General features: G+C 44.2%; 4 protein-coding genes and 1 non-coding gene across 8 annotated transcripts; 3 read left to right on the top strand and 2 right to left on the bottom strand.

Annotated features, from left to right (window-relative positions):
* Positions 1 to 9,835: 9,835 nt before the first annotated feature.
* Positions 9,836 to 13,949, bottom strand: LOC132388299 (zinc finger protein 420-like). The gene is made up of 2 exons (XM_059960639.1): positions 10,821 to 13,949; positions 9,836 to 9,972 (listed from the first exon to the last, which is right to left on the bottom strand). The coding sequence occupies exon 1, from the start codon at positions 13,927 to 13,929 to the stop codon at positions 12,262 to 12,264; it is 1,668 nt and encodes a 555-aa protein (XP_059816622.1). The 5' UTR covers positions 13,930 to 13,949; the 3' UTR covers positions 9,836 to 9,972; positions 10,821 to 12,261.
* Positions 13,950 to 26,882: 12,933 nt separating this feature from the next.
* Positions 26,883 to 38,968, bottom strand: LOC132388300 (zinc finger protein 271-like). The gene is made up of 2 exons (XM_059960640.1): positions 38,796 to 38,968; positions 26,883 to 29,472 (listed from the first exon to the last, which is right to left on the bottom strand). Exon 2 carries the CDS (start codon positions 29,065 to 29,067, stop codon positions 27,760 to 27,762), a length of 1,308 nt encoding a protein of 435 aa, XP_059816623.1. The 5' UTR covers positions 29,068 to 29,472; positions 38,796 to 38,968; the 3' UTR covers positions 26,883 to 27,759.
* Positions 38,969 to 43,665: 4,697 nt separating this feature from the next.
* Positions 43,666 to 46,876, top strand: LOC132388294 (uncharacterized). Its single transcript, XM_059960632.1, has 2 exons — positions 43,666 to 43,927; positions 44,206 to 46,876. Exon 2 carries the CDS (start codon positions 44,373 to 44,375, stop codon positions 46,275 to 46,277), a length of 1,905 nt encoding a protein of 634 aa, XP_059816615.1. The 5' UTR covers positions 43,666 to 43,927; positions 44,206 to 44,372; the 3' UTR covers positions 46,278 to 46,876.
* Positions 46,877 to 51,129: 4,253 nt separating this feature from the next.
* Positions 51,130 to 95,809, top strand: LOC132388304 (gastrula zinc finger protein XlCGF8.2DB-like). 4 transcript variants are annotated; one of them, XR_009510206.1, is made up of 4 exons: positions 51,130 to 51,394; positions 54,328 to 54,478; positions 94,780 to 94,853; positions 95,396 to 95,809. XR_009510206.1 is itself a non-coding variant. In XM_059960646.1 (3 exons), the coding sequence occupies exon 3, from the start codon at positions 73,336 to 73,338 to the stop codon at positions 74,134 to 74,136; it is 801 nt and encodes a 266-aa protein (XP_059816629.1). In that variant the 5' UTR covers positions 51,130 to 51,394; positions 54,332 to 54,478; positions 72,929 to 73,335; the 3' UTR covers positions 74,137 to 74,157. The 4 variants fall into 4 exon arrangements, 2 of the variants coding, with proteins under 2 accessions (XP_059816629.1, XP_059816628.1); XR_009510207.1 differs by lacking the exons at positions 94,780 to 94,853; positions 95,396 to 95,809 and adding an exon at positions 77,119 to 77,173; XM_059960646.1 differs by lacking the exons at positions 94,780 to 94,853; positions 95,396 to 95,809 and adding an exon at positions 72,929 to 74,157 and having other exon boundaries at positions 54,332 to 54,478.
* A 1,907-nt stretch (positions 95,810 to 97,716) lies between these two features.
* trnav-cac (transfer RNA valine (anticodon CAC)) lies at positions 97,717 to 97,789 on the top strand. Its single transcript has one exon. It is a non-coding gene; the product is annotated as a tRNA-Val (tRNA).
* The last annotated feature ends 6,661 nt before the right edge of the window (positions 97,790 to 104,450 follow it).

Here is a 104,450-nt window from a genome sequence, read left to right as displayed (position 1 = left end):
AAATGATGAGCCCAGCACCCCAGGGATCAGTCTGGTGAATTTGCATTGCACTCTCTCTAACAAATACTCTCTAACCTCTTTGTTTATCCTCTGTGGAATTAATTACCATCTTCTGCAGCCCCGTGTTGCCCCAACCCCTCACCTCCCACCCCTGTCACTATTTCCACCTTCCCACCTCCCCCTCACCTGGATCCACCTCTCACTCCCCAGCTCTTGCCCCATCCCCACCCCTCACCTCTTTTCTCTGACTATTTCCCGTCCACTTTCAGTCCAGAGGGAGGGTCTCGGCCCGAAATGTTGACGGTCCATTTCCCTCCACAGATGCTGCCCGACCATTGAGTTCCTCCGGCAGTTTGTTCTTTGGTCTGTATAACCCGTGTTAGTATGGGGAGCGGGATTTTACACCATATTCCAGGTACAATCTCAACAGAGCACAAATTATTGTCACTTTGCCCGGACCATTGGCCTCGCTTGCAGGGCAACAGTCTGCCGGTGTTTGCCCCCAATGTGGTGAATCCCTCTGCTCGGCACCACCGTGGGCTCAGATATTTCCACAGATGAGCCCATCCTGTCCCCACCGGGACAAACATCCTGTCCGCCCCCTCTCTCACCATCTTCATCCTTTCAATAAAATCCCTCCCTCCCCGGGGAAACGGCATCGAACCGACGGGCCGAGCGGATACATCAGACTCCGGCCGCAGGAGGCGCTTCACAAACGCCCCAACTTCCCTCGGAGGGAAATGGAAATAAATCAGAAAGCGGACATTTACTTTGAGGTTTTCTCCGCTCTGAGGAGGCGCTCGGCGCTCGAGCGGGAGACGAACTCAGCGGGGTAACGCCCACTCGGCTTGTCCGCCTCCGCGATTGGTTGTAACCAGTGACTGACGTCGCTTCGCACCAATGGGAATAGCGCAGCGCCTGAATCCTCTGTTGACAGCGGTGGGGGAGGGGCTGGTCACGTGATTATTAGCCCAGCCGTTAAACCGATAAAGCTCGAGCACAGCAGCGCGTGGGTGACGTAAGACACCGCGCACGTGAGGGCAGATCCCGGTGTGGGGAGCCCGTGTGACGTCAGGCGCGTGAGGGGAGGAGCTGTGTGACGTCACCTGTGGGAGAGCGCTGGCATTCAAAAGCACCTTAATGGTCTTTTCAGTGGGACAACAACATTAATCACGGGTTTCATCACTGAATCCAGGGTTGTGGGATGTAAAGTCCCCTGTTATGTGTCCGGCTGTGCCGTGTTGTAGATGGAGTGGGCAGCGTGGTGTTTGTCTCGATTCGGGTCACAACACCAGCATTGCCAGCGGGGTCCACACACAGTGTATTGGTCAACAGAAAACCTCTCGTCCCTGCAGTCTTTGTCTCCTGGTAAACTCAACACCCTGACAGTGCGGACCATAGATACCCCTTCCTCTCAGAGTCAGGGGATCATTCAGACAGCTGATTGCTGAGAGGAATTATATTTATTGGTCATTAAAGCTCACCCAGATTCGTTTGGCCGGATTTGATGTGGAGTTCGGTGTGTCACAGTGAAAGGGCCGGACGGCCGAACTCTCTCCGTTGTCCAAACATCCTTCCAGGTGAGGCGACACTTCACCTCTGAATCTTCCGGGGTCGCCCGATGTGGCCGCCTCTATACTGGTGATACCGGCTCCTCCGCAGTTGTGCGGGGTAGGGGTGTTTTTTGGGGGTTGTTAATTTCGATACTGTTCTTTTTTACGCGCGGGGGGGGGGGTGAGGTGAGAGTTTGATTTTTTTCTCTGAACGACTTTCATGCTTTTTCTTTCTTTCATGGCTCTCTGGAGAAGAAAAAAACTTGCAGTTGTATATGGATACCTGATTTGATAATAAATTAACCGTTGAACTCTCCGCCCCGAGCAGGACTCAAGCATTTTCATTCCGATGCCCATTCCAGTTCCGACATGTCAACCCATCGTGTCCTCTTGTGCCAGGATGAGGCCACCCTCAGGGTCCAGGATCAGCACCTCATATTCCGTCTGGGTACCCCCTTCCCCAACTTGATAGCATAAGTAGGGCTGTTATCTTAGAATACGTACACAGGGTTGTTTTCTTTATCGGAAGGGTGGGTTTTGGGGTTTGATGATTAGGATGCTGTCCTTTTTTATGCGGGGGGTGGGGTGGGAGTTTCTGAACGACTTTCACGCTCTTTCTTTGTTTCGTGGGTCTCTGGAGAAGAAGAAAAACTCAGCGTAATTTATGGATACCTGCTTTGATAATAAATTAAACTTTGAACTACCCGCTCCGAGCGGGACTTCCCGGTGTCCAAACATTTCAATTCCGATTCCCATTCCGCGTCAGCCCATTTTGTGCCAAGATGAGGCCACCCTCAGGGTCCAGGATCAGCAACCTATACTCCGTCTGGGCACCCCCCCCCCACAACCTGATAGCAGAAATATAGATTTCTCCTTCCGGTGAACAAATTTCCCTCCCACTCCCACTCCCTCTCTGACTTCTCACGTCCTCTCACCTGCTTATCACTTCTCTCTGGGTCCACTGCTCCATCCCTTTCTCCTATCCTCCACTCTCCTCTCCTATTAGACTCTAATTTCTTCTCCTCTTGAGCTTTCCCACCTACCTGGCTTCACCTGTCACCTTCCAGCGAGACATTTCCTCGCCCGCCCCGATTTTATTCAGATATTTCTCCCATTCCATCTCAGTCAATAGACAATAGACAATAGGTGCAGAAGTAGACCATTCGGCCCCTCGAGTCTGCACCGCCATTCTGAGATCATGGCTGATCATTCACTATCAATACCCAGTCCCTGCCTTGACCCCATATCCCTTGATTCCCCTATCCATCAGATATCTATCTCGCTCCTTCTTGAAAGCATCCAAAGCACTGGCCTCCACCGTCTTCCGAGGCAGTGCATTGCACACCTCCACAACTCTCTGGGAGAAGAAGCTCTTCCTCAACTCTTTTAAATAACTGACCTCTTATTCTCAATCCATGCCCTCTGGTACTGGACTCTCCCAACATCTGGAACATATTTCCTGCCTCAATCCTATCAAATCCTTTAATTATCTTAAACGTTTCAATCAGATCCCCTCTCAATCTCCTCAATTCCAGCGTGTACAAGCCCAATCTCTCCAAACTCTCTGCGTAAGACAGCCCTGCCATCCCAGGAATCAACCTAGTGAATCTACGCTGCACTTCCTCAATTGCCAGAATGTCCTTCCTTAAACCTGGAGACCAAAACTGTACACAATATTCCAGGTGTGGTCTCACCAGGGCCCTGTACAAATGCAAAAGGACATCCTTGCTCTTGTATTCAATTCCCCTTGTAACAAAGGCCAACATTCCTTTTGCCCTCTTCACTGCCTGTTGCACTTGCTCATTCACCTTCATTGACTGATGAACTAGGACTCCTAAGTCTCTTTGCATTTCTCCCTTACCGAACTCTACACCGTTCAGACAATACTCTGCCCTCTTGTTCCTGCTTCCAAAGTGGATAACTTCACATTTATTCACATTGAATGACATCTGCCAAGTATCTGCCCACTCACCCAGCCTATCCAAGTCTCCCTGTATTCTCCTAACGTCCTCTTCGCATGTTACACTGCCACCCAGTTTAGTATCGTCAGCAAACTTGCTGATATAGTTTTCAATGCCCTCATCTAAATCATTGACATAAATCGTAAAGAGCTGTGGTCCCAATACAGAGCCCTGTGGTACCCCACTAGTCACCTCCAGCCAGTCCGAGAAACACCCATTCACTGCTACCCTTTGCTTTCTATCTGCTAACCAGTTTTCTATCCATGTTGAAACCCTGCCCCCAATGCCATGAGCTCTGATTTTACTCACCAATCTCCTATGTGGCACCTTATCGAATGCCTTCTGAAAATCTAGGTACACAACATCCACTGGCTTACCCTCGTCTAACATCCTTGTTACAGCCTCAAAAAACTCCAACAGATTAGTCAAGCATGATTTGCCCTTGGTAAATCCATGCTGGCTCGGCCTAATCCTATTTCTGCCATCAAGATGTGCCACTATTTCGTCCTTAATAATGGACTCAAGCATCTTCCCCACGACTGACGTTAGGCTAACAGGGCGAGAGTTCTCCGTTTTCTCCTTCCCTCCCTTCTTGAAAAGTGGGATAACATTAGCCACTCTCCAATCTTCAGGAACTGATCCTGAATCTAAGGAACATTGGAAAATGATTACCAATGCATCCGCAATTTCCTGAGCTACCTTCAGACCATCTGGACCCGAGTATTTATTAGCCTTCAGTCCTACCAGTCTACTCATCACAGTTTCTTTCCTAATGCCAATCTGTCTCAATTCCTCTGATACCTTATGACCCTGGCCCATCCACACATCTGGGAGATTGCTTGTGTCCTCCCTGGTGAAGACAGATCTAAAGTACGCGTTAAATTCTGTTGCCATTTCCCTGTTTCCCATAACAATTTCCCCCAATTCATTCTTCAAGGGGCCAACATTTTTCTTAACTATCTTCGTTCTCTTCACATAGCTAAAAAAGCTTTTGCTATCCCCTTTTATATTCCTGGCTAGACTGAGCTCATACCTGATTTTTTCTCTCCGTAATGCTTTTTTAGTTAAGATCCGCAGTTCCTTAAAACTTTCCCAATCATCTGTATTCCCACTTATCTTAGCCCTGTCATACTTCTTTTTCTTTAATGCTATACAATCTCTGAATTCCTTTGTCAACCACTGTGGCCCCTTCCCCCTCTTTGAATCCTTCCTTCTCATTGGAATGAACTGCTTTTGCATCTTTTGTATTATCCCCAAGAATATCTGCCACTGCTGATCCACTGTCTTTCCTGCCAGGACATCCGCCCATTTAACTTTGGCCAGCTCTTCCCTCATGGCTCCGTCGTCTCCTTTATTTAATTGCAACACTGACACCACTGATCAGCCCTTATCTCTCTCAAATTGTAGACAAAAACTTATCATGTTATGATCACTACTTCCTAATGGCTCCTTAACTTCAAGATCTCTTATCAATTCCTGTTCATTACACATCACCAAGTCCAAAATTCAAGTCCAGAGTTCCTGGTTGGCTCAAGCACAAGCTGTTCCAAAAATACATCCCTTAGACACTCCACAAACACCCTATCCTGGGGTCCAGCACCTACCTGATTCTCCCAGTTCACCTGCATGTTGAAATCTCCCATAACGACTGCATTACCTTTAGCAATGTTAACTCCCTAATCAACGTACCCAATAACCACGCTACTGTTTGGGGGCCTGTACACAACACCCATTGGGGTCTTTTTACCCTTACTGTTCCTCAGCTCAATCCACACAGACTCTACTTCCCCTGTTCCCAAGTCACCTCTTGCTAAGGACTGAATCTCATTCCTCACCAACAGGGCCACCCCACCCCCTCTTCCCATATTTCTGTCTCTACGATAGCACGTATACCCTGGTACACTCAATTCCCAGGCCTGATAACGTTGGATAACCTCTACCCACACAGATAGAGACAGATACCCTTCACCCTAAACCCCTCCTCGCCTGGGAACCACAACTAACTGATCCCACAGCCCGGCCTCGGGCGCAAAGCTGAAAACTGGGCTGCAGGACCAGAGATTCCGGAGCCTCCAGCCGTCCGGCAGAGCTCCTTCAGTCCGGAAGGAGGGTTCAACTGGAAACGTCGACTGTTGATTCTTTCCGATAGATGCTGCCCGGCCTGCTGAGTTCCTCCAGCATTTTGTTTGTATTGCTCTGAATTTCCAGCATCATTTGTTTGTGAGTTACTTCTCCGTTGTCCCTCCCGCCTCCGTCCACTGGTCCCTCTGTAGGGACCTCCGGCCACGGCCGGTGCAGCCCAGAAACTCGTACTAAACGCAGGCGCAGTGCCGACCGTAGCTGTCGCCGGCCGTTATTCTGTTCAGGCGTCCGTGAAAAACGTACTGATCTTGGGTTTGTGGAAATCAGGGGCCGGCTGCCGTGGAAGCACAACTTTTTGGGCCGAAAGGCCTGTATCGTACTATAGGTTTTCCATGTTTCTATGAAAAGCGCTGGGAACGAGATCTGCCGGACGGCTGGAGGCTCTGGACTCTCCGGTCCTGCAGCCCAGTTTTCAGCTTTGCGCCCGAGCCCGGGCTGTGGGATCAGTTAGTTGTGGTTCCCAGGCGAGGAGGGGTTTAGGGTGAAGTCTATCTGTCTGTGTGTGTGTGGGTAGAGGTTATGAGTGGACTGTGGGTGTGGGGTGAGAGGAGTGACGTTCTGGGGGACCGTATTCGGAGGAGTTGCTGTTGTAAGAAAGTGGGATGATCGGAATTTCCGTGACCGGGTCAAATAAAGTTGTAAACAGGGGAGGAACTGCTCCGTTGTGTCGGACGCTCGCGTGTACTTTCAGGAAGCAGCCATTCTCTCTTCAAATGAATTGTTGTCTAATCTTGCTGCTAACATTGTGTTTGTTACAATGCCCCAGAGTCTGGCAGAGCTGTCACCGTCATGGGCTGTTGGTTCAGATTGGGATGGCGGTGGGGTGTCAGTGACCTCTGTATCAGAGAGCAACACGGGTTTCTACATCCTCTTGTGAGATATAAATGTCCTCACAGTGGATTCGGATCAGCTGGCATATCTGGAGCTTGCAAGGGGAAAGAGAATAGAGAAGGGGTGAGGAGAGAGAGTATTAATCCGCAAATCATCATCCGGGATGGAGGGGTACAGGAGCTGTCTGATAGATCGTTTTACAGTAATTGTATTTTTATATAATCTCACAGACGGTGACTGAGGAAGGAGCTTGGTGAGGGAGGATACCCGGAGGTGAGCAGGTCAGACACGTTATCAAGACAGTGACAGTGATGTGATATCCTGTGTCATGGGTATAGACAGTCGTCTCAAATGAGGGATTTGTTTGGTGATGCCGCTTCCCTGGAGGTGGAGGAAAGAGGACACACAAACAGGTGGAACCAGCTGTGGGAAGACATGGTTTGTCAGGTCTGACGATGAGCTGAATGTACCATAACTTTCAGACTGAATCAGAAAACCATTCTGAGGGTATTTGAAATGTCAGAAGCAGGAGAGATGTGATCCCATGTGTCCATCAGACCCTCACTGAGATGGTTCCAGTTATAACGTGCAGGGATGAAAGCATAGTGTTTGGGGCTGATTTAATCACTGATTCTGACACAGTGAGAGGGTTAGTTTTGCTGTAAGGAAGTAATATTAATGGAAGACACAGGAACTTCATCAATTGCCAGTTGTTTAGCAGATGTGACCAATCTCTGTCACGTTGACATAAACATAGACTCGCAGTGGTGACAAAGGGGTGCAGTCTGGTTTAATTCAGGTTGGAGAGGGGTGTGGAGTTTTGAAATCAATGCCTTGAGGTGCCACCATCGTTAATTTACCATGTCCGGAGTGGCGGGTCACACAGCACGGAAACAGGCCTTTGGCCGGCCATACCTGTTCTGACCATCCACTCACTGTCTACACTGGTCCCATTTATCAGCACTTGGTTCACAGCCGACTGTATCTCGGCAGTTTCAATGCTCATCCTGTTCGTAAATGTTGTGAAGGGACCTGCCTTCACCACCACCTCGGGCAGTGAGTTCCAGATTTCAGCTGCCCTCTGAGTGAGAAATCTCTTCCTCAGATCCCTCTAAACCTCTTCATCCTCTGCTTAAATCTATGCCCTCTGATCGGTGACACCTCTGTCCCAGGATCGTGGCTGATATGGGCATCAGTGAGGCCTTTGATAAGGTTCACATGGTAAGTTCCTGTGGAAAGTCAGATCACACGGGATCCAGGGAGAGCTGGCTCACTGGATGCACAGTTGTCTTGATGGTAGGAAGCAGAGAGTGATAGTGGGAGGCTGTTTATTGGACTCGAACCCCGTGCCTACTGAGGTTCCACAGGGTTACACCCCATTGCTCTGATTATTCATTGATATTTAAATATATTTGCATTTGCACAGTTTGTTGAATTCTTTGAACATCAACCATTGCTACTTGTCATCTAGATCAATAATTTGGTTAAGAATACACAGGATATGGAGAGTAGATTTGCAGCATGTTCAAACAATTAGTTTTTCTTAAAGAGATTAAGTATAAACTCTCCGCTCTGTTACCCTCTGCGCACACGACCACCTCCTCCCCTTACCGTCCTCCCTCTCACCCTGACATTGGACATACATTCAGGGTGAAAGTGAATTATTTCGGGGAATCTGAAGGGGAATTCTTCACAGAGGTTGGTGAGAGTGTGGAAAGAGTTGCCAGTGGAAGTGGAGGATGTGGGTCTGATTTAGACACTAAAGAGGAATTTGGGTGAGGACGTGGGTGGGAGGTGTATGGAGGCTCTGGTGCAGGTAGCTGGAACTAGGCAGTAACAACAAAAACAGGTCGGCATTGGCTGGAAGGGCCGAAGGGCCTGTTACATTGCTGCTGCTCTCTTTGACTCTAATAATATTCTAATTTGTAATTTCCACATCAGTACTTTGCTGTTCATGACTGAACCCAAACATTTACCCAAACAACAATTGTATGTCTCTTGGCTGGCTACAGAAAGAATTTACCAGCTGTGATACTTGCCAAAGTGGGTGTTACTAAGTACCGACCATGCAGGGTGCCCAAACTTTTGCTTTGGGCCCTTTTCCTTTTTTGTTATTTTGAAACTGTAAAAGATGGAAATTAAAATGTAATCTTGTTTAAAATATTAAAGAAATGTGTCACCTTTGACTTTATGCCTTTCGGAAATCAGGTCATCTTTTACTCGCTGAGCTATTCACAGTAACAGAAATTTTGACCAGGGGTGCCCAAACCTTTGCAAGCCACTGCTGGACTAAGTGTGTAAATGTAGGACTGGACCACGTTGAAAAATAAATGTGCCAGTTTTCCAAAATTGCCCCCTTCCACCCGAGGCCACGAATATATCAATCACCTCTCGTATATATTTTCGTCAAATATGAACAGGATTTCAGGCCAAGACCCTTCACCGGGACTCTTGATACCCTCGTATCAATTTGGTCCAAGGCTTTAAAAAAAACTACCAAATAGAGCTCAATAATTAACAAATACAATACAGGCAATAAACACTTTCATCAATACCGACATGGAATTTTTTTAATTAAAAATATCTTGGTCCCATTTCAATCAGTAAAATTTAGAATGATAAACAAGAACTTAAGAAAGCTTTAGAAAAGACCATTTACACTCAAACCCACTTAGATTAACACTACCTTGGACAGGAGGAGGAAGAGAAATAACACACATGAAATAAAACGAAATCACACAACAGTCAGATTAAACTTCTAGTTATATGTATTTTCATCAAAAATGAACTGGATTCAGCACTCCATGTGCGTATATGCAATCGTGATAAGAGATACAGACCAGAACACGTACATGAGAGGCCAACTCAGAAAAATACATCATCACTCTGGAAGAAAACATTAACCAGTGGAATGAGTATGACCCTCCATGGGAGACATCCTAACGATCTGAGCAGACGAGATGGTGACAAATGAGCCCTGAATAAGGACGTTAACTCCCAAAGTCATTCTTCCACAGCCAGAGATTTGAGAGGCAAAGAAAATCTCAGACAGAACTACAGTCAGCTCGACTTCTTCAGTCTGCAGGAAATTCAAGGGAAACTTCTTCACCCAGAGTGATGACAATTTGGAACCCATCACCACAGAGGTGGACAACAGGGGAGGATTTGAAAGATCTGTTGTGGAACAGAATCACTGGCAGGGTTCAGCCGGCCTGAGTTGACTCTCTACTGTACACTAGGTGTGTTATAAATTCACTAAGTACCGGAGACAGTGTTTAAAATACAACTGATTTATTTGTCACAGATCTAGTCCCATTAAAGATGAATATGCAGCAGATGAAACTCCTCCCATGCCCAGTGACCAGGGTGCAGACCTGGGTGTGGTGAGCAGCAGCAATAATTGCAGAGTTCAGCACCGACAACTGCTACGAAGGATGAACAGCTCTGATGGGCAGAAGGGTGCAGAGTTGCCCATGTCCCCCCACCTGCCGGGGAAAATCACAAACTGTTATTGTTACCACGCTGCTAATGAGAGAGAAAGGGAGACAAAGGGAAAACATACTGGGACTGGAACATTTGCTTCAGATAAGGGAGAGACAACACCGGGAGTGAGAGACTTGTTGTTCCACCATATTATGACTCCTGCAAGACTTATGGCTCCGGAGAGGGCTGTTTACTTGGTACTATTCTGTTCATTAAAATTCTTCAGTGAACAGCTGGAGTGGGCTGGTTTGATGGACTAAGCCATTCAAAACTGATTGACACCTGAGACCCCGTGAGTAGGGATAAAATTGAGGTCTGGGGAGATACCCCTCAGACACACCAGGAGACACACTAGTGAGCACTGCTTGAGTGTTGGAACCCACAAGAAGGTGTGGGGCATCGGGGACCGAACAAAGAATCGGTCAGTTTAACTCACAGGGCCGGTGGGGGCTTGTGTGTGTGTCCACCCTTGCCTGGGTGATGAGTCCACCACAGAAGAATGGTCGGACAGAGGGGTCATACCTGAATGGCCACAACACATTGACGGATCGAGAACATAATGGAAGGTTTGACTGACTGTAGCTGTCACTGTTCGCTCGCTCTCTCTTTCTCTCTCCAACGATTAAAACACAAGAACCAACAACTACCTCAGCACGTATGAACTGAACTGAACTTTATATTCACATATGACAATTCATTATCCCCTAGACATCGATAGAGCTTGTTTATTATTGATTATTATTATACCCACACTTTTAGGTTTAGTATTGCTAACGTGTATTATCTATATATTTGCATTATTGATATTGATTTGTATATTTTACTAATAAACAATGTTTGAAAATAGTACCCCCAGACTCCAACGGATTCTTCTATCTTTGCTGGTCAGACACCCAGTTACAGGGTACTTAACACAACCACTCTCAAAATTGCATTCAGCAACGGTGATGGACAAATATGCAGCATGCAACTCATTGAAACTTTCTCCCCAGTGTGAACCCGGTAGTGTGTCACAAGTGTAATGCACTGTAAGGTTTCACTGCTGATGCAGTGGACTCTCTGCAATGTTTCCCTGCTGAGTTAATGGCTTCCCTGCAGCAGCAATGTTTAGGGTACGACTAGCGATAACAGGGTTTTGGAGTGTGGGGCTATCCAATGACAGAAATGTTCTTTCTTGTGAGTCTGGTAGAGAGATTTTCATGGCCTTTTGCTGGGGAGAGATGAGAAGAAGAGAGAGTGGGCTCTTTTTCTTTCTTTTTCATTACTTCACTAACCATCTAGTCAAAGTAAGAATTGTACATCTCAGTCGTTTAATCACATATTGTGTATCGTTTGTTACTGCGGGGGTACTGATTTGTAACAGGGGATACGTCACACAGCATCCACCCAAACAAGATTTCTTAAGTTTGGCCGGGCTGGGGGATATCACCCCCTATATTTAGCTGCTAGCCGAAGTAAGAGTTGCACAGGGTTAGATTACTGAGTGAATCGCTTCTGAAATACACAGCAGGTGAACGGTCTCTCCCCAGTGTGAACTCAATGATGCACATTAAGTTGATTTTGCTGAGGGAATATCTTCCCAACGTCTGAGCATGAGATCGGCCTCTCCCCAGTGTGAACTCACTGGTGTCTCTGCAGTTGAGATGTCGGAGTGAATCACTTCCCACACACTGAAGCCTGAATTATGCTTCACCGTACGCTCCACGTAGCCGCGTACCCGACACGGCACTCTAGGCCATACCGTACGCCGTAGCCTAAAGCACACCTTACGAAAATGTAACTGTGTGTCACAGACTGCGAGAACTGTGATTGGTCTGCTTGGTAACAGCACATTTCCTCCTAGAGATTTCCTGTTGCTTCAAAGTTGGGAAAATGGACCAAATCGAGGAGAGGTTAAGTCAGGAAGTCAGAAAATATTTACATTTGTACGACTCTTCATTGGTATATTATAAAGACTTGCAAATGGTATGAAATTTGTGCAAAGAAGTTTCCACAAACATCAGTTTGGACGTCACGGACTGCACAAAGAAATGGAAAAAACTTCTCTCTTTTCTGCGCTGCAGTGATTTCAATAACTCTTATTCAGCATCTATTAGCTCCAAATCCAACAAGATGAACTCAGCAGTTACCATCATTCCCAACTCCACAAGTCAATTCAACACAGTAGCATAGAACCCCAACGCCAACTAGCATTTTGCCAGAGCAACACAGACACACGAACTCACAAGTAAAAATGCACACAATGGCATAGGCCACTTGTGTGGGCTACTGTGTATGATACACTGCAGCGTCTACACAGAGGTATAATTCAGGCTTGAGTCTGTGAACGGCCTCTCCCCAGTGTGAACTGACCAGTGTTTTTGTAGGTGGTGTGACTGAGTGAATCCTTTCCCATACTCTGAGCAGGTGAATGGCCTCTCCCCGGTGTGAATTCGCTGATGAACCATTAGGTGTGATGACCGAGTGAATCCCTTTCCACAGTCTGAGCATCTGAACCGCCGTTCCCCAGTGTGAACTCTCTGATGGACCTTCAGGTCAGTTGAACAAGTGAATCCCTTCCTACAGTCCGAGCAGGTGAACGGCCGCTCCCCAGTGTGAACTCTCTGGTGAGCCATTAGGGTGGATGACTGAGTGAATCCCTTACCACACACTGAGCAGTTGAATGGCTTCTCGCTAGTGTGAACAGACTGGTGTCTCAGTAGCTGCGATGACAAAGTGAATCCCTCCCCACAGACTGAGCAGGTGTATGGCTTCTCCCCAGTGTGAACTTGCTGATGTACCTTCAGTTTAGATGACAGAGTGAATCCCTTCCCACAGTCTAAGCAGGTGAACGGTCGTTCCTCAGTGTGAACTCTCTGATGTACCTTCACTTGAGATGACTGAGTGAATCTTTTCCCACAGTCTGAGCAGGTGTATGGCCTCTCTCCAGTGTGAACTCGCTGATGCACCTTCAGTTGAGATGACCGAGTGAATCCCTTACCACAGTCTGAACAGGTGAATGGCCGCTCCCCTGTGTGAACTCGCTGGTGTGCCAATAGGTGGGATGAATGAGTAAATCTCTTCCCACAGTCTGAGCAGGTGAACGGTCGCTCCCCTGTGTGAGCGCGCTGATGCACCATTAGGTGAGATGACCGAGTGAATCCCTTCCCACAGTCTGAGCATCTGAATGGCCGTTCGCCAGTGTGAACTCTCTGATGTACCTTCAGGTCAGTTGAACAAGTGAATCCCTTCCCACAGACGGAGCAGGTGAACGGCCGCTCCCCAGTGTGAACTCGCTGGTGAGCCATTAGCGTGGATGACTGAGTGAATCCCTTCCCACATACTGAGCAGGTGAATGGCCACGCCCCAGTGTGAACAGACTGGTGTCTCAGTAGCTGCCATGAGAAAGTGAATCCCTCCCCACAGTATGAGCAGGTAAACGGCCTCTCCCCAGTGTGTACTGACTTGTGTGCTTGTAGGTGGGATGACTGAGTGAATCCCTTCCCACAGTCTGAGCAGGTGAATGGCCTCTCTCCAGTGTGAACTCGCTGATGTACCTTCAGTTTAGATGACAGAGTGAATCCCTTCCCACAGTCTGAGCAGGTGAATGGCTTCTCCCCAGTGTGAACTTGCTGATGGACCTTCAGTTTAGATGAGCAAGTGAATCCTTTCCCACAGTCTGAGCAGGTGAATGGCCTCTCTCCAGTGTGAACTCGCTGATGTACCTTCAGTTTAGATGAGCAAGTGAATCCCTTCCCACAGTCTGAGCAGGTGAACGGCCTCTCTCCAGTGTGAATTCTTTGATGTACTTTCAGTTGGTATGAGCCAGTGAATCCTTTTCCACAGTCCGAGCAGGTAAACGGTCTCTCCCCAGTGTGAACTCTCTGATGTAGCTTCAGTTTAGATGACTTAGTGAATCCCTTCCCACAGTCTGAGCAGGTGAACAGCCACTCCTCAGTGTGGACTTGCTGGTGAACCATTTGGACAGATGACCGAGTAAAACCTTCCACACAAATTCAGCAGATGACCAGCCTCTGCCCAGTGTGAACTGACTGGTGTGTCAACAGGTGGGAAGACCAATTGAATCCCTTCTCACACACAGAGCAGGTGGATGGCCTTGTCCCAGTGTGAACTTATTGATGTCCCTTCAGTTGAAATGTCCATCTGAATCCATTCCCACTGTCTGAGCAGATGAATGGGAATCACCTGTTCAAAATGACAGCCGTGGCAGTTGGTCAGATCATAGAGTGAATCTCTCTCCGCAGTCTGAGCGGGAATGATGATCGAGTGAATCCCTTGCTCCACTTCTTAAATACCTGGACAGAGACAGCAAAACTGGTGTGTTGTGTTTTAGATTTCCGTAGAGAAATTCCTTGTGATTTGTAACCTGTAAGAAGATGAACAAAATCCATCAGTGGGTGCAGGACAACATTTCAGATGAGATCACTGAGTTGTCAAGCTGTGAATTGACATCACACTGTTACAGTGAGATTCAACACAAGTTGGAGAGTGAAATCACCTTCTAACTGGGCTCAGTGCTGGCATCTGGAATGACCCTCAAACTCTCTGATGCTCTTCCTGTCTCTATAAGAATGGGGCATTTCTGCCATCTCCAATCTGTGACCTGGCTTAGTTTGACTCTTTCCATTGGCATTATTCCCTGTTCCCACTGAGCTGCATGGGTTCCTGGCCCCACAGTAACTGAAACACTCTCACCGAAAAAGCCGGCAGTGCATTCCACACATTTCAGCCCTGGGAAAACAAACCTCTGGCTGTGCACACGATCAATGCCCCTCATCATCCTCTACACCTAGAAAAGACTCTAAACACAAACAAGGAAATTACACATTGCTTTGAGGATTTGTCAGATGCATACAAAATGATGAAGGAGAAGTTTGGGTAAATAAATGCAAGCGGCTTTTTCCACTGAGGTTGGGTGGGATGACAATCAGAGGTCATGGGTAAGTGGGGAAGGTGAAAATGTAATGGGAACATGTGGAAAAGCTCTTTACTGAAATGGTTGTGAGAGTGTGGATTGAGATGCCAGCACAAGTGGTGAATATGAGCTCGGTTTCACCATTTAAAAAAAGTTTAGATAGCAGCCTGGTTGGTAGGGTATGGATTTGTGTAAAAATGGCCCAAGGGATATCAGGGACCAAATTCACCACAACCACAAACTGTTCCTGCTGCTCCCATCCAGGAAACGGTACCACAGCAAAAGGACCAACAGGCTCCTGGACATCATCTTCTATCAGGCCATCAGACTGATTAATTGATTTCTATGTTTTCTTGACTGGCCTATATACAAACTAATTATTATGTTAATTTAAATTACACATTGCACATTTAGATGGTAACGTAATGTAAATATTTCTACTCCTCATCTATATGAAGGGTATTTGTAATAAAGTCAATTCAATTCACCCTCTCCACTATATGTTCTGTCAATCTAGCTCCCATTCCTCCTACAACTTATTTAAACCACATCACGCCCCCCCCCCCCCCACGCTACCTCTTGCAAGCCTTATCACCAGGATATTAGTTGCCTCTTGGTCTGTTCCCCTAACTAACAAGTCTCCTATCAACCCTTCAACTTTCCTCTGTAAGGTAATTGCCCCCAACAGTGTCTGAAGTGGTCCACCTGCTGTTGTGCGGGATAGCAACAAAGTACTCTGCGATGGCTATTTAACCTCATCCCCTTCCTGACTCTCACACAGTTTCCTGTGCCCTGCACCTTGGGTGTAACTCACCTCTCTTCATGTCATACCTATCACCACCTCCAACTGCTGGATGATCTGGAATTCATCCCTTTCAAGTTCCAACTCCTTAAAGTGCAGGGTTACAAGCTGCAGCTGGATGCACATCTTGTAGGTGAGGGCATCAGGGACACTGGATGACTCCCCTCCTTCCCTCCAATATCCCCTCTAATTTGTAATAACCGGTGTGCAGATAAATCTTGTACTGTGCATTTTTTACCCAGTGACAAGATGTGCACAGTGAATTTTATATAGAGAGGTATTCATTTTCACAGCTGGCAAATCACTGTCAATAGGAACTTTGATCTCCTCTGGGTTTGATCCCGTTCATCTGCACTCTCACACAACCTATGTAGCAGGCCTGTAACGGGTAATGAAGGATTTTCTCACCAAAGCTTTTGCACACTGTCCATATGTGATTTGCTTGCTAAATTATGCTTTAAAAAGTCAGGTTTCCAAATAGCACTCCATTTCTTCCCACTTGCAAATTCTCCAGCAACTTTAGCATCAACACAATGCACACAGATAACACCAGTTTCTGTATGCTACATAAATATTTCCCCTGAACCCGTCCCCAATGACTGACGGTGGTGAACTCAGTGATGGCAATGCCAATGAATATGAAGGGATGGGCAGTAGTCTGTCTCATTGGAGTCTGGCACATTTGTGAACTGAAAGCTACTTGTTGCCCAGGGCAAAGGTGTTTGATATCATTATGTACCCAGAGAGAATGGGACAAAACATGTTCTCACCGGTAGAAAAGTCCAGAACAAGAACACACACAAAATGCTGGAGGAACTCAGCAGGCCAGACAGCATCTATGGAAAACTGTACTAAAGCTGAGTTCATCCAGCAATTTGTGTTGCTTGGATTTCCAGCATCTGCAGATGTTCTCTTGTTAGTAATTGGGGAAAGAACAAAGGTGATTTTCTCAACTGGTGATGTAAAAGATTTTGTTCCCTTTCTCCGAGTTCCTAATCCTTGCATTTAGATAGCTGGAGCTCAGCTCTGTCTGAGAGATCCATCGGTTCCCATTCCCTCATCAGCCGGAAGCTCCCCGGGGCCCGTGTACGGATCGTGGGGCTGAGAGAGAGGGAAGAGGGCAGGACTGTCCCGGGATTGCGGGTCACGGTGCCCGCAGTTCACAGGAATCGTCCCTCAGTCGGTGTTTAAGATAAAAACACAGAGAATCGATCTTACCTGCAGACGCTATTTCCAAGGCCTTCTGTGTACCATGCGCATGCGTCATGCTTTGCGACGTCATTAGCCCTGACGCCTGCGCATCTGTTCGGTTCTTCAGCGCCAGCGAAATTTTAAACGCACCGCCTTATGGGTAATCCCGGAGCCATTAAATATTTCTGCAGGCTCTGGTTCAATATTCATAACTCATTTTTTTCGTGTGTGTATAGAAAAATCTGCATCTGTTTTAACGCAGAAAGCTCCCATAAACAACTCAATATACTCAATATCAATGTGTATCCAATGCCAAAGTAAAATGCAGATATAAAACACAGGAGATTCTGCAGTTGCTGGAAATACAGACACACACACACACTCAAAATGCTACATTTTCGAGTGGATTTACAAACCTCTCCTCTCACTCACTTATTCCGTGGATTACTGAACTTTTCCACTTTACCATCTTAAGACTTTAAGCATTGTTTCCCAAGCTTGATAGTTTGGGAGCTATATATACTCACAGCACTGTTAACTTTCTGTGTATTTCGTTTAATCTTTTATATTTGGAGTAGATACAGATAAAGATAGTGGTTTTCACATCGAAACCAGACTCCATTAGTGATCTATTGCTGCTGGTCCGTAACAATTGTGCTGTCTGAGGCACAGTCCTTTAAAATTGGTGAAAATGACCCAAAACGTTGAAAAGAGCGGGGAAGAAGGAGTTTAACCAACTTCGTCCGGAGCCCTGAACAACGTCACAACCACAGTGAGCTCATCGTCTTGTTCAGCCCGGAGAAAATCATGCAGGAAATTCATGCAGGTGTATAAGATGATGAGAGGCATTGGTCGTGTGGATAGCCAGAGGCTTTTTCCCAGGGCTGAAACGGCTAACACGAGGGGGAATAGGTTTAAGCTGCTTGAGAGTAGGTGCAGAGGAGAAGTCAGAGCTAAGGCTTTTAAGCAAAGAGTGATGTGTGTGTGAAATGCACTGCCAGCGACGTTGGTAGAGGCGGATACAATAGGGTCTTTTAAGAGACTCTTGGATAGGTACATGGAGCTTAGGAAAACAGGTGGCTATGCGGTCGGGTAATTCTAAGCAATTTCTAGAGTAAGTTACATGGTCGGCACAACATTGCGGGCCAAAGCGTCTGTAATGTGTTTTGGATTTCTATGATTCCATGAAATTCAAAGGAAATCTCCTATCCCACGGAGTGGTGACTCGTTGCAACCTGTCATCTCAGGGAGAGTGATAGGGGAACGGCAGGGAAAGATTTTGATATTCTGATATGGAACAGAAACATGGGCAGAAACCAGATGGGCTGAATGGCCTCTCTAGTGTACACAGTGAGTGTGGTAGAGACTGTATGTACCTGACACACGGGATTTGATACAAAACTGATTTATCTTTCACAGATCCACAATATTAAACACCAGTCTAGTTTAAGGCTGACATCAGCAGAACAGACTCCTCCAATGCTCAGTGACCAGGGTTCAGTCCTGGGTGCGATGAGCAGCCGCAAGAACTGCAGAATCTGACAGTGACAGTCCCTCATGAACCTGCAGCTGCCTTCAGTCACTGTGATGGTTAAACATTTAACACGGAGCTGATTTGAACTTCCTCCCTGATGTGACGTTGCTGGTGTTGCAGCATCTGGGATGATTGAGTAAAACTTTTTGCTCATTCCGGACAGAAATGTGGCCTCTATTTATTGTGAACTCACCGGAGCATCACAAGGTGGGTTAACTGAATGAGTCTCTTCGCACACACGGAGCAGGTGAACGGCCGCTTCCCAGTGTAGAGCTGTTGGTGTATCTGCGATAGCCGACTGAATCCCTTCCAAAATGCGAGCCAGTGAATGACGTCACATTGCTATAAACGTCATGGCAGTGTATCCAATCAGACACGGGCATGGACAGATGTTCGGGCTCTCCTTGTCGCAAGAGGGAGCGTTGTCTTCAGCAACTCCGCCTCCACATTCAAGAATCGGCGGCATTCAAGTGCTGGTGAACTGACAGATACAACGGAACTATCGTGCTGTTGTGGTTGTGATTCCCATACACAAATCCTTTGTCTTTTCTAAACTGTTAAAAGTTTACAAACCACGTCAGTGGGTGAAGGACAACATTTCCACTCAGATTATTTACTTTCCATGGTGCCTTCTGAGAAAAACACTGTCACAACTCAAAACAACTTGGGGGGACAAGACTTCATCTTCTAACTGGCCACAGTTCCGGAATCAGGCACAATATCAAACTCTCTGCTTCCCTCTTTGTATCAAAATGGATCATTCCTCCCCTTCATCAGTCTGTGACTTGGCTCATTTTGTCTCTCTCCTTCGCGTTCTGAGCATGCGCCACACACCCACTGAGATCACATTTCATTTACACGCTGTGACTAGAGACTTTCTGATTATTATGTCCCTCCTGGTATTTGACGGTTGTAATCTCAGAGTCAGCAATGGTATTGAACATCGGGAGTAGGTGATTAGGCTTTTTCGTTGGAGATGATAAACTGCCGGCAGTGTGCGTCTGGATGAGTGGATCGTTTTCAGACTGGAAGGAGGTAGCGTTTGGAGTACCCCACAGAGCAGTCCCTGACCACAGTTGTTCACAGTTTAATATCCTGGCGGAGGCGGCGAGATGTGAGATGTCCCAGTCTGCTGGTGACGCAGAAAGAGTGGAGTTGGGGGAGGGGAGGCTGTTCACATGCAATTTCGTAGCTTTGCAATCAGTACATAGTGCACTGTGGGGCCGCAGTGGCGGGTTCCAATCTGCTAATTACATTTGCCGACGGCACTACATTGATCGGCCGAATCCCAAATAATAACGAGGCAGCCGACAGAGAAGAAGTCATCACCCCGACACTGTGGTGTCAAGAAAACAACCTCTCTCTCATTGTGACAAAAACACAGGAGCTGGTTGTGGATTACAGGAGGAATGGAGACAGTGAGCACATTCAACATTTCCAAGTCTGTTATTGACACAAATGCACATTTTAATATTGATTATGACACAATGTATTTCACAGGTTGTTAATGACATAAAACATATTTAGAGATTGTTACTGACAGAGAATCGTATAATTTATGTTTCGTGTGTTATCTGAATGTACTTGCCTGTGATGCTGCCACAAGTCAGTGTTTCTCTGTACCTGTACCTTCCAGTACTTGTGCACTTGGCAATAAATTCAACAGGACCTGAGAAATCTCAGTGAGATTTGATTAGTGATGATCATCTTGGCAGCTCGGTAGGTCGAATGTATCCGACAGTCCACTGTTAAATGCAAAACCCTGAACAGTGTCGATCAGAGTGATCTTAGACTCCAAGTTCATCGAGAAACTGCACAGATTTATCGGGTGGTTAAGAAGGCAAATGACATGGTTGACTTTATTAGTTGAAGCATTGAGTTCAAAAGTCGGGAAGTTGTGTTGTGGCTGTTACGAGCCTGCGGTCGTACTGTGACTGTTTCTTTAAGAGCGGCGGCGTGAGGAGGCGGGGCTATGATGTCAGTCACAGGCTGACTGTGGGAGGGGGAGAGGGAGAGGGAGAGGGAGAGGGAGAGGGAGAGGGAGGGAGAGAGAGAGAGAGAGAGAGAGAGAGAGAAACTGGAAAAGCTGATCGCTTCAGTTAGTCGCAGCTGAGGCTTGGAACTCTCCTGTGCCCACAAGAGTGGGTTGATCAACGGTACACGGAACCACAACGAATGTGTGTGGCTGTCACTTCCTATAATCCATAGGAGTGGATTGTGGAATGTCTTCTGTTAACCCTTGCCTGGGTATGTTGCTTGGTAACCCCTGGAAGACGGTATTCCTGTGACAGGTCACTTTCGCTGATAACTCGTATGTCGACGGATTCAACGGATAAGAACATCGGCGGCGGTTATTTTGAAGTAACGGCCGTTTCTCTACGTTTCACCCTGGATTACAAATATCTCTCTCCCATCATTTATTCCGTAGATTACTGAACTCTCCTACTTTACCATCTCAAGACTCTGAGCTTTGTTCCCTCAGGCTCGATAGTCTGGGAGTTATACTTACACATATATACACATTACACTGTTAACTTTCCTTTATTTCGTTAAGTTACTATATTATAAGTCGATACTAATAAAGAGAATGGTTTTAACATCAAAACCAGACTCCGCTGTGAACTCTATTGCTGCTGGTTCGTTTCTAAAACGTCACAGTTCGTAACACAGTTTTATAAAACTAGTTAGACCACATCTGGAGTGTTTCATACAGTTCTGGTCGCCCCCATTCTCGGAATGATGTCGGGGCTTTGGAGAGGGCACAGAAGAGGTTTACCAGGACACTGCCTGGATTAGAGGGCATGAGCTATAACGAGAGGCTGGACAAACTTGTGTTGTTTTCTCCAGAGCGGCGCAGGCTGGGGTGAGACTGGATGGACGTTTATAAGATTACGAGAGGAATAGATCGAGTGGACAGACGATATATTTTTCCTGGGGGTTGAAATGTCTAATACAGTTAAGGTGAGAGGAGATGTGAGCGGCGTTTGCGTCTTTCCACAGAGTAGTGGGTAAACGGACATCTGTCTGGGGGTGAGAGACCAAAGCGGCCATGTAATCCCGGTTCCTGTTCACGTTTCTCTGCAGATCTGCAGCATCTGCGAGGCACTGCTCTACCTATACGTGGAGCTTCATCTTTCCCCGTTCAGGCAAGGCAGTGAGATCCGGATCTGTCACGTCCTCTCGTTGTGGTGGACAATATGTTTTTTTTTCGGCAATATTTTCAGCATGTTTCATTCCACTGTTTTCACCTGCTGAAGTGCTGCCGATGTTTCTGGGTGTCTGACCCACTTATGTGAGAATTTAGCTTTTTATAATTATCTGAGCTTCTCATAAATGTGGACAGTTCAGTTAAGCTTCACTCCACTACTTCCAAAGCAACAACCCAGTCAGTCAAATAGTTCCACACAATTAAAATAGTTTATTACATCTTTTTTTCATTTTGTACTATTTATATAAATTAACAATGTGATAGTTATATTCTTATATTAAATCACAATTGTTAAAATCTATGGTTAAAAATTGGGTTCCACTGCTGAACGAATTTCTTGACATAATTCTGGTATTGATATGGGAGACCCACCACCAGTCACCTGATCCCACTTACCGCAGATCGTAATGAGAGATTAAAGCCTTTTCTATTTATTTGCGTTCCTCAGAAAGAGAACTGTTCAGTTTCCTTCTGTGGTTCCAGAGCAGAAGCTCAGTCTGTCTAATATTTCCACACAATTAAAATGGGGAATTTGTTTATTATCATCATGTACTGAACGACAGTTCAAATCTTCCCTGACGTACCATCCACACAGATCGATACATAACAACGGTACATCGGTCTGATATACGATAAAACAATAACTGTAACAAAGCATTATGGCTGCAGAGAAAGTGCAGTGCAGATAGACATATGGTGCAGGGTCACGTCGAGTCACATTGTGATGTCGAGTCTATTTAATCATTCATTTGGCTTATAACTGCAGACAGGAAGCCATCCTTCAGCCTGGTGTTACGCACTTTAATGCTTCTGTATCTCCTCCCCGATGGGGGAGCGGGTTTGCAGCGAGAATGTCCAGGTTGTGAGGATCTTTAATACATGGCCTGGTTCTCCGAGGGAGTGGAAGTGTAGGGAGAGTCCATGGAGTGGAGGCTTGTTTCTCTGATGTTCTCTGCTCTCCAAAGTTCTCTGCAGTTCCTTACAGTCATGGGCAGAGCAGTAGCCATACGAATGCGTGAAGTATCGACAAGAAGCTCAGAGACCTCGGCCTTCACCCTGCCTTGTGTAGCTGGATCCTGGACTTCCTGTCAGATCGCCGGCAGGTGGTAAGAGTGGGCTCCATCTCCTGTCTCTCTGACCCTCAGGACACATACCCCACAGTGTTGTCTCTTTGGCCCTCTCCTTTACTCTCTGTGCACCCTTGTCTTGTGTTGCCACCCACAGCTCCAACCTGCTAATGAAATTGGCTGACAACACTACATTGATTGGCCTAACCTCAAATAATAACTTTCAATCGATCAAATGCCTCCCGACAAGGTTCGGTCCAAACATACTTTTCACGCTTCTTCAGGAGATTGGTCAGAGGAAGAGCGATAGCAGCAAAGTTCTTACAGAACTTACGATAATATCCATCCATTCCCAGAAACCTTCTAAGAGCCTTCTTACCAGTCAGAATAGGAACTTGAGAAATTGCCTGGATTTTAGCCCCAACAGGAGCCAACTTGCTTTGACCAACAACATAGCCATGACAGGTCACAGTGGCATGGCCAAATTCACTCTTAGCTAACTGTAAGGTTGTCCTGAGAAAGCCTGTCAAACGGCTTCTCGACTGCAGAGATATGCTTTTCCCAAGTGCCACTCCCTGTGGCTAAGTCATCAATATAGGCATCTGTGTGTTCTAACCCTGGAATTACAGAATCAATCATTCTCTGGAATGATCCTGGACCATTTTTCCTTCCAAAAGAGAAAACATTGTGTTCATACAACCCAGAAGGTGTCACAAATGCAGAAATTTCTCTACCTCTGTCCGTCAATGGATCACACCAATACCCTTTCAACAGATCAATCTTTGTAAGAAATTTAGCTTTTCCAGACTTATTGATGCAATCATCCTCCCTAGGGATAGGAGAGGATTCTGTTTTTGTTACTGCATTTACCTTCCCATAATCAGTACAAAATCTAACACCACCATCAGGTTAAGGCACAATAACGCAGGGTGAGCTCCAATCTGATGCCAAAGGACTAATAATACCACTTTCATCATATATTCAATTCCTTGCTCAGCCAATTTACACTTTTCGACGTTCATGCAATATGGGTGTTGTTTAATCGGTTTGGCTTGACCAATATCTACATCATGTACTGCGACTGTGGTTTGCTTGGGAACATCGTGAAATAAATCTTTAAACATCAGGATTACTTCTTTCAGCTGTTGTTGTTGCTTTGGCTGCAGATGAGCCAACTCGTTAGCAATGTTTTCTGGAACAACCGAGTTCATTAGCCTAACTGGGACCATGTTTGGCTTGTGAAAATTCTCAGACGAGTCGATTGTTTCATTCTCAATATGTTTTGACAACAACACTCACAGACGGTGCCTGCTTGTCAAAATACGGCTTCATTATATTTATGTGTACCACCTGTGTTAGTTTACGTTGGTCGGGTGTTTTAATAGCATTATTCAGATCATTAATTTGAGAGACTATTTCAAGCACCTTATCTCCCACCTGATATTTTCTTTCTCAAGCCCACTTATCAAACCAACACTTCATTTTGTTTTGAGAGATCTTTAAGTTTTGTCTCACTAGACTACAGACTTGGTGTAGTTTATTCTTGAACTTCTAAACAGAGTCTAACAAGTTAACATGTACATCCCCATCAATCCACTGTTCCTTTAACAAGGACAAGGTTCCCCTCACTATAAATTTTAAAAAGGGTTCACCGAATGCAGTTATAGGGCAGAGTGGGGCCACTGGGGTGACCTGATTCGGTTTACCCACAACTTGACAAGTGCGACAGCTTCTGCAAAAGGTCACAACATCTTTCCTCAAATTAGGCCAGTAGAATTATTACATAACTGTTTACAGTTTTATTCACTCCAAAATGTCGACCTAATGGCATACTGTGGGCCAAAGTTAAAATTTCAGCCATATAACTTTAGGAACTACAACTTGGTGAACAATTTCCCATTCCTCACTCGCTGGTATAGCAGGTGGCCTCCACTTCCTCATTGACACTTCATCATGAGATAATACCCTACTGGCACATTCTTAATCTCATCATCTGAGAGAGCTGTTTCTTTTAAAGCTTCAATCTCAGGGTCTTGGTTCTGTTCTGCTATAAACTCCTTCCTAGACAGGGATAAATCTTTCTCATCAGACTTACGACTGAATCCTGTTGAAACAATGAAGGCAGAAATTCCCTGACAAGTCATCATAACCTGAATCCCGATTTTGGCTATCATGGGTATCAGAATCATGCTGCACAGATTCGTCTGCGTCGGCAGACATTTTAGCCATACTTTGAGTTCCTGCGCAGGAAGGATAAATGTTAAAATCCATCTGTGGGTCGTCAGCGGTTGTCTTAGTTGTCAACAGCGCTGCAGGAACAATTTTAGGTCATTCCCTAACAGCAAACTAACATCTTCCAATGGTAAAATGGAGTATAATCCAATTTTAACAGGTCCCAAAAGCAACCCTGACAGTAAATTTACCTTGTACAATGGCACAGAAACCATGCTACCCCCAAAGCCTTTAATAAGATTTACTTCATCAGTGTTCGTCTCATCACCAAACTTTAGAACGCTGTCTAATATAAGTGACTGAGAATCCCCAGTAACTCAAAGAATTTTTGGTAGTTGGGTTGACCCTTTCTTTACTAATACAAACCCATTTGACATAAAATGATCAAAAGCCTTCTTAATTCAGTCAGAGTTCTCAGTCCATAACTGAGCCTCACAGAATGTTCAGAACCCTGTGGGTTTATAGGTGCGTCAACAAACTGAACACCTGCATTTGGGACTGGCTTCTTTTCATTTTTCTTATTCAGGATAGAACAATTAGCCATCACATGACCAGCTTTCTTACAATAGTAACAAGCAAGACCAGAATATTTCTCTTTCAACTGCTTCCCTTCATCCTTACTCTTGTCACTAGTCCCAGCTGTAATTTCTGGTTTACCCTGGTGATCTCTGGCACTCTTTTGGAAGCTCTTATTTGGGATAATCTTAACCTTATGAGTAAAAGCAAACTCATCTGCTATTCTATCAGACTCCTGCAAATTGGCAGTATCCTTTTCATCTAAATATGTCTTTATGTCGTCAGGAGCACACTTTTTGAATTCTTCAATTAAAACTAACTCTTTCAAGCTATTAAAATCATCATATACTTATCATCATCATCATATATGTGCACCAGCGATCAGAACACACAGACTTCTCATAAGCAAATTACATATGTCCGGTTCACAGATTTCCACAAATTTCAAAACTTTTGCCTGTATGATTCTGGGACCAACTCGTAAGCTTTGAGCACAGCCTGTTTCACTATGTCACAATCAGCTGCTTCATCAACTGTCAAAGCAGAATAGGCTTGCTAAGCCTCCCCCTTTGTAAGAGAACCAACCCTCTTTTGGCCACTTTAAATTCTAAGCAACCTTCTCAAAATGCTGTAAGTATTTATCAACCTCTTTCTCATCAAATGGAGGTACCAATTTAATTTCCTGACTAGCCTCAAACTTATCACCAGAGTCTAACGCTAGACCCCTTTGCTGAAACCACTGTATCTTTTCCAGCTCGAATAGCCTCTGTCTTTCTGCTTCCTCCCTGTTTTTCTGCCTCCTCTCTGTTTTTCTGCCTCTATAGCCTCAAACTGCCTCTGCCTTTCTGCAGCCTCCATCTTTAATTTTTCTGACTCGTACTGGAGCTCAAGTTCACGAGGTTTACTTTCAGGAAACACCTCCAAGTCCTCCACTTTAAACACACCCTCAGATACATAATGTTCAGCTGTCACCCTCTGCATCTGTGCCCTCCTCATTGTCAATTTCAACATAGCAAGTTTTAACCTTCTAGCAAGACTCAACAACTCAATCCGTCTGGCATCCTCTAATGCCTCAGAGGTTCCCGCTTCCAAACAATAATCAGCATCCGCTGCTGATTTTCCACACACAAATAAATCAGAAGGGACTTCCCCAATGAAATCGATAATTAATGACTACGCCCTCAGAGCTGTTCATATCCCAGATGCAGGCCCCAATTTTGTTATGAATCGTAAAGCTTTAGAAACGAATCAGCACCAATAGACTACACCTGGAACAACACACATAAAATACTGGTGGAACACAGCAGGCCAGGCAGCATCTATAAGGAGAAGCACAGTCGACGTTTCAGGCCGAGACCATTCATCAGGACTGCCTGAGACTGCCTGACGAAGGTTCGCGGCCTGAAACATTGGCAGTGCTTCTCCTTATAGATGCTGCCTGGCCTGCTGTGTTCCACCAGCATTTTGTATGTGTTTGAATTTCCAGCATCTGCAGATTTCCTCGTGGAGACTACACCAGGAGTCTGTTTTTGATCTTAAAACTATCTTTATTAGAATCTACTTATAATATAGTAACTTAAGCAAGATAAACAAAAGTTAACAGTGTTATGTGTATATATGTGTGTAAATATAAATCCAAAACTATTGAGCTAGGGGGAAACAAGGCTTGGAGTCTTCAGATGGTAAATTATGAAAGTTCAGTTCAACCACGGAATAACTGATGAGAGAGATATTTGTAATCCAGGGTAAATGTCGATAGAAGGCAATTATGTCGAATTCCGCAGGTTCCATGGTGGTAAAACAAGAGAACAGTCACTGTAGATTTTATCTGTCATCCTTCCAAATCCACATACTAATTATCACCCAAAGTGACTTGTCACAAGGCATATTGTCTTCAAGTGAATTACCACACCACACCCAGGCAAGGGGTAACACATCAGTGGTCTTCACAGGATACCCCAAATCAGATCCACTCCTATGGATCAAACGAGGTGACAACCACACATTCGATGTATGATGAATCGATAATTAACCCACACTTGTGGGCATAGGAAAATTCCAAACAGTGACCCTTGGCACCTATTTCCCTTGTATCGATCTTTCCATTTTTCCTCCTTCATCTCCGTCTGACTCTGAGTGTCTGTGTCCTCAGTTAAAACTAAACAAGCTGTGAGTGATGTAAACAAGCTGCAAGTCAAACTGATTCACCTTCCTAATCTCTCTCTCTTAAAATGACAGTCCACAGCAAACAAAACCTAGGGATTCATAACAACTGACTGGTGTGCCAGTAGTTGGGATGACTGAGTGAATCCTTTCCCACATTCTCAGCAGGTAAATGGCTCCTCTCCAGTGTGAACTCGCTGATGTCTCTGTAGTGTGGAAGAGCGAGTGAATCTCTTCCCACATTCTGAGCAGGTGAATGGCCTCTCTCCAGTGTGAGCTCGCTGATGTTCCAGCAATCTGGATGACTCAGTGAATCTCTTCCCACAGACTAAGCAGATGAACGGCTTCTCCCCAGTGTGAACTCGCTGATGTACCAGTCGGGTGGATGAGTGACTGAATCTCTTCCCACAGACTGAGCAGGTGAACGGCCTCTCTCCAGTGTGAACTCGCTGATGATTCTGCAGGTCGGATGAGCGAGTGAATCTCTTCCCACATTCTGAGCAGAGGAACGGCTTCTCCCCAGTGTGAACTCGCTGGTGTTTCAGAAGGTTGGATGACAGAGTGAACCGTTTCCCACATTCTGTGCAATTGAACGGCTTTTCACCGGTGTGAGCTCTCTCATGTCTCAGTAGGTAGGATGACTGAGTGAATCCCTTCCCACATTCTGAGCAGGTGAATGGCTTCTCCCCAGTGTGAGCTCGCTGGTGTCTCTGTAGGGCGGATGATTGAGTGAATCCCTTCCCGCATTCTGAGCAGATGAACGGCTTCTCCCCAGTGTGAGCTCGCTGGTGACTCTGTAGGGTGGATAACTCAGTGAATCTCTTCCCACATTCTGAGCAGGTGAATGGCTTCTCCCCAGTGTGAACTCGCTGATGACTCCGTAGGTTGGATGACTGAGTGAATCCCTTCCCACAGACTGAACAGGTGAACGGCTTCACCCCAGTGTGAATTCGCTGATGTACCAGTAGGGTGGATAACTCACTGAATCCTTTCCCACATTCTGAGCATGTGAATGGCTTCTCCCCAGTGTGAACTCGCTGATGTCTCAGTTGGCTGGATAAAGCACTGAATCCTTTCCCACATTCTGAGCAGGTGAATGGCTTCTCCCCAGTGTGAACTCGCTGATGTACCAGTAGGTTGGATAAATCACTGAATCCTTTCCCACATTCTGAGCAGGTGAATGGCTTCTCCCCAGTGTGAACTCGCTGATGTACCAGTAGGTTGGATGACCGAGTGAATCTCTTCCCACAGACTGAGCAGGTGAAGCGCCTCTCTCCAGTGTGAACTCGCTGGGGACACCGTAGGTTGGATGACTGAGTGAATCTCTTCTCACATTCTGAACAGGTGAACGGCCTCTCCCCAGTGTGAACTCGCTGGGGACTCCGTAGGTTGGATGACTGAGTGAATCCCTTCCCACAGACTGAACAGGTGAATGGCTTCTCCCCAGTGTGAACTCGCTGGTGAGCCATAAGTTCAAATGACTGAGTGAATCCTTTCCCAGAAATTCAGCAGATCACCAGCCTCTACCAGGTGTGGTGTGAACTGACTGGTGTGTCCACAGGTCCAACTGAATCCTTTCTCACACACAGAACAGATGAATGGCCTTGCCCAGTGTGAACTTGCTGATGTACCTTCAATTGTGATAACTGAGTGAATCTATTCCCACTGTCTGAGCAGGTGAACAGCCTTTCTCCTGTGTAAGATGACTGGCTTGCTATTTGGTCAAATGATCAATTGAATCCCTCTCCACAGTCTGAGCAGGAAGGATAGTCGATTGAATCCCTCGCTCCACTTCTTAAATATCCAGACAGAGACAGCAAAACTAGCGTTTTCTGTTTGAGATCCCCGGCGACAAATTCCTTCTCGTTTTTAACCTGTGAAAAGATTTACAAAATCCATCAATGGGTTTAGGACAACATTTCAGATGAGATTACTTGAGTTGCCATGGTTTGACTTGGTATCACACGGTTACAGTGAGGTTCAACCCAAGTTGGACAGAGAAATCATCTTCTGACTGGACAGAGTGCTGGTATCTGGAATGACCATCAATTCCCTAAAGCTCTTCCTGTCTCTATAAGAATGGGACATTTCTGCCGTCTCCAATCTGTGACCTGGCTCAGTTTGACTCTCTCCATTGGTATTATTCCCTGTTCCTGCTGAGCTGCATGGGTGCCTGGCCCCACAGTAACTGAACCAGTCTCACGCAAATTGTCTTTGTGGATGTGCATCTGGGAATTCTTTTATGTATTATTAACTTAAAGTGCTACAGCTTTAACACCATATAAAAAAATTCCTGCTGAGATGACTGGTTGGTCCGCACAGCTGGTAAAAGGGGTTAGAGTGAATTTTTGTAATATTTCAAGTTCTTGTAGAAAAGTACAACACAGAAACAGGTCCATTGGGCCATCTAGTCTTGTGCTGAACTATTTAAATTGCCCCTCCCACACTCCTACAATCCAGGTACCTGCACAAACTTCCTAAATGTTGAAATCGAGCTCGCATGCACCACTCGGGATGGCTGCTCATTCCAAACCTAGATGACCATCTGTGTGCAGAAGTTTCCCCTCATGTTCCCCTTAACATTTCACCTTTCACCCTTAACCCCTGGCCACTGGTTGAAGTCCTACGCAATCTCAGTGGAGAAAGCCAGCTTGCATTTACACTATCTATGCCCCTCTACCACAATCAAATCTCACCTCAATCTTCTACATTCCAAAGAATAAAGTCCTGACCTGTTCAATCTTTCCTTATAACCCAAGTCCTCCAAACTTGACAACAGCCTTGTGAATTTTCTCTGAAATCTCTGAATCTCTTTTAAATCTTTCCTGTCAGTAGGTGACCAAAACTTCACACAATACTCCAAATTAGGCCTCTTTTACAAGTCAACATAATATCCATCTATCGTCAGTATTTGGTTCTTGAAAGCCAATGGGCTAAAATCTTTCTTTCCGTCACTATCTAACTGTGATACCACTTTCAGTGAATTAAGGACTTGTATTCCCAGGTCCCTTTCTTCTACAACACTCCTCCGTGCCCGACCAGTCACTGTGAAAGACCTCCCTTGGTAGGTCAAACCAAAGTGCAACAGCTCACACTGGTCTGAATTAAATTCCATTTTCCATTTCTCAAACCATTTTCCCAGGGGGTCCAGATTGCACTGCAAGCCATGATAGTCTTCCTCGCTGTCCACTACACCACCAGTCTTGGTGGTCATAAATCTGCAAATCCAGTTAACCACACTATCATCCAGATTACTGATATAGATGACAAACCACAACAGATCTAGCACTGATCCCTGTGGCAACCACTAGTCACAGGCCTCCAGTCAGAGAGGCAACCATCTGCTACCACACTCTGGCTTCTGCCAAAGACAGTGTCTCATCCAATTTACTATCTCATCTAGAATGCTGAGTGACTGAACCTTCTTGACCAACCTCCCATATGAGACTTTGTCAAGTGCCTTGCTAACATCCATGTAGACAACATCCACTGCCTTGTCTTCATCCACTATCCTGATAACTTCCTCGAGAGACTCTATAAGATTGGTTAGACATGACCTATCCTGCGCAAAGCCATGTTGCCTATTCTTAATCATTCCACATCTATCCAAATACTTATATTTCCGGTTCCTGGTCATACGTTCCAGTAACTTTCCCACTATTCACTACTAGTCACCACTCCGTGGGTTTGGAGATTTCCCTTGAATTTCATAGAATGATAGAAATCTATAGCACATTACAGACCCTTTGGCCCACAGTGCTGTGCCGACTATGTAACTTACTCTAGAAGCTGCCTGGAGTTTCCCTAGCGCATAGTCCTCTATTTTTCTGAGCTCCATGTAACTATCTGAGAGAGTGTTAAAAGTCCCTGTTGTATCCGCCTCGACAACCGCTGCTGGCAGTGCATTAGACACATCCAACACTCTCTGTGTAAAAAACCTACCCCTGACATCCCCTCCGCATATATTTCCAAGCACCTTAAAACTATGCCCCCTCCTGTTAGCCATGTTAACGCTGGGAAAAAATCCTCTGACTATCCACACACTCAATGCCCCTCATCATCTTATACACCTAAAAAAGGCTCCAAACATAAACAAGGAAATTATACATTGCTCTGAGGATTTGTTAGAAGTAAACAAAATTATGAGGGTATAGATAGGGTAAATGCAAGCAGCTTTTTCCACTGAGGTTGGGTGGGATGACAACCAGAGGTCATGGGTAAGTGGGGGAGGTGAAAATTTAATGGGAACATTTGGAAAAGTTCTTTGCTGAAATGGTCGTGAGAGTGTAGAATGAGATGTCAGCACTAGTGGTGAATATGAGCTCGATTTCACCATTAAGAGAAGTTTGACAGGTACCTGGATGGTAGGGGTACGGAGGGTGATGATCCCAGTGCAGGTAGTTGCATTAGAGAGATTAAATGTTTTTGGCATTGACTAGATGGGCCAAATAGCCTGTTTCTGTACTGAACTTCTCCATGTTTCTGTGACAGAGAAGCTGGCCAAACTTGTTTGGAAGGGAAAAGGTAGGAGTGACAATGGAGCAGCAATGGCTGGAGTTTCTGGGAGCAATTCGAGAGCTGAGTGATCGATACATCCCAAAGACGTGGAAGCATTGGAAAGGCAGCAGGGCACAACCGTGGGTTAAATGAGAATCCAAAACCAACATAAAATCAGAGGAGAGGGCAAACAAAAGAGCAAAGGACCATTAGGAAGCTTTTAGAATCCAACAGAAGACAACTAAAGGAAAGTCAGATGAGTTCGGGAGTGGAATTATGAAATGGTTGTCATTAATGAGTTTTGGTTGCACCCAACCGTCCGCGGCATTTAGAGGAATGAGATATCCAGGGCCTCAATATCTCTTGAAAACCAAGATTCCCTGCACTAGTTACCATTCAACTTTTATTTTGTCAGACACATACAAACTCTACACCCTTAAAATTTCACTTCTGAAGATCTCCCACTTACCAAGTTCTCCTTTGCTAAAAAACATCCTGTCCCAATCCACACTTGTCAAATCCTTGTAAATATCATAAAAATTGGCCTTTCTCCAATTTAGAATCTCAAGAGAGGTCCAGGCCTCTGCTTTTCTGTATTTACTTGGAATCTCATGATCAGTAGATACAAAGTGTTCCCATACACTAATTTCTGTCACTCGCCCTAGATCACTTCCCAATAGCTTATTGCACACTTCTACATCGGGAATTTTACGTACTGATTAAGGTAGATTTAATAAGCTCTACCCCATCTAGTCCTTTTACAGCCTAGGATTCCAGTCAATAAACGGAAAGTTAAAATCACTCACTTTATCAACCTTTGTTTCTTGGCATAGTCCGCAATCTCTCTACAGATTGTTCCTTGAAATCCCTCAGACTGTTGGGCGCAAGCAAGTCCAAGTAATGGCTACAATATCGTAATTTCATGTCCTGAGGTCTGAATGACATCTGTTTGGTGTCAAAAAAAGAACCTTGCCCTCAATGTCACTGAAACGAAGGAGCTGGCTGCAGACTACAGGAGAAATGGAGACAGGCTGACCCAGGATCTGGGGTTGAGAGGGTGAACAGCTTTAAGTTCCCTGGCACACACAACACCGAGGATCTCACCGGGTCTGTACATACTGGCTGTGTGGTGAAAAAGGCACAACAGCACCACTTTCACCGCAGGCGGTTCAGGAAGTGTGGGACGGGGCCCCAAATACTAACAACTTTCCACAGGAGCACAATTGAGAGCATCCTGACTGGCTGCATCACTGCCTGGTATGGGTGCTGTACTTCACGCAGTTGCAGGACTCTGCAGAGAGTGGTGCGGACAGCCCAGCGCATATGTAGATGTGAACTTCTCACTATTGACATTGACAAAAACAGGTGTGTAAAAAGGGCCACTGTGTAAAAAGGATCATTGGGGGCCAGAGTCACCCCAACCACAAACTGTTCCAGCTGCTACCATCTGGGAAACGGTACCACAGCCAGAAAGCCAGGACCAACAGGCCCTCTGATTGATTAATTCATGCTGATACAATTGTACTTTTATTTATCCTGACTGTCCTGTTGTACATACTATTTATTATAAACTAAAATTAACATTGCACACTTAGACAGCGACATAACATAAAGATTTCTACAACTCGTGTATGAAGAATGTAAGTAATAAAGTTAATTCGATTCAATTCACCCTCTCCACTATCTGTGCTGTCATTCTGGCTCCAATCCTCCCTGCAACTTTAGTTTAACCACCCACCCCACAGGGGAGCACTAGCAAGCCTTGCCACTAGGATATTCGTCCCTTTCTAGTTCTGTTCCACTAACTAACAAATCCCCTATCACCCCTTTGACTTTCCTCTGCCAGGTAATTCCCCCCAACAGTTTCTAAAGTGTCCACCTGTTGTTGTGTGGGATGGCAACAAGAGTACTCGGCGATGGCTATTTAACCTCATTCCCCTTCCTGACTCTCATCCAGTTTCCTGTGTCCTGCACCTTGGGTGTAACTCACCTCTCTGCACGTCATACCTATCACACCCTCTGACGCTTGGATGATGCGGAATTCATCCAGTTCCAGCTCTAACTCCTTAAAGTGCAGCTGGATATACACCTTCTACGTGAGGACGTCAGGGACACTGGAGGTCTCCCCGCCTTCCCACCAATATCCCCTCTAATTTGTAATGACCAGTGTGTGCAAAAACCTTGTACTGTACAATTTTTACCCAGTGACAACAACATGTGCAAACTGAATTTTATATAGAGAGGTATTCATTTCAACAGCGAGCAAGTCACTGTCAGTAAGAACTTTAATCTCTTCTGGTTGAGTCTTGATTGAGTTCATCTGCACTCTCACACAACCTATGTAACAGGTTAATGAAGGATTTACTCGCCACAGCTTTTGCAAACCACCTATTTGTGATTTTCTTGCTAAATGATGCTTTCAATTTCAGATTTCCAAATATCACTCCCCACTTGAAAATTCTCCAGCAACTCTTGCATCACCACAACACACACAGTATTGAACATAAATATTTCCCCTGAAGTCTCACCCAGGTGACTGACAGTGGTGAACTCAGTGATGGTAATGCCAAGGAATACTGCCTTTAAGGGCAGTAGTCTGTCTCCCTGGAGTCTGGCACATTTGTGATGTGAAAGCTACTCGTTGGCCAGGGCAAAGGTGTTTGATATCATTATGTAGCCAGACAGAATTGGTGGAAGCATGTTCTCACTGGTAGAAAAATGCAGACTGAGAGGAGGTAGAACAAGCAACACACACAAAATGCTGGAGGAACTCAGCAGGCCAGGCAACATCTATGGAAAAGAGTACTAATGCTGAATTCCTCCAGCAATTTGTGTGTGTAGCTTGGATTTCCAGCATCTGCAGATTTCCTCTTTGTGATTGGAGGTAGAACAAAGATGATTTTCTCAACTGGTGATGTAAAAGATTTTAGAGCCATAGAATAGAACACTACAGCACAGTACAAGCCCTTCAGCCCTCCATGTTGTGCCAACCCATATAAACCTTAAAAAAAAGAACTAAACCCACACTACCCCGTAACCCTCCATTTTTCTTTCATCCATGTGTCTGTCCAAGAGGATGTTAAATACCCCTAATGTTTTAGCCTCCACCACCATCCCTGGCAAGTCATTCCAGTCACTCACAACCCTCTGTGAAAAAAAAACTTACCCCTGATGTCTCCCCTAAACTTCCCTCCCTTAATTTTATACATATGCCCTCTGGTGTTTGCTGTTGGTGCCCTGGGAAACGGGTACTGACTATCCACCCTGTCTATGCCTCTCGTAATCTTTTAGCCCTCTATCAAGTTCTAGACCAGGCATGGGCAAACTACGGCCCGCGGGCCATATGCGGCCCGTTAAGCTTTTTAATCCGGCCCGCAGAACTTGATGAAATTATATTAATAAACCTTGTTAACGTCTTTTCCCTGCAATTCTGGCGTTTTCCCAATAGATGACGCACTCTATATACATTGACCTTTGTTGAGGTGCAGCGTATTACTCCACATTTGCACTTTACTCTTTGTTCGGCTCGACCTATTTGTGTGAACAGGCGTTCAGCGTCATGAACATCAACAAAGCCAGCCACAGATCCAAGTTAACTGACCAACACCTCAGATCCATCCTGAGAATCGCCACAACAAAACTAAATCCAGACTTTGATGCGCTAACTAAAAAGGGAGACCAACAACACTGTTCCCACTGAAATTAAAAATAAGTTTCTTCGTTGTGTTATGTAAAAAATGCATTTGAAAATATTTTTTTCAATAAGCCTTACATGTTACATGTCATTTCTGTTAAGTGATGGGCATGAGTAGTACGCAGGTGCACGTACGTTCTCAAAATAAAAAATGCACTCCAGATCAATAACGCGCTCCGCATACTGGCACGCTGGCATTGTTCTGTCTTTGTGCTGGTCGTTGTTGAGTTTTGGCACAGTGGACAATTGAATAAGAAGGAGTAGGACAAGCAGACCTGCATCTCCTACCGGTTTTGAAATAAAGACAGTCAGGAGGAGAGTGATGATGATAATACCTTGAAGGATACAGAATTTTCAGTGCTTTAAAATAATAACTGTTACTATTTAAAAAAGCTGTATTTTATTCATTTAATTTTCAGTGTTTTAAAAGTCATTTCAATAAATAGCTAAATACCATGGGACTTCAAAGACAGATATTTTGTTGTAATGCATTTGTTCATTTTCAATTGAAATTAAAGCACATGTCTTCTACATATCCCATGATATTTTATTTTCTCTTATGAGGTGTATTACCAAAACACTCCGTCCATCTGCTCCTGGTCTGGCCCCCCTGTCAAATTTTAGAACCCTTTGTGGCCCACAAGTCAAAAAGTTTGCCCACCCTTGTTCTAGACCTTTCATATTATTTCACATTTCATAAAGATTGAAACAGAATAGGCTGAAACACACTGTTCAAAAGTGCTGGCGTTCAATCCACTTGGTGCATTGACTCATTACATTTTTTGGGTTTATGTTTGTCAGAAACACATCCAACAGATTTCCCATCAGAAGTGCAGGAAAATTCTGGACCTGATTAAAATGAGCCACTGAGCACTCTGAAAAAAAGGTGCGGCAGAGGCCGATTTCTCCCTTGTGCTTTTATTTTTAGTGTGAACTATGTAACATTGATGGTGATTAATGATCATTACTTTCAGGCGACAGCCCTCCAAACATGTGACGAACCACAGTAAAACTTAGTGAACCTGCCATGGTTGGGTCTTGGGTGTCGGACCAGCAGATTTTCTGTATTATTAGATGTTCTCATATTAATACATCATACCTCACTTCCAAATCACTGTTTTTAGACATCACATTATAGAATGATATGTTCCACATAACCTGCAAGTTTAAAAGAAGCTCAGAAAATAAGGTCAAAGTAAGTTTCAAAGGCATCTGGGAAACAGAAACGTGCAAGTTAAAAGGGAGCAGAGATACCTGACTGACCTGCATGAGGTGTTGAGCTACCTAAAATGCATTCTTGAATGTATAGTGTAGATTTAAAGCATTAATTGGATTTAAATTGTTTTATTAAATAAACATAATCTTGGATCTCTTAAATGTAATTCATATTTAATGCAGGACTAACCTTTCTGCATTTGGATAACTACAATTTTTTTCTTTTTTTCCCAAAAAAATGCAGTCACATCATAACACTATTCAAACTTTGGACCCAAAGTCAGGAAAAAAATACTATAAACTTTTTGCTATTTAAAATTGGTAACATTTATCAATTCATGCTGTTGTTTAAAATTAAATTGCTTAACTCCCTGAAGCAAACTTGTAAGTTCACGAGCTAATAAAGAATTGAACAAAGAGGATTGTATATTTTATGCACAAAGCAGCATAATATCAATGCTCCTACATCATAAATTGGGAGACGAATGTACACATCCCAACCTTATTAGGTATTTGTACTCAATTTTTCCCACAGATGTTGAACTGCTAATCTTGGCTGGTTCATCAGGCACAGCATGGAGTAGGTCTGAAGGGAGGTGGGGTGGTTTGTGAATTTGCGGCAGTGCTGGGAGGAAAAATCAGCATGAATGATGAATGTCTTTAATGTCCCTTTCTATAAAATGCTCTACAAATTTTTCACACTTAATTGACCTTGAGCTTTTTTTAAAAAACCATATTACACTTTAGTCATGATTACTTAGAATTTCAACATCTCTTTTCCAGTGAAAATAATAAGTGGGAAGGGGTATAATTTAAAGATCCTATATATTCAGTTTAATCCACCCCGTTCTAATGAAATGTTTATTCAGTTATTCATTCTATTGACAAGGCTCTGAATAAAGCAAATGAGGACCAATAGGTGTGATCCATTCTTACAACCAGTTCGATGGCATAATTTTAAACTCACTTCTCCATGTCTTCACATTTAGGAGCAGAATCACAAGAAGAGGTGGCAAATCACAAGAAGAGGTGGCAAATGAATTTCCAATTCTCTTTGAAAGTACTGTCTTAGTCTTCGACAGTACTGTCCTGTGGATATCCAGTAACTGTGCTCTGGAAGTCCAACCCAAAGTGGAATCTTTGCTGATCTACAATGCTAGCAATGTACCTCACCATACTTTATGTCTGGTAATTTAGCCAAGATTCCTATTTTCTAATCACAGGAAAGACTAAGTGCTAATTTAAAACAAAGGCTAAGGTTTAATCTTTCATCTTATGCTGATGATCATCTAATGTTATACTGCTTTTCCATATATAAGATAGATAGATAGATAGATAGATAGATAGATAGATAGATAAATAAATAAATAAGGAGTGATAGATAAGTTTGTGGCCTAAGGTAGAAGGAGTCAATTTTAGAAAATCCAGCACATCTATTTTTCAACATAGTCCACTCCTACATTTACACACTTAGTCCAGCGGTCGTGTAACATACGAATCTTGGACCTCCAGAGAGTGTCCACAGACGGGTGATTGATAAGTTTTGTTCCCTTTCTCCGAGTTCCTAATCCTTGCATTTAGATAGCTGGAGCTCAGCTCTGTCTGAGAGATCCATCGGTTCCCATTCCCTCATCAGCCGGAAGCTCCCCGGGGGCCCGTGTACGGATCGTGGGGCTGAGAGAGGGGAGAGAGGGCAGGACTGTCCCGGGATTGCGGGTCACGGTGTCCGGATTTCACAAGAATCATTCCGAAGTCGGTGTTTAAGATAAAAACACGGAGAATCGCTCTTACCTGCAACCGACATTTTCAAAGCCTTCTGTGTACTGCACGCATGCGTGATACTCGGGGGCGTCGTCAGCCTGACGTCTGCGCAGTTCATCAGTGCTTCAGAGCCTGACAAAAATTATTACCGCAGGGCCTTATGGGTAATAACGGTGCCATTAAACTTTTCTTGAAGCACTGGTTCAATGTCCATATCTCAATTTTTTCGGGTGTATTGAAGAAATCTGCAGAGTATAAACAATATACTCAATAGCAACGTGTATCTAATGCCAAAGTAAAATGCAGGTATAAAACACAGGAGATCCTGCAGTTGCTGGAAATACAGAGACGCACACACACAAAATGCTGGAGGACCTCTGCAGTTCAGGCAGCAACTAAGCAGCGGAGTCCACAGTCTTGGCATGCTGAAGAGGCTCGGTCTAAAAGTTGTCTATTTATTCCTCTCCACAATTGCTGCCTGATCTTTTGATTTCCACCAGTATTTTGCAGAAACTAACAATCTTTTTTTTTTGGGTCAACCAGTTTCCAAATTTTTCTGATCTTCCTTTCGTAGCCATATCCTGCTGGTCTGATTCCTCCTCCTCCTCGTAAACCCTAGACCCAATCTCTCTCTGGAGCCCCAAAGCCCTGACTCAGGCTGGCAACACTTTGGTTTCTGATTCTGCACCATCGGAGTTTCGCTCGCTGGTCTGCTGTCAGACTTTAGAGGTGCATTGTGTTGCGAGACCGCAGGTCCGGTTACTGTGAGTGTCGCTTTAAGTGCCTGAGTGAGGCGGGACTGTAACGTCAGACACAAGCTGCGGCAGAGACAGAGGGGAGAGGAGAGATGGAGGAGAGGGAGGGGAGAGAGAGAAAGATAGAGGGAGAGGAAGAGAGAAAGAGTGAGAGAGACTTCAGCTTGTCACTGCTATGCCCAAAAGATTGGGTTGATCATCGGCACGCAGTGCACAACGGATGTGTGACTGTCACTTCGTATAATCCATATGTGTGGATTTCCCTTACCCGGAATCGGGGTGTTCTGTGGTAACCACTTGAAGACGATATTCCTGTGACTGTCACCTGGTGATATTTCTATGTGGATTTCGGAACTAATCGACGGATAAGATCTTCAGCGACTGGTATTTCTTTTACACAGCATGGAATGTGTGTGGAATTCTTCGTAATTGCCTTCTCTCTACATTTTCCTGTGGATTTATAAATCTCTCCCCTCACTCACTTATTCCGTGGATTACTGAACTTTTCCACTTTACCATCTGAAGACTTTAAGCATTGTTTCTCAAGCTTGATAGTTCGGGAGCTATATATTCGCATAATACTGTTAACTTCTGTTTATTTTGTTTAATCTTTTATATTTGTAGCAGATACTAATGAAGAGAGTGGTTTTAACATCGAAACAAGACTCCATTGGTGATCTGTTGCTGCTGGTACGTAACAATTGCAACAACAAAGCTGTCTGAGGCACAGTCCTTTAAAATAAGTGAAAATGACCCAAAACGTTGAAAAGAGCGGGGAAGAAGGAGTTTAACCAACTTCGTCCGGAGCCCTGAACAACGTCACAACCACAGTGAGCTCATCGTCTCGTTCAGCCCGGAGAAAATCATGCAGGGAATTCATGCAGGTGTATAAGATGATGAGAGGCATTGGTCGTGTGGATAGTCAGAGGCTTTTTTTCCCAGGGCAGAAACGGCTAACACGAGGGGGGACTAGGTTTAAGCTGCTTGAGAGTAGGTGCAGAGGAGATGTCAGAGCTAAGGTTTTTAACCAAAGAGTGGTGTGTGTGTGGAATGTGCTGCCAGCGACGGTGGTAGAGGCGGATACAATACTTTTAAAGGACTCTTGGATAGGTACATGGAGCTTAGGAAAATAGGTGGCTATGCGGTAGGGTAATTTTAAAGCAGTTTCTAGTGTAAGTTACATGGTCGGCACAAATTGAGGGTCAAAGCATCTATCATGCGTTGCAGATTTCTATGATTATATGAAATTCAAGAGAAATCTCCTATCCCACGGAGTGGTGACTAGTTGCAACCTGTCATCACAGGGAGAGTGAGAGAGGAACGGGAGGGATAGATTTTGATGTACGGATATGTAACAGAAACACTGCAGGAGCCAGATTGGCCGAGTGGCCTGTCTAGTGTACATTGTGAGTGTGGTAGAGACAGTAAGTACCTGCGACACGGGACCTGATACAGAATTGATTTATCTTTCACAGATCCACAATATTAAACGCCAGTCTAGTTTAAGGCTAACATCAGCAGAACAGACTCCTCCAATACTCAGTGACCAGGGTTCAGTCCTGGGTGCGATGAGCAGCCGCAAGAACTGCAGAATCTGACAGTAACAGTCCCTCATGAACCCGCAGCTGCCTTCAGTCACCGTGATGGTTAAACATTTAACACGAAGCTGATTTGAACTTCCTCCCTGATGTGAAGTTGCTGGTGTTGCAGCAGCTGGGATCATTCCTCCCCTTCATCAGTCTGTGACTTGGCTCAGTTTGTCTGTCTCCTTCGCATTCTGAGCATGCGCCACACACCCACTGAGATCACATTTTATTTACACGGCTGTGACTGGAGACTTTCTGATTATTATGACCCTCCCGGCATTTGACGGTGGTAAACTCAGAGTCAGTAATGGTATTGAACATCGGGAGTAGGTGATTAGGCTATTTCGTTGGAGATCGATAAACTGCCCGTAGTGTGTGTCTGGATGAGTGGGTCGTTTTCAGACTGGAAGGAGGTAGCGTTTGGAGTACCCCAGAGAGCAGTCCCTGACCACAGTTGTTCACAGTTTAATGTCCTGGCGGAGGCAGTGAGATGTGAGATGTCCCAGTCTGCTGGCGACGCAGAAAGAGAGGAGTTGGGGGAGGGGAGGCTATTCACATGCAATTTCGTAGCTTTGCGATCAGTACATAGTGCACTGTGGGGCTGCAGTGGCGGGTTCCAATCTGCTAATTAGATTTGCTGACGGCACTACATTGATCGGCCGAATCCCAAATAATAACGAGGCAGCCGACAGAGAAGAAGTCATCACCCCGACACAGTGCTGTCAAGAAAACAACCTCTCCCTCATTGTGACAAAAACAAAGGAGCTGGTTGTGGATTACAGGAGGAATGGAGACAGGGAGCAAATTCAACATTACCAACTCTGGTATTGACACAAAATGCACATTTTAATATTGATCATGACATAATGTATTTTATATATCGATAATGGCATAAAACATATTTATAGATGGTTACTGACAGAGACTCATATAACTTGTGTTCCGTGTGTTACCTGAATGTACTTGCCTGTGATGCTGCAACAAGTCAGTGTTTCTCTGTCCCTGTACCTTCCCGTACTTGTGCACTTGGCAATAAATTCAACAGGACCTGAGAAATCTCAGTGAGATTTGATTAATGATGATCATCTTGGCAGCTCGGTAGGTCGAATGTATGAGACAGTACACTGTTAAATGCAAAACCCTGAACAGTGTTGATGATCAGAGGGATCTTAGACCAAGTTCATCGCTCCCTGAAAGAGACTGCACAGATTGATCGGGTGGTTAAGAAGGCAAATGACACGGTTGTCTTTATTAGTTGAGGCATTGAGTTCAAAAGTCGGGAAGTTGTGTTGTGGCTGTTATGAGCCTGCGGTCGTACTGTGACTGTTTCTTTAAGAGCGCCGGCGTGAGGAGGCGGGACTATGACGTCAGTCACAGGCTGACAGCGCTGACAGTGGACTGAACCATAAGAGAGAGAAAGCGATCTGCAGACAGGCAGTCGGTCAGTCTAAAGAGAGAGAGAGTGAGAGAGAGAGAGAGGGAGGGAGAGAGAGAGAGGGAGGGAGAGAGAGAGAGAGACAGAGAGAGAGAGAGAGGGAGAGAGAGGGAGGGGGAGAGAGACAGGGAGGGAGGGAGAGAGAGGAGAGAGAGAGAGAGAGAGAGAGAGAGAGAAAGAGGGAGAGAGAGAGAGATAGAGAGAGACTGGAAACGCTGATCGCTGCAGTTAGTCGCTGCTGAGGCACAAGAGTGGGTTGATCATCGGTACACGGAACCACAACGAATGTGTGTGGCTGTCACTTCGTATAATCCATAGGAGTGGGTTTTGGAATATCTTGTGTTAACCCTTGCCTGGGTATGTTGTGTGGTAACCCCTGGAAGACGGTATTCCTGTGACAGGTCACTTTCGCTGATAACTCGTATGTGGACGGATTCAACGGATAAGAACTTCGTCGACGGTTATTTTGATGTAACGGCCTTTTCTCTACGTTTCACCATAGATCACAAATATCTCCCTCCTATCATTTAGTCCGTGGGTTACTAAGCTTTCCTACTTTACCATCTCAAGACTCTGGGCTTTGCTTTCTCAGGCTCGATAGTCTGGGAGTTATATTTACACATCTATAACACTGCTAACTTTGCTTTATTTCGTTAAATTAATATGTTATAAGTAGATACTAATAAAGAGAATGGGTTTAACATCAAAACCAGACTCCAGTGTGAACTCTGTTTCTGCTGGTTCGTTTCTAAAACGTTACAGTTCGTAACACAGTTTTATAGAACTAGTTAGACCACATCTGGAGTGTTTCATACAGTTCTGGTCGCCCCCATTCTCGGAAGGATGTCGGGGCTTTGGAGAGGGCGCAGAAGAGGTTTACCGGGACACTTTTGTAAATGGTTCTATTACCGGTATCTATAACTTGTTGATTGATTCTAGACAAGACTTCTTTGATAAAATAAAAAGAGCTTGGGAGGATGATCTAAATTGTCAGATTTCTGATGATAGATGGAATAGAATTCTTAAACGGGTTAATAAATCATCTTTCTGTGCTCGTCATTCTCTTCTACAAGCTAGGGTGTTTCATAGAGCTTACATTTCTAAACAGAAGCTCTCCAGTTGTGCTGTCTTTACGACAGTTATTTAGTTTATAATATTTTCGCTTAGTAATTCATTCAATAGTATTTTCTAGTTAGAATTAGAAGTGTTTAAAGTGTATTCATTGCATGTAAAATATATCGGCATGCGATGACGTCACATCCGGTTTCGCCGCGTCTTGTGGGAAAACACCGGTTTGAAATTAGCGCGAGGGTGGGGGCTTTCCACGAGGCTCACCTGAGCACAAGCAGTTTTGCAGGCATGAGAAATCACAGTGAGAGCAACGCTGTAAGTTAATAGATAATCGATATATTGAACTAAGATATTAATGCTGATCCTGTTAGAGGTAACGTCGGTAGATAATGTTTATGCTTTCGTTAGTTAAAGAGTCGCGGATAGTTTGCATGGAAGTGTATTTAAAGTAGTCAATGGAGCAGGTAAACTCTCCCCGTATACTGCACCTTAGTGTAATGTAGTTATAGTCACCTTTGCAAGTATTTACACTTGAAATGTGATATTAAGGAAGGAACAAATACTGTATCAATCTTGTATTGTTTTATCAACAGTTTTCACCATATGTTAATGTGAAGAGTGAACAGTAAATGGTTAATCTTACTGCGATCTGGTTCTTATTAACTGTGGTTTATCCGGACGTTAAATTCGGCGTTTCGTTACACCCGAAGGAGAACGTGACAGTGAAAAAGCGGCATTATCAGGTGTTTCAAGTGCTGCAATGTCAGCTCAATCCAGCATCAAGTCGACGCCGCCCAGCGACAAGGGCAGTAAACCGACATCAAGTAAGCCCACCCGGGCGTTATCAGGTGTTCCAAGTGCTGCAATGTCAGCTCGATCCGGGATCAAGTCGATGGCGCCCAGCGACAAGGGCAGTAGAACGACATCAAGTAAGTCCGCACAGGCAAGAGCCAAGGCAGAAGCCGCCAAGGTGCGACTGCATTACGCCAAACAAGAAGCAGTTTTGAAAATGAAACTGGCCACCAGAGAAGCCGAAAAGGCTGCCAGAGAAGCCGAAAGGGCCGCCAGAAAGGCAGAAGCCGCCAAGGTGCTACTGCGTTACGCCAGACAAGAAGCAGTTTTGAAAATGAAACTGGCCACCAGAGAAGCCGAAATCCAGAAAGAAGAGGCTGCCAGAGAAGCCGAAATCCAGAAAGAAAGGGCCGCCAGACAAAGAGAAGAGGCTGCCAGAGAAGCCGAAATCCAGAAAGAAAGGGCCGCCAGACAAAGAGAAGAGGCTGCCAGAGAAGCCGAAATCCAAAGAGAAGAGGCTGCCAGAGAAGCCGAAATCCAGAAAGAAAGGGCTGCCAGAGAAGCCGAAATCCAGAAAGAAAGGGCCGCCAGAGAAGCCGAAACCCAGTTGGAAATGGCAAAAATATCGACAGAGTTGCAAGTGCTGCAGCTAGAAAGAGAAGAAGCTGCTGCCATGGCGGAAGCAAAGTACATAGAAGAAGCTGAAGGGTCGCGTGATCTTACCGCAGCAAGATCTACTTTAGAAAGGACCAGACTGGAACGCACAAGCGACTATGTACAATCTCAAATAGACAGGCAGGCTCGTCTCCCCTCTCCATACGTATTCGATAACTTCCCCAGCTACGAGGAACCTCAGAGAGTCACGATTGCATCACATCCATACGAGGAAGGAAATTTACCCTCACGGCTCCGTGATGAAGTCAAGAATGAAAGAACCGACAACGCTCCTTCACCCCCACAACAGGACGGCGGGGAGGGAGAGGTTCACTCCAGGACAACAATTGTCAGCTCGAACTGTACAGAAGTTTGCGGTCAAACTCAGTCAAGCCGTTCTTGTTCCGAGATCTGCCTCACTGAGGTGTACCCTAAAGAAGCACAACAAGACATTACCAAGCGTAAAGTAACCGACGAGACGCTAGGTCAGTCAGTTTTCGTTCAAACCGAGCACGGAAACAAACTTGCACAATCAGCTCAAGATACCATTTCTTTAAAACCCAAAGACACCAAGGTCTTCAGAGATGAAGCAAATAATGGGGTTGCCCCATTGCCAATCAGAGAACCACGCCAGCGCTCACCAGATAACAAAGAGCAGGCAGTCAAACGGTTCACGTCCTTACGGAAAACTCGGAAAAGGAAACCTGAGATGCAGCAACGCACCCGATTGGCCCACGAGGTACTGTGCACCCTAATGGCAGAGGTCACAGCCATTATAAACGCACAATCATTCCTACCTGTGTCTTCTGACCCAGAAAACCCCTTTATACTTTCGCCATCAACGCTCCTTACGCAGAAGGCAGGAGCACCTCCTCCACCAGGAGACTTCTCAGACAAGGATTTGTACACAAAGCAATGGAGACAAGTCCAGGCTCTGGCAAATCAGTTCTGGCCTCGCTGGAGACAAAAATATCTACCTTTGTTGCAACAGAGACAGAAGTGGACAGAACCCCGCAGGAATCTTCAAGTTGGAGACTTAGTCCTGCTCAGGGACAAGCAAGCCGCTCGCAACAGCTGGCCAACGGCCAGAATCACTGTTACATTCCCTAGCGGGGATGGACATGTCAGGAAGATCGAATTGAAGACTACCGACCAAGGCGATGTGAAACTTTACCAAAGGCCAGTTACAGAAGTTATTCTACTTCTACCCAATGACTGATTAAGAGACTAAGTTTTGTACTCTGCTCATTGTGACCTTACGAAGGTCAAGCGGGGAGTGTGCTGTCTTTACGACAGTTATTTAGTTTATAATATTTTCGCTTAGTAATTCATTCAATAGTATTTTCTAGTTAGAATTAGAAGTGTTTAAAGTGTATTCATTGCATGTAAAATATATCGGCATGCGATGACGTCACATCCGGTTTCGCCGCGTCTTGTGGGAAAACACCGGTTTGAAATTAGCGCGAGGGTGGGGGCTTTCCACGAGGCTCACCTGAGCACAAGCAGTTTTGCAGGCATGAGAAATCACAGTGAGAGCAACGCTGTAAGTTAATAGATAATCGATATATTGAACTAAGATATTAATGCTGATCCTGTTAGAGGTAACGTCGGTAGATAATGTTTATGCTTTCGTTAGTTAAAGAGTCGCGGATAGTTTGCATGGAAGTGTATTTAAAGTAGTCAATGGAGCAGGTAAACTCTCCCTGTATACTGCACCTTAGTGTAATGTAGTTATAGTCACCTTTGCAAGTATTTACACTTGAAATGTGATATTAAGGAAGGAACAAATACTGTATCAATCTTGTATTGTTTTATCAACAGTTTTCACCATATGTTAATGTGAAGAGTGAACAGTAAATGGTTAATCTTACTGCGATCTGGTTCTTATTAACTGTGGTTTATCCGGACGTTAAATTCGGCGTTTCGTTACACCCGAAGGAGAACGTGACACCAGTTTTTACCCGAATGTTTCTCCACTTTGTAATAAATGCAACTCTGCTGATGCCTCTTTAAGTCATATGTTTTGGTTTTGCTCTACAATTTAAAAGATTTGGTGGGAAGTATTCCATACCTTTTCACAACTTTTTAGGGTCCAATTTGACCCAGATCCCCTTACTGCCTTGGTTGGTATAGCTATCTTTTTAACTAAAAAAAAATTCGATCAAATTGACTCTCTTATTTCTTCCTTTATTTGGAATAATAAGAGACCAAGAATTAATAAGTATAATTTACAAAAATCTAAAATAGATGGTGGACTTGCTCTCCTAATTTAAGACTGTATTATTGGGCTGTGAATATTAGACAATTATGTTTTTGGTTATATTGGCTTAATAAGAAACAAAAACCATTATGGGTTCATTTGCAATTAAAAGCTGTTAAACAATTTCATTTAACTTCAAGATTAGGAGCTCCATAAGCTTTACAGCTCTCTAAAATTCCAAATTTAAATCTTTACCCGGTTATTAAACTATTCAAACGGATTTGGGTTCAGTTACGTAATTTTTTAAATTTGAAACAATTCAGTTGTCTAGATTTCTATAAATAAACTTTTCCTTTAAACCTTCAACAACTGACCCCATTTTTCTCCTATGGAAAAAAATAAAGGGATCCGTTCTTTTACAGATTCATTTTGTGATGGTCGATTGATGACCTTTGAAGAGTTAATTAACAAATTTTCTCTCGCTCATACATATTTTTTGGAATATGTTCAGTTTCGACATTTTTGACAAAAATGCTTACTTAAGTTTCCATATTTACAAGAATCTGATTTGTTAGATACCATTTTGAAATTGAATCCCTTAGAGAAAGTTTCCATTGGCAGAATGTATAACTTATTTTTGTTACAAATGAGAACATATCACTAAAGATTAAAGAAGATTGGGAGAGAGAACTTACTATGACCTTTGTTAATGAAGATTGGCTTCGAGTTTTGAAAAACGGAAATTCTTCTATGTGTGTCAACCATTGTTTAATTCAATTTAAAACTGTTCACTGTTATTATTTAACAAAGGAGAGACTATCTAAAATACTTCGTAGTATAGACAAATGCTGTGATAGATGTAAAACTGAAGTAGCTACTTTGTCACATTAGTTCCGGCATGTTCATCATTAAAATCGTTTTGGAAATCTTTATTTCTAACAAGTTCTAAAGCTCTGAAAATGAATTTACAACCTAATAGGTTGACTGTTCTATTTGGTATAGTTCCACATCATATTCAGGGTATTTCATCTTCAGATCCAGTTGTAATTGCATTTGTTGCACTATTGACAAGAAGGGCCATTTTATTAAAACACAAAGATACTTCTTCCCTTGCATTAATTGAATGGTTTTCTCAAGGAATCTTATGTCTTAGTTTGAAAAAAAATTAGGAGAACTTTTGATCCTCGATTCGATTTTGAGAGAAGATGGGGTTCTTTGCCAAATATTATCATTTAATTTGAATTATGCTATATGGTTTCCTTATTTTTTTATAATTATGAAATGGCGGTTGATGATTCTATTTTCATATGTAGATGATGGTTAAACGTATTGCTCCGGGGGGTTGATTCCTAATGGGATTTTTCCCTTTTTTGTTGTTAGTGGGTTTTTCCCCTAGTTAGATGGGGTTCTTTTTTTCCTATATATAATTTCCATTTTTATATTTTACGATTAGTTTTTTTTCTTCAGCTTTATTAATTTTATACATATTAATCCATTGAAGTCTTGTTTCATTCTATAGCTGTAGAAGATTATGTACTGGTAAAAAAGATTATAAAAATGAAAAATGAAAATGACAAAACAACAATGTAACAAAGCATTATAGCTGCAGAGAAAGTGCAGTGCAGATAGACATGTGGTGCAGGGTCACGTCGAGTTACATTGTGAGGCCGAGTCCATTTTATCATCCATTTCGATTATGACCACAGACAGGAAGCCGTCCTTGAGCCGGGTAGTTCGCGCTTTAAGGCTTTTGTATCTCTCCCCCGATGGGGGAGCGTGTTTGCAGCGAGAATGTCCAGGTTGTGAGGGTCCTTGACTACATGGCCTGGTTCTCTGAGGGAGGGAAAGTGTAGGAAGAGTCCATGGAGTGGAGGCTTGTTTCCCCGATGTTCTCTGCTCTCCAAAGTTCTCTGCAGTTCCTTGCAGTCATGGGCAGAGCAGTAGCCATACGAAGGCGTGAAGTATCGACAAGAAGCTCAGAGACCTCGGTCTTCACCCTGCCTTGTGTAGCTGGATCCTGGACTTGCTGTCAGATCGCCGGCAGGTGTTAAGTGTGGGCTCGCTCACCTCTCTCTCTCTCTCTCTCTCTCTCTCTCTCTCCTCTCTCTCTCTCTCTCTCTCTGACCCTCAGCACACATACCCCACAGGGTTGTCTTCTTGCCCCCTCCTTTACTCTGTGCACCCATGAGTTGTGTCGCCACCCACAGCTCCAATCTGCTAACTAAATTTGCTGACGGCACTACACTGACTGGCCTAATCTCAAATAATAACGAGGCAGCCGACAGAGAAGAAGTCATCACCCGACACAGTGGTGTCAAGAAAACAACCTCTCCCTCATTGTGACAAAAACAAAGGAGATGTTTGTGGATTACAGGAGGAATGGAGACAGGGAACAAATTCAACATTTCCAAGTCTGTTATTGACACATCTTATTATTGATCATGGCACAATGTATTTTATATATCGTTAATGATTTAAAACATATTTACAGATTGTTACTGACAAAGAATCGTATAACTTGTGTTCCGTGTGTTATCTGAATGTACTTGCCTGTGATGCTGCCGTAAGTCAATGTTTCTCTGTACCTGTACCTTCCCGTACTTGGCAATAAATTCAACAGGACCTGAGAGATCTCAGTGAGATTTGATTAGTGATGATCATCTTGGCAGCTCGGTAGGTCGAATGTATGCGACAGTACACTGTTAAATGCAAAACCCTGAACAGTGTCGATGATCAGAGGGATCTCAGACTCCAAGGAGGCGGGGCGATGACGTCAGTCACAGGCTGACAGAGAGAGAGAGAGAGAGAGAGAGAGAGAGAGAGAGGGGGGGGAGAGGGAGAGAGGGAGAGAGAGAGAGAGGGAGAGAGAGCGAGAGAGAGAGAGAGAGCGAGAGAGAGAGAGAGAGAGAGAGAGAGAGAGAGAGAGAGAGAGAGAGACTGGAAAAGCTGATCGCTTCAGTTAGTCGCAGCTGAGGCTTGGAACTCTCCTATGCCCACAAGAGTGGGTTGATCATCGGTACACGGAAACACAACGAATGTGTGTGGCTGTCACTTCGTATAATCCATAGGAGTGCGGTTTGGAATATGTTGTGTTAACCTTTGCCGGGGTATGTTGTGTGGTAACCCCTGGAAGACGGTATTCCTGTGACAGGTCACTTTCGCTGATAACTCGTATGTGGACGGATTCAGCGGATAAGAACTTCGTCGACGGTTATTTTGAAGTAACGGCCTTTTCTCTACGTTTCACCCTGGATTACAAATATCTCTCCCCCATCATTTATTCCGTAGATTACTGAACTTTCCTACTTTACCATCTCAAGACTCTGAGCTTTGTTCCCTCAGGCTCGAAAGTTTTGGGATTTATATTGACACATATATACACCGAACACTGTCAACTTTCCTTTATTTCATTAAGTTACTATACACTAATAAAGAGAATGTTTTTAACACAAAAAAACAGACTCCTGTGTGAACTCTATTGCTGCTGGTTCGTTTCTAAAACGTTTCAGTTCGTAACACAGTTTTATAAAACTAGTTAGACCATATCTGGAGTGTTTCATACAGTTCTGGTCGCCCCCATTCTCGGAAGGATGTCGGGGCTTTGGAGAGGGCACAGAAGAGGATTACCAGGACCCTGCCTGGATTAGAGGGCATGAGCTATAACGAGAGGCTGGACAAACTTGTGTTGTTTTCTCCAGAGCGGCGCAGGCTGGGGTGAGACTGGATGGACGTTTACAAGATTACGAGAGGAATAGATAGAGTGGACAGACGATATATTTTTCCTGGGGGTTGAAATGTCTAATACATTTAAGGTGAGAGGAGATGTGAGCGGCAAATTTGCTTCTTTCCACAGACTAATGAGTAGCTGGAGTCTCTGCCTGGGGGGGGGGGGATCCACCAATCCCGACACGTGATCCCGTTTGCCCCTCCCATTTAACCGCAGATGCCGCGCGTCTGTTCCCGGGCCCCGCCTCCCGATGATGTAACAATCTCTCCGCGCATGTTCACAGTCTCCGGGTGGACGGTGTTATCCTCTCCGCTCAGAGCTGAAGTTGGTCGGCTGTGTGATCGGGAAAGATTTTCGTCTCTTCCGTCGGGATCACTGTCTGGAGTCCGAAGATATCACTTTCCCATCGGTAAGTACTGAGCCGGATCCGAGCGGGGAGATCCGATGTTGGCCGTGAGCACCGAACTGAGGGCCAGTTAATCATTTATTTTCCAGGTATCTGGGCTCGTCAGAAATGTGTCGACTCCACTTAATCTGCATTAAACGATCCAAACTAGGAGCCCAGGCTGTCTGTTTCTGCAGAATTTAAATATAAGTCCCGCCGACAGGTCACGTGAGGCTGTGTGTTGCAGATTCGCCCCGCCCTCCGCGTTGTGACACAAGATCACGTGGTGTGATTTTGGCTACTGAGTCCCATTAATTTCCCGAACTCGTCTCGCTTCCAGAGGCTCCTCGCTTTTGTCCCTGAGAGAAATGATTAAATTAAAGACGGTACTTAAGGAGGTCCATTTAGAATGTGCTGACACAGAAAGAGCGTGCAAAGCAACTTGCAGGGCAACGTATAAACCAATTTGCAAAATTAGGATGAAACAATAGCTTGCTGATTAAAGAAGCGATACGGGTAACGGGAAGACATGCTTGACGGTTGAACAATAACGGTGTTAATGCGCTGAGGCTGATAAGTGGGCCAAAGGGTAATCACATTTGTAATTTTGTAATGAGATTAAGGAAGAATGTCTGCACCTCACATGGGTGCAACTCACAAAGTCGTAAACAAGTAGGGTATAAAAAACTGTGCAAAGTGTAATTCGGCACTCAATCTAGCAGCAGCTGGTTGGGTCCGATTCTGCAGACTCGAAAAATAAAGTTTACCGTTCTGCAAATTGCTGAGACTCAGTGTGTTTCTGACAACGTGGGGGCTCGTCCGGGATCCACACTCCGGCCGCGGTGGACACGAGGAAGGACATCGGAGACGGTGCACCCCGCCGAGTTTGGCGGTCCCTGACTCCTTGCTCGTCGCTCCGACGCGGCTTGAGCGAGTGATATCCGGACAGCGCAGAGCGGTAAACGGGGAAAAGGGGACAGTACCTGGTACTGGAAGTCCCCAGGACGCACCGGGTAAGTGCCTACTATTATAGTAGAAGGGTGCGGGAATAAGTAAGGACGGAGAAGACCGGGATCGCTACCCGGGGGTCCTCCTGATAAAGTTTACCGTTCTGCAAATTGCTGAGGCTCAGTGTGTTTCTGATCGTTGTCAGAAACACACTGAGTCTCAGCAATTTGCAGAACGGTAAACTTTATTTTTCGAGTCTGCAGAGTCGGACCCAACCAGCTCCTGCTAGATTGAGTGCCGAATTACACTTTGCACAGTTTTTTATACCCTACTTGTTTACGACTTTGTGAGTTGCACCCATGTGAGGTGCAGACATTCTTCCTTAATCTCATTACAAAATTACAAATGTGATTACCCTTTGGCCCACTTATCAGCCTCAGCGCATTAACACCGTTATTGTTCAACCGTCAAGCATGTTTTCCCGTTACCCGTATCGCTTCTTTAATCAGCAAGCTATTGTTTCATCCTGATTTTGCAAATTGGTTTATACGTTGCCCTGCAAGTTGCTTTGCACGCTCTTTCTGTGTCAGCACATTCTAAATGGACTCCTTAAGTACCGTCTTTAATTTAATCATTTCTCTCAATGTCCTGGAGCTTTATGGCTGTTGTGTCTTCTCCCGGACTGGGGTGGGTGAGAAAGGAGAACGTCCCAGGTTGTGGGAATCTTTTATATCACTGCCTGCTTTACCGAGGACTGATCTGGATCCAAAAGACTGTGCAGTTCCTCTCAGTCACGGGCGGAGCAGTTACCATGCAAAGCGTGAAGTGTCCGGATGGGAAATTCTATAGTGTGTTGATAAAAATTTGGTGAGGATCAAAGTATATATGACAAAGTGCTTGTTGTTTCTTCTATCATTGTCATTTTTGTATAATTAATTCAGTAGCTGCGGTGTGTTCTGACGTCTCCGGACCGGCTTTTCCATGTTTACAACAGTAGAAATAGACCCGTGAGTCTGGTGTTCAAACTGTGTGAGAGGACCCCTCACTGTCACCAGTCTGTCACTCGGTGGAAATCAGGCAGAATCTCAAGTTGCACTAAAAACAAAATGTTAGAAGTCATTCTGACAAAACGTCATTAACCTGAATTGTAAAGTTTGTTCCCCTCCCCGTAGCTGTTCCTTACCTGCTGAGTGTTTCTGGTAATTCCACTTTCTTTTTATTACATTTAACCTGGAAATGGAAATGACTCGATCTGTGATAGTAGAACAGTAAAGAAAGCAGAACTTTTCCCTGTCAATTATCCTGCAACCAGTTTGTCTGTTATTGCTGGAAATGTGTTCAGTACAGTTATTGCTAACGAGGTTCACATGAATAATCTCAGGAGTGATAGAGATGGTTCTGGACCTGGAGTTCAGAGGGACGGTGGGGGTGGTGGAGGGATGTATGGTTAAGTAAACCTACCAAATGCTGAAAAGCCTGGATACTGTGGACATGGAGACAATGTTTCCATTAGGCGGAGAGTCAGTGATCTGACAGCACAGTCTCAGAATAATGATGCTTCCAGTTAAAATTCAGTTGAGAATTTTTTTTTGCCATTAGGTGTCCGAAGTGTGGAATTTGTTGCCAGAGAGGTTGGCTGAGGCTGCGATTTGGGTATATTTATGACAGAGATTAATATATTCATGATTGCTAAGTAGCTTCAGGGTTACAGGAGGAAGGCAGGAATATAGTGTGGGAATAAAAATCAGCCGTGTTTGAGTGGTGGATCAGATCAGATGGATCAAATCACCTAATTCTGTTCCTTATGTCTTACCATAACTGAATGATGGCTCCTTCTTATCCCATATTCTTTTGTGTCATGTGAGGGACAATAAAAGATTGTTCACTGAGATCATTATATCTGCCTTCAACGTTTAAATTTCAGTGAGTTTTGTTCCTAGTAACATTAAGCAGAAATGTTTGGTCCTCCTTTGTATTGTTAATGTGCTTCATTATCTTTGATGTTAAAGTTAGACCTGCAGTGAGAGATTTATTGGAAGAAAACCCAGGACTGAAGACGAGGGAACAGCAACAAGTGAACCAGCCCGAGGACTGAGAGCATCAACTGGAGAGAACCCATCTGACTCGGAGATTCCAGTGATTCAGTCAGGAGAAAGTTTGGTGAGTCTCATTTACTCAAACACTGGTCCTTTAGACATTACATACCTGTACAAGGGAAGGTAGGAAACAGCTGGAGTGAGACTGTATGTGCTCTGAAGAACCAGTTATGCCTCTGTCAGACCCAGTTGCAATCACTCCAGGTCTGGTACTGTTCTTCCAGCAGGCCAGCCCTTTGAAACCAATCCCATTCTGTGGAAGTCAAATCCGGAGAGAGTCTCTCAGAGACTGTATTAGTACAAACTCTTTATTCCAAGTATCTGGGGCTTACTCAGTTAGTCACTCAAACAGGAACAGTCAATGACTGTTCCCACCCAATCCACTAACTGACTAGCAATTCCCCTTCACCACAGATATATCCATCCAGATACTCCCCACACTAGACAGGCTGGAACCAAATTTATTTACTACATGACAGGCTGGAGCCCTAAAGACAAATGACAAAATAGTCATAATGGCTTACACACACAGAACAGACTGAAACTGTCCTATCTCTGCGCATGATCACACAAGGTGATGAGAGTCCTGAAACCCTAGCTAGCTACCCTCAAGAAGAAATATGGCTCAGCATGGCTTAGTCCATCTGTTGATCATCAGCAGTTTCTTTCAGAAAAACAGGCTGTTATTTTTTAACGGTGTTAAACTGTACTTCATTATTCCCTCCTTTTTGATCATTACATGAGCAACAAAACAGTAATTTTTTACAGAGAAAGCAACCAAGTACAGCTTTGACTTCTCAGTGGGAAAAACAGCATACATCAGTAATTATAACAATGATACGGACAACTATTAGGACATAATGCAATATCATGCTCAACATATTACAAACAGGCCTTCGAAGATCACTTTTTCGACCCTTCCGTGAACCCGTGTAAATCCTGCCCTACTTTCTTGATGCTGTCAATCTCCTAGGCAGTGTGCTCGGAGAGGGATGTAGTGTTATTAGACATATCAGGGATAAAGGTGCAGCATTCAGTGTCAATAATAGCACAAGCTCCCCCTTCTCAGCTGGGATAAAATCTAAAGCCGTATGATTCTATACGACTGTTTGCCAGATTGCAATCTTTTCAGTGGGTATTTCTGTTACTTGGGCCTGTGTTTCTGTCAGGGCCCCTGCAGTATTGTGGCCAGCTCCTCAAGTGCTGTAGCCAAATTAATTATCTCCTGTGAATTCCCGGCTACGCCATAGGAGAGAAAAACTATCATCAAAGATCGCTCAGTCTCAGTTATTCCTCTCCGCTGCTGGGCACCTGCAGTTATGGCCAGGAAGCATGTTTCCCAGTGTAGGAAGTTCTGTTTGGTGGGGGCCTGAGATACATCTGTCAAAACACTGTGAATGTCAGGGCCCCTAGTTCTACCCATTTGGCATAAGTGTGACAGAGACAGGAAAATCTTAACTGGATGCTGGGGTGAGCCCTCTCAAAGACATAAACACAAACACCACTGTTACGCACCTGTAACGGTTTAAATGAACCAGCAGCTATAGACAACACCTGGATTCGAGTTTTGATGTTAAAAGCGCTGTCTTTATTAGTATCTACTTTTATAACAACTTAAGCAAAATAATCTAAAGTTAAAGGTGTTATGAGTACACATATGTGTAACTATAACTCCCAAACCACTGAGCTCAGGGAATACCAAGCTTAAAGTCTTGAGATGGTGAAGCATGAAAGTTCAGGTAAGCCATGGAATAAATGACGAGAGAGATAATTTTAATCCAAGGTGAATGTCGAGAGAAGGCAACTACATTGAATTCCACAAATTCCACGGTGGTAAAACAGGATAACTGTCGCTGTAGGTCTTATCCATTGTTGTTCTAAATCCACATATGAAATATCGCCAAAATTAGCTTATCTCAGGGATAAGTCTTGAAAGGGAATGAACACCTAAGCAAGGGTTAACGCACGGCTAGATTCCTCAAGGTACTCCCAATCCAGATCCAACACACAAAGTATTACTGACAGTGATTTCCACAGAATATCCCTTCTCACAAGTGTTTACCACAGAGCACACCCGAATCCTGCTAAGGGTTAACAAAAGTGGTAGCCATGAGATACTCCAACAAAATCCCCATTTGGATTATACGAATTATCACCAACAGTGATTGGTCACAGGGGTACCTCTTCAAGTGAATTACCACCCCCATGCAAGGGTTAGCACAAGTGGTCCTCACAGGACACTCCCAAACCAACAGATCCACTCCAATGGATCAAACAAAGTGACAATCACACATTCGGTATACAATGGATGAATAATCCTTCCTTCAATGAAACAAACTGGGAAGTGTAAACACGCTGTGTGGTCAAATAGTTCCAGCGTGCGTTCGTGTTCTCTCTCTCTCCCCCTCTCTCTCCCCCTCTCTCTCCCCCTCTCTCTCCCCCTCTCTCTCCCCCTCTCTCTCCCCCTCTCTCCCCCTCTCTCTCTCCCCCTCTCTCTCCCCCTCTCTCTCCCCCTCTCTCTCCCCCTCTCTCTCCCCCTCTCTCCCCCCCTCTCTCCCCCCCTCTCTCCCCCCTCTCTCCCCCCTCTCTCCCCCCTCTCTCCCCCCCTCTCTCCCCCCCTCTCTCTCCCCCTCTCTCCCCCCCTCTCTCCCCCCTCTCTCCCCCCCTCTCTCCCCCCCTCTCTCCCCCCCTCTCTCCCCCCCTCTCTCCCCCCCTCTCTCCCTCCCCCTTTCCCTCCCCCTCTCCCTCCCCCTCTCTCTCCCAATATCTAATTTTGCTGGTAGGCTTTCTGGGAGCAATGGTGCACAAGGTCTTGGTCCCCAGGATATCCTCATGGGCCATCCATGAATGTTTTGAACAGGTGACAACCCCGCTTTCCCCTATGGGGTAACCCTCGTGGAATAGGGCTAACGGTAGGCCCTTCAACCAAGTGAGTCCAGCCTCCGCCGTTAGTTTGGCCAATTTACTCTTCAGAGTGTCATTGGCTCTTTCCACTCTGCCAGCGGCCCGTGGGTGGTGTACACAGTGGAATTGTTGCTTGATAGCTAGTTCGTTACATACCCCTTTGTATACTTTCACCACAAAGTGTGGGCCATTGGTAATTCAATAAAATCAAATTGTAGACAGAAAAACGTCCACCTGTCAAGGGACTCGTACCCGCTGTGCAGGGTGCAGGTTAGCTACCATTCCCTCCTTTCCCAGGGGTGTTAAATCATGTATATAATCAGCCAATATTGGTAAAAACTGTGCAGGAACACAAACCTCTCCCACTGGGGTAATCCAAAAAGCTAGGTCAGGGTCTTTCTGGCACCCCCATCTGGGACCACAGTTTGCGCTCTTCCTCAGAGGCGTCCCCCTGAAAATTATGTACCTCCCACATGTCTGGCAAACCCGATCTGCTTGAGTCATGGAGGGTTGCTTGACGGGGAACCCGAGGAGGCTGCAACTACTGAGGATTGTGCCGCACTTTTCACTGTTTGATCTGCTAGAGCATTGTGTTTAGTGACACAGTCGGACATGCGTGTGTGGGCCGCACATTTCATAATAGCCAAAACTCGAGGTAGCTGCAGAGCGGTGAGTAAGTTGTTTACAAAGGTGGCATTACTAATGGGGTGGCCAGAGGAAGTCAGGAATCTCCATGTTCCCAGAGAGCCCCGTAGTCATGTACAATCCCAAATGCATAACGGGAGTCTGTGTAAACGTTCCCACTTTAGTCTGTTGCCCCAGCAACAGAGCACGAGTCAGAGCAAACAGCTCAGCCTTCTGGGCGGAGTCAGATGCTTCAAAAGAAGCTTGCTGAACAATTTCACTGTCTGTCACTATCGCATAGCCAGAATATCGTTTCCCTGCTGGATCTACAAAAGAGTTTCCATCCTCATAAAATTGCTTCGGGCTAGAGGGGGTATTGTGGAATGGATGGGAGAGACTGTCCTTCTTTCACAGTGATCTGGACAGGGGGACAGTTGGTGCGACCGACTTCATGGCCTGAATTTGCTCAGAGATGGGGTACAGCGTCTTGGGATCGGTCAATATTAAAAGTGTGTCTCACCAGATGTCCCGCCTTCACCTCAGACTCCTTCCAGTATCGGAGTTGGACCACAGCCAAGTCTTGCCAGTCTCCCTCGGTGCTGGAGGCTTGTTTCAGCAAGGTGTAGGCAATGAACTCTGGGCTCTTTGGCTTGAATCCAGGGCAAACATTAACAGTGCTATGGGGAACCACCAGTTCTGTCTGTCGCCAAAGGAAATCCGGAAATTCGGCCAGTAATGCACTGCCCACTTTTCCTTTAACCTCTCCAATCACCATGACCGGGAACTTCTGTCCCTCGAGGGGTGCATAACATTGGCTTTCCTCAGCTGAGCACCCCGTAGGGTCAAAGCACAGAGTCACGTAGGGGTCGACCACTGGCAGAAGGGGTTCAAATGCAGTGGAGTCTGGATTAGGTGCCCACAACAAGGGGGGTCGGAAATTGGGGAAGCTGTCAGTTGTTCACCTGTCACAGGGTGACACCATTGCCTGTGCAGAGAATCTCAGCTTCCAACAGACAGAGCAAGTCTCACCCTGCTGGATTACACCCCCGACTGCGGGGTGCTGACTGTAAATGAAACCTCACAATGGTTCCCGTGGAATTCCACCTCCAGTGGCTGGTTATGTGAATACATACATTCCCTGCCTTCAAACCCAGACAGAGTGAATGTTGCGTCTGAGAACTGCAATCCCTTTTCCGATACTATTTCCCGATTGAGAGTGGTTGTAGCTGCCCCCATATCGATCATAAACGGAACTGGAATAGCAGCAAATGTCAATATTACATTGGGCTCTTCCTGAGGGGTGGTACTCACGGTAGGAAGCATCCTTGCTTGTCAATTTCTAAATGGTTTGTTGTCCCCACCTGTCCCGTGGTAGGTGGTTGTTCCCATTTCTGTTCCGCAGATATAGCCTGCTCACATCCTTCTTCCCACTGAACATATTCACCTTTAATATTCTTTTCATATCTTTTTATTATTATTATTATTATTATTATTATTCAAAAATAGCACAAGAGCATTGAAGTAACAACACTTACAATGCCTCATAAAAGAGAAAATTATCTTAAGGATTGAAAATTTTGAAAATTAAATGAATGAAAAGTGAGGGGAAAAAAAAGAAACCCATTGGAGGTACAACCCTGGAGCCGTGCGTCATACAAAAAGCTTCTAAAAATAAACATCAAACCGCCAAAAAGAAAGAAAAGATATATCAAAAAAAATTTACATTTAGATCGTGGAGGAAATCTATCAGTTAACTGAAATGATAATAATGAACAGGTGAGCCCCATCTGTTCTCAAAATCAAATAAAAGTACAAAGGTTCGACTTCTAATTTTCTCCAAGACACAGCATCACCTGAGAGAGCCATTGTGACAAAGTAGGAGCTGATATATACTTCCATTTCAACAAGGTGGCCCTCCTAGCTGTCAATGTAAGAAACACCATGGATATTTTGAGGAATTATTCCAAAAAGCATAGTCAATTTATTAGGTTGTAAGTTGATTCTGAGTGCTTTAGAAATTGTCGAAAAGACTGACTTCCAAAACTGTTTTAATATAGAACTTCACCAGAACACATGTGTCAGTATGGCTATCTCATTTTTACATCTATCCCAATACTTGTTAACATTGGGAAATATTTTCGGAAGTCTCTCCTTCGTCAAATGGTAATAATGTACAATTTTAAATTGAATCAGTGAATGACTAGCACAGATCGAAGAAGAGTTAACCAGCTTCAGAATCCATGTCCAATTCTGCCATATAAAAGAGAAATTGAGTTCCTTCTCCCAATCCAGTTTAATCTGAAGTAAACGACGCTTATCCCTTTGTAATAATAAATTATAAATTCTTCCAACAGAACCGTTCAACGAGGGGTTCATATTCATAATAGTATCTAACAAATCGGCCTCCAATATGTAAGGAAAATTATTTAAATATTTTTGTAAAAAATGTCGAACTTGAAGATATTGTAAAAAATGTGAATATAAGAGAGAATACTTATCGACAAATTGTTCAAAAGACATCAATCTGCCTTCTTTAAATAAATCCAAAAACGAATTAATACCTTTATTTTTCCAAAGTAAAAAAAAATTGCAACACTCCAAGAAGGTTTAAAAAAGTAATTATGATAAATTATACTACAAAGTTTAACCTTTTTAAGATTAAAAAAATTGCGGAACTGGATCGAAATTTGTAAAGAGTGCTTAACCACAGGATATAGGTTTAAATTAGCAACGTTAGCTAATTGTATAGGTAACTCCTAATAACGAAGTTAAATAAAACTGTTTCACAGCGTTAGCAACGTTAGCTAATTGTATAGGTAACTCCGAATAACGAAGTTAAATAAAACTGTTTCACAGCTCTCAGTTCCTGGTCTACCCATATTGGCTGTTCATTCCTATCAACCCAATGTAATCAGAAGGACATACACCACGTTAACAGCCCAATAATACATTCATAGATTAGGCAAAGTGAGACCACCATCCTTTTTCAACTTTTGCAAATGACATTTACCAATTCTTGGTCTTTTATTATCCCAAATAAAAGATAGAATAATAGAACCAATCCGATCAAAAAAACTTCTTAGTAAACAAAAACAGGAATATTCTGAAATAAATATAAAAATTTTGTTGGGCGGAAGCAGACATTTTGCTTGCTTCTTCTGGAATAATCCCAAAAATTGCTGTAAGTGGATTAGGTTGAACATCCACATCTATAACTTTAGATAATATTCCAAACACATCCCTCCAAAAATTGTTTAAACTTGCACGTGACCAAAACATATGAGTTAGAGTAGCTACTTCTTCAGTACATCTGTCACAAATAGGGCTTATATTAGAAAAAATATGCACCAATTTATCTTTGGACATATGGGCCCTGTGTACTATCTTAAACTGAATTTAGATATGGCATGTGCAGATAGGTGAATTATTGACTAAATAATAAATTTTCACTGATTATCTGAAAGTGAATGTTGAAGTTGTACTTCCCAGGTGTGTTGAACCCTATCATTAGGCGACATGCGAGGATTCATTAACTGTTTATAAAGGATTACTATTAATTGTTTTTGACAAGGTTTAAACTGAAAAATAGCATAAGCCAAATTTAAAGAGCAGGCCAAGGGGTAAATTGGTTAAAAAATCATGTAAAAAATTCCCAACCTGTAAATATCTGAAAAATGTGTATTAGAGATATCATATTTGTCTATTAACTGTGAAAAAGACATTAAACAGTCTTGTAAAAACAAACCTAAAAAAGTCCACTAAAGGAGGAAAATTGGCTTTATAAAGATACTGATATTTTTTAGTAATTATAACCCCTAAATATCTAAAAGAATCCATAACTTTAAAAGGAATATTATCATATATAGAGACAGATTCATTTAAAGGAAGTAATTCACTTCTACTAAAATTTATTTTGTATCCTGAAAGGTCTCTGATTTAGTCATATAATTTTAGCAAAGCAGGAATAGATTATTCAGGCTTGGATATATATACCAATAAATCATCAGTGTAAAGAGAGATCTTGTGCATGGTCTCATTCACAAAAATCCCATGAATATTTTCGGCTTCACAAAGAGCAATAGCAAGGGGCTGGAATCTTAATTTACATAACAAAGGACTTAATGGACAAGCTTGGCTTGTCCCCCGTGATAGCTGAAAAAAGGAGACCTACAGTTATTAGTGATAACAACAGCAATAGGAGCTTTATATATCATTTTTATCCAATTATTAAAATTAATACCAAAACCAATTTTTTCTAAAGTATTAAATAAATATTTCCATTCGATTCAATAAAATACTTTTTCAGCATCCAAAGATATAAGGCATTGTGGAGTTTTAGAAGAAGGTGAATGTATAATGTTAAATAATCTCCGAATATTTGAGAAAGAATAATGACCCTTTATAAAGCCTGTTTGATCTTTAAAAATGATTTTACCCAAAATACTCTCCAACAGATTGGCCATTATCTTTAAGTGAATATTAGCATCAACATTCAATAATGAAATAGGTCTGTATGAGGCACAATCAGAAGGATCTTTATTCTTTTTGAGAATTAAAGAAATAGAAGCTTCATAAAAAGTAGAGGGTAAATCACTTTTCAGAAAAGATTCTTTAAACATCTCCAACATATATGGAGAAAGCAATTTTCCAAATCTTTTATAAAATTCTACAGGATAACCGGCAAGTTCCGGGGCCTTACCAGACTGCCTTGAGAAAATAGCTTTATGAATTCTGGATTCAGTAATTTAGGCATCCAGAGTTTTTTGATCCTCAACAGAAATTTTAGGAAAAGCAATTGTTTGTAAAAAAACAACAACATTCATTTCAGAAGAGTCCACTGGACATTGAGATTTATAAAGTTCAGTATAAAAGTCTTGAAAAATTGTATTAATTTCTTCATAATGCCGAGCCAGGGTACCATCTTTTCTATGAATTTTCAAAATTTGCCTCTCGGCTCCAGCTGATTTTAATTGAGTTGCAAGTAGTTTATTATTTTTATCTCCAAGTGTATAAAATTGGGTCTTTAACTTAAGTAGATAACCCTCAATTGAATGAGTTAATAATAGGTTATATTATGAATGAAGTTCCACTCTTTTTTAAAATATCAATATTAGGGGAAGTCACATAGATATTATCTCAATCTTTAATTTGTTTTGAAATTTTATCTAATTTTGCTTTAGCCTGTTTTTTAAGTTTAGTTGAATAAGAAATAATCTGACCACCTAAAAATGCTTTGAATGTATCCAAAATAATTAATTTAGACATACCACTTATATCATTAAAAAGTAAAAAATTCTTTAATCTGGCTTTTGATAAAACTGATAATGTCAGAGCTTTGCAATAAAGTCTGAGACATGTGCCATGGTGGACGGCCAAAAATGTCATCATCAAATTCAAAGGACAAACTCAAAGGCGCATGTTCAGGTATAGCAATAGTGTCATAGTCACAGTTTTTAACATTAGGCAAAAGACAGGGATCAACTATAATATAATCAATCCTTGAATATATTTTATAAACATGGAAAGAAAAACAATATTCTCTGTTATCAGGGTGTAAATGCCTCCATAATTCGATCAACACAAAATTGGTCAAAAAAGAGTTAATAACTGATGCAAAATGATTTGGAAGTCATTGATTAGTTGAGCTCTTATCAGTCATAGGATTTAAGCAACAGTTAAAATCCCCATCCACTAACAACATATACTCATTTAAATCTGGCAGAAAAGCAGATATTTTTTTTTTTTAAAAAGCAGGATCATCTAAATTAGGACCATACAAATTAACCAAAACAACCTTTCTATTACAAGTCACTCCTTTAACAATTAAAAATCTACCATTAGAATCTGACCTAATGAGGACCATTATCCTCTTGAGTAAATATATTAGATTTGATAAAGATAGACGCACCCTTACTTTTGCTCTGAGAAGTAGCATGGAGCTGTTTTCCATTCCACCAGCGAAATCTATTTTGATCTCCTGCCTTGTTATGCGTCTCCTGAGCAAAAATTATATCAGTTTGGAACCGATTAATAATTTTAAGTCTTTTTTGTTTAATAGGATAATTCCAACCACGTATATTCCAAATGATTACATGAATCCATTTAACTGCCATACTATAATTTTATTCTAATTTACTTTATACATGTGCAGAACACATACCAATACAGGATTATCAAAGATGGCAGTGATGAAGAATAAAGCCAGATAGAAAACACGCATGCTCTGGAACCACCCAATGGGGAAAAAAAAACTCCTAACTTTAAACCCACCCACCCTCCCAAAAGCCTGAAAAAAAGGCAAGTGAACTAAGATAGATGCAAAGACTTGGGCCACTCTGTTGTTCTCATCTCTGCCTCCCCCCAGCCAGTACATAAAATAAATAAAATGACCTTGCAAGAAAGACAGTAAAGTCTCAACAAAGGAGAGTGTTTACATTCTATCATGTGTTAAACAGTAAAAGAACCAAAATAACATAATCTCTTATAGAGAATAGCCAGCCCCATCTTAAGTTTAGCTTTAAATCCCTAAGAAAACTTTAAATTCAGTTATAGGGCGCTATAATAAAACAGATTTAAAAAAGTTAATAGTATACTTAACTGATCTAAATTGATGGAAATATTAATTAGTAAAATCATAGTAACTTAACCCTCCCAGATAAATATATAAAAAGAAACCCTGTTGGTAGAAAAAAAACTACCAGTTAGTAATTTAAGAAATAACAAAAAAAATCAAACCAAATATTAGATAAAAGGAACAAATCCTATTGTCCTCTTTTCTCAGTCAAATATGTAATTAACCATTTAAACAGTCAAACTTGATCCGTAAATGTTCTTTCCAAACAAAAATCCAATAGGATGTAATGATGAGCAGGTTTTCTTTTCTTCTTTTATTAATCTGTCAATGAAATATCCAAATAGCCTTCATATATCTTCTTTTCGTAGTGTGAGTAATATACAGATAAACAAACAGCTTTTCAGATAGTTCATTCAGTAGTAACGTCAGTGGTGGTGACAGGTATAGCCTGGACAAAATCCAGCTCGACTTTTGGGTCAAAGAAAGTACATGGGGAAGAATTAGGAGGAAAACCTTTCATTCTTGTCAGGTAACTCAAAGAGGGAAATCATTTCTTATCATATGCTTGTTTCATTACCAAAGCAAATCTTGCTCTTTGTTCCATTACTTCTTTTGGATAATCTTCGTAAAAACGGAGCTCAGACTCACTGAATCTGAAAACTCTGTTTTCTTGCCTGTCGCATTATTTGATCTTTTATTTTAAAGTGATGAAAACAAGCCAAAACAGATCTTGATCTGGTTGAGTCTTTAAATTTCGAAGTGGACAGCCTGTGTGCTCTTTCAATAGCAAGCAGCTGTGATGAAATAGTCAGAAATAGATCATGAAAGAGCTTACCAAAGTAAACCATTATGTCTCCATTTTCAGCTCCTTACTGCAATCCAATGATTCGTATGTTGTTTCTGCGAGACCTAGTTTGCAAATCAATAATCTTATTAACGATTTTTTTCCAAACAGGTTATAGTTTCAGACAGTTTTTGCTTAGTTAACTTCAATTCCTCTTCATGATTAGTAACTTGAGTTTCCATATCTTTAAGTTTTCCCAGAAATAAGTTCATTTCATTATATTCTTTTCCAGTTGATCTTTAATTGCCTTATTCTGATCTTGAATTGATTTCAGTGTCCGAACAATATCTTCAGCCCATGATGGCATTTCATCAGATCTTTCCTTCGATGTCTTTCCTTTTTCATTACCTTTGTCAGTAGGTTCATGCAGATTCTTCCCACTTCTCGTAGACATAGACATGTCACTCCCCTTCAAGAATCAGCAATTAAAAATTTGAAATTCAAAATTTAAGCTGTGAGCGGGAGAGAAAACTAAGAGCAGCACAGAATTAGTGCTACTCCATCGACAGACAGAGGCAGTCTCCATTCACCTGTAATATTAGTTCCATTCGGGGTTGATGGGCATTCGAAAGCCCAGTTCCAATGATATGTCAAAGCTCGTTGCATTCGATTTTGGTCATTGTCAGGAATATCCATATTATTTGTTAATGATGTTGGCTAACTTAGTTGGTAAGCATTGGAGCAGTAAGACATTAAATTGGGGGGGGGGGGCAGATTCCCATCATTAAAGGCTTGGTCTCCTAAGAAAGTGCTTTAGCAGGCCACAAAACTCATACAGTGTCGATATGCCAGACATGGTGTTCGGGATTCCATGTTTCCCTATCAGTTGTAACTTTAGACTGACATTCCTGCCTTTCTCTCCTATGTAGACCGGCCTTGGTTTGCTTACGTTATTTTTCCTGCTGTCATTTTCGGCGCCCATCCATCCATCCATGCTCTGTTTGTAACGTCTCCCAAACTTTGGTGTTCCTTCTGCAGTACTTACCTCTATCCTAGTGGTCGCCAACCTGTTGATTGTGATCGACTAGTCTGCTTTTGAAATTTCCCCAGTAGATCCTGGGAAAAGGGAAGAAAGGAAGAAACTGTTGAGAGATTGTTCCCGGGTTGTGGGGTTTTAGTTCCATTTTTTCTACATGCGTGTAACTCCCCCGCACTACACAGTATACTTCAGTGGTCCCCAACCACTGGGTCGCGAGGAAACAACATGAGTCAGCCGCACCTTTCCTCATTCCCTGTCAGCCCACTGTTGAACTTGAGTGCACGCGAGGTCATCAGTCGCCGAACCGCAGTGACACCCTCATGCCAGAGATCACCAGTTGGCCTCGGGCGGCCGGTGGGAAGTGCCGTCACTACTGGCCTGGAGTGCTGCCTCTAAACCTGTTTAGCACACTGAATGTTCGTGGGGAATCTGGTGCTAAAATATTCGCCGTCGACCTAATTCGGGCTCAGCGTTTCATAGGTATCAGAGCAGCTACCATGCTGTGATCTAATGAAACAAACTTTTGTCGGCTGATAGGTCCTACAAGGGGGGGCGGGCGCGTGCCCTGTCACACTCCTTGCTCGGTCGGTCACTCTCTCCAGACTGTGTCTACCACGGCCCCAGCACAGGGACCTCCGGCCCTGACATTGTCCTCTCAACCAACCCACGACCAACCAAACCAAGCCAAGGCATCTGGCGGAGGGCGGGCAGGAGGCTGTCCAATGAGGCAATGAAGCCCTCAAATCTGCTTCGGTACCACGAGTCCAAGCACCCTGCACTTAAATGCAAATGCGTTGAGTTTTTTCAGCGGAGAAAACGTGAGCAGCACGGGACAGAAGCTAAGTGCCGAGAGGCGCGAAAACGATATTACGGAATAGACTGAACATAAGGAACCTGCTTCGAGTATCGTTGTATCCCTATCCTGGTTCACACCCCCACCCACCCCATCCCCCGTCAGCCGGTCCGCAAGAATATTGTCAATATTAAACTGGTCTGCGGTGCAAAAAAAGGGCGGGTGCCCCAGTGTTTATACATTATTTCTACTTCCAGGTTGTGGGGTTTTATTTCCGGTCTTTTCTGCCCTCCTGCGCATGCGTGTAACTAATTGATCTGGGTCGATCTTGCATTTTAGTAAGGCCAAGGTAGCGGATCTTGGGCTTAAAATGGATGGTGACCACTACTCTATCCCTTTATCACATGCATTATTCCTCCAACTTACTGATAATATACTGTTCCACTTTAAAGGTATGTCACATATGGAATTTATTCCAGTTAGCCAAGGATTTCCTTCTACGCCACTGTGTGGTGTTGGGAAATCATGTACAAGGCAAGTTACAGCAGTAGTTTGCCATTGCCTTCTGCTGGGTGAGTTGTTTTGTTCACCAGCTCTAACCCAGCACAGATGAAACAGTGTAAGGGAGTCGGCTGGATTCGAACTCGGGACCTCTTGCCTCTAAGTCCAACGCTGAAGCCACTATGCCACCAGTGGCATAGCCAGCAACGTTCTGCTTTACAACTGCCTTTTCCTTCCATTCCCTTTTCAACAATTTCCACTTCTTTCCTCAGTTCTTTATCCAAATCAAATTTACTGCTTGTTCTCATGAGGTAATAACCCAGGCTCCTGCACCCTCCCCCATCCATGGCCACATTTTGTTCCCCAATTTCTTATTCAGCGCTGCACTCAACATTCACAAATATTTTTCCTTGTCTGAAGAACTCTCACACAAATTGTGTCGGGCTGCTGCTGGCCCACTCTTATCAATCGACTGCAATTGACCAGTGGTCTCTAAGTAATTTATTGGGCACAAAGCCTCCTGCTCAATAAACAATGAGATAAATGTACCCGGCTGGCACCTCCTGCTTAATGGATGAATTTACCTGGCATGTCTGCCTCCTGGCCACTTAGTAAAATTTTGCCTACCTTATACAAATCTCCCAACAAATTCTTTCCTGATCCTGTCAAGGTATGTGATCAGCCTTGAGTGAGGCACCGTACGTCCAAAGGAACTAACGGTGAGTGACAAATACCCATTGGGCTCCCTTTCGGTCTCCGCAGTCCCCAGAGTGGTCCAGCTGCTTACTCAGCCCGTCTGCTTGGCACTACCTATATTGGGATGCTGTTCATGATGCCAAATGTTAAAGTTGAATCTGAATAAAACTCAGGAGACCAGCTTCTTATCGACGCCATGGTTTATTGTGCATTCAAATGCCTGCAGGAGTTTTGAGACCCAGTTGTCAAAGGGGAGCACTGCCACCTTCTGACAAGTCGAATGATTTGGGTTACAGCCATATATTTATAAATAGTACATCCCATACATTAATATTGCAAGATGTTATTTGAACTGGCACACACACTAAGTGTGTTGATGCAAAACTTAATTACTTAGATAACAGAGTTTGGTTTTAATTATAGATGAGTGGACTGTCCAGTCCTTATCAGTTATTCCCTTTGCAAGGCCCTGACTTAATTACAAACAGATGTTCATTCCTGTCCCTATCAGTGAGTCCTCCTCCAAGGATACTCACAACAAGGATACAATGTATAATCTTATCAGCTCTCAATGTGTCTCTCTGCAAGCCACAGAGAACGGGTAATGAGTCTGTCTTAGCTAAATGCTGAAGACGGAGTTCACCAGTTCAAAATTCCTATTCACTCCCAATTATTCTTTTAGCCAGAGGTTACACAGGTTCAAAATGAATTTTTTATATACCCTTAATTCGTCAGGAGGGTTCAGTGGAAATCTTTATGCCCAATATAGAAACTGGTGTTACCTGTGTGTATTGTGGCAATGCAAGAGGTGCTGGAGAATTTGTAAGTGGGAAGAAGTGGAGTAATATTTGCAAATCTGACTTTTTAAAGCATAATTTAGCAAGCAAACCACATATGGGCAATATGCAAAAGCTTTGATGAGAAAATCCTTCATTACCCGTTACAGGCCTGCTACATAGGTTGTGTGAGAGTGCAGATGAACTCGATCAAACCCAGGGGAGATCAAAGTACTTCTCAACAGTGATTTGCTAGCTGTGAAAACAATTACCTCTCTGTATAAAATTTACTGTGCACATGTCACCGAGTTAAAAATAGTGCACGGTACAGGATTTGAGTGCACACTGGTCATTACAAATTAGAGGGGACATTGGTGGGAAGGTGGTGAGACCTCCAGTGTCCCTGATGTCCTCACCTACAAGATGTGCACCCTGTACGTTAAGGAGATGGAACCTGAAATGGATGAATTCCGGATCATCTGGGAGTTGGAGAGGGTGATAGATATGACATGAAGAGAGGTGAGTTACACCCAAGGAGCAGGACACAGGAAACTGGGAGAGAGTCAGGAAGGGGAATGAGGTTAAATAGCCATTGCGGAGAACTCTTGTGCCCATCAAACACAACAAAAGGTAGACCACTTTAGAAACTGGTGGTGAAGGGGATTACCTGACAGAGAAAAGTCAAAGGGGTGATAGGGGATTCATTAGTTAGGGGAACAGAACAAGAGGGGACTGATATCCAAGTGGTAAGGCATGCTAGTGCTAGTGAGGGTGAAGCGGGAGATGTGGTTAAAATAAGCTGTAAGGGGAATGGGAGCCAGAATGACCAAACAGATAATTGAGAGGGTGAATTGAATTGAATTGACTTTATTAGATACATACTTCATAAACATGAGGAGTAGAAATCTTTATGTTATGTCTCCATCTAAATGTGCAATGTGCAATTTATGGTAATTTATGATAGATCGTTTGTACACAGGACAGTCAATATAACATCGAAATGCAATTGTATCAGCATGAATTAATCAGTCTGATGACCTGGTGGAAGATGATGTCCCGGAGCCTGTTGCTCCTTTTGCTGTGGTACCGTTTCCTGGATGGTGGCAGCAAGAACAGTTTGTGGTTTTGGTGAATTTGGTCCCTGATTTCCTTTGGGCCCTTTTTATACACCTGTCTGTGTAAAGGTACTGAATAGTGGAAAGTTCACCACTACGGATGTGCTGGGCTGTCCGCAACACTCTCTGAGGTTTCCTGCAATTAAGGAAAGTACAGTTCCCATACCAGGCAGAGATGCAGCCAGTCAGGGTGCTCTCAATTGTTTCCCTGTAGAAAGTCCTCAGAATTTTGGTCCCCATCTCCAACTTTTTCAACTATCTGTGGTGACAGAGGTACTGCTGTGCTCTTTTCACAACACAGCCGGTATGCACAGACGATGTAAGGTGCTTTGTGATGTTTATGCCGAGGAACTTAAAGCTGTTCACCTTCTTAACCCCAGATCCATTGATGTCAACAGGGGTTATCCTGTCTCCATTCCTCCTGTCGTCCACAATCAGCTCCTTTGTTTTTGTGACAGTGATGGAGGGTTTGTTTCCTTGACACCAGTCAGATGTTCAGATCATAGATAGATTCAGCAGTTAGGTGGTTGAGCCTGGTGCAATGAATGTGCTGAGCTGTGTATATCACAATGCAAGAAGCATCGTAGGAAAGCCAGATGAGCTCAGGTCGGGAATTATGATATTGTAACCAATATTGGGACTTGGTTGCAGCCAACAGTCTCAGGGATTTAGAGGAACAAATTTGTAGAGAGATTGCAGACCATGTCAATAAACAAAAAGGTTGATTCAGTAAGTGATTTTAACTTTCCATATATCGACTGGGACTCCTAAACTGTAAAGAAGTAGATGAGGTAGAGTTTGTCAAATGTGCCCTTAATCAATATGTAGAATTCCTGATGTAGAAGTGTGCAATAACCTGTTAGGAAATGATCAGGGCTGGTGACAGAAATTAGTGATCATAATGCCATGAGATTCAAAGTAAATATGGAAAAAGAGAGGTCTGGACCACGGGTTGAGATTCTAAATTGGAGAAAGGTCAATTTTGATGGTATCAGAAAGGATCTGACAAGTGTGGTTTGGGACAGGTTGTCTCCTGGCAAAGGAGTACCTGTAAGTGGGAGGTCTTCAAATGTGAAATTTTGAGGATGCAGAGTTTGTATGTGCCTGCCAAAATGAAAGTTGAAAGGTAACTGGTCCAGGGAACCTTACTTTTGAAGAGAAATTGAAGCCTCGTATATTTTGTTCCTCTAAATGCCTCAGACTGTTGGGTGCTACCGAGACCTATTAATGACTACAAGTCATGATTCCACGCACTGAGCTCATCTGAATTTCTTTGTTGTTTTCTTTTGGTTTCTCAAAGCTTCCAAATATTTTTTGTTCTTTTGTTTGCCCTCTCTTTGACATTTATGTTGGCTTTGGCTTCTCATTTTAGCCACAGTTGTGTCCTCCTGTCTTTCTATTGCTTCCACTTCTGCAGAATCACTCAGGTCCTGAATTGCTCCAGAAACTCCAGCCACTGCTGCTCAATTGTCACTCCTTCCCTATCCCTTCCAAACAAGTTTGGCCAGCTTCCCTGCCATAGAAACACGGAGAAGTTCAGTGAAGAAACAGGCTCTTTGGCCCATCTAGTCAATGCCAAAAAAGCATTTAAACTTGCAGTGCGATCTGGACCAGCTGGCAAAATGGTTTGAGAAATGGAAAAAGGAATTTAATGCAGACCAGTGTGAGTTGTTGCACTTTGGACTGACCAACCAATGGAGGTCTTTCACAGTGACTGGTCGGGCACGGAGGAGTGTTGTACAAGAAAGGGACCTGTTGTAGAAGAAGGTCCTTAATTCTCTGAAAGTGGTATCACAGTTAGATAGAGACGGAAGGGAAGATTTTAGCCCAATGGCCTTCATGAACAAAAGTACTGACAACAATAGATGGATGTTATATTAACTTGTAGAAGACATTGGTGAGGCCTAATTTGGAGTACTGAGTGCAGTTTTGGTCACCAACCAACAGGAAAGATGTAAGGACTTTGAATGAGTTCAGAGAAAGTTAAGGGTGAAAGGTGAAATGTTAAGGGGAACATGAGGGGAAACGTATTCACACAGACAGTCATCCGGGTGTGGAATGAGCAGCCAGCTCAAGTGGTGCATGCAAGCTCGATTTCAACATTTCAGAGGTTCATGTAGGTACCTGTATGGTAGGGGTATGGGAGTGGGCAGTTTAAATAGTTCAGCACAAACCAGATGGCCCAAAGGGCATGTTTCTGTGTTGTAATTTTCTACAGGAATGTGAAATATTACAAAATTTCACTCTGTCTTTTTAACAGCTGTGCGGACCAACCATTCACCTCAACAGTATTTTTTTATATGGCATTAAAACTTTGGCACTTTAAGTTTATAATACATAAAAGAAAATCCCAGATGCACATCAAGAAAGACTAATTGCGTGATACAGTTTTTGTTACTGTGGGGTCAGGCACCCATGCAGCTCAGCAGGAACAGAGAATAATACCAATGGAGAGAGTCCAACTCAGCCAAGGTACAAATTGGAGATGCCAGAAATGCCCGATTCTTATAGAAACAGGAAGAGCATCAGGGAATTGATGGTCATTCCAGATACCAGCACTCTGCCCAGTCAGGAGATGATTTCTCTGTCCAACTTGGGTTGTACCTCACTGTAACAGTGTGATACCAGGTCAAACCTTGGTAACTCAAGTAATCTCATCTGAAATGTTGTCCTACACCCATTGATGGATTTTGTAAATCTTTTTACAGGTTAAAAACAAGAAGGAATTTGTCTCCAGGAAGTTCAAACATGGCGCAACAGTTTTGTTGTTTCTGTCCAGATATTTAAGAAGTGGAATGAGGGATTCAATCGACCATCCTTCCTGCTCAGACTGTGGGGAGGGATTCACTCGGTCATTTTACCAACTGGCAACCCATCATTTTACACAGGAGAAAGTCTGTTCACCTGCTCAAACAGTGGGAATGGATTCACTCAGTTATCACAATTGAATGTACATCAGCACGTTCACACTGGGCAAGGCCATTCACCTGTTCTGTGTGTGAGAAAGGATTCAGTCAGCCCACCTGTGGACACACCAGTCAGTTCACACCACACTGGGCAGAGGCTGGTGATCTGCTGAATATCTGGGAAAGGATTCACTCAGTCATCTGACCTAATGGCACACCAGCGTGTTCACACTGGGGAGAGGCTGTTCACCTGCTCAGAGTGTGGAAAGGGATTCACTCGGTCATCCACCTTACTGGTACATCAGCGAGTTCACACTGGGGAGAAGCCGTACACCTGCTCAGTCTGTGGGAAGAGATTCACTGAGTCATCCACCTTACAGAGTCATCAGCGAGTTCATACTGGGGAGAAGCCGTTCACCTGCTCAGAATGTGGGAAGGGATTCAGACAGGTATCCCATCTACTGAGTCATCAGCGAGTTCACACTGGGGAGAAGCCATTCACCTGCTCAGAATGTGGGAAGAGATTCGCTCACTCATCCAACCTACTTAGTCATCAGCGAGTTCACACTGGAGAGAGGCCATTCACCTGCTCAGAGTGTGGGAAGGGATTCACTCGGTCATCTCAACTACTAACACACCAGCAAGTTCACACTGGGGAGTGGCCTTTCACCTGCTCAGAATGTGGGAAAGGATTCACTGAGTCATACACCTTACTGGTACATCAGCGAGTTCACACTGGGGAGAAGCCGTTCACCTGCTCAGAATGTGGGAAGAGATTCACTCAGTCATCCAATCTACAGAGACATCATCGAGTTCATATTGGGAAGAAGCCGTTCACCTGCTCAGAATGTGGGAAGAGATTCGCTCACTCATCCAACCTACAGAGTCATCAGCGAGTTCACACTGGGGAGAAGCCATTCACCTGCTCGGTCTGTGGGAAAGGATTCACTCAGTCATCCCAAATACTGGAACACAAGTCTGTTCATAGTGGGGAGTGGCCATTGTTATGAATCCCTAGGTTTCAGTTGATATGGACTGTCATTTTAAGAGAGATTAAGAAGGTGAATCAGTCTGACTTGCAGCTTGTTTAGTTTTAACCGAGGACACAGACACTCAGAGTCAGACGGAGAGGGATGAAAAATGGAAGGATTGAAACCAGGGAACTAGTGGCCAAGGGTCACTGTTTGGAACTTTCCTTTGCTCACAAGGGTGGGTTAATTATCCATTCACCGTACATCCAATGTGTGGTTGTCACCTCATTTAACCCATAGGAGTGGATCTGATTTGGGATAGACTGTGGAGACCACTTATGTGTTAACCCTTGCCTGGGTGTGATGTGGTTGTTCATTTGAAGATGATGCCCCTCATGACAAGTCACTTTCGGTGATAATTCGTATGTGGATTTGTAAAGATGACGGATAAAATCTACAGCTACTGTTCTCTCATTTTAACACTGTGGAACCTGTAGAACAGACAGACAGACAGCTGTACTTTATTGATCCTGAGGGAAATTGAGTTTCGTTACAGCCGCACCAACCAAGAATATTGTAGAAATATAGCAATATAAAACCATCAATAATTAAATAATAATAAGTTAATCTTTGCAAGTGGAAATAAGTCCAGGACCAGCCTATTGGCTCACGGTGTCTGACACTCCGAGGGAAGATTAGAAAAGTTTGATGGCCACAGGAAGGAATGACTTCCTGTGATGCTCAGTGTTACATCTCGGTGGAATGAATCTCTGGCTGAATGTATTCCTGTGCCTAACCAGTACATTATGGAGCGGATGGGAGTCATTGTCCAACATGTCATGCAACTTGGACAGCATTCTCTTTTACAATACCACCGTCAGAGAGTCCAGTTCGACCCCCAGAACATCACTGGTATTACGAATGAGTTTGTTGATTCTGTTGCTGTCTGCTACCCTCAGCCTGCTGCCCCAGCACACAACAGCAAACATGATAGCACTGGTCACCACAGCCTCGAAGAACATCCTCACCATCGTCTGGTAGATGTCAAAGGACCTCACTCTCCTAAGGAAATAGAGACGGCTCTGACACTTCTTGTAAACAGCCTGAGTGTCCTTTGAGCAGTCCAGTTTATTGTCAGTTTGTATCCCCAGGTATCTGTAATCTTCCACCATGTCCACACTGACCCCTTGGATAGAAACAGGGGTCACCAGTGCCTTAGCCCTCCTCAGGTCCACCACCAGCTCCTTAGTCTTTTTCACATTAAGCTGCAGATGATTCTGCTCATACCATGTGTCAAAGATTTCCACCATAACTCTGTACTCAGCCTCATCTCCCTTGCTGTTCGACATAACTGCCTTCCCTGGACATTTACCCTGAATTACAAATGTCTCTCTCATCACCTATTTTGTGGATGAACTGAACTTTCACACTTTACCATCTGAAGACTCCAAGCCTTGTTTCCCCTGAGCTCAATAGTTTTGGAGTTACATTTACACACGTATATATACATAACACTGTTAACTTTTGTTTAACTTGCTTAAGTTACTATTTTATAACTGGATACTAATAAAGATTGTGGTTCACATCATAAACAGACTCCAGTATTAGTCTGTTGCTGCTAGTATGTTTCTGAAGCATTACAGTTCATAACAAAATGGGGCCTGAATCTGGGATATGATCAAATTTGAGGATTGATTAATTATCGATTTCATTGGGGAAATCTCTTTTGATTTATTTCTGTGTGGAAAATCAGCAGCAATGGATGTTGATCGATGTAAGGAAGCGCCAACCTCTGAGGCATTAGAGGGCGTCAGAAGGATTGAGTTGTTGAGTCTTGCTAGAAGGTTAAAACTTGCTAAGGTGAAATTGACAATGAGGAGGGCACAGATGCAGAGGATAATAGCTGAACATTATGTTTCTGAGAGTGTGTTTAAAATGGAGGAGTTGGAGGTGTTTCCGGAAAGTAAATCTCGTGAGCTTGAGCTCCAGTACAAGTGAGAAAAATTAAAGATGGGAGGCTGCGGAAAGGTAGAGGCAGTTTGAGGCTGGAGAGGCAGAAAAACAGACAGAAAATTGTCTCAAAATGTAATTAAGGGGCAGACTTAGCATGCCTATACTGCTTTGACAGTTGATGAAGCAGCTGATTATTTATACTGCACCAATCATCGCCACTGGGCTATAAACGTGCAGGAGCAGTGTGTGGTTCAGTGCTTTGCTCAAAGCCACTCACGCTGCCTTGGCTGAGGCTCTAAATCACGACCTTCAGATCGCTAGTTCAACACCTTAACCAGCTGGACACGCACCACACATTATGACCTAGTGAAACAGGCTGTACCCAAAGCTTATGAGTTGGTCCCAGAAGCAGACAGGCAAAAGTTTAGAAATTTGAAGAAATCAGTGAGCCAGACTTATATGGAATTTGCTTTATGAAAAATCTGTGCATATTGACCACTGTTGCACATCTGAACATGTAAATGATGATTTTAATAGCTTGAAAGAGTTGGTTTTAATTGAAGAATTCATAAGGTGTGCCCCTGATGACATAAAGATGTATTTAGATGGAAATGATGCTGCTAATATGCAGGAGTCTGCTAGATTAGCAGATGAGTTTGCTTTAACTCATAAGGGTATGTTTACCCGGAATAAGAGTTTCCAAAAGAGTAGCAGGGATAACCAAGGTCAACCAGAAATTAATGCTGGGATTTGTCACACTTGTCAAATTGTGCCTAAACCTAATCAGGTCATCCCAGTGGCCCCACTCCAGCCTATACCTGCATTTGGTGAACCCTTTTCCAAAGTTACAGTGGATTGTGTTGGCCCAATGCCAAAGAATAAAGCTGGCCATCAGTATTTGCTAATAATTATGTGTACTGCATCCAGATTCCCAGAGGCAATACCTCTAAGAAATATTAAAGCTAAAATTGTGGCGAAGGCTCTTACCAAGTTGTTTTTACTTTATTCAATTTGCCTAAAGAAATCCAGTCTGATCAAGGAAGTAATTTTACATCTGGATTATATCAGCAGGTAGTTTATGAACTGGGAGCAAGACAAATTACATCGTCTACATACCATCCGGAATCAAGGGGCTTTGGAAAGATTTCACTCTACCCTCAAAACAATGATTAAGACATACTCTGTTGAAAATAGAAAAGACTAGGCTGAAGGAATACATTTGCTTTTGTTTGCATTAAGAGAGTCGGTACATGAATCACTGGGCTTTACTCCATTTGAACTATTTGGTCACAGAGTGAGGGGACCTTTGACTCTGTTAAAGGAACAGTGGATTGATGCGGATGTGCATGTTAACTTGTTAGACTATGTTTTGAATTTCAAAAATAAACTACACCGAGCCTATAGTCTAGTGAGACAAAACTTAAAGATTTCTCAAAACAAAATGAAGTGTTGGTTTGATAACAGGGCTCGAGAAAGGTGGGAGATAAGGTACTTGCCTTATGTTGACGAATCCACTTCAGGCGAAATTCAATAGACCGTATGAGATAGTCTCTCAAATTAATAATGTGAATTATGTTATTAAAACACCCAACTGACGTAAACTAACACAGGTGGTACACATAAATATGAAAAAGCCTTATTTGGACAAGCAGGCACCATCTGTGAGTGTTGTTGTCAAAAAATATGAATCTGTCAACCCTGAGAATGAAACAATTGACTCGTCTGAGACTTTTCACAAGCCAAACATGGTCCCAGTTAGGCTAAGGAACTCAGTTGGTTTAGAAAACATTGATACCAAGGTTTTTTTTTTCACCTGCAGCCAAAGCACCAACAGCAGCTGAAGGAATTAATTCTGAAGTTTAAAGATTTATTTCCCAATGTTCCCAAGCAAACCACTGTCGCAGTACATGACGTAGATATTGGTCAAGCCAAACCGATTAAACAACACCCATATTGCATGAACGTAGAAATGTGAAAATTGGCTGAGGAAGGAATTGAATATATGCTGGGAAATGGTGTTATTAGTCCTTCAGCATCAGATTGGAGCTCACCCAGCGTTATTGTGCCCAAACCTGATGGCAGAGTTAGATTTTCCACTGATTATCGGAAGGCAAATGCAGCACCAAAAACAGATGACTATCCTATCCCTAGGGTGGATGAAGTTGGTAAAGCTAATTTCTTACAAAGATTGATCTGTTGACAGGGTATTGGTGTGTTCCATTGACGGACAGAGGGACACCTCTGCGGTTGTGACACCATCTGTGTTGTATGAATACAGTGTTTTGCTGTTTGGAATGAAAAATGGTCCAGGAACATTCCAGAGAATGAATGATTCTGTAATTCGAGGGTTAGAACACACAGATGCCTATATTGTTGAAAGTGTCACAGGGAGTGACACTTGGGAAGAGCATATCTCTGCAGCAGGGAAGCTGTTTGACAGGCTTTCCCAGGCCAGCCTTACATTTAGCTAAGAGTGAGTTTTGCCATGCCACTGTGACTTATCTTGGCTATGTTGTAGGTCAAAGCAAGTGGGCTCCTGTTCAGGCAAAAGTCCAGGCAATTTCTCAAGTTCCTATTCTGACTGCTAAGAAGCCTCTTAGAAGGTTTCTGGGAATGGTTGGATAAAGTTCAGCAAGAACTTTACTGATATCACTCTTCCTCTGACTAATCTCCTGAAGAAGGGTAAAAAGTTTGTTTGGACCGAGCCTTGTCAGGAGGCACTTGATCGACTGAAAGCCATTTTTGTGTCATTAACTTGTGCTCAGGGCACCTGACTTTACAAAGCCGTTTTCTATAGCTGTGGATGCCAGTGATGAAGCTGCCGGGACAGTGTTATTACAGAAAGATGATGATGATGTTGAACATCCTGTAGCTTACTTTTCGAGAAAATTCAATGAGCATCAAAGAAATTATTCCACCTTAGCGGGCTCATGTTTGACATTTCAGAAAAACTTGGACAGATATATGGATGAGAGGGGCTTGGAGGGTATGGCCCAGGTGCAGGTGAGTGGGACTAGGCAGAAAAATGGTTCGGCAGAGCCAACAAGGGCCAAAACTGTTTCTATGCTGTTATGTTCTGTGGTTCTTAGAGAAAGAGTTGTTGTCACTCATCTTGGCTTTGCGGCATTTTGATGTCGATGTTTGTCCTGAGAAGTAACCTCTTGTAGATTATACTGATCACAGTCTGTTGGTGTTTTTGATTAAGGTAAAGGACAAAACGAGATGATTGTTAAACTAGAGTCTGATTTTGCAAGAATATGGTATTGTGATAATGCATATGAAAAGCACGGACAATATCATTGCCGATTGTCTTTCCAGATGCTGAGCTTACAGTTTTAATAGTGAAGCAGAATTTGGTATTTTCATACGATTCTGCAATGTGTTAGATGATAACCATACATGCATTATTTTACATACTGTAGCTTGCAGTTAAAATTTTTCTCTTTTAGAGCAAAAAGAATTTTTTTTTTTTGTGGAAGGGTTATGAATCCCGAAGTCTCGGTTGCTGTGGACTGTCAGTTTAAGAGAGTGCCTGAGTGAGGTGGGGATTAACAATGACGTCAGCCGCTGACTTTCTCAGCTCACTTTTGATTTTTGCAGAGAGAGAGATCAAGGAGGCGGGACTGTCTGACTTACAGTTTGTTTCGTTCTAAGCGAGGACACAGACACTCACAGTCAGAAGGACGCAAAGAAAGAGAACAAAAGGATTTAGACAAGGAAGCTAGTGGCCAAGGGTCACTGTTTGGAACTCTCCTGAGCCCACAAGGGTGGTTTGATTATCGATCCAGTGCACATCGACTGTGTGCCTGTCACCGCGAATAATCCACAGGAGTGGGTTTTGTTTGGAGAATCCTGTGGAGACCACTTACGTGTTAACTCTTGCCTGGGTATGTGGTGTGGCGATTCACTTGAAGACGATATCCCTAAAAGCAGACACGAGGAAATCTGAAATTCAAACAACAACACACACAACATGCTGGTGGAACACAGCAGGCAGCATCTATAGGGAGAAGCACTGTCGGCATTTCGGGCTGAGACCCTTCGTCAGGACTAACCGAAAGGACAGATAGTAAGAGATTTGAAAGTAGTGGGGGGAGGGGAAGTTCGAAATGATAGGAGAAGACCTGAGGGGGTGGAATGAAGCTAAGAGCTGGACAGGTGATTGGCGAAAGTGATAGAGAGCTGGAGAAGGGAAAGCATCATGGGACGGGAGGCCTCGGGAGAAGGAAAGGAGGGGGTGTAGATGGAGAACAGATAACAAGTAAATATGTCAGGGATGGGGTAAGAAGGGGAGGAGGGGCATTAACGCGTTAGACATTTTAATTACACGTCCCATTCCCATTCTGATATGTCTGTCCACGGCTTCCTCTATTGTCAAGATGAATCCACACTCAGGTTGGAGGAACAACACCTTACATACCGGCTGGGTAGCCTCCAACCTGATCGCATGAACTTTGCCTTCCCTAACTTCCGTTAATGCCCCTCCTTCCCTTCTTACCCTATCACTGGCATATTTAGTTGTTTGCCTGTTCTCCATCTCCCTCTGGTGATCCCTTCCCCCTCCTTTCTTACGCTCGTGGCCTCCTGTCGCATGATCCTTTCCCTTCTCTAGCTCTGTATCACTTTCGCCAATCACCTTTCCAGCTCTTTTCTTCATCCCAACCCCTCCGGTCTTCTATCATTTCGCATTTCCCCCTCCCCCCACTACTTTCAAATCTCTTACTATCTTTCCGTTCGGTTAGCCCTGACGAAGGGTCTAGGCCCGAAACGTCGACAGCACTTCTCCCTATAGATGCTGCTTGGCCTGCTGGGTTCAACCAGCATTTTGTGTGTGTTGTTGATCCCTGTGACAAGTCACTTTCGGTGATAATTCATATGTGGATTTGGAATGGCGACGGATAAAATCTACGGCGACTGTTAACTCATTTTACCACCGTGGAACCTATGGAATTCAACGTAATTGCCTTCTCTCTGTATTTGCCCTGGATTACAAATATCTCTCTCCCATCCCTTATTCAGTGAATGAACTAAACTTTCATACTTTACCATCTCAAGACTCTAAGCCTTCCCCCCCCCCACCCCAACCCACCACCGAGCTCAATAGTTTGGGAGTTATAATTACACATACATATGCACACATATCTTGCTTAAGTTACTATACTGTTAGATACTAATGAAGATAATGGTTTTAACATCAAAAACGTGGTAGGAGGACATTTCAGATGAATACGTGGCTTGAAAAATGGTGCAAGGGGGAGGGATTCAAATTTCTGGGGCATTGGAACCAGTTCTGGGGGTGGAGGGACCGGGATAAACAGGACGGTCTGCACCTGGGCTGGACTGGAACCAACGTCTAAGGGGGTGCGTTTGCTACTGCTGTTCAGGAGGATTTAAACTAATGTGGCAGGGGGATGGGAGCAAGTGTAGAGAGACAGAGGGGTGTAAAATGAGGGTAGAAGCAAAAAAGTAGTAAGGTGAAAAGTGAAAGTGGCAGGCAGGCAAATCCAGGGCAAAAAGCAAAAAGGGCCACTTTTCAACATAATTGTGTCAGGGCTAAGAGTGTTGTAAAATCATGCCTGAAGGCTTTGTGTGTCAATTTGTGTGACAATTTTGATGAATTGAATGTGCAGATATTTATTAATGATTATGATATAGTTGGGATCACAGAAACATGGCTCCAGAGTGACCAAGGAGGGGAGCTCAACATCCAGGGATATTCAATATTCAGGAGGGATAGACAGGAAAGAAAAGGAGGTGAGGTAGCATTGCTGGTTAGAGAGGAGATTAACGTAATAGAAAAGAAGGACATTAACCTGGCCGATGTGGAATCGATATGGTTAGAGCTGCATAACACTAAGGGGCAGAAAACGCTGGTGGGAGTTGTGTACAGGCCACCTAACAGTAGTAGTGAGGTTGGGGATGGCATTAAACAGGGAATGAGAAAAGTGTGCAATAAAGGGACAGTAGTTATAATGGGTGACTTCAATCTACACATAGATTGGGTGAACCAAATTGGTAAGGGTACTGACGAAGAGGATTTCTTGGAATGTATGCGGGATGGTTTTCTGAGCCAACATGTTGTGGAACCAACAAAAGAGCAGGCCATTCTAGATTGGGTACTGAGCAATGAGGAAGGGCTAGTTAGTAATCTTGTCTTGCGAGGCCCCTTGTGTAAGAGTGCCCATAATATGGTAGAATTCTTCATTAAGATAGAGAGTGACATAGTTAATTCAGAAACAAAAGTTCTGAACTTAAAGAAGGGTAACTTTGAAGGTATGAGACGTGAATTAGCTAAGATAGACTGGCAAATGATACTTAAAGGATTGACGGTGGATATGCAATGGCAAGCATTTAAAGATCACATGGATGAACTACAACAGAATAAACCAGAGAAGGTAGTGCACCCGTGGCTGACAAGGGGAATTAGGGATAGTATCAAGTCCAAAGAAGAAACATATAAATTAGCAAAAAAAAAAAAAAAAAGCGGCGCACCTGTGGACTGAGAGAAATTCAGAGACCAGCAGAGGAGGAAAAAGGGCTTAATTAGGAAAGGGAAGAAAGATTATGAGGGAAAGCTGGCTGGGAACATAAAAACTGACTGTAAAAGCTTTTATAGATATGTGAAAATAAAAAGTTTGGTCAAGACAAATTTAGGTCCTTTACAGTCAGAAACAGGTGAATTGATCATAGGGAACAAAGACATGGCAGACCAATTGAATAACTACTTTTGTTCTGTCTTCACTAAGGAGGACATAAATAATCTTCTGGAAATAGTAAGGGACCGAGGGTCTAGTGAGATGGAGGAACGGAGGGAAATAAATGTTAGTAGGGAAGTGGTGTTAGGTAAATTGAAGGGATTAAAGGCAGATAAATCCACAGGGCCAGATGGTCTACATCCCAGAGTACTTAAAGAAGTAGCGCAAGAAATAGTGGATGCATTAGTGATAATTTTTCAAAACTCTTTAGATTCTGGATTAGTTCCTGAGGATTGGAGGGTGGCTAATGTAACCCCGGTTTTTAAAAAAGTAGGGAGTGAAACACCGGGGAATTATAGACCGATTAGACTGACATCGGTGGTGGGGAAAATGCTAGAGTCGGTTATCAAAGATGTGATAACAGCCCATTTGGAAAGAAGTGAAATCATCGGGCAAAGTTAACATGGATTTGTGAAAGGAAAACCATGTCTGACGAATCTTACAGAATTTTTTTGAAGATGTAACCAGTAGAGTGGATAGGTGAGAGCCAGTGGATGTGGTATATTTAGATTTTCAACATGCTTTTGACAAGGTCCAACACAGCAGATTAGTGTGCAAACCTAAAGCACACGGTATTGGGCGTATGGTATTGAAGTGGATAGAGAATTGGTTAGCAGATAGGAAGGAAAGAGTGGAAGTAAACGGGACCTTTTCAGAATGGCAGGCAGTGACTAGTGGGGTACCGCAAGGCTTAGTGCTGGGACCCCAGTTGTTTAAAATATATACTAATGATTTAGACGAGGGAATTAAATGCAGCATATCCAAGTTTGCGATGACACGAAGCAGGGCGGCGGTGTTAGCTGTGAGCAGGATGCTAACAGGATGCATGATGACTTGGATAGGTTAGGTGAGTGAACAAACTCATGGCAGATGCAATTTAATGTGGATAAATATGAGGTTATCCACTTTGGTTGCAAGAACAGGAAAACAGATTATTATCTGAATGGTGGCCGATTAGGAAAAGGGGAGGTGCAACGAGACCTGGGTGTCATTGTACACCAGTCATTGAAGGTGGGCATACAGGTACAGCAGGCAGTGAAAATGGCAAATGGTATGTTGGCATCCATAGCAAAAGGATTTGAGTACAGGAGCAGGGAGGATCTACTGCAGTTGTACAAGACCTTGGTGAGACCGCACCTAGAGTATTGTGTGCAGTTTTGGTCCCTTAATCTGAGGAAAGACATTCTTGCCATAGAGGGAGTACAAAGAAGGTTCACCAGATTGATTCCTGGGATGGCAGGACTTTCATATGAAAAAGACTGGATCGACTAGGCTTATACGCTCTGGAATTTAGAAGATTGAGGTGGTCTTATTGAAACGTATACAATTCTAAAGGGTTTGGACAGGCTAGGTGCAGGAAGATTGTTTCCGATTTTGGGGAAGTACAGAATGAGGGGTCGCAGTTTAAGGATAAAACGGAAGCTTTTATGAACGAGATGAGGAAAAACGTCTTCACACAGAGAGTGGTGAATTCTCTGCCACTGGAAACAGTTGAAGCCAGTTCATTGGCTATATTTAAGGGGAAGTTACATATGGCCCTTCTGGCTAAAGGAATCAGGGGGCATGGAGAGAAAGCATGTACAAGCTTCTGAGTTGGATGATCAGCCATGATCATACTGATTGGCGGTGCAGTCTCGAATGGGCCGAATGGCCTACCCCTGCCCCTGTTTTCTATGTTTCTATACTAAGGGATAAAATTGGTTCTTTAGAAGATCAGTGTGGTCGACTATGTATGGAACCAAAATAAATGGGAGAGGTATTATATGGTTTTTTTTGCATCTGTATTTACTAATGAAACTGGACTGGAGTCTATGGAAACAAGGCAAACAAGTGGGGAGGTCATGAAATTTATGCTGATTGAAGATGAGGTGGTTCTTGCTGTTTTCAGGCAAATCAGAGTAGATAAATCCCCAGGACCTGAAAGGGTATTCCTCGGACCTTGAAGGAGACTGGTGTTGAAGTTGCATGAGCCCTGGCAGAAATATTTAAAATGTCGATATCCATGGGTGAGGTGCCGGAGGATTAGACGTTAAATCATGTAGTTCCCTTGATTAAAAAAGACTCAAAAATAAGCAGGGAAATTATAGGCCCGAAATTTTGACATCGGGAGTAGGTAAGTTATTGGAAGGAATACGAACAGATAGGATCTACAAGTATTTCAATAGACAGGGACTTACTAATAAAAGTCGGCATGGCTTTGTGCATGTTAGGTCATGTTTAACCAAACTATTAGAGTTTTTCCAGGATGTTACCAGGAAAGTGGAGGAAGAGAAGGCAGTGCATATTGTCTACATGGACTTCAGTAAGGCCTTTGACAAGGGCCCGCATTAGTTAGGAAGGTTCAGTCCCTAGGTATACATGGAGAGGTTGTAAATTGGGTTAGACATTGGTTCAATGGAAGAAGCCAGAGAGTGGTAGTGGAGGATTGCTACTCTGAATGGAGACCTGTGACTAGTGGTGTGCCAAAGGGATCAGTGCTGGGTCCATTGTTATTTGTCATCTATATCAATGATCTGGATGATAATGTGTCAAATTGGATCAGTACATTTGCTGATGATACAAAGATTGGAGATGTAGTGGACAGTGAGGAAGGTTTTCAAAGCTTGCAGAGGGATTTGGACCAGTTGGAGGAATGGGCTGAAAAATGGCAGATAGAGTTTAATGTGGACAAGTTTGAGGTGTTGCTCTCCGGAAGGTCAAACCAAGGTAGAACATACAAGGTAAATGGTAGGGCACCGAGGATTGCGGTAGAACACAGGGATCAGGGAGTACAGATGCATAATTCCCTAAAAGTGGCGTCAGAAGTAGATAGGGTTGTAAAGAGAGCTTCTGGTATATTGGCCTTTATAAATCAAAGTATTGAGTATAAGAGTTGGAATGTAATGGTGAGATTGTATATGTGACCGAATTTGGAGTATTGTGTGCAGTTTTGGTCACCTAATTACAGAAAGGATGTTATTAAGGTTGAAAGAGAGCAGAGATGGTTTACAAGGATGTTGCCGGGAGTTGAAAAACTGAGTTACAGAGAAAGGTTGAATAGGTTAGGACTTTATTCCCTGGACCATAGGAGAATGAGGGGTGATTTGATAGAGGTGTATAAAATTATGATGGGTAAAGATAGAGTGAATGCAAACAGGCTTTTTCCACAGACGCCAGGGGAAAACCAAAAAAACAGAGGTCATGGGTTAAGGGTGAAGGGGGAAAAGTTTAATGGGAACATTGCGGGGGCTTCTTCACGCAGAGAGTGGTGCGAGTGTGGATTGAGCTGCCAGATGAAGTGGTGAATGCGGGCTCACTTTTGTCATTTAAGAAAATCTTGGACAGGCAGATGGATGAGAGGGGTTTGGAGGATATGGCCCAGATGCGGGTCAGTGAGACTAGGCAGAAAAATGGTTCGGCACAACCAAGGAGGTGCAAAAGGCCTGCCTCTGTGCTGCAATGTTCTATGGTTCTATGGTTCTATATGGGATTAAATTACAACGGGAGATACCCAACCATCTCCAAAAGCAAATGGTCAATAGTTATGAGGGATTTCAGCGTGTAAATTACTGTGGGAGAATCAGAGTGGTCCTGGATAGCCAGAGAAGGAAATCGGGAATTCGGATTTCTTATCCCACTGTACCAAACTCCGTCCACAGTCCGGTATTGGTGTCTGGCCTAATAGAGAGAGTGGAGGCGAAGGAAGACGGGAGTAGGAAACGGAGGGAGGCACAGATGTAGGGAGAGTGGTTAGCGAGGGAGCAGAGAGGAGTACGAGAGGGATGATAGCGGTAGCAGGTTAACAAAGAGTGGTGAGATGGCAGCGGGAGGCACAGGGAAGCGGAGGGAGAGAGTGGGATATAAGGAAGGAGGCAGAGCGCGGCGGGAGCAAGAGAGAGGGAAGGAGGTGGGGAAAGGAGAGGGAAAGGGAATGAAGGAGCAGAGGTAGAATGGTGTAGGGAGAGAGGGTTGGGCGGAAGGAGATCAATGGAACGAGAGAGGGGATTGCGTGAGTAAGTGAGGGTGAGAGTGCGATAGAGAGAAAGAAGGGGAGGAAAGGAACAGCGGGGCTAGAGTAAGAGACCGGCAGGGGAGGAAGGGTCAAGGAAAGAAGAAGCGTGGGGAAACTGGGAGAATGGATGGAAAGCGGACGGAGAGAGTAGGTTATGCGAATGTTCTTGGTGTTTACGGATTGTGGCGATCTCGCACGAATGTTTCTATGATCCGTGATTTTCGCCGTTTCTTACCTTTTGATTTCAATGGAGAGTGGGGTTTGAGTCGATATTTTTGTTCTGTTTTCCGTGGGGCAGTGGGGCTGGGGGTTGGCGATCGGTCTGCTGTTATACGGCAATTAAAACGACACGGACTCGCATTATTCACAAAATCTTACAAGCATACTTTGACTGTGAAATCATCACAGAATTCGGACTCGGCCATTGCAGCCGCACCGTGCACGATCCAGCGGTTGCAAAGCTATGAAAAGGCATGTCAATTGTCTCCCCTTCCCCAGCTCCAGCCCGCAGTGAAACAAAACAGGCCAGTCCAGTTGGGCAATGAAGCCCCAGCCTGGGCAATCTCCACAATATAGAGTTCCCCTCCTCCTGGCAACACCTCGTTAATCTTGTCGAAACTCTTTCCACTTTAAACACGTGACGCACTCAGTGCGCGGCTTGATTAATGAACTGAATCACCGAGGTGACCGGATATTTCACCGCGCTGATCACCTGCTCCCTGAATTTCGACTGAGTGACCGCGTAAATAAATGTGTTCGTGCAGCAGCTGAAATTCTTCAGCAAGGCTCCGACGTAATGAAAGATCCATTCAGAATCATTGAAATATATGAATCGTAATCCTCCGATCTCATAATACATGGAATTTACAACGATCGTCATCCACAGGAGGATGAAGCTGCCGGAGAGGGTGAAGAGTAAAATGATAGACCTCCTCCGGCTCTCCATCTCCGGGTCCCTGCTGTTCTCCCCCTTGCTCTGACCCCTCAGCCCCTTACGGACACGACTGGCCACAACAATGTGCCTGACCGTCAGAGCGTTGAGCAGCAGAATCACAACGAAAGGGATGAACGGATTTAATACTATATCGAGCCAGTCGTATACTATCCACCCGAGGTCAGTGAAAATGTTAGCCCTGAGTTCACAGAACCACGGTACATTGTTGATTATCTGTCTGGGTTCCCAGAGGAAGTAGCGGGGAACACTTCTCAGAAAGGACAGCATGCCGATTGTAGTGAGAACCACAGCCGCAGTTTTCCCGGTGCAATATTTTGTTTTCATCTTTTGACAGCAGATGGCGACAAACCGATCAAAAGTGAAGATGACGGTGAACCAGACAGACCAATATGTGGCTGTTTTCCTCAAAGCTTCGATAACCTTGTAGGCAGGGGTAATTTTCATCAAATTCCACGGAAAGTAGTAATTTAATACTTGACGCACAAGGACCTCTATGACGACGGTCAGCAGATCCCCCTCTGCCATGGCCACCAGGTAGCGAGTGGTGCAGTTAGAGAGGCCGCACTTTCCCCGGGACAGGATCACAATCGTCGCAAAGTTCACTGCAGGGAGAGAGAAGAGAACAGACACCGGGCATTATTAAACTCATTCTCCGGGAATGGACACAGGTTCGCATTTCAGCCTGAGGTGAGGAGACTAGATGCGGTGAATGGCTGCTCATCGAACACCAAACATGGGTCACACTGTCTCTGACCTGCTTTCTTTAAAGTGGAGACAGGGCGATGTGTCGATAATTGTGAGATGAGGCCTAATTATTGACCAATTATAGAATGCGACTGTGACAGGTTCCAAAGGGAGATTGCACACAAGTGCAATCCCACGGTGCACCACTGTGATTAATTTAGGTAATTAATTGTGAAACTGCTAACTATGGAAATTATGATGGTATTCACTGTGGCAACTAGCTACTGGCATTCTTCCAGCACGGACCAGTGGTTCAATCTGATCAGTGACACAGAGACTGAAATTCAAAATGCAAACCCCTCCCAGTCACACCGTCCCGGAGACCTGCCTGTCCCGAACTCTGGGACATCATGGACAAGGTGCCATTAAAACATTCCAGTCAACCTTCCCTGAGATTTGCCTGCTCCCAGCCCCGGGACAACTCTGGACAGGGTGTCAGTCAAGGAAAAAAGATTCTCTCGGATTCGTCACTCAGAAACACCCAGCACAGCCATGTATAACTCTCCCAGTCCCACATTCCTGTCGCCTGCTCTGGTACCACTCTGGATAAAATTCCAACAAATACAACAACAACATTGGAGTCGGTCCCATGAGTTGGAGAAGAGAGAGAGGTTTAGTCTTGTTAGTCATTAAATAAGAAAAACAATCAGAATGTTGATTTGGCAGACTCCATATCACTGGCGGGTGTTTCTGCACCGATCCCCAAGTGAGAATCCCGTAAACTTCCCATAAACTGGTTCACACCGGTTAACAGGCAAAAATAAAAAAAAACACGAATTGTTCCGCTCACTCACCGGGAACTCCGATAACGACAATGAACAAGTTCAATACTTTATAGACAGCCAAGAACCTATCCAACAATGCAGGCATCCTGTCTGGCCGGTGATTTGTCCCCGTGTATCACAGGCGATCTCTCGGAATGAGGTGCTGCGGCAGCGCATTCCCGGGTTTTAATACCATTTTGCGACTCCACAGGGACGAGTTCAACACATTTAAAAATAAAGATGTCTAAACTTTCTTCAACCCTATTACGTCACACAAGTGCAATCCCACGGTGCACCACTGTGATTAATTTAGGTAATTAATTGTGAAACTGCTAACTATGGAAATTATGATGGTATTCACTGTGGCAACTAGCTACTGGCATTCTTCCAGCAAAGGGGATAATTTTCCAAACACCATCTGTCTCATCTCTCCAACTCATGTCGTGTCGGTGCGACTGTTGGCCATCGGTTCAGGAGAACGACTGAGTTTTACAGCGAACATCCCCACATCTCACTCCCGATTACCAATAATCTTACTTAGATCTCACTCCCGATTACCAGTAATCATTCTCAGTTTTCACTGCCGATTACCAGTAAGCAGTCTCGGATCTCATTCTCGATTACCGGTAACCGTCCTCAGATCTCACTCCCGATCACTAGTATTTAGTCTCAGATCTCACTCCGGATTACTAATAATCTTCCTTGGATCACTCCGGATTACAAGTGCCCGTCTTCAGATCACTTTCTATTACCAATGACCGTCCTGAGATCTCACTCCAGATTATCAATAACCAGGCTCAGATCTCATTTCCGATTTCCAGTAACCATCCTGTAGTGATTTGAAGGGCTGTAAATTGCGAACGGCGTTCTTCCAGCAGAACGGATACTGTTAACAATGTCATCAGACCCAGCATTCAACCTCAGCTTGTGTCGCCCGACTCTTGTCCATCGGCTGAGCAGATTCATTGAGAGTAAAAGCGCCTCTCCACTCTGATTCTGCACCAGTTGTAATCACAGCTCATCTCACTGCGACCTTATCTCCCACAGTGGCCATTGTCAGCTTGTTTTTGTGAAGTGCACCACACTCTGTCCTGGTTCAACAACATGTCTACATTCATCTCCATTTCTCCGAAATAAAAAAAAAGTTTCTGCCTTTTATATTTCCTCCTGCATAGAAGTGAGAACGGTAAATGGAGGTACAGACCCTTCGGCCCACAGTGTCTGCGTGAACCATGTCGCCACACTAACCGGATCTCATCTCCCGGTCCCTGATCTGTCCCCCTACACCCCCTGCCCGTCCACGTCTCAACTCTCACAATGGTAACCTCGGGCCTCCGGGTTCTCTCTTCTCAGAAGCTTTTTGACCATCTCTGTGAATTGTTGGAACCAACATAAGCGTCCGAACTATCAAAGGAGTCACACCATTAACAGTGTTCTGCCGCTGTAAATATGTCTGACGAATAAAGGAACCATTCTTCAGACACAAAATTATCGAAATGAATTATGCGATTGAAATTGTGCTGTAGCACCTATTCTGAGTGCTTTTGATAAGGCAAATGCGGGCAGGATTTTTTTCCCACTGAGGCTGGGAGGGACAGGAACAGGAGGTCGCATGTTTTGGATAAAAGACCTAAAATTTCAGGAGAACTTGAGAGCAAGTTCTTCACTCAGAGCGCGCGCGACAGCGAGACGAGCTTCCGGCGGAAGTGATGGATGTGGGTTCGACTGTATTGAGAAGTTTGGATAAGCACATAGATAAGAGGGGTCTGTTTGGGCTGTGGTCCAGGTGCAGTCCTGGGGCTCAGTACGGTGGAAAGGAGCAAAAGCGTCTGTTTCTTTATAGTCGAATCCTGTGAGTCTGAATAAGGGGAACCGGATGTGTCTGTTGTCAAGAAGGAAGCGGAGAGTTTTAAAACCTTCTTGGTCTGTAGGGGTGGTGGTTTAAGTGTTTAGTTACTGGGGTGTCATGCCCAGTGAAGCGACCGTGTCCAGGGATTTTAATTTGTTCAAGAAATCGATACCATGTGAAGTGTCATAGATGTGAACGGGATTGCACTGCACCGAGGGCGATAAAATTAAGTCGCAGTTCACATACCAGGTGGGCGACACTTCACCTCTGAGTCGGCCTGTGTGGTATACTGCGTTCGGTGCTCCCGGTGCGGCCTTTTATATATTGGTGAGACCCGACGCAGACTGCGAGACCGTTTCGCTTAACACCTTTTCTCTGTCCGCCAGGGAAAGCAGGATTTCCCAGTGGTCTCATATTTTAATTCCATTTCCCATTCCCATTCTGATAAGTCTATCCATGGCCTCCTCTACTGTCAAGATGAAGCCACACTCAGGTTGGAGGAACAACACCTTATATACCGGCTGGGTAGCCTCCAACCTGATGGCATGAACGTTGATTACTCTATCTTGCGTTGATGAACCTCCTCGCCTTCTTACCCGATCCCTTGTTTATTTATTTATTACCTCACCCTCCTTTTTTATCTCTCTCTGCCCCTCTCACAATCACTCTTTGCTTGTTCTCATCTCCATCTGGTGCTAACCCCCCCCCCCACCTTTCTTTCACCCTATGCCACCCGTGCCCTGGCACTTTCCCTTCTCCAGCTCTGAAGTCCTTTTGCCAATCACCTTTCCAACTCTTAGCTTCACTCCTCCCCCTCCTGACTTCTCCTATCATTTCCGATTTCCCCCTCCACCTCCTCTTTCCAAACTCTTACTATCTTTTCTTTCAGTTAGTCCTGGCAAAGGATCTCGGCTCGAAACGTCTACTGTACTTCTCCCTGTAGATGTTGCCTGGCCTGCTGCGTTCCACCAGTATTTTGTGTGTCTCGCTTGAATTTCCAGCATCTGCCGATTTTCTTGTGTTCACAGACTACGGACATGAGTTGAGTCGGACAGGAGCAGGCAGAGACAATCAACCAAAGCGGACAGTCAGGTGTGTGGATTCTTGTGTTTATGACGTGGAATGGCTGCTGATGCATCTCTCTCCCCCATTCATACAAATTCACAGAGATGCACATGGACACACTCGCTTAGACAAATATGCACACAGCCTTAAACAGAAACACATTAATTCTACACACACACACACACACACACACACACACACACACAAAACTGTACTTTTAGATTTATCTTTCCAGCTCTCCGCGTGATCGGTGTTGTTACAAGAATCTTCCCTTGTAGTAATGATCAGTGAGGCACAGAGAATCTGTATTTGCCAACACGTAACTTCTATTGCCTCTACTAAAAATCACGAGGCTTCACAAGCTATCTCCCTGTGTGCACCCTGCCGGAATCCCTGACCCTCCATGAACAGTCTATGAAGAGAGAAACTATTACACGGGAAAGGATCGTTCCTCGTGGTCTTGATCTCCACCTGTCCGTGGGGTTTTCCTTATCGCAATGGTTGGTCTCCGGTTTCTGGAGACTCATCAGCCCTACTCTTGCCATTTTCCTTTTCAATTAAACCGATGGATCTCCATCCCATTGGCTCAAAGTCACCTGACACACCTGGGTCACTTTCTTACTACTCATTGACCAGGGCTACAACCAACATTGTTTCATGTCTCTGCCCACCTTAGCCTTGTGTATTTCAGTCTTTCAACTCGGACTCACGCAAACCATTGATGACACGAGCAAGACGGAGCTTTATGACATTATAAATTGCTTCTTTGTTAGGTTTGGTATTTTGTACAACAAGCAGCTACTCATCTGCCAATGGTCTTAACCTGAGGTTCCTTGTGTCCACATTTAATTGTTCTGTTTAGATTGTCCCAGTTCAAAATCAGTTCAGAGTTAACGTCCTTTACATAACAAATATCTACTTGTCTGTGAATGCTCTCAGATTTACCAGTTTGTTACCTGAAGTTCCTTGTGTCCAGATTGAATTGCTCTGTTTAGATTGTCCCAGAGCAAGATCAGTTCAGAGTTAACGTCCTTTACTGCACAGGACCGAAAGAAGCTGCAGACGCTGTAAATTTATCGGCTCAATCGTGGGTACTTGCCTACCAAGTACCCAGGAATTCTGCAAGGAGCGGTGTCTCAGAATCCTCCAGCACCCAGGGCATGCCCTTTTCTCACAGTCACCATCAGGTTGGAGGTACAGAAACCTGAAAGCCCACACTCAGCGATACAGAAACAGCTTCTTCCCCTCTGCCATCGGATTCTTAAATGGATATTGAAGACGTGAACACTTCCTCACTTTCTAAATATATATTATATCTGCTTTTTGCAAGACTTTTATTCTATCCCATCAACCTATACTGTAATTGAACTACTTATGTATTAATATTATTATTATTGTATTATTCTTTTCATCTTTTATATTGTGTATTGCATTGAACTGCTGCTGCTAAGTTAACAAATTTCACAACACATGCCAGTGATAATGAACCTGATTCTGATTCGGAATTGATCAGTCTTATGGCCTGGTGGAAGAAGCTGTCCCTGGCCTGTTGGTCCTGGCTGCGGTACCGTTTCCCGGACGGTGGCAAATGGAACAGTGTGTGGTTGGGGTGAATCGGGTCCCCAATGATCCTTCGGGCTATTTTTACACATTTATCTCTGTAAATGTCCTGAATAGTGGGAAGTTCACATCTACAGATGTGCTGGGCTGTCCGCACCACTGTCTACAGAGTCCTGTGATTGAGGGAGGTACAGAATCCATACCAGGTAGTGCTGCAGCCAGTCAGGATTCTTTCAATTGTGACCTTGTAAAACGTCCTCAGGATCTGGAGAGCCGTGACAACGTTTATCAACCGTCTGAGGTGAAAGAGGCGCTGTCGTACCTTTCTCACTCCACAGCCGGTCTATACTGATCATGTGAGATCTTCTGTGATGTGGATGCCTAGAAGCTGAAAGTTGTTTACCATCTCAAACCCAGAGGCATTGGTTGCTCCAGTAGTCCACAACCATCTCCTTTGTTTTTGCGACATTGAGGGAGTAGTTGTTTTCTTGACACCACTGTGTCAGGGTGAAGACTTCTCTGTAGGCTGCCTCTTTATTATCTGTGACAAGGGCAAACATTGTACTATCGTCAGCAAATTTAATTAGCAGATGGGAGCTGTTAGTGGCGACATGTCATGGGTGTACAGAGAATGAAGGAAGGGGCTTAGTACACAGCCCTGAGGGGCTCATGCTGAGGGTCAGAGGGGCAGACGTGAAAGAGCCCACTCTTACCACCTGCAGGCCATCTGACACAAGGCAGGGTGAAGGCGGAGGTCACTGAGCATCTCCTCAAGCCTTGAGGGAATTATGGTGTTGATTGCCGAACTGTAGCCCAAGAACAACATTCTTACATAAGCATTTCTTTTCTCCAGATGTGTAATGACGGTGGGTAGAGCTGTATCAGATTTTGATCGGTTGTGCCTGTAGGTTGATTGTAGGGTGTCCAGTGCGGGTGTGATCATGCTGCTGATGTAGTCGATGAACAACATCTCAAAGAATTTGCTTATTATTGAGCTGAGTGCGACAGGACGCCGTAGTTCAAACATTTTACCTTGGTCTTTTTAGGGACAAGAACAATGGTGGATGTTTTGAAGCAGGAAGACTCTCTACACTGGGAAAGGGAGAAAGTCAAAATATTTGTAAGCATACCTCCCATTTGTGCGGCTCACACTCTGAGTTTAGCCCGCCTTCATCCTGTCCAAGTCCCATACCTCTCTTACATACAATTTGTCCGCATACTCTCATTCGCACACACACAATCCCATCGTCGTCTGACATACACTGACCCATTTCTCTCTCTGCCTGTCTCACACTTTCTCTGACCTACTCACTCTCTCTCTCACAAACAAACACACACACACACACACACACACACGCACACGCACACGCACACGCACACTCACACACACACACACATACACACACACACACACACTCACACACACACACACACACACACACACACACACACACACACACACACACACACACACACACACACACACACACTCAGAGATTGTCATGTACCACAGTGGTCCTGACTGAATTTTGACTGAAGAAAACACATCAGAGTGGGGGCTCAGCATCCATAGGACAATAAAACAGCGGGGCAGAATTAATCCATTTGGCTCAACGAGTCTGCTTTGCCTTTTCATCATGACTGATCCACTTTCCCTCTCAGCCCCAGAGTCCTGCCGGCTCCTCTGTCCGTTGACGCCCTGGACACGCAGGAATCCATTTTCCACTGACTGAACTATAAACACACCGGCCTCCACAACGGCCCGTGGCAACGAACTCACCACTCCCCGGCTCCAGATGCGTATCCATGGATGCACCAAGTGGTGGGAAAGATATGGGATGTAATTTACAAAGGGAGATACGGAATCATGTCCAAAGAGAAATGGTTAATGGTTCTGAGTGATTTCAATGTGTCAATATGTGTGGGAGAATCGTGGTGGTCCTTGATACCAAGAGAGGGAATTCCGGAATTCTAGTTTCTATTCCCACTGTTCTGAACTTCGGCCGCAGTCCGGTATTGGTGTCTGGATTAATAGACAGGGTGGAGGCGAAGAAGACGGGAGGATGAAAGACGGGGAGGCACAGTTGGGCGAGAGAGTGGTTAGCGAGGGAGCAGAGAGGGGTACAAGAGATGGATGATAGACGTAGCAGGGTAACAAAGGAGTGGTAACAAAGCAGCAGGAGGCCGAGGGAAGCGGAGGGAGAGAGTGGGAAAGAAGGAAGGAGGCAGAGAGCGGCGAGAGCAAGGGAATGAGGAAGGTGAAAGGTGAGGGAAAGGGGATGAAGGAGCAGAGGGAGATCAAGCGAAAGAGAGAGGGGATTGCGTGAGTAAGTGAGGAGTGAGAGTGTGATTCAGAGCAAGAAAAGAAGGAAAGGAACAGAGCGGGGTGAGAGTGAGGGCCCGGCAGGGGAGATAGTGAGGTGTAAGAAACACGGGGAGGGAGGGTCAGGAGAAGAAGAACCGTGGGAACGAGTAGGAGAATGGCTGGAAAGGATACGGAGAGATTGTGTAATGCGAGAGGCGAGGCAGCGAAAGGGAAGAGGGGCTGAAGGACAGCGTGGAGGAGAACAGCTTTGGGGAATATGGAAGAAACCTTGGCAATGGCTATTTGACTGCAAAAGCCTCGCCTAATAAAATTGCATTGATACGATGGTGTCTATTTCATTTTTCGTTAGATGCTGGTGGTTACCTTACTGGGGTGGCCAGTGTTTCCTGTGCGGAGGGGTTGCATGGGGTGGGTGGGTGTGGAGGGTGAGGTTTACTGCTGAGCGGTTTGGTCTCGTTAATCTGCAGAGTCCTCTCTGCTGTCCCGGGATCTGATCGGCGGATTTCTTCCTCTTTTTCCTCTGTTCCGATCTCCTCCGAATCTCTCAGCCTCTCTTCCTACCTCTGTATTCCCCCTCAGAATCCTTCCAAGTAACTTACGTAACGTGCTGTTCGATAACGCTGCAGTCTCTCCCTCAGAATCCTGTCCAGTAACTTAAATAGTCCTGATATCAAGTGGGTCCGGCATTTAGCATTTATCATTGGCTTTCCGGAATCTTGCTTGTGGATGGGGAGAACCCAAATGTATTGGTCAAATCCGCAGTATACCCATTTCCTCCCTCTCAATAATGTTCAGTAAATCCCGCCTGACGCTGGAAACATATCCCACTCAATGCTCTTTCAGAGACCCAACACGACCTCCTCCTGAAACGACCACATACTCATACAAACTTAAAAGAGGTTTTGTATCTCCTCATGGTTTTGTCTGCTTGCAGGATAGTGAAGTTTTGGTCACACACACCGACGGCGAGGAAATAGCTCCTACCGCGGATGTGCCAAGCGACGGAGGTATATTCGATACAATTCGTGTCCCGGGGAGTTGGGTCAAACGCAGGCTCTTGTTTTCTCACATTTTATTTATTTGTTTGTTTATTTTAGTGTCATTTTGTATCTTTTCCCGAGACTGATGCGGAACAAAAGAACAAACAACCTGTATAGCACAGCAAAGTTAAACCTGACCCATAACTTTTTTAGGAGATGTGCGTTGCAAGTTTTTTTTTTCACACTCATAGTGGTGAGTGTCCGGAATGAATTGCAGGAGCGATGGTAGTGGCAGAGGCGATGGAGGGTATTGGAATTGACATCAATATGAGGGAAATAGAGGGATGTGGACTTTGTGTGGGCAGACGGGATTGGTTGAGCTTGGCATGAAATTACCAGTTCAATTGGTTCAGACACACAGCGATCGGAAAGGCCTGTTCCCGTTCTGTCCCTTTCCGGTTTGGTGAGACCACAGCTGGAGAACCGTGTGAATCTCTGGTCGCCCGCCTCAGAAAGGACGTAATTCACCCAGAGAATGGCGGTAAGGATTCACAGATTCACAAACGGAAAGGAACAGTGGGCAATGTTTTGTACTTATTGCTGTACTTCAGAGCAGGGCGGGGAGGTGGTGCCTCGGGTCATTGCTCAAGAGCGCAAAGCATTGAGCGTTTTGCACGGTTTCTGTGGTGTAGTGGTTATCACATTCGCTTCACACGCGAAAGGTCCCCAGTTCAATCCTGGGCAGAAACATTGTTTGGGCTTCAATGCTTCAAATGAACTTGAGACTCAACTTTTCAGTTTGTGTTCAAATTTACTTTCATGGGCATCCAGGTGTAAATATAATGAACATTCGCTTTTCTAGCAGTAGCGCATTGTATTACAAACCTGGCAAAGATAAATTAAAGAAAGAAGAATTAATAGAAATTATATATAATTTCCAGGAGAACATAAACGGATTTAAACCTAAGGAGGTTCGTAGATAACGTACACTGCAACGTACTCGGGAGAATTAGCCTTCAAACCTATTGTCATGTATTGCCGCATGAGGATGCATTGTGGTTTCAACGGAGCTCGCATCTCAAATGTTCCCATTCAGACAAGCATCAGGAAGAATAACCGTGTGCAGCCAAATTTCAAACCTACTTTAAAATGTTAAAACGCTTTCTTTTTCCTCCTCCTGTATTCCACTGCTTCCTAGTCCCACCATACAAACTCTCTTTTCAAATTATCCGCCACGGTCTTCTGGGTTCCACGTTTTCCGTCTGCCTCTGCCCCCACCCTCTCTCTCACACACACACAGACACACACACACGCATTCAATCTCTCTGTTTCTCTTTGTTTTCTCTGTCGCGAGCAGCACCACAACCACCCCACATCAGCCGCGCAAATATTTGTGCCTCGTACAGTTAGAGTCCCGGTGGAAACAGTTGGTAACATCAACACCCAAAATTTTGAGGACTCGAATCTGCGACCTTCCGGTGATATTGCAGCACAGACAGATGTCAAACATCTTACCACTGGTATCGCACATTCCATTCCTGTTAAAGGTCCAGGGAGGAATGACTGATCACAACGCTGACATCGTGGTTCTGCGGGAATGCCGAAAATTATGGTTAAAACCTTCCTGTATAATGATGGTAATACAGAGCAGGAAAACTGGTTACTGTTTACTTTTGAGACCAGGTGAATGTGGGAGATCGCATATCAGTACCGAGTTGGGATCACGGTCCTTTTCAATATATCGAAGTTGTTGTGATTCCATGGAAAATTAAAACATGGGCGAAATATCCCGCAGCCGCATAAGAGTCAGTAACTGGCAGTGGAGGTTCTTCCGCAACGTGAACGTCAGGAATAAATATTTATCTTGGAATACGCTCAAAGCTCAGCCCGTGCAGAGTTACTCCGAAATAACTCCCAATCTTTCCCCTTTTACACTCTTAAATGCATCATCTTGTTAAATTCTTACAGTCAGTCATTCTAATCAAACCGGCCACAATTATATTGTTTAACATTTCGGCAAGGTAATGACCAGTGATGCTTTACTCCAGGATCCCCACAGTGGATGTGAAATGTTTGAAATGTATGCCACTGAAAGTGATCAGTGAAAATGTATCCTGGGATATCAGTGGAGTCCAGTTGAAAAATAACACCTCGCCATTGGACGTTAAGGAACAGATGGATGGTATATTGACAGTGGTAAATTGTCCTGATCAGCAGTCACGAGTTTGCGTGTAAAATTCCATGGCAACATTTGATGTTTTGTGATTCTCCGGTCCGGATCTTGTGCCGCTTTTCCACCGCCTCATGTACAGTGGCATGCAAATGTTCGGGCAGCCTCGGTCAAAGTTGCTGTTACTATGAATAGTTCAGTGAGTAGAAGATGAACTGAACTCCAAAAGTCATGAAGTTAAAGATGAAACATTCAGTTCAATATTTTAAGCAAGATTAGTGTATTATTTTTGTTTTGTACAACTTTCGAGTGAAAAAAGGAAAGGAGAGACAAGCAAAAGATTGGGCACCCGAAGAGATTTGAGATCTCAGATAACTTTTACTAATGACTCAGACCTTTATGAGCTTGTTAGGGCTATGGCTTGTTTACCGTCATCGTTAGGAAAGGCCAGGTGATGCACATTTCAAAGTTTTATAAATACCCTGACTCCTCAAACCTTGACCCAACAACCAGCAGCCATGGGCTCCTCCTGGAAGCTGCTTAGAAAATAAATAAATGATGCCCCAAAACAAGAGAAGGCTATATGAAGATAGCAAAGCGTTTTCTGATAGCCGTTTAATCATTACGTAACGTAATTAAGAAATGGTAGTTAACAGGAATGGTGGAGTCAAGTTGAGATCTGGAAGATCAAAAAAACTTTCCGAGAGAACTGCTCGTAGGATTGCTGGAAAGGCAAAACAAAACCCCCGTTTGACTACAAGAGACCTTCAGGAAGATTTAGCAGCCTCTGGCGTGGTGGTACACTGTTCCACTCTGCAGCGACACCTGCGCAAATATAACTGTCATGGAAGAGTCATCAGAAGAAAACTTCTCCTGCGTCCTCACCACAAAATGCAGCGTCAGACGTTTCAAAAGGACCATCAAAACAAGCCTGATGTATTTTGGAAACAAGTCCAATTTAAAATATAACATTTCTTAAGTGTTCTATATGCATAGAAAGGTAAAATATAGACTATATACTAAGACAAACGTTTGACTAACTGACGCTAAATAAACCGGATATGCCTGTTCCGACTTCAAATCCGTTTTAAAAACGGACTCAAGGACGGAACTGCCTCATAGCCCAGGGACTGCCTGTACTTTTAAATCCTCTGTCGATTACTTTTCATAACTAATACAATGTAAATAGTTGGTAGACTGCATTGCTTAGGGAATAATGACAAGAAAAATAGTATGTACATGCTCAAACAACGTGTGCTGGAGAGAGAACTTCTGGGTTTTCTCGATCCACAGTTGGTTGAATCTGCGCATGCGGAATCCGCGGATAAGCAGGTCCGACTGTACACTTTGTCGAAGGCGTAGACTAGATTATAAATGGGCAGTAAATTCAAATATCGAAGGTGCAAAGACAAGTGAGAGACCCTGTGCAGGATTGCCAAAAGGGTAAATACCGGCTGAGCTGGTAGTAAGGACGACAAATGCAATGTCAACATTCGTTTGTAGAGAACCAGAGTACAAGAGTTTGGCTGTAATGTTGAGTCTGTATAATGCATTGGTCAGACCGCGCCTGGAACAAGATGAACAGTCTGTGTCCCTTATCTAAGAACTGATGCCCTGACATTGGAAAGAGTCGAGAGGACGGTGACGAGAATGATCCCGGAATGAAATCTTTGATGCATGAGCATCGTTTTATGACTCTGCCCCTGTACTCGTTGGAGATTAGAAGAAGGATTTACTCCGCGGCCGGCGGAGGGAGCGAGTACTCACCGCCATCTCACCAAACCTTCCCTCTCGCTCTGTTTCAGCCACCAGCCGGATCTCTCAGCAAAAGGACACTCAATGCCCCAGCACCATCGCCCCGTGTTCGCACACCGCCAATCTTTTGGCTGTAACACGTGGGTGGGGGGAAGACACGACGGGCTATTGATTAGACGCCCTACTCACCCGGGTGGTTCAATATCACCGTGAGGTGTATCTACTGGATCTTCCTGTGCTCCGGCAAATACCCTCTTCCCAACAGACTACCCATCGGAGGTTTGAGGGAACAGTTAGAATGCAGGGGCCACTCTGCTCACCCACCCACTCTCATTCATTACCCTATATGGAGGGTATCGTTAACTGTTGAGCTGATTAGTGTCGTTAATCTGCAGAGTCCTCTCTGCTGTCCCGGGTTCTGATCGGCTGATTCTCTTTCTCTTTTTCCTCTGTTCCGATCTCCGCGGAAGCTCTCAGCCTCCTGTCTCTGTCCTCGCTCACTGTCTATCACTCTGTTTCTCCCAGCCTCCCTCTTTATCTCCGCTTATGGTCTGGTGTTTCACTTGTCGTTGACGAATGAAGATGTTTCCGTGCTTCTGCGTTTTGTGTTGGACATAATGGTCTTTATGGAGCGTGGCGATCTCACGCTAATGGTTTCTGTGTTCCGTGTTTTGGGCCCATTGCTTTCCCTCTTGATTTTCCAGGGGAGTGGGGTTTGGGGTGACAGTTTTGTTCTGTTTTGCAGGGGCAGGGAGTTTGGAAGGTTGGCGATCGGGATGATGTTCCTTTCTGTGCGGTGTCGGATTGATATTTCTCTCCGAACGGCTTTTCTATTCTCTCCTCGTCTCGTTCCTATCTCGGTAGGTGCACAGATGGGAATGGGTGTAGAAGGCTAATGTCCGGGTGAACGCCGAGAGGACGAGGATAGAAAGCAGGTCGGCACAGATTGGAAGGGCCAAGGGGTCAGGTTGTCTGTGTGCTGTTCGATAACTCTACATCCTCTGCTTAAGAATCCTGTCCAGTAACTTACCTACCCCTGACGTGAGATGGGTCTATATTTGTCAAGAGCAACAAACTCTGTTCTAAATCGACAAGAACATTTATAATTGGCTTTCTGGAAACTTGCTTGTGGGTGGGGAGAACCCAAATGCATTGGTCAAATCCGCAGTATACCCATCTCCACCCTCTCAATAATGTGCAGTAAATCCCGTCAGGCGCTGGAAACGTATCCCGCTTAATGCTCGCGAAGCGACCAGACGCGACCTCCTTAACGGCCACATGCTGATACAAACTTAAAAGTCGTTTTGTATCTCCTTATGTTTTTGTATGCTTGCAGGTTTGCCGACGGCGGTTAAAAAGAACCTTCAGCGCATGTGCAAAGCGCCGGGGGTACATTCGAGCCAATTCCAGTCCCAAGGGTCAAACGCAGGCACTTGTTCTCGCACTATTTATTTATTTATTTATTCTTTTTTTTTTAAATTTAGTGTCATTTTGTATCTTTCCCCGAGACTAATGCTGGAAAAATTTCAATAAAACACAGTAATGTTAAACCTGATCCATAGTGTTTTCAGGAGATATGCGGTGCAAGTCTATATTTCATACGTTTTTTCACAGTGAGTGTTTGGATTGAATTGCAGGGGTGACGGTGGAGGCAGAGGTGATGGAGGATATTAGAATCCACAGGAATATAAGGACAATGCAGTGATGTGGACCTTGTGTGGGCAGACGGGATTGGTTCAGCTCGACATGAAATTACCAGTTCAACTGGTTCAGACACACAGTGATCGGAAAGGCCTGTTCCCGTTCTGTCCCTTTCCGGTTTGGTGAGACCGCAGCTGGAGAACCGTGTGAATCTCTGATCGCCCGCCCCAGAAAGGACGTAATTAACCTAGACAGGCGCGGTAAAGACTCAGGTTTTTGTTACCGGGACGGGAGGACTCGAGTCAGGAGGAGACTGGATAGTGACTGTGCTCTGATCCCAAATATGAACGTGATGCAACACTGATTCTCCCTTCCGTCGCAAGAAGTCCCACTGTCACGGAACATTTGTGGGATAATGTAAACTGAGGCAAATGACACAAGCTGTTCGTAAGAGGAAATGCTCCACATCATTCACAAACTGCATCATAGAATTGCTGTGTTCACTTTACGAGGCGGTGCCTGACTTAATGACGAAAGTGTAGAACGATTGGTTTTGCTTTCTTTTGAATCAAAGTACAGTTCTCCGACATCTGTTATAAACTGAAAAGTCACGGACATGTTCTACTCGCAAAATCCTACCAGCCTGCCTTTTCTGCGCACTCATCACAGAATTCAGACCCACCACTGCAACCACAGGGTGCATTATGTCCTGACTGGTACGAAAATGCATGTGAATTGTCCACCTTCCCCATCTCCAGCCCCGCATAGATGGTGGGTAGAACTTACAATCAAGACAGGTCACTCATGAATGAGAATGAAGACCCGGGTTGGACAAAATCTACAACACAGCTCCCCTAATCCACTTTCTGGCATCTGACTCGCAAATCGTCTCTGTATACTTTCCACTTTGACCACATTTTTCACCCACTCATACACACACACACACACAACCTTGCTCGTTTTCCCAATCACCTCAAGCCCTCCCGTGCACAGAACTCGCTTCCCACCTCACTCAGCCAGTGTCTCACGCCTCTCCCTCCCAGCAGTGTCCCTCTCTCTCTCGATCACGATGCAAGCTCCTCCATCCTCTTCTGGTCCACTCCCCTGCTACACCTAATGTCGGTCCATGAGACACTCCTCCAGGAAATAGCACAAGGTTTGATCAGGCGGTGAATGTGAGTATCTGGGGCCGGGACTGGAGACACTGCTGCTGCCTCCAGACTCCGCTCAGTGCGCGGCCTGAGTAATGAACTGACACACCGAGGTGAACGGATATTTCACCGCCCTGATCACCTGTTCCCGGAATTTCGATTGAGTGACCGCGTAAATAAATGTGTTCGTGCAGCAGCTGAAATTCTTCAGCAAGGCTCCGACGTTATGAAAGATCCATTCAGAGTCATTGAAATCGAATCCTATTCCTGAGATCTCAGAATACATGGAATTCAACACCCACGTCATCCACAGGAGGATGAAGCTGCCGGAGAGGGTGAAGAGTAAAACCACAGACCTCCTTCGGCTCTCCATCTCCGGGTCCCTGCTGTTCTCCCCCTGGCTCTGACCCCTCAGCCCCTTACGGACACGACTGGCCACAACAATGTGCCTGACCGTCAGAGCGTTGAGCAGCACAATCACAACAAAAGGGATGAACGGATTTAAAAATGTATCAAGCCAACGATTCACTACCCACCCGAGGTCAGTGGAAGTATTGTCTGTGAGTTTACAGAGCCACTGGACATTGTTGACTATCTGTCTGGGTTCCCAGAGGAAGTAGCGGGGAACGCTTCTCAGAAAGGACAGCACGCCGGTTGTTGTGAGAACCACAGCCGCAGTTTTCCCGGTGTAATA

Source organism: Hypanus sabinus, unplaced genomic scaffold (genome assembly GCF_030144855.1).
Source record: "Hypanus sabinus isolate sHypSab1 unplaced genomic scaffold, sHypSab1.hap1 scaffold_294, whole genome shotgun sequence".
Taxonomy (NCBI): Eukaryota; Metazoa; Chordata; class Chondrichthyes; order Myliobatiformes; family Dasyatidae; genus Hypanus; species Hypanus sabinus.
The sequence above is the reverse complement of the archived record's forward strand: the minus strand, read 5'-3'. Positions and strand labels throughout refer to the sequence as shown.

Bases quoted from the DNA above. Each gene is read 5' to 3' on its own strand.
- LOC132388294 (XM_059960632.1), top strand. From the start codon at position 44,373: ATGTCAGCTCAATCCAGCATCAAGTCGACGCCGCCCAGCGACAAGGGC.
- LOC132388304 (XM_059960646.1), top strand. From the start codon at position 73,336: ATGGCACACCAGCGTGTTCACACTGGGGAGAGGCTGTTCACCTGCTCA.
- LOC132388299 (XM_059960639.1), bottom strand. From the start codon at position 13,929: ATGGTTCACCAGCAAGTCCACACTGAGGAGTGGCTGTTCACCTGCTCA.
- LOC132388300 (XM_059960640.1), bottom strand. From the start codon at position 29,067: ATGGCTCACCAGCGAGTTCACACTGGGGAGAAGCCATTCACCTGTTCA.